This window comes from Gopherus evgoodei, chromosome 1, assembly GCF_007399415.2.
Source record: "Gopherus evgoodei ecotype Sinaloan lineage chromosome 1, rGopEvg1_v1.p, whole genome shotgun sequence".
Classification (NCBI taxonomy): Eukaryota; Metazoa; Chordata; order Testudines; family Testudinidae; genus Gopherus; species Gopherus evgoodei.
In genome coordinates, this window is record NC_044322.1 from 57,000,626 (window position 1) to 57,144,804 (window position 144,179).

Consider the following 144,179-nt stretch of genomic DNA (forward strand, 5'->3'; position numbering starts at 1 on the left):
TCCAGCTTGATCCTTGATTCTGGAATCTGGTGTCTGCCTCTGGTTCTGACCCTAGGCTCTGTTTTCTGGCTCCTGACTCTTGCTCTGACAACTAGGTCAGACTGTCCACATTCCAATCCCTAACAGTTTGCATGGACCTTTAGCCTCCTAGAGTTGATTCTTCTGGGAAAGATGCAAGCAGAAGAGCTCTCCCACTACACAGGTGCCAGAATCACCAAAGCGGGTAGCCTGCCAGCAGGCAGACAACCAAGCGATGCAGACCCAAATTACACAGCTGACAACTGAGAACCAGATGTTACAGGAACAAGTACTTCAGCTTCGCATTGAGAAATCTACATTTTGGACCTGGCCTGCAGCATTGCCCTTTGATCCAAGACCTGTGATTTCGCTGCCAGAACCATCAGAGAGTCCAAGGTTTCATGAACCATTGCTGCTTCCTATTCCTACTTCACCTGCAAGTTTACTTTTCCAAGGAGGCCAAGGTAGGCCTGGTAATTAGCCTGTTGGCTGGGGAAGCATAGGCCTAGGCCTTCCATTTACTAGAGGTGACAGTCTAGTACAAGCCAACTGGAATGCCTTCCTAGGGTCGAGCTTGACTGTCTTTGACAACCCCTGTTGTGCCTACGCGGCCAAGTCTTCCCCATGAAAACTCCAGTGAGGGCAAGGCACAGCTGCCTCCTACGTGGTGCATTTCTGTCAACTCATATCAGACACTGAGTGGAACAAAGTGGCCAAGCTATAACAAATCCAATGAGGCCTACAGGAGGAGGTTAAGGACAAGCTGGCCCAAGTAGAAACCCAACAGGTGTGGATGCCTTCATTGACCACACTATTTAGATTGACAATTGTTCGTGTGAACGGCAGGAAAAGAGGGTTGTCACAGCCACCTAGCCCATGGCCCCTACTGTTAAACCCTGCTCAGCACACTGCGCTGATGCCAGTAGACCAGGCTTGTCAATAACTTAACCTTGAAGGAAAGGAACAATGATGACACCTCAACCTTTGCTTCTAGGCCACCCCATCTCAGAGACTCATAGACTTTTAGGCCAGAAGGGACCGTCATGATCATCTAGTCTAACCTCCTGCACATTGCAGGCCGCAAATCTCACCCATCCACTCCTCCAATAGGCCCATAATCTCTGACTTGTCCTAATCCAGGTCACAACTATCACAGGGACTCCCACTGACAAACATGAAGCTATAAACGGAATCACACGACACCTGGAATGGACTAACTTTCACAAAGGAATATATATACGTTTCCGCTGGACTTCCACAAGTTGCAATTGTGCCACAATTCCCCCTGGGTGGGGCATTTCCACTCACTCTAAGACCCAGTATTTAGCATCTTGTTCCTTTTGGTGGCCCTGAATGAGAGCAATAACAACGGAATGTGTTGCATCCTACAATGTATCCACCCACACCAAGATGTTGCGCAGTAAACCCCTCAGACTCTTTCAACTCTCTAGAGACTCCCCCTAGATTCTGCAAGGCTATTGCTCTATACTTCATCATGGAGCTACTTGAGTCCAAGGAGTATATGACAATTTTGACAGTTGTGGATCATTTCACAAAGACAGCTCATTTTATTCCCTGCACCCACCTGCCCTCTCTTCCAAGGAAACCACCCAGCTATGGGTTAACCAGATTGTCCACTTTCATGGGCTCCTGGATCACATCCCTTCCAATTGCAGTCCACAACTGATCTACTCTTTCTGGCATCAAGCCCTCCAAATATTAGGGGCTCACTCTTGCTCCTCTTTTGCCTACTGCTCCCAAGTGAACGGCCAGCTGGAGAGAGTAAACCAAATACTAGAGTAATATCTAAGGTGTTAGATCAATCATCAACAGAATGTCTGGTCCTCACAGTTACCCTAATGTGGAGTTCACACATAACAATGCAGAACATGCCTCTACTGGGAAAAGCCCTTTCTGTAAGGGTCCAGGGTGTAGGTGGTCTGGCCTAGCAGCCACAGCTGAACTGGGGGCGACACATCAGGGGTGGTAGTCAGTGAGCAGGAGTCAAAGGAATGGCTAGAGCCAAGTTCAGTAAGGAAGAGTCAGGGATCAGAGTCAGGCCAGAGGTGGAGACCAGAGATCAAGGTAGTAGCAGGCCAGAGTCACGAGGCAAGAGCCAGCATCAGAGTCAGGCTGGGATCAGAGACCAGAAGATGAGGTTAAGTCTGGCATCACAGCAGGCCAAAGTCTGTAGAGTTGCCCAGACAACTTCCTGGGGCACCCTCCAGAGTTAAATAGGGTGCTCAGCCAATCAGCGAACTGAAGGGTACTGTCACTCTGGATCCCTTGGGTGGTACTTCCTGTGGCATCTGCTCTCCAAAGTGCTCCCTGACTGCAGCAGTGCATATCTTCTTTGTGGCACTGTGGGAATGTCAGTTGGTCTAGGCTCTGCAGACTTGGGTTGTAATCCATGGATCTTTACACTTCCTTTGCAAATTATGGGGTCCAGAGTTCCCCATGACCTCCTCCACCCCAGCATTCTCAGATTGGATATAATAGATCCATTAGACCCAAGAAATGTTAAAGAACTATCTTGAAGAAGCAAAAACATGTTACAGGCAATATGTGAATCCATAAGGGCAGAAGATGTGTCTCTCAGCTAAACATTACACCTGGACAGACCCACAAACTGCGTCATCTATTTGTTAGCCCCTGTTGGATCCATAGACAAATCAACCCTGTCAGTTTTGAGCTCCACCTGCCTAGATCCCTCAGAATAGACACTTTTTCATATATATCTCCTAAAGCTGTGTATAAAGGACTCATTTTCCCATAAAACCCAACCTCTTTCCCATTGCTACACAGCCAGGGTCATGAGAAGTATATTATGCATGATGTCCTCAGCTGTAAGTCAAGTGGGGCAAGTGTTGGTACTTGGACTATTGGGAGGGCTACGGGCTTGAACAATGCTCCTAAAAGGCTGCAGAGAATGTCCCTGCCCAAGAACTCGTGAAAACCTGCTATGAAAGCCACCCTGAGAAGCCTGGTCCAGTGGCGCCTTGAAGGCCCCCTAGGGAAAGGGTGATGTGAGGATCCATGAGTCTTGAACCTGGGTCTCCAGGCGCTACCCTCTGGCAGCTTGCTAGTAACTGCTAAGCTGAGTGACTATTGGAACCCTAGCCCCACCAGAGGCACCGCTCACAGAAATCCTGATTGGAGGAGTGCCCAACCCCACCGACTGGTCTGGCTGTGCTATTTAAGCCAGAAAGAGGCACAGGAAATTGTTTGTGCAGCTCGGTGAATTCCTGGCTGGTTGCTACATCAGACCCTGCTTTCTCACCCTGAGTCCTAGTTTCTGTCTTCCTGGCCTGATGCTGATCCCTGCCCCTGCTCTCTAACTTTGATTCTGGCTCTGACTGTTGGCTCAACTCTCTGACTCTGATTCTGATCTTGTCATTTGACCTTTGGCTCTGATTCCTGGCTTTGACTCTGGCTTGACCCTTGGCTCTGGTATCCAGCTTCTGACTCTGGTTCTGACCATCAGCTCCACTTCCCGGCTCCTGACTCCTCCTACAACCACTAGATCAGCCCATCCACACCTGAGGCCTTAACATGTAGATCTGATTCACAGTCCAGCCCATAATGAACAGGAAATGGATCCCTTGATGGGAAATGTGATTTTAGCATCTCCTAGTTATTTATTTCGACCTTTGCATATATTTTACACATTCTAGCGGACATTTAGGCTGAGTGGTTAATGGAAGTCAGAGAGTGGGGTGAGGCAATAGTGTGTGATTAAGGATAATGTGACTGGGGGAACTGGCTGTTCTTTTGCACACTTTCTACTATTTGTTGTTTTTTAAAGGGTAGAATATTTCATAGACTCATAGGACTGGAAGGGACCTTGAGGGGTCATCTAGTCCAGTCCCCTGTACTCATGGCAGGACTAAATATTAGCTAGGCCATCCCTGACAGGTGTTTGTCCAACCTGCTCTTAAAAATCTCCAGTGATGGAGATTCCACAACCTCCCTAGGCAATTTATTACAGTGCTTAACCACTCTGACAGTTTTTCCTAATGTTCATCTTAAACCTCCCTTGCTGCAGTTTAAGCCCATTGCTTTTTGTCCTATCCTCAGAGGTTAAGAAGAACAATTTTTCTCCCTCCTTTTTGTAACAACCTTTTATGTACTTGGAAACTGTTATGTCCCCTCAATCTTCTATTCTCCCAACTAAACAAACCCCATTTTTTCAATCTTCTTTCATAGGTCATGTTTCCTAGACCTTTAATCATTTTTGTTGCTCTTCTCTGGACTTGCTCCATTTTGTCCACATCTTTCCTGATATGTGCCATCCAGAACTGGACACAATACTCCAGCTGAGGCCTAATCAGTGTGGAGTAGAGTGGAAGAATTACTTCTCATGTCTTGCTTACAACACTCCTGCTAATACATCCCCGAATGATGTTCATGTGAGTTCTCTGCTTAAACAAACCTATTTACACTTTATTTTACAAACCTACTAGAAAATCAGGGCAAGTCCCAAATAAAAGCTTCCTTTGAAAAAGAGAGAAGTTTGCAAATGTGTTGCAGCAGGGTCCAGTGAAGAGCCCAGAACATGATTCCTTTACTCTCTAGCTCAAACAGCATACCAAGGCCACTCAGGCGCTGCACTGTGATACTCCAGTGCTTTGCTATCAGCTCTCTACTTCTCCCAATACTAACAATGCAGTAGAGCAAACTAACCACCAGATGGCAATACATCTAGCTGGAGTTTTAACACAAATACGTGGGTATGTAACCATACAACTGTGGAACCGTCTCCCATGGGGAGCGGTGGAGGCCCTTCACTTGGGATATTTAAACGTGGACAAAAAATTAGCACCTAGCCATGTGGAATTGGCTACAATACTGCATTGTCAGGGCAATATAGTTAGATGACTCAGTAGATCTTTCATCTCTAATGTTTTATAATCTTATGTGAACAATAAATCTGGAATAGCTACATTATTGTACAATGTTATAAATATTTTTACTTTCACATACAGAAAATGGGACCTCGCTAGCTTTTTGCTGATGGACTCAGGTGATGTTTGAGGTTTTGCTTTAATGGACTGGTAAATGTGGCACAGAATGATGCTCTTAGTAGATACTGAAAGGTATCATTCCATGGCATTTTGATCATGGCACAGAAATTCTGAACTTTTCATTGTCTCTTTCTCCCTACTTTTCTATCTCCCCAAAAGGCAGCAGCTGTCTTTTAGTCTTCACTTTCAAAGCAAGCTGGCTTTGTAAACTTGTTTCATGATTGATTTTCAGTGCATAAGTCATCATAATTTAAAAAGATTAAAAAAGGCTTAGACCTTTATATGAATAAGAATAGAGCATCAGCAGTTGCACTCGCTAGGATGAAAATTACCAGGGCTCAATCAGCATGCTTCAGGGCATAATCGGATCACCAGATGGAGTCAGAAAGAAATGTTCCCCCATGGTATAATAGAGCATAATCAGGTGAATTATGAGGATTTTACACTTTGCTTTAAATCATGTGGTCCTGACTTCTTTCAGAAACAGAATACGAAGGATGGATGCTTGATATGTTTTACCATGGCTGTACCAAGGTGTATATCCACATTATAATGACGTCAAACCAGAACTCTAGTTCTGCAACATTTTGTTCCCCTTCTGAAGTTTGGTAAAGTTTGGATCCAGATATTAAATTTACAACTGGCCCACATCTATGACAGGGCCAAATCAGAACATTAGATTCTGGTTTCTAATGTGTTCAAACTTCAGGGTTATTCAGATCTGAATCCAGATCTGAGCTTGGGCCCATCTCTAAGAGATGCTGCAATAATCAAAGTAAAAGTGACTCTGTTGCTGACTATGACAATTTGTACAACATGGGCTATATCTTGCTTTCATTCCATGTGTGGAACCCATAGGATGTAGCCCGTAATTTTCACAAATGTGTTCAAAAGTCCCAGAATTCTGCATCAGTAGCTTATGTGACTTTGCTAGGTATGACGCTTCCCGGGGTACCCAGGGTTGTGAGCCACCTCGCAACCACCTGCCCTGAACATGAGGAAGTCTTGTCTGTGCCTGCTGTGGGTCAGGCCCCTGAATCCAGCAGCTACAGGCAACACAAGCTCTCTCCTCTAGGCCTACACAGCCCCACACTCTCTCTCTACAGGTTAGCAGTAGGCACACACCAATCACCGAGCCCACTGAGCATCTCCCTGGAGCATCTATCCCTTGGTCCACTGGACACATGCGGTATTCACAGATTACCTCTTCCAAAGAAGCCGTACACCCCAACTTACCAGTCTACCTCAGATTATCGCTCCACTTGACACATAGCACTTAGATATGTTTTTAGGGAAAACAAGTAAAAGATTATTTAACAAAGTACTGTGTACAGATTTCTCGTAATTTGCATTCTAGAGTTACCTAACTAGATACTTTCTTGTCTTATAGAGCAATGCTCAACCAAGGCGCTTCCAGCAATTTACAGCCAGGCTTGATATGATCTTCCATTCATGACAAGGCATAATGTCAGCTTGTCTCCTTGATGAAAGATGCTGGGAATCTGTTATGCCTTAGACATAGCAGGACAGTCCTTTATTCTTTTTCATAAACGGGGTCCCCTCATCCTCCCTTCCCCCTGCACCTCCCACTGACTGGGTTTTCCTGTGGCTTCCTTTGTTGCCCATTTAGCAATCTTTTGATTAGCATCAGGCTCAGTTTGCAGCTAAACCACACAATGGACAATACATAATGACCAGATAGGGAGATAAGCATCTCCTGCACACTGCCTAGAAGGAACCTGTCCAAGGCATGCCACCTTCTGGTCACTTGCCTTACCTTAAGAATGTAATTTTCATATCAATACATGATTTCTTCATTATTACCTTTACATACATTTCACAATGATTATGATGACCAGGAGGCTACTGGCTCTTGGTAGAGACCTCATATACCGTATGTGTATATATACTTGATTTAGGGGATCTCTATTCACCCCATGTGTCCTCAACCAGTTAGCATCAAGAAGTTCCCTAGCTCACATTAGGACTTACAGAAGGTTTGTGTGGGTCTGTGGCAAAAGTGTGAACTTTGTAACTCTGTGATCCTATATGCGAGATATTATTATTATTTACTTAGATTGTGGGTGTGACTAAAGTGTGCTAGGCACTTTTCATACATAAGGAAGACAAGGCCATGCCCTGAAGAATGTCCAATCTAAACAAACTTTTAAAAAAAAGCAGTGCAGGGAGAAATTTTAAACATGTAAAACCTTTCTGAAAATACCTTTAAATGTTAACATCCTAGAGGGCAAGATTGTCTTGCTAACCCAGAGCCACACTTTTGAAAGGGGCCCCAACCTCCTCTCCAGATATGTACCTTCAACAGATATAAACAGGTGCAGGTGCAATTGATGACAGTTAGATAGCTAACCATCTGAACAATGGATGTGGTCACATACTTATTTAAATACTCATTGCCTTCTCCAGCATTCATCCGTCCACCCGTCTATTGCATATCTATGCAGTGTTGTTGTAGCTGTGTCAGCCCCAGGATATTAGAGAGACAAGGTGGGTGAGGTAATACCTTTTATTGGGCCTACTTCTGCTGGTGAAAGAGACAAGCTTTTAAGCTACACAGAGCTCTGTTTCAGGTCTGGGAAAGGTACTAAGAGTGTCACAGCTAAATACAAGATCAGACAGATAGACACTGTGTATCTATGGCAGTTCTAATATGCTGGTTGCTGTAGCAGCTGGGCATCAGTGTACTAACAGCAGCAGGCATGAAACTGCAGTTGAAAATTGGAGACTGTTTTTAAAAAATTAGTCCATGACATTTATTTCCTTCTGAGGAACTCTCCAGCTATGACTCAGCATCAACAATGACCTTGCCTCCTTTCTTAGCTAGTCTCAACTCAAATTACAGTTTTCTAGAATGAAGAAACACTGAGATGAATCCTAAGAATTTCATCAGGAATCAGGGCCTGCAGCAGAGCCAGTCTCCGGGCAACCTGATGAGTGCTGGATTGATTGGAAGAGTCAGCAAACCGGCTCTTAAGCCCAGCAGCAGCAGCAGTTCAGTGGCTGCTCAAAGCATCTGCCCACAGTTGTGACTGCTCCTGAGCCTGCTTGTTTCTTGTCCTGCGTGGACCCAGCCATGCCCCTGCCTTGACTCACGCCAGGTAACCCAGTTCTGATCCTCGGCTCTGATTCCTGATATCTGACTTTGACTATGGGCTCTGAAACCGGTTCTGATCTGGGGCTTCACTCCTGGCTCTTGACTCCGGCTTAAACCCTTGGCTCTGCCCTCTGACCCTGGCACTGACTTTGGGCTCTGATTCCTAGCTACAGACTCCTGCTCCAACCACTAAGAATGACTGCCCGAGTCCTAGTCACGTGACAGATCTTTCCTTTCTTAAAATGATCTTTCCTGTTTGAGGCTGATTCTGTTATTTATGATTATTCTATTTATTTTTCAACTAAAAAATATAAAATACAAAACACAAAAATTAAGAAAAAAGCAAGAACTAAGGAAAATATAAAAGTGCATCTACGAGGGCTGTTTCCAAGGACACATTGCTAATGACTGACTACTGCTCTTGGTACTGGGAGCAGACAACCCAATGTGAAAGCTAATTACTGGTCCAACTGACTTCAGTAGGACCAAGATTTAGCCAGAAATGAATTACAGAATTGTATCGATTCAGACATACTCAAGAGTTTCTTATTTCACTGGTTTGATAGGCTGAAAATTGTTTCCTCAACAAGATGACAGAAGTTGGCAACATTGCCCATGTATGTAAATGATCACAGTATCCTGTGGAGATGAACTGATTCATGAATAAAGATGAGGAGCAGAGGTGTGGAGGGAGAAATAATTTATCAATTATATGCCATGGAAAAACTGAAAAATGGTGTGGCCTTAATGGCTGAATGAATTTGAGAGGGAGACTTTTAAATTGAGTTCTAATTCTGTTCTGCTGTACTCATAATAAAAAGCTGTTAAACTAATTGCATCCTTCCGTGGTTCATGAACAACAGCATTATGCTGCATAGTATGGAGGACAGTGGAGATCAGAGTTTAATTAGACTTTAGTCATTGTCCTTTCCATCATATAAAATGGAGAGCAGATAATTATTTTTCCACTGATGATGATGATGATGATGATGATGATAATAATAATAATAAAAAATAATAATTAATAATACCAGAGGTGGGAAGGGGGTACGAATCTGTAAACATTATCCAGGGGATTTGTTTAGCAATTTAACCTGAATATAAACAACCTGAAGCATAACAACATAGTTTAGTTTGGCATTTGGGATTTGTTTTAATCAGATGGTTCCACTGTCGCTATTATGAGTCACTGCAGGGACTTTTCACTGATCAGCTGAAAACTAACAGGCTACCACCAGGAAAATAACAATGGAAAGAATATGCCAATGCAAAAGAAAAAAGAAGTATTTGAGAAATGTGGCTGCAATAATAATAATTATGCCTCTTAATGTTTGCTTTTTTAATAGATGTATCATTAGCAACCAACAGGCCAAACTTACATCTTACTCCTGCATCCTGAGTTGCTAGCATGGACCACAGCACACACACGGAGTCTGCTGAACTCAGTGGGACTCTGTGTTGGTGTGACAGATTTCTGTTACCAATCTGCCTGAGGCATCAGGTGATAAGGCTGAGGTCACATGATTGTTTGGGGAGGAGATGACGAAACACACCAAGTGTTTAAGTTTTAAAGCTTCATTAATAAAATAATAATAAATAATAAAATAACAGCGGCAAGTGCTGGGGGGGGGGGGGGGGTCCACACGTTACTCACAGGGAAGCAAGAAAGTAGGGATGAAGTGAGAAAGGCCAAAAACCATGTAGAGTTGGACCTTGCAAAGGGAATTAAAACCAATAGTAAAAGGTTCTATAGCCATATAAATAAGAAGAAAACAAAGAAAAAAGAAGTGGGACCGCTAAACACTGAGGATGGAATGGAGGTTAAGGATAAGCTAGGCATGACCCAATATCTAAATAAATACTTTGCCTCAGTCTTTAATAAAGCTAAAGAGGAGCTTAGGGATAATGGAAGGATGACAAATGGGAATGAGGATATGGAGGTAGATATTACCACATCCAAGGTAGAAGCCAAACTTGAACAGCTTAATGGGACAAAATCGGAGGGCCCAGACAATCTTCATCCAAGAATATTAAAGGAACTGGCACATGAAATTGCAAGCCCATTAGCGAGAATTTTTAATGAATCGGTAAACTCAGGGGCTGTACCATATGACTGGAGAATTGCTAACATAGTTCCTATTTTTAAGAAAGGGAAAAAAAGTAAGCTGAGTAACTATAGGCCTGTTAGTTTGACATCTGTAATATGTAAGGTCTTGGAAAAAATTTTGAAGGAGAAAGTAGTTAAGGACATTGAGGTCAATGGTAATTGGGACAAAATATAACATGGTTTTACAAAAGGTAGATCTTGCCAAACCAACCTAATCTCCTTCTTTGAGAAGGTAACATTTTCTAGACAAAGGAAACGCAGTGGATCTAATTTATCTCAATTTCAGTAAGGCATTTGACACAGTTCCACATGGGGAATTATTAGTTAAATTGGAAAAGATGGGGATCAATATGAAAATTGAAAGGTGGATAAGGAACTGGTTAAAGGGAAGACTACAACGGGTCATACTGAAAGGTGAACTGTCAGGCTGGAAGGAGGTTACTAGTGGAGTTCCTCGGGGATAGGTTTTGGGACCAATCTTATTTAACCTTTTTATTACTGACCTTGGCATAAAAAGCGAGAATGTGCTAATAAAGTTTGCAGATGACACAAAGCTGGGAGGTATTGCTAACACAGAGAAGGACCGGGATATCATACAGGAAGATATGGATGACCTTGTAAACTGGAGTAATAGTAATAGGATGAAATTTAATAGTGAAAAGTGCAAGGTCATGCATTTAGGGATTAATAACAAGAATTTTAGTTATAAATTGGGGACACATCAGTTGGAACTAACAGAGGAGGAGAAGGACCTCGGAGTATTGGTTGATTACAGGATGACTATGAGCCGTCAATGTGATATGGCCATTAAAAAAGCTAATGCAGTTTTAGGATGCGTCAGGCAAGGTATTTCCAACAAAGATAAGGAGGTGTTAATACCGTTATACAAGGCACTGGTGAGACCTCATCTGGAATACTGTGTGCAGTTCTGGTCTCCCATGTTTAAGAAGGATGAATTCAAACTGGAACAGGTTCAGAGACGGTCTACTAGGATGATCCGAGGAATGGAAAACCTGGCTTATGAAAGGAGACTCAAAGAGCTTGGCTTGTTTAGCCTGGCCAAAAGAAGGCTGAGGGGGGATATGCTTACTCTTTATAAATATATCAGAGGGATTAATATTAGGGAGGGAGAGGAATTATTTAAGCTTAGTACCAATGTAGACACAAGAACAAATGGATATAAACTGGACACTAGGAAGTTTAGACTTGAAATTAGATGAAGGTTTCTAACCATTAGAGGAGTGAAGTTCTAGAACAGCCTTCCAAGGGGAGTAGTGGGGGCAAAAGACATATCTGGCTTTAAGATTAAGCTTGATAAGTTTATGGAGGGGATGGTATGATGAGATAGCCTAATTTTGGCAATTAATCAAAGATCAATTGCCAAATTATCAGGAGGTAAGTATGCCAAGTGGTCTGGGATGGGATGTTAGATGAGATGGGATCTGAGTTACTACAGAGAATTCTTTCCTTGGTGCTGGCTGGTGAGTCTTGCCCACATGCTCAGGGTTTAACTGATCGCCATATTTGGGGTCAGGAAGGAATTTTCCTCCAGGGCAGATTGGCAGAGGCCCTGGAGGTTTTTCGCCTTCCTCTGCAGCATGGGGCACAGGTCACTTGCAGAAGGATTCTCTGCAGCTTGAGGTCTTCAAACCACAATTTGAGGACTTCAATAACTCAGACATAGGTTAGGGGTTTGTTATAGAAGTGGATGGGTGAGATTGTATGGCCTGCATTGTGCAGGAGGTCAGACTAGATGATCATAATGGTCCCTTCTGACCTTAAAGTCTATGAGTCTATAAGTGTTAGTGCCCCAAACCCTAACCCACTTTCATACTCACACCCACACTACCCAAGGCTGGCCAAGCCTAGGTGAACGTAAGAAGAAGAGGGGGAGGGGTAGACAGGAGTTCTTGTCCTGGGCCCAGGTCATCTGGGGTCACTGTGATCTCTTTGTTGCTTCAGCTCTCAGAAGGGTTTTAGGTCCTGGGTTCCTCTGGGGGGTTCCGTTCAAGGACCTCTGCTCCTGATGCTCTTTGTTCTAGTCATAACCAGCTCTCTGTGGTCTCCTCAACTTTCCCAAAACACACTGGCTAGATTTTGTTGTCCTCTTTGTTTTCCTCCATGCTGGCCTTTGCTTGTCTCGCTTCTTATGGGCTGGCTCTGCAGGTCTGTTCAGCTGAATCTTCCTTTCTTACAGCTGTTCGGTGGATTCCAGGCTCCCCTCTTTCTTGGCAGGCAGCTGAGAGTCATATGTGTGCTGTCTGTGGCCTTGAGCTAGCTGGAATCAGCGTCTTATCTTTGGGCATAGCAGGAGTGTGGTGTTAACCCATTCTTTGCTCTCTTCCTTCTTTCCCCTCTTGCCTCTCGCGACCTGCAAAGGAATCTTCCATTCCACACACACTCATACCTTTGACCCTTCCCAAAATGTCCTGCGATGCTTGCAACAGCATTAGCAATATACAGTGCTGATCTGCTGCAAATCCTACCTCGACGCCTCAATGTGGCGCAGCGGTGACCTTGGCTATTCAACAGCGATGGTAGTGGAATGTATTCTCCGGCAAGTCTAATCATGCTATCAAGGTGTCGGACTGTCAGCCCAGCTAGAGGGTTGATTTCTCTGCAGAGGGGTGTATAATCCTCTTTCTGAGGTTCTAAGTTAGCTAAACTGAGGAGGTAAATGCACCACTGACAGCCCAGCCAGTGGGTGGCTTAAAATAACGGCTAAAACAAAACAGAAAACCAAGTCTCAGTTCTCTGCATGTTCCTCATTCCATGCTCTGGTGCCAGGTTGCCAAAAGGAAACCGGACAACTCTCTCAGTGTGCACTTATAACTGCAGAACACTGACGAGGGAGGAATCAATAAACCATCTCACGAAGGAAAAGGCAAAAACAGCCTGCGATGTGCTGGGTGTTTGCGAAACATGATGAAAGAAGGAGATGGAGGTCAGCTGGAGGGATGGAAGCACGGTAATCCTAGGAAAAGAAGAAGGCACGAGGATAGTTGAAGGAGTCGGATTCATCATAAACAAGGAATGGTCTTTGAAAATCATCTCATGCCATTTGAAGTCATCGCGTATTGGAGTGCTTTACCTCCAATTGAACCGAAACAGCACCCTCAAAAACATCCAAATCTACGCTCCCACAAGTGCATGCGAAGATGATGATGTGGAAGGATTCTGTCAAGAGCTGGAGGAAACCCTCACTCAGAGTTCCACATATACAATTGAGATGGAAGATTTTAACGCCAAGGTTGGAAGAGGGAGAGAAGGTGAAAAGTTCATAGGAAGGTATGATATCAGAGAATGAAATGTGCAAGGAGAATGACTAGCTGTATTGGTTGAGACAAGGAGAACGTTAATTGGTAACACCTGGTTCCAAAAGAAGGCCAACAGGAGATGGACTTGGATTGCACTGAACATGAAGACAAAGAATGAAATCGATTACTTTCTGATCAATAGACAATGCATTGTTCAGGATATTTCAGTAGTGCCATCATTTAACATTGTTAGTGATCATCAGCTACTGATAGCCAGACTCACGTTCACTGTGAAGGTGGAGAAAAAGGTGCTGTGCATGGTGAACAGAAGGCACCAACTGGTAGCTTTCGATGAGGAAATCCTGAAGGAAAACATTTCCAGGGAAGTCTGGAGCCTCCTGGATGACTGAGAAGATGATTATGAGAACTTCAGCAAGAGACTGGAACAGTGTGTGAAATCAGTTGAGCGTGAAAGACTCAAAAGAGCTAGTGGAAGAATCTCAGAGAATACAAAAACCTTATTGGAGAAGAGGAGGAAAACGAAAAGAAATGGCAGTGACAGGCTTGAGTACTCCCCTTCTCTGCAAGCTCATACGAATGAAGCTGAAGGAAGACTTCGAGAAATTTCAAACCAAGAAACTCCTAAAGACTGCTGAAGATCGTAAAAGTCTCAAAAATGCAAACGGGAACTGATGTTGTATAGGTCATCATTATTCACTTTGAAGAACAGGGATAGAGAATCAGTAACTGATCGAACAGAGATGGAGGCAATCTGCAGGGATTTCTATACCCAGCTCTTTGCATCCCATATAGACATCCCAATGACATCACTTCAACAAACCGATGAACACATACTCCCAATTCTCATCAGCAAAGTCTGTCACACAGTCCATCAAAAGAAAGAGGGGAAGGCTCCAGACAAGGACAGTCTGACAACAAAAGTGCTTAAGGCAGGAGGTCAGAAACTCTGGAAAGCTCTTGCCCAAAGGTTCAGCCATTACCTGGAAATCCAGAAGATACCGTCCAGTTGGAAAGAGTCCAATACCATCTTGCTGCGTAAGAAAGGTGTTTGAGAAAATCTAAAGAACTATTGCCCAATCTGCCTGCTTTCGCATGTCTATAAGTTGTTCACCAAAATAATAATAAATCAACTGTCGCAAAACCTGGATGAACAGCAACCTAGAGAGCAGGCCAGTTTTCAAAGAAATTACAGCACAATAGACCACATCTTCACTCTAAACCAACTACTAGAGCATTCAAGGGAATACAAGTTCCCTCTGTGCATTGCTTTCATGGATTATGAGAAGGCGTTTAATAACGTGGAGACTAACACCTTCTTGAAGTTCTTTCAGAACAGGGCATCAGCACAAAGTATATCACATTATTAAAGGAAGCAAACTCTGGCTGCAGCTCAGATATATCACTGTTTGATACTCCCCTCCGAATCCCCATCGAGAAAGGTGTGAAACAAGGAGATACAGTTTCACCAAAATTATTCACAGCCTGTCTTGAATTGGTCTTTTACGAGCAGACCTGAAAGATGGGATTAATATCAACGGTGAGTGGCTAAACCATCTCAGGTTCACAAATGATATAGTGCTGATAGCCAAAAATACAGTCCAGCTTGAGAGAATGCTTAAAGAACTGAACGCAAAAAGTAGTCAAGTCGGATTAAAAATGAACCAGTCGAAAATGAAATATATGAGATCAGATGTTCTGCCAAGAACCTAAATAACTCTTGGAGGAAAGCAGATCCAAGAGGCCGACAAATATGTTTATTTGGGCCAGACAGTCAACATGCACCATGATCAGAAAGGCGAACTGTCGCGCGGAAAAAAGCTGGATGGTGCGCATTCAACAACATCAGGAACATACTCCAAGGACAGATCAGCAAAACCACTCATATGAATCTTTTTAACTTGACCATACTTCCAGCGATACTATATGGCAGCGAAACATCGTTGCTGACGAAGACTGAAGAACATCAACTATCTGTCACACAGAGTGCAATGGAACGAACATTTTTGGCCATTTTGCTTGGCGATCACATCCCCAATGAAATAATTAGGCAGCAGTCTGGAGTGAGAGATGTTGTTGAAAGCAGTCTCAGCAAAATGCGGTGGGCGGGTCATGTGGCCCAACTCAGTGACAACAGATGGACTGCAGCTATATTTGAGTGGTATCTGCGAGAACTGAAATGTCCATGTGGTCGGCCTGCAAAGAGGTGGGATGATTTCCTAACAAGGAGATATGGACAAGCATGGAGAAGGATGGCCAGAGCAAGAGAAGATTAGAACACGTGTTGTGATCAGCCTAGTCTTAACTGATGAAGGACTGACAGTCTATGCAGATCTGCCTTCCCTAGGGAACCCCTTGAGGGAGGAGGCCATTGGGGTGTGATACTGGTGCAGGATTCCCTGCTTGGTATGCTGATGCAGGACCAGATCTGTAATTTAAAAGTTTACTGTAAATTACTGGGCAAGTTCACAATGGAGACTGCTTTAGAACAGTTAGTCACAACATCAATGCAATACACAGGGAAAAAATGGGGAAGCAAATCTGTGAGTGGGGGAAGACGTCAGTATGATCAAATGGCCAAGTATGGGATAAGACTTCATTTAAAGTTACTTTTGAAGTATGGTTATATGCTAAAAGGGGATTATAAAAATTACATTTTGAGGTTCGTATTTAGTGTCTCTCCAAAATTTCTGTATCAGATTGCCTTCATTAACACATAAAGACATTGATTTGTTAACATCCTGCCCTACAAATTCTGGGCCAGATTAGGCCCTTTGAAATAAAAACATGAGGAATGGGGAAAGCTACCCTAAAAATAACTCCAAGACAGAAAATTGTAAACTGTCCCTTATCATCTCAGGAAATCCATGCAAACCTGTTATGTAAGCGACAACCAGTGGGTATGGTTTTAGTGAGGGTTAATGTTCCACTTAATGGAAAAGCAATGTTAACTCAAGTACTGCAAAAATTAGGGCTGATGGGGAATTGTTTGACAAAATGGGTTTTCATCTGAAAATGCCAGTTAATCACATCTGAACTTTTTGCGAAAAAGGGTTGATTTTGATGAATTTCCCATTTTGAAAAAACTTTGAAACAAATTCTTGAAATGAAAAGTTTTTAGGTTCTAAATGACTTTTCATTTAGAAATTTAAGTTAATTTATAGTAAAAATGTATTTGTAAAAAGGTGAAAATCAAAATGAAATACTTAAATTTACCTAATCAGGATTTTTTTTTTTTGAGCGGGGAGAACAGGATTTTCAGATTTTCAAAAATTTTCAAGATAACTTTTCATCCCAATTTAGGCTGGAGAAAATTTTCAAAATCTCAAAAATTCTCATGGGATGAGAAGACCATTTCCTGATCAGCACTGGCAAAAATACACCTTTTCATTCATGGTTTGTGGAACTCCAGAACACAGCAGACACAATCAGCTTGAGTCTTCAGGAGTAGAGGCAGTTGGAGGTTTCAGCTGAAGCAGGTAGACAGCGTATGTATGGCAGGTGAGCAGATGGTGGAATGCAGTCCTAAAATACAGGAGAGATGATAAACCATAATAATTGAGTTAAGTCAGAGAAATCAATGATCATCTGAGTATGGTGCCTGGGCTCATTCACATCCCTTATACCATATCTGTAGACTATTATTGCTGTGTTGGTAATTGAGTGTATGGTTCATAGGTTCATCAGTCAAAAAACTTCAGTGACACAAATAGATATCATATGAATACTGGAAATCTGATCCAGTCTGAGATGAATCTGCAGTAGCGACTGAGTGCAACAGAGTGGCTTCCCCCCTAAGGACTAGAGGCCTGGGACTAGCCCAATCCTTGTTACTAAGTAGGCATGCCTAAGCAGGGATCAGCTGATTCCCCTATAAAGAGCAGTAGGAAGCTGAAGAGAAGGGGAGGATGCTCAGGGAGACCAGAGTGGAGTACGGACGCTGCTGGGAATGAGTAGGCTCCAGCAGAGAAATTTGAAAGTGAGACTACAGGCAGAAAAGATATGGAAGAGAGAAGGGAAAACAGATGGGCTTAACTTTATTAGGAATTTTTTAGTTAATTTAATACATCAGAACCCAAGAAGGTCTGCGAATAGACAAAAGGATTTGTGAGTTATTGAAGAAGCGCCTTGAAGAGGAAACTGGCAGGAAGTCTGCTGTACAACACTGTGCCTTCATGCTCAATAGTATCACACACCTAACCATCACATGACATATATCTCCATGGACATGTTCCACTATGGGCTAGATTCACCAAGGTGCCTGACTTCCACTTTAGTTACCTAAATCCCAGGATCAGATGCCACAGGTATTCACAAAACTCCCACTCAGCTGCCACTGAACACTGTAGGTGCCTAAACTCAGCACCTAAGTTTTTACAGTAAATGTATCTGAGGTGCCTATATTTCTGCCTCTGAGCATGCACACACACATTGTTCCTAATTCTAGTAGTCCAGATGGCTAAGCCCTGAGTAATTCACGAAATGGAAGAAAATAGGCATTTGTCCTCCTAACTCTTCTTCAGGGCCCAATCTAGTAGGTGTTCTCCGAACACAGCTACTGGATCAAACCTCACAGACAAGCACACAAAAGGGAAGGTGAGGAGGAGAAGGACTTCAACTGTAACTTTTAGCTCACTGGTTAGGGTACTTATCTGGGATGTGGGAGACCATTTCTTCAAATCCCTTGTCCACATAAGGGGAGAAGGGAGTTAAAACAGGGATCTGCCACTTTTCAGAAGTGGGCTCTAACCACTGTGTAAACAGGGTATGCACGAGCTCTCTCCTGACATCTAGTGATGAGCTAAGGGAGAAGACTCCATGAACCAACCTTGTTTGCATTGGCTCATCTACTTTGCTAGATGTGCAGCATGATCGGGCTGCTTTGCCCAAATGATCACTTTTGGCTGGTATTGGATTGCAAGTCACTTTGTTATTGGGTGTAAGGGTAATAAAGAGTTGTTGTTCTAGCTGTGTGAATCAAGGGCAGCTGAATTGTGCTTGGGATGCCCTGATTGAGAGGTTGACCCTTATCTGAACTGTACTTGCTAAGCAGGGGATAGAGGTGCCAAAGCCCCATGGAGAAGAGAGAGGGTGGAGACAGGAGTTTGTGTATGATGGTGTGGGTGCTGCCTAAGGGTTGTAGGCACTCACTCTCTCTCTGTTCACTGTGTAATAATTGAGCTGATTGAGACTCAGTTGAGAGTCTTTTGTTGCGGACTACTAGAGCTGAAATCACTGATAACCAGGTTTAAACATTAGGCCTGCTTTGGGATAGTGTTTCTGGTGAAAGAGATTGCCTAGCCTGCACCAGCAGGGAGGCTTCCCCACTAACAACTGAAATTACTGGAAACTGTGTTAAGTGGTGGGACTTCAAGATATCCCAAAGGTGCAGTGGAGTGAGCAGAGTAGCAGTGGGGTGAACTGGAGCAGATGTCAAAGCAGATGGAATGGCCAGCAGCAGAATGAGTGGCTGGAAGACCAGATTTAGGCAGCAAATGTCCTGAAACAGGCGGGGCTTAGGACACATCCCTCACCATGACATTGGCTAGCTTAGGTGAGGTGTTGGTTTTTGGGAATCCCAGTCTTAGGGCTTGTATAAACTACTGCACAGAGTCAATCTAAGGTACGCAACTTCAGCTACATGAATGGCATAGTTGAAGTCAACATACTTAGATCTACTTACTGCAGTGTCTTCACTGTGGTAAGTCAACAGCTGATGCTCTCCTATCGACTCTGCTTGCACTCCTCGTTCTGGTGGAGTACTGAAGTCGACAGGAGAGCACTCGGCAGTCGATTTATCGCATCTATACTAGACACGATAAATCAGTGTTTCTCAAACTGGGGTTGCCGCTTGTGTAGGGAAAGCCCCTGGCGGGCCGGGCCAGTTTGTTTACCTGCTCCATCCGCAGGTCTGGCCGATCACGGCTCCCGCTGGCTGCAGTTCGCTGCTGCAGGTCAATGGGGGCTGCTGGAAGCGGCTGCCAGTAAGTGCCTTGGCCTACGCTGCTTCCAGCAGCTCCCATTGGCCTGGAGCAGCAAAGGTAAACAAACCAGCCCAGCCCACCAGGGGCTTTCCCTACACAAGTGGCGACCCCACTTTGAGAAACACTGACCTAATTCATCTAGGAATAGTTTAATAATATTATGAATCTGTATATATGGCCTTGTAATTGAGGCAGACTGTAAAGCTAGATGAGTCTAGTGGAATGTTTATTATATGCCTATATCGATTTAACTCAGTGAGAGTTGTTGGATGAGTAAGCAGGAAAGAACAGCAATAGATCTAGATAAGCAATCTCCAACACACCTTCAAAGATAATAGGGAAAGCTATTAGCTTTGGGGATCCTATATTGTGTCTCCAATGCAGATGCAAGCCTGGTACTGCCAGACTGGGAGAGAGATCAAAAGGACAGAAAACAATTAAAAAGCCCTTCTCAGGAGAGAAAGGGAGAGGTCAGTTGTCAGAGACTGACAGAGGCTCTAAAGAAGCTGGGCTTTCCCAGATCCAGGGAATGGCAAGGCTTAGGGAGAGGCAGGCATGCCAATAGACTGGTTTATTATTTTAATATATATTTGTTCTTAAATGCTTTGGTTCTAAATAAATAATACTCTGCTTTAAGAAGGCTGTCTGGTTACTGGTTATCACTGTCATTGCTCTCAGTGGGGCCAGAAATCCACACATTGAAGATAAATCAGGCCTGATGACATAGTTGTGGTTGAGAACAGGGGTCTGCAGCCCAGGGCAGATTCTGAGAGTGAGAGAATCACATGATTCCCTCCCAAGAGAAAGGAGACCTGAGGAGGGTGCACTCAAAAAGACCAGGAGAGCTCAGAAATACAGTTAGTCTAGTAACCATTGACAGAGAGCAACAAGACTTTCTAGTGTCAAGTGAATCTTGTGAAACAAATTATTTTTTTGCCTACCTAGGAGTGACTTTGGAGTGATGTTTGTGCGTGTATGTAAGAGGCTCTGGTTTCACAGTGGAATAAGACTCTTTAGTGTTATTGTCCAGTAGGTTGTTGTTTCTATAACTAATACAATGACTAGAGACTGTGGTGATGGATACATTTATCAATTAACCAATCAGCTAACTACATACATTAATAGTCTGGATGACTATAATATATTATTTCCTAGGGTCTCTGCTACACTGTCATCTGCTTTGAAGCTCAATCTTCAGATTGCACTATCCTCCAATAGTGTTACCGAAATATCGGGTCTGCCTAGCTGAGAGCCAATTAACAGCCTGACAGGGATAAGGAAAAATGCTTTATTCTGCAGAAAAAGGAGAGCCTGTACTTTCGTACAAAAGACTTTGTTTTACACAAATTTTATAAATTTTTAATACATATTTAGATAAAGATCCTAGTGTGTTAACACTTGATTGGTAGGTATAAAATTTTGTGCTTTTGTTATTTGGGTAGTACTGACTGGTTTGGAGCAGGATTTTTCTGCTTTGAGGCAGAAGAAAAGAGATAGGCTATTGTGTTTTTGAGCAGTACTGTGTACAGCTCCCCTTTTTACTGGCCGCTTATAAACTATTAAGGGGGGCCAGCCAGCTTTTACAATTTTTTTTTTGGCCTGGCAAGCCCAGATTGCCAGGCCCATTATGTAATTTACGATTAAGCTGAAGAGACAGGTACTGAGTTGTTTTCCAGACAGCAGAACCTTTGGCTACAGCATTACACAGATATTTTGCACATTGTATTATTATTTAAACAATATATAGAAAGAAAAGACAGAAAATAATTTATTTAATAATTGTATGGAGAAGGCCAGTAAACTATGACCCAAGGTTTGGGAGAAGGTTTTTAAAACTAAAGGTGTGATTAAGAGATACAGCATGGAAAACAACAGCAGCATTTTTATAGCTTGTAAATTTTGTTTTATTAAGTTAGAGTGATTAATATAAAAGCAACTTTTTTTTTATGTGAGCATAAGTTTTTTTTTAACTTAGCATTTATGGCATTTAGCACGTTTATTTTGCATAGCTATTTTTGCTATTTTATTATTTTTTTGTTGCAATTTTTGGAAAGCGTTTATTGATGCATTAGCTGCTTTTTTAAGTTTTGCAGAAATATTTACAATTGCTTTTTTTTAGTTTAGCTACTTTTAATTTAGGAATGAACGCACGGACAAAGGAATGAAACTTTGTTTGCCTAGCAACTAAGGGATTTTTGGCACACTTGGTTTTAGTTTTTATGGAGGCGGTAAAAAGCTTGTGAGAATAGTTTTTTAAGTTGAGGATTTGACTAGAATTTAACGTGGTGTTAATTTGAACATTAGGCAATACCCAGGCTACACCACACTGACTCTGCCAGCTGGGAGGGAGAGCTTTGTAGGCGCTATGGCCACAGATAAAATACAAGCCAGGGGGTTTTAAATAGAGGGTAAGGGTATTACCCGCGACTTGGTGGCGTCGGGTCACTAATATATTCCACTGCTTGCGGGTACTTACCATGCGGTTTTGGCACTTTTAATGGGAGATATTTAAGTGTTTTAGGGCATGGGTAGCATTTAGGATGCCCCCACAATACATAACAGCAAACAAATTAGCTGTAAAATTTGCAAGCGATTTTATGGGCTGTGGGCATTCTGACATTTTTTTAAGGGATGGGTGAGGCAATGCAATGCCAGAGTAAATATTTATATAAAATGTATAAGTATTATTTACAGGGCCCAGCGGGAGGAATGAGGAGATTTATTTTTTTTTAATATATAGAATGCTTGTTGCTTTTACAGTAAAGGCCCCGTCTAAGAGGCAAGGGCGTTTTGGAGCATTTTTAGAAGTATTTAAAGGGGGAAATGTTTTAGTTTTAATATTAAACCGAAGGGTTTGGTTACAGGCCTTAAGGGGAAGGTAGCTTACTTTTTTAAAAAATTTTTTAGTATTTTTTAAATAAAGGGGCAGGTTATTCCCAATTTTAAGGATATTAAAAAGAGGGACTCCCTTAGCTGCCCAGTAATAATGCCAAATTTTAGATTTTTTTTATATTTATTATACTGGTATTTTTTTATTTAGGCTTATTTAGTTTTTTGTACTACCTGCAAGGAGAGTACTTCAGAGAGATTTGCAGGAACAGCCCACAACTTTATTTTTTTTTTTTTAGAATGAGTTTGGTGGCACAGCCAGCAATTAGACAGGTGTTCCAATGTAGTCAGTTGCTGTAAGGACTTAATTGCTGGGTGGGGGTTGGCATGTATAAAGGGCAAACTGAAAGCAAGTAACTATTGTATTACCCTCCAGAAATTTATAGTTAGTAAAGTTTTAGGATTTATTTTGTTGGAACAGGAGCTTTAGTTTTTTGAGAGGCTTAGCCTTTTAGGTATTGTTTGCTTTTGGCTCCTCCGGGTCGCGGTGGGAAGAGCAGGAGGGGCTCCCTTGAGGTCCGGAGTTGTTTGCTTCTTGCCCCAGCCCAGGGGCTAGTTTGACTTGTGTGTGATGAATTTAAGTGTTGGGGTTTTTTTTGCACTTGAACTGCAGTTTGAGAAGTAAGGAGGACCTGGAAAGGGCCCGCTTACCGGGGCTGGAGAGGCTTGTGTTTTTATTTTTTTATATAGACCCAGTTTTCTGGAATGATCCGATGGGCAGGGACATCAGCGGGTAGGGACTGAAATTGAGCTGCGTACTTGTGGAGAGAGGTGAGAGTAGTTTGGAGGGAAACAATATATTTGGTTAGTTTTTTGTTATTTTAAGTGGCTAAATTAGTTACAGGTTTTGGATTCGCAAATTCGGTGTATGGCCTGCCAAATAAAAGTTTAAAAGGTGAGAGATGGAGCCGGCCTCTGGGGGCAGTGCGAACTGCCAAAAGGGCCAGAGGCAGGGCTTGAAGCCATTTTAGCTCAGTTTGAGCACAGTTTAGAGAGTTTAAGTTTCAAAGTGTGATTTATTTTTTTTTATTTGTTTTGAGGGTGGTGGTTTTTAAGGTGTGTGTAAAAGCTAGGTAATACCCAGGGCCTTTGCAAGGGCTTGAATAATGTGGGCAGTAAAATGAGTTTTTTGGTTGGAGTTAATAGATCTAGGAGGGGCAAACCTAGGAATGACATGATTTAATAGGGTTTTCTTTAACCCTATTAACCAATCAGCTAACTACATAAATTAATAGTCTGGATGACTATAATACATTATTTCCTAGGGTCTCTGCTACATTGTCATCTGCTTTGAAGCTCAGTCTTCAGATTGTACTATCCTCCAATAGTCTACTTTACAACGCATTTCAAAATGAAGAGAGACCGTTATTTCTACAGACAAATCGTTGATTTATCCATAGCCATCTGGAAACCTGGTCTCAGTGCAGCAGGCAGCTTTTCTTATGACAGAGGAGCACTTGAACCATTGGTTTAAACATCAACCACTGTGGCAGAGTGCTCACTGCTTCTTATCTGAGAACTGTTTGTGTAACTTACTAGAAGCTGATATTTATTTGTACAAAGTCTAGAAAAGATAAGAAAGGGACTTCGAAATCTGGGCAGTAATGGGTGGCATTGTAGTGACTCTTTATTATTAGTTATTATTTTTCATTTCCTATGTCCTGCTCAACCAGTCTTGCCCTTCTTTTGTAATTCAGGGTCTTTTTTATGATTCATGTATTTTTACTGACACATTAGAGGTATTTTCCTTTGGCTTATTTTCATTTTTGGCTATGTTGGGATCCATTATTTGTCTTATGATACATTCAAGAAATGTCCTTAGTTTAAAAGACTCAGCTGTATTTATTAAAGAATACTGTGCATGTCTGTACAGCTTTCATCTGAGGATCTTCAAGCACTTTGGAATTAAGATTCACACCATTCCTTTGAGGGAGGTACATATTATTGCATGTATTTATATAGGTAAACTTTGGCACAGACCACTACCAAAGCTGAGAATATAACTCAGAAGTCTATCCCCTGTTGCTCCCCACTGATCCTTGGGTTCTTCACCCCTGTATCACCACCTATCTTACTTCAAGTATTACATGAAGCAACTAACAAAGATACAGGAAAAGTTTTGGGCATTTACTTTTCATCTGAAGCACTATTGTTTCTATATTTTCCCCTCTGTCTCACTGGGCCTAAAAGCAGAAAGCACCAGTGCTTCTCTCTGGATTGTAGGACAGGAGGAATCCTATGCAAAACAGTTAGTACTTCCATCACAAAGCTAAACCTTAAGCGCCTGATTCGCTACCTGGCTTCCACCAGTGGAAAATCCAGGCTTTGGGGATCAGCAAAGAAAAATCTCCCAAGAGAAGGGGTGCGGCAATGCTCTGCTGGAGTTGGCCAATGCAGCACCAAAAGTTGGCAAGGTCAGCTGCGGTTGAAGCAGGTCTAGGAGATGTGTTCCAATCCTGACCTGAAGTAGTGAGAGAATAACATGGATATCTATCTCCTTCTGTTGGGACTGAGAGCACCATCCCCGTTTCACATGAGACTATGATTTCCTGTATGCTGTATAGAATGATAACATCAACAACTTAGGCATCAATGTGGCTTTTTTGTTTAGGCCCCAGTTTTGTAGCCACAAAAAAATGATTTAAAAGGTCAGAAGACAAAGTGACTCATCAATCTGAAAATGATTAAAATGTACCATGTCCCTTCTAGTATTTGCTTCATCAATATGAACAGAATCTCCCACAGGAGTTAAGTCACATTTACTCAACCACAGGAAGCAGGGGATAGAGAACAGTGACAGTATTAAATTTTAACCACTCTTCAAATAATGGTTTTAGAAATCAATAGTATAGGTCCTGAACCCTTGGCTTCTCTAACTGCACTTGATTTCATGGCAGATGCTGCTGAGATGAAGTTTTACCTTCTATTTGTCACTCTAGTTATCTGCATTCAGCAGAAACATGTCTTCACTTTTCAAAGGTAAAAAACTCCTGGTGTTATCAGTCTTTTAGTGGGTGTGGGTATGGAAGGCTGTCTGGCTGAACCATAATATCTCCTACTGGTATAAACAAACATTTTACAAAGATCTAAGCTTATTTATTGTATTTGTAATTGGATGTATAGATCAATATAATATATAGATGACATAGGCAATGAAATTAATATATGTCTCCTTTACAACCATAAATCCTATGTTTTTAATCATATTAAAGCTATTCTTTTTGGTCTAAGTGAAAATCAATTCTGCTCATTCAGTGCTCTGGAATGCAGTTAAATGGCATACTTAAGCTTAATGGGAAAAAATAATTTGCTTCATTTGCCTTAAAACAAGGTTTTAAATGAATTACTTCTTGAAGTGAAAATAGAAATCATTTCTGAAAGTGCTAACAATCTGTTTTCTTTCTAAAAGAGTTTTTATGATTGTTTTTTCCTGCCATAATTCATTTTCAAATAACCATTTCATCCTCGTATGACATCTGAGAAGCAGCTTTATTGCTGCCTATTGATAAACCTCAGAAATGGCCTGAAACCAAAAAGCTCTAGTAAAAACATGAAAACAGATGCCAGAAACAAAAACAGCCAAAAAGATTATATTTTCTCATATTCAGTTGGTTTTAAAACCTGAAACACTGTGATATGTGGAGATAAAAAGATAATGCAACTTGTAACTGTATTGAGCAAACCCAGTAACAAAAATAATCATGATTAAATAGCACCCATCATCAGAAGATATCAAACCACTATACAAATATTAATGAACTAAACCTCACAACACTCTTATGTGACTTACTCAGGTTCACACTAAATGTTTGAGACAGAACTGGGAATAGAAGCTAGATCCAAGTCTTCTGGCTCCTAGTCTTGTGCCCTAAACACAAGATTGTTTTAATTGCCTTGTGTTGTAATCACATTTTCCAATGGTTACCTAAATACAGGTTACAACTGGTTATACACAATGAGATAAATAGGGAAGGAAGTGGACAGGCTCATTAAAACAACCTTTGGGTGAAGTCAATGAAGCTACACCAATTTACACCAGCTGAAGCTTTTTTAAATATTTAAACATAATAGTTAAGATTTGACGTAGTCAGCCAAAATGCAGTATTTCCAACCCCAAGTGTTCAAAAATCATGAGTCAGGTCCCCTAAAATCATTGAAATTGGCTGAAAAGTTGTGAGATGTGTGACAAGATGGCCGATGTAGTATGGTGGCCCCTGCGCTTTTCTTGGTCAAGGGCTAAGATGCCACCCCTTGCCCCTGCTCTTGGGGCACCAAGTGCCCCACTAGTGGCCAAGTAAGCTGATAAAGGAGGGAAGCAGAGAGGGGTCTGGGTTTGCTCCTCACTCTGAGTCCCAGCCCCTCTCAATCCCTGTGGGTCCTTGCCTTCTTCCCCCTGGGGTGGGGTACTTTCAGTCCTTAGATGCTGGGGGAGGGAGTCTCCCTCCCCTGCTGGGGCAGGGTCTCCCTTACTCCAGTTTTTTGATCTTCCAAGTCTCATAGCACACCTCCAAGTTCCAGTCCTCTCTCCTTCTCCCCTGACTGCCTGAAGCCAGGGGGGTTTATTAGGTTGCTAACAGGGCCTTAACTGACTACAGGTCCTCCAATTAACCTGTAGCAACCCTCCCTAGTCTTCAGGGAACCACACCTTAATTAGCCTAGGGCTTATATACTTCCCCTCTACCACTCTCCCACTGGTCCCTGGCCTTCCTGTATCACAGATTTCAAAACTAATACATTTTATTTGACTACTGATGTCAGAGCATTTAGGGATCACATTTCCAGGCTTTTCTCTGTAACCACAAAGCCTGTAGCATGATTCCAGAAGGTAGGCCTTTAAGAAAAATGCCAAATACTGCAAGACTAGTGATAAGATCATGAAAGTTGTCAACACTGGAATGTGTCCATCCAGGGGCCTCTCTATGTTTTTTGCTGCCCCAAGCATGGCAGTCAGGCAGCCTTTGGCGGTGTTTCTGCAGGAGGTCTGCCGGTCCCGCGCCTTCAGTGTGCTCGCTGCCGAATTACCGCCAAAACCGTGGGACTGGCGAACCTCCCGCAGAAACGCTGCCCTCACAGCGACTGGCAGGTCACTCCCCGTGACTTGCCGCCCCAGGCACACGCTTGCTTCACTGGTGTCTGGAGTCACCTCTGTGTCCATCTCACTGAACTGTTTTAGGGAGGGGATAAAGGTGGAGACTATTTTACAGCACCTAAAAGGTGTGTGGAAGGGAACAAACTCCATTGTTCATAACTCTGATCTCCATTGTCATGAAATATCTTAATTCCTAGTCACAATTTTATGTGTCAATTATACAAACCAAAAGTAGGGGAGGAAAACAAGACACATACTTGGTGAGATTAAGGACACTCATGGCTGCCAGAAAGAAGCTGTAACAAATCCCTGGCCACCTGTTATTCTTATTTACTATTTGTACTATGGTACTGAAGAGACTTAGTTGTACACCAGGATTCCTTTATGCTACACAATGTACAAACAGAACAAAAAGAGAGCTTGCAATCTATGTAGACGATAAATGACAACAAATGGATACGGACTGACTGATAAGGGAGTACAAGCAGGGCCGGCTTTAGGAACTGCGGGGCCTGATTCGAATACCTGGTGGTGGTCTGGGTCTTCGGTGGCACTTCAGCAGCTTCACTTGCTCTGGACCCCCCCGCCGCGAAATTGCCACCAAAGACTTGGAGCGATTGAAGGACCCCTCTGCCATCAAAGTGCTGCCAAAGACTCGGACCGCCACCAGGTATGTAAAAAAAATTTAAAAATTAAAAAGGCACTTAAGGCGTGGGGCCCTCTTAAGTGCAGGAGAGGTGCCAAATTCCGGGGGAATTGGCCTAAAGCCGTCCCTGAGTACAAGAACATAATGAGACAATAGTGGGAAGCATGACTGACAATAGTCTCTCAGCACATCAGAATCTGGCCGTTGCCAAGTTTTTTGTAGTCATCATTGGAAAGAAGAGATTTAAGGAGGGATGTGAAGGTAGATAATAAGGTAGCTTTGCTGATGTTTACAAGGAGCAGCTCTCAAGCATGAAGGACAACATGAGAGAAATACTAAAGGTGTTTGAAAATTTAACAAGTGGGTGATGGCCGATCAGAGGAGAAATGATAGGTAGGCATAGGCATGAAGAGCCTTGAAACTAAAGACAAGTAGCTCATGTTTCAAAGAGATAGAGAAGGCAAACTGTGGAGAGATGCAAAGAGAAGATTGACATAGTCAATGCAATTGACTAGCAGAACGATCTTTGTAGCAGCATTCTGAGTAAATATGTGTGGGGCAATACTGCATTTATCAAGACCCGAGAAAAGGATTTTGCAATAATTGAGACATGAGATGATGAAAACATTGGATGAGAGCTTTAGCTGTGTAGATTGACAGGAAAGGCCATATTATAGATATGTTACCCAGAAAGAATCTGCATGATTTATACATAGACTTGATATGAGGATCTGGAGAGAGGTCTGAGTCAAAGATGACATCCAGGTTACAGGCCTGAATGACAGGCAGGATGGTGGTGGTGTCCACAATTATTGAGAAAGGAGATAATGGGGAGAGGTTGCGGGGAAGATTAAGAGCTCTGTTTTGAGTTTGAATTGGCAACTAGACATCTATGAGGAGATGTCAAAGAAACAGTCTGAAATTTTAGTTTGGACAGAAGGAGACAGGTCTGGAGTAGAGAGGGATCTGTGAATTGTCAGCATGGAAATGGTAGTTGAATTTGTCTTTGCACATAAGTTTACCCAGAGCTAAGGTGCAGAGGAAGATGAGAAAGGTACCAAGCGCAGAGCCCTAAGGAACACTCATAGGAAGTTGGAGGGGGGATGAGGAGGATCCCTTGATAGACACGCTGAAAAGCAACTAGAGAGAAGGGAGGAAAGCCAGGAGAGAATAAAGTCATGGAAGCCCAGGGAGGACTGGGTTTTAAGAAGAAAAGCATGTTCAATGATGTAAAAGGTAGCTGACACATCAAGGAGGGTGAGGATGGAGTATCAATTCTAGATTTGGCCAGGAAGAGGTCATTAGAGACTTTGGCAAGAGTGGTTTCAGTTACGGGAAAGTGACAGAAGCCAGATTGGGAAGGGTCTAGGATAAGAATTCTCAGTTCCTGTCCTCCAGATCTATCAGTAGGATTTCACAATTGTCTCCAGAGTGCACACCATAGTATCTCAAATTTCACAACAGCAGTAAGGACAGAACTCAGATCCTTATGCTCCAAAAGCACAGGCCCCTGCAACATAAGTTATATGAGAACCTCCATTAACTGTTGACTAATTTAATGCCTATAACAGTCAGCTGAGCAGTTCTGATTCCATCCAACAGAAGACAGTGGTATGAATACACAACAGTCACCTCACTGTAATACTTTGCACTATAGTGAGCAATGGAAACTACATGAAGAAGTCACATGCAGGCAGCCCAGTTCAGGCACCTTTTGTAAAATTAATTCCCATGGTAGATAGCAGCATCAGGAGACAAGCTCCATTTCAAAACAACCCCAATCACAAGTTATGTAGAGCACTTGCCCTGAGAAGTGGGCAAGTAGCCAGTGCTGCATAACTCTGATTGCTGTTTGATTCTCTCTCGTATGAAGGTGGGGGGTGTGTGGAGAAGGCTGGTGCATTGTTGATTCTGCCTGATTGTGTGGAGCACAGCTAAAAGCAGAAATGATAAATCACTTGGTTGCTAGCCTCAGTCAGGTCACAGCTAGAAATAAATCACACCGGTGGGTTGTGACAATCATGATCCACAGATTAAAACTACATGTTTTGAGAGCCCTGTCTGTTTTGTTTTAAGGGCAATTTTCTGAAATGGTATTGTCAGTCATCTTTCAAGAGCCTGCTTCACGCACTGTCACCAACTCCATGGGGATTCTGGGTCAACCGCTTCCACTCCACGAAAATGGAAATGGGGCTCAGACCTGCCCTGGCTCCTTTCCCCGATCCCTGTACCTACTTATACACCAGACACGTCAAGTCTTTTTCATTGGATGTGAGACTCATTCATTAGCAAGCTGTCTCACTCCCACACAGATTCCTAAGCTTATCCCACTCATTTTGAATAAATATATAAAGATTTAAAATATTTTTACTCAGGTACTTTAAGAGACAACAATATATCTAGGGCCTCAGGCACAGGGCTTAGAGCTTGGAAAGCCACTTTCCAAACTTGTGTACTGTGGTAATCATAGAGAGTACAGGCCCGTGTTCTATATGCACGCAAGAGGAGAGAAGAAGTTATGCAGAGGGGGTGGGGAGGTTGTTTGCGTGTGTGAATACTTGGCGGTTAAAAAAAATCTGAGTTCACCCAAAAAAAGAGCAGGACTTGATCAAAAGAGGGAGGGTTTTGCAAAATACAATTTAAACTACACTGGACAAATTCATGTCTCAGGGATCGTCCACCACCCAGGTTTTTGTTCCAACCAGCAAATAATTGTTTTTATTAAAATCCACTGTTTTGCATTGCATCTAGAGTTCTCACATGCCCTAGACTTACTATGAATGAGGACATTTAAGTGTTCCTTATGCAATATTAAACAGTGCACATTTTGAAACGAACTATTAAGTGCTGGTTGGATTAAAAACCTGGACTATTGGGTGTTGCCAAGGACCAAAGATGAGAGTCTCTGTCTTAAGCAATGACCTAACAGACCACCTGACTCTTTGGGGCTGTAAATCTCACTCTTAAGGCCAGCCAATCCTTGGCATCACTGATATACACATACTATTTCAAACTTCTCCTAACTCCCTGATAAGGGTGCATTCAAACCACCACTGTTCTGCACTTACATAGGGATTGAAAGTTATTTCTTAACTCCCAGTCAGCAGCATATGTACATCTCTGGTCTGCTTCCAATCTCAGTCCCTCCCTACAGTGGTGAACAGGCACTGATTTGAGTGAGGGATACAGGCAGAGGAAGGACACCTAGCCTTGGACTGAACAACTGGGGCACTAATCGGCACAACAGATAGCTAGCCACTCTGGCTGTGGATTTCAAGCAGGATGATGACTATCAGTATCTGTAAAGAATGAGAGAGAGGAGCAAGCCAGTAGTATACAGGATTCCAAACCACCTGCAGGCAGGTAGATAGTATAGTAGGGGAGGGGAGGGGAGGGGAGGGGAGCAAAGGAAGGGGGAGATGGACAGGATTGGGTGCTGGGAAGAAAAGAGAGCTGGGGCACCTTTAATTTGTATAAGGAAGAGCATATTCATGTTTTGAGGCAATCCAAGATATGCCATCAGGAGCTCACAGTATGCCCTCAACAAGTAAAGAGAGAGGGCCAGTTTCTCTGCTGCACTCAGCATCCTCTGGGGACTATAGCATAAGAGCTAGCTGCAGCTTCCTAATCCTGGGACCAGTTATACAACAGCCCTGATGTCCTTTAGAGGCTCGGGCTGCTCTAAAATAGGTCAGGCTGGTTCCAGACACACCCTTGAGCTATGGGAGAGCAATGTAAGAACTGTCTACTTCAGCTTTTTATCAGCTGGGGGCTGCTCCGTTTTTGGGAGCAGGGACTTTTCAGCAATGCAAAGGGACCCCAAGCAGGGGATAGAATCTGGCCCAACATTTTCATTGCTTGAACCTCCTTCAGCTCCCCTAGCACCCAAGTCAGAGAAGCCAATTGAGACTGAGACGGACTGTTCAGACTTGTACATTAATACAGAATGTTTCCATGCACACGCTCAAAGCCTTTGCTTTTTCTGAATGTCTTTTTCTTTCCAGTGATCAAGTATTATGGGCTCTCCCACGATCAAACAGACAAGCTGAATTCCTTCAAAATTTAACCACCAACTTTGAGGTAATTTGTTCTCTATAAACTCTAGGCCAAATTCTGCTCTCAGGCATGCCAATGCCGTTCCACTGGGAGGAAGATTTAGCTCCCCCTTTCATTCTCTTATGTTGTATATATTTTTAGTTTGTAGAAGCATAATGGATGCTTTATTTCCATCATTTTAATGTCTACTGATTGAGATGAGCAGATTCCGTTAACTGATAACGTTTTATCACATTATATCAAGCACCTGATTTCAGAATTATGTAATTGATTTTGTATATTAGCAGCAACAAAACAAAGATGATGAAGTACTGACGTGTGATGGTTGGTAAAATCATTTGTCTGGAAGTCCCAGGAGTATAAGTTAATGCAATTTCTAACCATATGACTTCTAGGAACCCAACGCGCAGGATTGGATATTACAGGGCTTGGTGGTGTTTTGCTAAAGACAGAGTTTAGATGATAAGAATCTCTTCATTTAGAACTAATAATCTCATAGAACACCAGGCAGGATTTTGTGATTTCCATCTGCGATTGCAGGAAAGAGCGTTTAATTAAAATAAGGCATCCAAATTTCTTCTAAAGCACTTTCCCCATTATTTTATCATATTTTCGTTTGCAGTCAGTATCCTGTAATGAAAAGCATAACTATTTCCCTATTCAGTGTTGTTACCAGGATCCCTGATGTGTCCCTGATCACAAGAGCCTTTAACAGCCCCTGTGCCCATAGCCTGTCTCTGTCCAATTTGCTCCCCTGACACTTGTCACCCTCCCACCATTCCCCTATCCTATCCCTCTCTCCAGCTTCTTATTTCCATCACTAACTGCTCCTATCCACCCCCTCCAGATCAGCTCCGGTCTCCCTCCCCTTCTGCTGCCTCCCACCTTCTAGCTCTGGATCACCCTCTCTCCATCTCTCTCTCTGGCAATTGTAATCCCCTCTTCCCTCACTCTGCATTCCAGTGTGGCTGGACAGCAGAAGAGAGGGAGGCACTGAAAGCAAAGGAGAGACAATCTCTCTGCATGCAGTTCCAGTCCACGGTGCCACACACCCCCAGAAGCCAGGAGGAGTCAGTAAAGGGTTTCATGCTGTCTGGAGTGGCTCACAACTGAGAGTGCCAACCTCAGGGCAGACTGTCAAAAAAAGGGCAGATACCATCTGTTTGGGGGTATGTTCTGTTATTAGATTTCACCTACCCGGTAACAAGTTTGAATTCCTGGATCACTATAGTAGTCTTACCACGGAGTCACAGACAGACTCATTAGGCTCTCCAGTCTATCTTGACACTCAGACAAACTGGACTTAGTGACAAATGGTCACTTACACCAAAAACCACAAAATAATCAGGTTGTTTTCAATCCCAAAAGACCAGTCACTTACCCCAGATCAATTGGTACCCTAGTTCCTACACCAAAGACAACGCCCGAAGCCAATCTTGTAATAAACCGTCTAAAGGTTTAATAGCTAGGGAAAAAAACTGAGAGAGTAATTTACAGGTTAAAGCAAGCAAACATACCCACAAATAAGTTACCATCTACACTTCCTAAAGATGACAGAGATGTAGTTATCTGTCAATTCAAAATGTCTTTCAGGGCAGACCTGGGGTAACTCCTGGGGATTTCTGCCTTAGTTTCGTGTCTCTGGCCCTGTGAAAATTCAAACAACAAAAAGATCACCATTTCATTTTGTGAGCATCTCTATATGACCTTCCCCCAGAGTTCAAACCAATGGGACGTGGGCTCCTGCCCCTAACTTCTTCCTGGGTGGCTGGGGCAATCAACAAAGCTTTTTGTCCTAGATGGCCCATTAAGTCTTCATAGTCCTTCTTGATGGGCAGAGGAACTACTCCCATCTGAGCTCACAAGGTGAAAGCATGGATTTTACAATTATAAAACAAATTTATATTTTACCTTTCAGCATGGAATGCAGATGTTACAAATGAGATTAATGCAGGCAGCAATTTACAGGCATTTCATAGAATCTAAACACTAAATACATTCTTCTAGGACTAATACCTATTTTGAACAAAATTAACATACAGGTGAAGTGGTTTGGTTTCCAGCTATGAGTTTGTCAGCTCTTAGCTGATGCCTATGACCTTGGCCAAAGCTGGCATTTGATTTCCAGCATCACAAAGGGAATGTCTTGCTCAGCTCCTGCAGTACTGGGTTGAAGCATGCTTCCGTGAATTTTCCTGCCAAATTCTAACTAGTCTATACAGATCATGAGTGAACTGAGAATGTTCAGAGAGATATAACTTGACCACATTTGAGTGGATTTTCATGGGGATGCTGAAAGGCACATCCTTGACACAAAGGTCAACCTCATGCTAAATTTCAAGTCCCTGCTCCAAAGCATGAGGGCACTAATGCTTCTTAATTAAACAGCTGTAAGAACTTTTTTAACATGGGCAAAACAATGAATTCTTGTTCTCAGAAAAAGCTGAGCTATTTTAGCTGAAACTGAAAAAATAAAAATCAGCCTGAAGCTGTCATGTGGCATGGAAAATTTAACCTCGATTTAGCAGGCCAGTTTAGCAAAATTAAAAGCAAATGCATTTGAAAACAGGGTTTTATAATGGGAAATATCAGACAACCTTAAATATAGGCAGTACTGCCTTAAGTAATTAATGGTATATAGAAGATAGACTGACCACTGCCGTTCATCTCCTAATATAAGAACAAAAAATGTCTATTGCAACCGAAAGCTTTCAGAATATGTAACGTTTAAGGATAACTGACAAAGGAAATAGTTTTTCACACAATACATAGTTAGCCTGTGGAATTTATTGCCAGAAGATATCACTGGGATCAAGAGTTTGGAGGATTCAGCAAAGCATTGTACACTGACAGAGTTATACTAATAAATATCTGAAAATTAACAAGAGTTTTGGTAGGGATATAAACTGCCATGCTTGTGGGCATAAGCTAACCCCCCTCTGAAGGAAAGTTAGCCCATCACTGCCTCCTGCAGAGTTTCTTGTGTCTGCCTCTGATGTACTTAATACTGGCCACTTTTGGTGACAGGATACTGGACAAGGGTCTGAGCGATTCTGACAATTCTTATGTTACCTGTATTACTTCATTTACCTGCTAGACTCTCTGCTAACTTAGTTATGCCAACTTAGACTTCATTGAACTTCCTTATGCTCAGACTTAGCAGGCCAGATTTAGAGATATATGTACTAGAAGGGGTAAATGTTGCATGTTCTTAAAGTGGTTATTGAACAAATAAGTAAGTTGCTGCAATATATATTTTAGGGGAGCTGGAAAGAAAGTGTAAGTTACACCAGTTTACACTCCCTCCAGATTTAGATTCACCTTTGAATATGGCCTTTATAATGGGTATTCAAGACCTAGCAGCTTAATTGATTGCATTCAGATTGTATGATATGTCTCCTTAAAACTAATGTAAACCTCTATTGGCCTGCGTATACTATACATTGAGGGCTAGATTCACAAAGGTACGTAGGCATTGCAGGCCAGAGTTGCCTATTTTCTAATGAGCCGGGGGCAGGGGTTGGTTGACCCCCACTCCTCCCCAGACTCCATCCCCATTCCACCCCTTCCCTCAAGGTCCTGCCCCCATGCACCCTGACTCTTCCCAGCCCTCGCTCCTCCCCCTTCTCCCCAAGTGCCTCCTGCACACCATGGAACAGCTGATCGCAGCAGGTGGGAGCTGCTGGGAGGAAGGGGAGGAGCTGATTGGTGGGGCTGTTGGCAGGAGGGAGGCACTGGGGGTGAAGGGACAGATGCTGTCCTGTGGGGCTTCCAGTGGGTTCTGAGTACCCTCTATTTTTTCCCCGTGGGTGCTCCAGCCCCAGGAGCCTATGTTGCAGGCCTTACCCCTAGTCTGCCCGAGATAGGCACCGAAGGCTAGATTCATATAGGGGATGTAGGCATTGCAACTCTCAATGTTTTGTGCCTTGACCCTGGTCCACACCCCTGTGTGGTGTAGTTAAACTGATATAAGTCCCTATGTAGACAGTGCTAGGTTGCTAGGTCAGATGGAAGAATTCTTCTGTCAACCTAGCTACCATGGGCATAGTAGTGTCTACACTGAAGTGCTACAGCAGCATTTTAAGTGTAGACAAACCCTAAGAAAGAAGAGTGAGAAATAGCCTAACCCAGCTGGGGAAGAAGGGAAGAAAAGTGAAAGGTTTCAGAACATGTAACATTTAAGGATAACTGATAAAAGAAATAGTTTTTCACACAATACACAGTTAGCCTGTGGAGTTCATTGCCAGGACATAGCAGAGGAAAAGTATGGGGCTTAGAGCCCAGGTTTTCAACTGTATTTAGGTACCTACCTCCCATTGATTTGGACCTTAGATGCCTCCCACTGCCTGGAACTCTGCATAGGGCATTTCTGTGGGATGTAAGAAAACCAGCTTTGAGTTCCCACTCAACCTGATTTAGAGCAGAGACTTTAACCCAGGTCTCCTGAATCCTAGGTGAGTGCTCTCTTCGCCATGCTATGAGGTATTCTGGGGTAGGTCTTGCGCTCTTTCTTTCTGTCGCCTGCTGAAACTGTTCCAATTTACATGAATAATTAACTCTTCACTGAGTCAGAAGGAGACTAACTTTATAGGCCAAAAGTCAGGGCACTTAGCTGGGAGGTGGGAGACTCAGGTTCCAGTCCCTGTTACAATAAATATTTAATTATTTTATACAAAGTGGAACAGCTCCAGCAGGAGAGGTTGTGAAAAATCCAACCCAGTATACCTAATAGCCCGGTGATAAGGGCATTCACCTGAGATGTAAGCAGAATTGGGTTCAAGTCTCTACTCCAAATTACGCAGAGTAGGGATTTAAACGTGGTGAGTGCCCTAACTACTAGGTATTCTGAACATGTAGTATATGTGTGTGTGTATACGTGCACGCAGGCCCAAGCCTGAAGGTGTGTTGTGCACATGGCCATGAGATCAGGCCCTGCTGGCAAGATAGGCAAGGAAACACACAGTTTGAGAATCCCGCTTGGGGACTGTTAGGGCTTTGGCTTGCGCTAGGTCTCCAAGTAGCTCATTAGCTATGGGGTGGCATCAGGACAAAGGCAGTTTTGTGAATGCCCACCAGCAGCAAAGTAGGTGCCTATTGGGTTAGGCAGAAGCTAAGCACTAGTTTTGAGAATGTCACCAGCCTCTAATGGTGGACATAAGCACCTAAAGAGGCAATTAGGTACCCAAGTACCTTTGGGAATCTGTCCCTTAATTTTATCTAAAATTTAGAATATATTCTCCAGAGTCTTTCTCTATGTTGGTTGTTCCAAAGGCTATAGCTACGTTGCACTGCAGTGCAGACTATGGGGGTATGAATTGCAGAGCACACCAAAACGTTGGGTGCTAACTGCCCCATGTGAATGCTGCTCGTGTGAACTAAAAAGTACCTAGTTTGCATCAACATCATAGGTGCTGACTCCATGGGTGCTCTGGGACTAGAGCACCCATAGGGAAAAAGTTGTGGATGCTAGGCACCCACCGGCAACCCCCCTCAGGTCCCCTTTTCCCCCCAGTGCTTCCTGCCCATCTGTGGGCCCTGCTGATCAGCACTTCCCCCTCTCTCTCCTAGGTCAAGCACCCCCCAGCACATTGGAAAGTTGGCGCCTGTAATTAACATAGTCCTGTATGGTGCACCAAAATGAATACAATATTCAAAGTGTAGTTGCACCAGATCCAAAGAGAGCATGACATGTTGATTTTGAACATGCAGCAAAAAAATTGCACTGGCCTTTTTTCACATTATAAATCCATGTCTAATTTGCTGTCCACTACCACCCCTAAGTCTTTTCAACATTATTGCTTCCCAGTTTTCAATCTCCCACTGAATAGCTGAGTTTTATTTTATTTCATTAACTTTCATTTTATTAACTTGAATTTTACTAAATTAATTTCATTTTATTTTCTGCCCAATTTTAATCACTCTAGGCCCCTTTATATTGCTGTTTCATCTGAATTTATTTTGAAATCCCTTTTGGCATTTGGTTCATCTATAATCAAAGTAATCACTGAATACAATAACTGAAATGACTAGTCTGAGCTGCATTAATTCCCCAAATACCCTCAGGAAAAATAACCCTCCACTGATCTGAGGATTTGGATTGTAATAATCAGCTAAACAGATATATTAAACTAGTAATATTATCTCATGAAAGGTGATGTTCCTGCCTTTGTTCTTGATTTATGAATTTATATTCAGCTGTTGTTATAATTTTTTCTTACCCACACACTTTTCATTTTAAGCAATAGCATGATGTGACAGCACAACACGTGAAACATAAAACTGCTTCCCACACACGACCTAGTAATTTGAGGACATATATTGTGTTTTGATCGTGTTCAGGATGTTTACTAAATGGTAAAGTATTTTTTCTTTCCTTGTGAAAAAAATGTTCTTGGAAACTTTGTAGGTTGTTCTCTGGCAACCTGTTTCGGCTGAAAACATTATGAAGAACAAAGAAGTCCATTTCTATGTTAATGTGTCCGATATAAATGATGTGAAAGCTGAGCTAAACCGATCCACCATCCCATACAAGTATGATTCTTATTTCTCGCTGTGAAGATATTAAATCAGAAATTCAAACCAATTGGAGATACTGCTTAAGAATGGTTTATGATCTTTGTTTGTTGTTCAGAGTTTTGATGGACGATGTTCAAGGAGTTATCAAAAAACAAACTGTCAATGACACAGTCAGCCCCCGCAGTTCTGCATCCTATTATGAACAATATCACTCTCTGAATGAAGTAAGATACGTTATATTTTTCTTGTGATCCTTTATGCATTTATTGTTATTGCATTAACAAGGGCTTAAATTTAATTTGATGATGATGGTGATATGGACTGTCTGATGGTGATATGGACTGTTACGTTACAGACCTATAGGGGAAATAATTACATTTGTATTGATTAGCTAATAATAGTTCACATTAATACAGTACCTTTAATAAAGAACGATCCCAGCACCTTACAAAACACACTACATAAGAACCACTTTACCCACCAACTGAAACCACATAAGAAATTTAAGGTAGGCGCAATGTAATTACCTAAAATGAAATTTGGTCAAGACATTTTAGATTTTATGTAAATGCACACCCTAAGTTTACAATCATAACTTCAGTTGCTTCTGAAAATTTAATTCTAATGGATCATTCTGCAGTTCACCTAAAAAGGCACCCTGCACGGTGCAGTTGTGTATTTCTGCCAAAATTGCCTTAACGTGGATTGAATGTTCACTCCAAAGACATCTTTAGTGAGAATAATATGGAAAGCTCATTGAAAGCAAGGTTAGGGAAAATGCAAAGAAAGGAATTTGTTTTTCTTTCTTGATTAATATCTTTTCTTTCTTGATGCTGCAAAAAGATATGTTAGATGACCTGCTGCATGTTTTATATCTCTAATCTTGTACCTGTGATTTCTGTGATTCTTTTATAGAGTTCTAATCATTTTCACTTAGGACTCATGAGAAGCAGGACAATGTGCTTGTAAACTCAACACTCTACAGATGATTCTGTTTTTCTGAATCCTAAATGGATATGAGCCAGCAAGGAAGAAATATTAACAGGCTCTCCTGTCAACCTGTTTAAAGCAGAGCTGTCAAGTGATTAAAAAAATTAATCGTGATTGTGTGATTAATCGCTCTGTTAAGCAATGATAGAATACCACTGATTTAAATATTTTTGGATGTTTTCTACATTTTCAAATATATTGATTTCATTTACATCATGGAATGCAAAGTGTACAATGCTCACTCTATATTTATTTTTTATTACAAATATTTGCACTGTAAAAAACAAAAGAAATAGTATTTTTCAATTCACCTAATACAAGTACTGTAGTGCAGTGGTTCCCAAACTGGGGTTCATGAACCCCTGGGGGTTTGCAAAAAGTTACAGGGAGTTCTTGGGAAAAAATTCCCTAATGACGGACAGAGCTGTCCCTAGGTACCTCGAGCAGCCTGAGGCCAGCAGCCTGGAGCCCCTGGACTTCCAAGAGCTACGCAGATCAAAGCAAGCATATCTATCACACTGAGGAGATTTAAACTTCAAGATTCCTTATAAGAAATAGAAAAGGAGGTGGATATTTTTAGCTGTTTTTAAAATTAAATAGGCAGCTAGTATTGTTTTTAAAATGATTATGAAGAACAAGTTTAAGCTTTCTTGTAATGTGCATTGTTTACTTGGACTGCTCAAGACCTGAATGCTTGTGTAGGAGGAACTCTGAGTTGACTTCTTAAATACTTTCATGTTGTTTCACATCTGATACTCCTTGATGAAACATAGGAGCCTTATCTTATAACAGCCTTATTCAAAGTGATACAAGCTACGAAAGTGAGATCTTGGAAGACTGTTGCCATTTTCATAATGTAGTAAAAATACTGTAATGATAAATAATAAATAATAATAAATAGTGTATAATAAGCATGTCATAAAAAATTATATTTCCAAGATCACTGCTTTTATCATTTAAACTCAGGTAAAGGAGAAAATCTCTGGAAATATTCATTTTGAAGATGGGGTTCATGAGACACAACATTTTAGTGAAAGGGGTTCACATATTGTTAAAGTTTGAGAACCACTGATTTAGAGTTAATCTTATTAAAACACATATTATTTGCTTGCATCCAGTTTGCCAAGTAATCCAGATCACACTGAATCAGTGACCAGTCCTATTCATTATTTACCACTCCCCCAGTTGTTGTGTCATCTGCAAACTTAATCAGTGATGATTTTACCTTCTCTTTCAGGTCACTGATAAAACTGTTAGATAGTATAGGGCCAAGAACCAATCCCTGTGGGACCCTACTAGAAACACACCTGCCTGATGATGATTCCCCATTTATAATTACATTTTGAGACCTATCAACTAGTCAGTTTTTAATCCATTTAGTATGTGCCATGTTAACTTTATATCACTCTAGTTCAGGGATCGGCAACCTTTGGCACGCGGCCCATCAGTGAAATCCACTGGTGGGAAGGATGGTTTGTTTACCTGCAGCGTCCACAGGTTTGGCCGATTGCAGCTCCCATTGGCCGCGGTTCACCATTCCAGGTCAATGGGGGCTGCGGGAAGCCACGCAGGTCGAGGGATGTGCTGGCCACCATTGGCCTGGAATGGCGAACTGTGGCCAGAGGGAGCTGTGATCGGCCAAACCTGTGGACGCTGCAGGTAAACAAACGATTCCAGCCTGCCAGCGGATTTCCCTGATAGGCATTGTGCCAAAGGTTGCTGATCCCTGCCCTAGTTTTTATTCAAAATGCTATGTGGTACCAAGTCAAATGCCTTACAGAAGTCTATTACATCAACACTATTACCTTTATCAACTAAACTTGTAATCTCATCAAAAAAAGACAGCAAGTTAGTTTGACAGGATCTGTTTTCCATAAGGCCATGCTGATTTGCATTAATTACCCTCCTTTAATTCTTTATTAATCAAGTACTGTATCAGTCTCTCCATTATATTTCCCAGGATCAATGTCAGGCTGACATGGCTGAAATTATCCAGGTCATCCTGTTTACCCTTTTTAAAAACAGAGCTAACATTAGCTTTCTTCCAGTCTTTTGGAACTTTTACAGTGCTCTGAGACTTATTGAAAATCAGCATGAACAGTCCATCTCCTCAGTTAGCTCTTTTCAAACTCATGGATGCAAGTTATCTGGATCTGCTGATTTAAAAATGTTTAACTTTAGTAGCTTCTGTTTAACATCCTCCAGAGATACTAGCAGAATGGAAAAAGTGTTACCATCACCTTCTGATGAGACTATAGCACGTTTTTATTCAAATACAGAACAGAAATATTCATTGTACACTTCTGCCTTTTCTGCATTATTATTGATAATTCTACCATTTTAATCTAGTAATGGATCAATAGCATTGTGAGGGTTCTTTTGGTTCCTAATATATTTTAAAAGTCCTTCTTATTGTCCTTATTGTCTGCTGGCCATAGATCCCTTTGCTTCCCTTATCAATTCTCTATAATTCCCAACTTCTGATTTATAATAATTCCTATCAGCTTCCCTTTTCTTCCAATTGTTATATGTTTTTATTTTTTATAGCTTCCCTCAGTTCCTTTTTAAACCAGGTCCATCTTTTGACCAGTATGGCCTTTTCCCTCAATAGTGGGACTGTAGCTTTTTGGGCACCTAGTAAGATGTTTGTAAATGATTCTCAATTACCGTTCACATTTTTCTGATTAAATTCTTCCTTCCAGCTGATCAGGATCAAAATTGTTTTAATCTTTGTGAAACTGGCCTTCAATGAGTGTTAAATTAGGCTCCTAATAAAGATAATCCCTTATGCAAATTACACTGTACATTTATATTCCACACAAAAAAACTATGTTAAAAAAACATTAAGATTGCAAAGTCAAGCACTCTGAAGTTAGGAAATGCCAGAGTTAATGTTCTGTGTTCTCTTAATTTGGCCCTTCATGGATATGTATTAGCATACAGTCTTCAAGTACCTGATCACATACTACTTTTCAGCACAAGGAGCTACGAGAAACTAGAGTATGTTCAATGAGGCTGGAATCATCAGAGATTTTAGCTGGTAAAATCAGAGAAGTCTCAACTGAGTATGTGCAAACTTTCATTTTTCAAAGGCTTAGAACTTGGCCAAATTTGGGTGGATTTTTACAGGGATGGCCAAAGGCACATCCTTGACACAAAGGTCAACCCCTGACAAACTTCAAGTCCCTGTTCCAAGCATGGGGGTGCTAGAACATAAAGAAAAAAATATTAAAAAGGTAACTAGAATTTTTTAACATGTGCAAAACAACACTGTTCTTGGGCCTTTTTGGGAAACAGCTGAGCCATTTTGGCAGGGTTTTTTTTTTGTTTGTTTGTTTGTTTTTTTAAACAGCCTGTAACAGATATTTGGCATGTAAAATTTCAGCCTAAAGTTTTAGAGTTTGACAAAATTATAAGCAATTGAAAATAGGGTCTCATAATGGGAAGTGTCAGGCAACCTTAAAAAATACTCAGTTCTACTGGCCCCATGTATAGTCAGGGATGATTTAATTTTTTTTTCTAAATCGTAGAGAAGGAACAGGAGAACAGCTTAAAAAAACTATATTTGTTGTAAAGTATCTTACAAGTCTATCTTACAGGTGTAATGAATTGAGTAAAAATTCAGCTAGAACTAAAGGGTTTGGTCCTAGATAAATTATCCTAGTATAATCGTATGTTAGCTCCTTTCCTAATTTGGTCTTGCAATGTCTTGTTTAGGGTTTATGTGGTAGAGCTGGGAAAGAACAGGTAAATCATAGAGTATTGCATTAATAACTTTATTAACAGTTTAAACATGTTTTCTAATTAAGCTAAAAAATGAAGGATCAGCAAACTGGAAAAAAAATTGAGAACATAGTATTTCTGCTCCAGATGATTTTATATCTGGTGACACAACATGTGTTCAAGATAGCTGTTAAAAAGTATCCACTTTTCAATTTTTATATAACTACATGAAAATGTATGAACAAATTACTATGGTTAGAAGTGTAACTAGCTATTTGCATATACAATTACTTGATGTATGCATGTCAATTTGATACACACTGAACACCTAATTTTGAACAAAAGTCCCAAAACATTTAACTTTTTTCTGTGTCTAATTAATATTTTTCCATAAAAATCTTCTTAATGAATATTCTGTTGACATTCTTCCAAGCTTCCATACCTTGTTCAGTACAGCACTTTTCATTCATTGTTTGGTTTTAAATATGGCTTTAAAAGCTCTGAAAAAATTATCCAAAAGTGTTTTCTGGCTTTTCTCCCTACCCAGACAGCTTTTAAAGAAACCTATCTTCTTTCTTGAATGTATTATTTCAGGCCACTTTACCTTGAATGGTCTCTAAAAACACATGCTAAATACTTATGCTAAACTATCTATTGGAACTTGTATTTAACTGTGACACTCTTGGTAATTTTCCCAGAAGGGACATGGAGCTCTGTGTAGCTCGACAGCTTGTCTTTCTTACTAATACAAGTTGGTCCAATAAAAGGTACTACCTCACTCATCTTGTTCTTCTTTTGTCACTCAAATTGTATGAGATAGAAGAGCTGGCTATGGATAATTAGCCACTGATTGCGGGTGGGAACTTGTGCAGCTACATCATGTAAGCATTTTGGAAAAATCCCTCCTTCCCTTTCTAAAAAGAAGGCACAGCCATGCATTCCTTGCACTAAATGTGAAATCTTCCATTAACTTCAGTGGGAATATTTCCTGTGCATGGAAAGCAGAGTTGCGGCTGAAGACTTTTAAACTGAATCTATATTTGCTAACTGATCCACTCCATCTTTATAGATATATTCTTGGATGGAAGAAATAACAGAGATGAATGCTGATCTTCTCCAGAAAATATATATTGGATCTTCGTTTGAGAAACGACCACTTTATATATTGAAGGTACAGTTATGATTTAATGTGCAATCTTTTTCTGTAGTAATTTAAACTACAGGTGTAGGTTTTTGTCAGAGAGAATTTTAAAAAATGGTACTAGTAGCTCAATCAAAAAAATTTGTGATAGAAAAATGTGTTTTGTTTTTTTTTAACTTTTGTAAATGCTCCACTCCTCCCTTCCCAAAAGTAAACAGGGTGCCACTGAACTTTGGCATAGGTAGTGGGTCAAATACTGCTCTTCTTTTCACTACAGTAAGTCAATTGAGTTACTGGGTACAAAAACTAGTGTAAGTGAGATCAGCATCCAGCCCAGTGTCTCCTTGAGAATGCCATGCAAGAGAGAGAGAGGCCTGGTCTGCACTAGGGAGGGGATTGACCTAAGATATGCAACTTCAGCTATGAGAATAGCGTAGCTGAAGTTGACATATCTTAGTTCGACTTACCTCACAGCATGGGGTCGATTGCCACAGCTCCCCCATCGACTTTGCTTCCACCTCTCACCAAGCTGCAGTTCAGCAGTTGATGGGAGAGCGATCAGGGATTGATTTATTGCGTCTACACTACATGCGAAAAATTGATCCCCGATAGATTGATTTTTACCCGCCGATCCGGCGGGTAGTGTAGATGTACCCGGAGAGAGCACTTCCTTTTCTTGTCTCGCTTCTTTTTGTTTACTGTTCTATTTCCATTCTCATGTGCCATTTCAACATAAATAAAGCTGTAAGAAAATCACGGGATGCAATCTTTTTGTGGAAACTGCATCTTTTTATAGTTGCCACAAATTTGAGTGGTGTTGTGACCCTGTGCACCACATTGCAATGACACCCACTCAAATTTGGCCCAACTGCCTTTCTTCCATGCTTGCCTCTGAGAGCAAAATATGATACACCATGTGTCTTTTGGCTGCTGCCCTGCTTTGGAAGGCTGCATGCCTTGGAAGAAAGTGCTGGAGTTTACAAGTGGGTGTGCACCCAGGGCTGCTGCTTCTGTCTGGGTACCCTGAGGGTATGGCTACACTTACAGCTCTACAGCGCTGGGAGTTACAGCTGTCTTCGTACAGCTGTGTAGGAAAAGCGCTGCAGTGTGGCCACATTTGCAGCATTTGCAGCGCTGTTGGGAGTGGTGCATTGTGGGCAGCTATCCCAGCATTCAAGTGGCTGCAATGTGCTTTTCAAAAGAGGGGGGTGGGGTGGAGTGTGACAGGGAACGTGGGGGAGACAGAGAGAGTGGATTTTTGGAGCTGACACTGTTCTCAGCTCCCTGCCTTGCAAGTTCTAAGGACTGGAAGATACACAGCACCTACCTTCAATCATTTTAAAAGTTTTGACCCCTTCCCCCACCCCTCTCTTATTCACTAAATCTAAATTATGCACTCCTAAATAGCCTTCAGACCACATAGGCAGCTGCTCAGCTCGGACTCTCCTCTCTCCCTCCACCGTGTGGCTTCTCTCCTCAAGCAAACAGCTGTGAACATTCCAAAGCAATTCCCCTGCCTGACTCCACTCACTCGAGCAAACAGCAGCTGTGTTTGTTTTTTTAGATAAGCAGCTCCGGGGTGCCCAGAGTTCAGCCACTCCTCCGGTTTGTTGTGAACAGGCATTCTGGGATATCTCCTAATACCCTGGAGGCCAATTACAGCGCTTTTGGTGGCCACACTTGACAAGCAGCGCTGCAATCATTACACCCCAAGCAGACCAGGTGTACAGCCAGCGCTGCAGCTAGGGAGTTGCAGCACTGGCTTTGCCTTGCAAGTGTGGACACAGAATAAGTTGCAGCACTGTAAACCCACTACCAGCGCTGCAACTCTCCAGTGTAGCCATGGCCTCAGGGGGTCTTCCTTCCTCATCAGGAAACAGGTTGAGGGGAAGCCTGAGACTAGACCTCCAGGGGAGTGTCTGCCTAGTGCTGTGTGGACACACTGATTGCACCAAAACCACAACTTTAATACACTGTGGCCACTGCTCTTGAAACTAACAAAAATCCACAATTTTCTTACAGCCTTAAACATACCATATTTTTTCATTAGCTTTCATCTAATAGAGACAGAACACCAAAAAGTGCCATATGGATTGACTGTGGTATCCATGCAAGGGAATGGATTGCTCCTGCTTTTTGCCTGTGGTTCATAGGACATGTGAGTAGATTTCATTACAATATTTAAAACAAAACAAAATACCTTGATCCTGTTTTCCTTCTCTTGCAAATTGTGCTCTATCTCAACAACGTCCTATTCAATTTAATGCCACAGCACTGAAGAATAAAGTGTCTGCATGAGACAGAGATTAAAAAGCTCAGTTTGTATAGCAGTTATAAGGGTAAATTTTTCACATCAGCAGTAAGTTAGGCCAAGTTTTTCATATTTATGAAATGGAGAACATAGGTTATTGTATTTCAAACTAAACCTATGTCTACACTTCGAGCTGGAGGAGACATACCCATGCTAGCTCTGACTAAGCTAGTGCACTAAAAATAGGAGTGGTACGAACAGCAGAAGGGGCTAACTGCCCTGACTACTTGCCTAACATCTCAGATGGTATCATACTCAGGGCAGCCAGCCCCTCCCGCCACTATAGTTACATTATTTTTTGAGCACTAGCTCGATCAGAGCTAGCATGGATATGTCTCCTCCAGATGGCATTTACACCTCCATCTTGACAGTGCAGACATACCCTAAGAGTGCATTTGAGTGGTAAAGTCCAAATGTAAAGTTACCCAACTAGAAGGCGGAATAACAGTTTGTCCACCATGGAATTGAATGATATATAGAGAGTAAAAGCATCAGAATAAACATAAGGGTCTAACGTCCACCCTCAGTTACACCCATAAAACTCCACTGAAATCAATGTGGCTTCAGAATCGGCTGGCAGTATGTGAAAGAGTTTAGACAGGCGATTTCAAAGGAGCCTATAGGAGTTAGGTGCCCAAATCTCTTTGAAAGTCAATAGGATTTGGGCACTTAACTCCATCAAGCCCCTTTGAAAAAGGCAAACCTTAAACACTCCCATAGGAGCTAATGCTAATTAACCTTTTGCTGTTGGTTTAAATGATGACCAGCTGTGCTGCTGTCATGCCACTGAAATGTAGCTGTAAGATCTGTAAGCAGTTAACAAGTTGAGAGAAAATGTAAACTGTTTGCCTCCCTATCTCCCTCATCTAATTTACCTGAGCATTTTAAATTCAATACAAAACATTATTCCCATGTCACTTTATGAAGGAACATGTCTATTAAAATTGTCACAGATATAGCCACACATATTCCACGTAGTAGTTTCTTGGCTACAGTAAACATTGTTCTTAATGATGTTTTGAATCTTGTTTTTAGGCACAATATTCACATCAGAGAAAAACAATTGCCAGGGAATACAAAGGACAGGGGAAGTTACAATAATAGGACATGCCTAATGCAAGACATACAAGGGGGAAAAAGATACTATTAAACTTAACTCTTTACATTTAGCAACCTAGCTAAATCTATTAGGGTACAATTTACCCTTATGCAGAGGTGGGATGTAAGTAGTGTAGGTCTTGTGGTGGCCCTTTGCACAAGGGTGTGTTTCATTTTTAATAATTTTTAAAAACCAAAACAAGGCATACTTGCAACAGCCATTTCAAATGCTATTATTAAGCAGTTTTAGTGCTTGTGACAACTTTGGAGACTTACACTGTTTATCTGCATAAGCAGCAAAAGTACAAGCTTCTTCACCAATATGCCTCAGTCCTGGCCTAGAGTGACCACCCAGTTGGGTAAGCGGACAGATGAATCTCCATTTTAATTGAATTCCAAGCCTCTCTGTGCTAACTAAAGTTTTGGTTGTAGTGGTGACTTCTGTGATGTGGGTATTTGTCCTCCAGGGGTTGGACTGATGCCACTACCATCACATTATTATTTTACATAGGACCAACTGAGGACCTGTCAGGTGCCTTTCAAGGATGGCGAGGAAACACTATTATAAACATTATGAACAAGTTCTTTTCATGTTCTATAGACAACCCACTTCCGTGAGAAAGATCGGACCATGACAAGACTTCTGCAGCATCTTGATTTCTACATCATGCCTGTGATGAATGTAGATGGCTATGAATACACGTGGACCACTGTACGTAAGTTTCTAGACAGACTGTGGAACATTCCAGCATGTTATTCACAAGTACTGTGAGGGCTGATATACTGGACAGATTTAAAGGCATACTTTTCAAAGTGCCATGTGGCAGTTTTGAGCCCAAACCTCTGAACTTGCACTTGGAATTTCTCTATTCTTTGCCCCTTCATAGACCGCAATACTTACTGCAAATATGTGATTTTAACTCATAGAACACAGGCATTTTCCAGATACCAGGTCAAACCAATGCTTAGGAGTGTCATAGCATCCATCCTGTGATTTTAATTCTTTCAGATGTCAGGTGATAACTATGATAGGCTGCATCAGCAAGACTGTCAATGCTATGACAGTCCACCATAAGGCACAAAGGCCTGACTGAACAACTCACTTCTCCTTTCTGTGGTCTAAGGCCAGATAGCATAGTTTTCCAAGTACTTGTTGTTTCAAGTAAACAAATGAGCAACAGGTAAGCTCAGACAACATCCCAGTGTCTTATCAGGTATTTTACTTACTCACTATGAGAAGAAGGTTCAAGACTCCCAGAGGCTGAATGATTTATTTGCTTTATGAATTTAGCCTTTTACTTAGTTTCCAGATTTCCTTTGTAGGCAGAAACTTGCTGTCAGGGTTCCCTCCACACTCTGAACTCTGGGGTATAGATGTGCAGACCTGCATGAAAACCCCCCTAAGCTTATTTCTACCAGCTTAGGTTTAAAATTTCCCCAAGGCACAAATTCCTTCCTTGCCCTTGGTATCACTGCCACCACCAAGTGATTTAAACAACATTCAGGGAGGGCCACTTGGAGCCCTACCTCCCCCAAAATATCCCCCCAAGCCTTTATACCCCCTTTCCTGGGGAGGCTTGAGACTAATATCCTAACCAATTGGTTACAAAGTGAGAACGGATCAACCCCCCTGTGTCTTTAGGACACTGAAAAACAATCAGGTTCTTAAAAGAAGTTTATTTAAAAAAAAAAGATAAAAGAAGCACCTCTGTAAAATCAGGATGAAAGATAACTTACAGGGTAATCAGATTCAAAACACAGTGGATTTGCCCTCTAGGCAAAACTTTAAAGTTACAAAAACAGGGATAAACCTCCTTCTTAGCACAGGAAAAATTCACAAGCTAAAACAAAAGATAATCTAACACATTTCCTTACTAATACTTACTATTTCTGTAATACTGGATGCTTAGTTCAGATATGGCTTAGAGAGATGTATTTTTCGTGCCTTGGTTCGTCGCGGACCTGGAGAGAACAAAGGAACACAAAACAAAAACCTTCTCCCACAGATTTGAAAGTATCTTTTCCCCTTATTGGTTCTTTTGGTCAGGTGCCAACCAGGTTATCTGAGCTTCTTAACACTTTACAGGTAAAGGAGGGATTAACCCTTTATAGGATAAAGAGGGATTTTATGCTACCCTTGGCTGTAAGTTTATGCCACCTATCTTCTCCATTTCTATAAACTTTGGGCTATGTTTTTAAAATCCAGCCTCTATTTGTGTATGTTCAATTTTATATACAGAGTCTTTACAGGCTACCAGTTGCATCCACAATTCATAGACTTTACACATGATATACCCAACTGGTCTCAATCTGTGCATGCAAAAGAGTTTGGTGTATGAAAATTCTATCATTAGCAGTAGTTCATCTCCTAGTTACAATGCACAGTGCCATTGAAATCAATGGAGTGAGATTAAAGTAACAGGAGAATTTGGGTCATGGAGCCACATTCTAAAATATTCACTCAATTTTTACTTTGTCATTATGTGGGCAAACTCCCATGGACCTCAATGAGAGTTTGACTGAATAGATACCAAGTAAGAACATCACAAGTTCCCTTATTGTATGCAAAAATTGTACAGTATTTATTTTAAGCAGCATCTTTCGAAATTCTCTTAATTATCCCCCTCAGAAGTCTTTTAACAAAATCTTCCATTAAGGTCAAATGTGATTTTGATTTGCAGTTATCAAATTGTGTGTCTGGACAAATCTTTTGAGTCCTCCCCTATTTGTGTAGTCCAAGTTCTAGTCAAATCAAAATAATTATACCAGACCAACCAGGTGTTGTACCGTACAACTTTTTGTCTTGTTATCTAGCATGTTTAGCATTACTTAATTTCAGTACCTGGAAAGATAACTGAGCAAATAATCAAGCAATCAATTTGCAAACACCTAGAAGATAATAAAGTGACAAGTAAGTCAACATATTTTTCAAGAACAAATTGTGTCAGACCCACCTAATAGCTTTCTTTGACAGGGTAATAAGCCTTGTGGATAAGGTGGAAGAGGTAGATGTGGTATATCTTGACTTTAGTAAGACTTTTGATACCGTCTTGCATGACCTTCTCATAAACAAACTAGGGAAATACAACCAAGATGGAGCTACTATAAAGTGAATGAATAAATGGTTGGAAAACCATTTCCAGAGAGTAGCTATCAGTGGTTCACAGTCAAGCTGGAAGGGCATATTGAATTGGGTCCAAAAGGATCAGTCCTGGGTTTGGTTCTGTTCAGTGGTTTTATAAATGATTTAGATAATGGCATAGAGAGTACACTTATAAAGTTTGTGGACAATATCAAGTTGGGAGGGGTTGCAAGTGCTTTGGAGGATAGCATTAAAATTCAAAATGATCTGGACAAACTGAAGAAATGGTCTGAAGTAAACAGAATGAAATTCAGTAAGGAGAAATGACAAGTACTCCACTTAGGAAGGAACAATCAATAGCACACATATAAAATGGCAAATGACTACCTTGGAAGGAGTACTGCAGAAAGGGATCTGAGGGTTACAGTGGATCACAAGCTAAATCAACAATGCAACACAGTTGCAAAAAAAGTGAATAGCATTCTGGGATGTATTAGCAGGAGTGTTGAAAGCAAGACACGACCTGCTTTCTTCCACTCTACTCTGTGCTGATAAGACCTCAGCTGGAGTATTGTGTCCAGTTTTAGGTGCCACATTTCAGGAAAGATATGGACAAACTGGAGAAAGTCCAGAGAAGAGCAACAAAAATGATTGAAGGTCTAGAAAATGTGACCTAGGAGGGAAAGATTGAAAAAAATTGGGTTTGTTTAGACTGGAGAAGAGAAGACTGAGAGGGGACAAGATAACAGTTTTCAAATACATAAAAAGTTGTTACAAAGAGGAGGGTGAAAAATTGTTTTCGTTAATTTCAGAGGATTGGACAAGAAGCAACGGTCTTAAACTGCAGCAAGAGAGGTTTAGATTGGACATTAGGAAAGTCTTCTTAACTGTCATGGTAGTTAAACACCAAACAAATTGCCTAGGGAGGTTGCGGAATTTCCATTGTTGGAGGTTTTTAAGAACAAGTTAGACAAACACCTGTCAGGAATGGTCTAGTTATTACGTAGTCCTGCCTTGAGTACAGGGGACTGGGATTAACCGACCTCCTGAGATCCCTTCCAGTCCTACACTTCTACGATTCTATGCAGATAACTAGCTTACTGTTTTATAGGCTCCCTAAATCTCCTATTTTGCTCCCTTTCATTGGAGGTTTCTAGCCTCAACGTCTAGAAATGTGAAAGTTGCATTTTCACTAGCAAATGAAATAGTGATAAACATTTTTCTAAACTTTTATGTAAACCCACATTTTTGAGTCTCTGTCCACAGAATCGGTTGTGGAGGAAGAGCCGCTCAAAGCACGGCAACAACAGGTGCATTGGTACCGACATGAACAGGAATTTTGATGCAGGCTGGTGTGGTACGATGCAATTTTCTTTATATTTTATGACAGACATTTCAGTTTTAACCTTCAAAGTTCTTCATTTTGAAAATACTTTTATTTACCTAGTCATAGAGTCATTTCTGGTATAAAGACAATGTACCTTAGTAATGAACTTAATCAAAATGTTTATAAGAAGGTCAGAAGACCAGAGAACAATTCCCAGTTTTGCCACATACTTTCTGTGTAGTTATCAGCAAGACACTTAAGCTCTTTGTGCCTGTTTTCCCATCAGTAAAATGTGAATAAAGAAACTTCCCTACCGAGTGTTGTGAGGATAAATTCATTAAAGTTGTGAGATGCTAAAATACTATGGTGACCATATAAGATATAAGAGTAATATAAAACGTAAACTACTTAATCAATACAGAACTTGGAGAAATCAGGAAGTTTAATAGGAAATTTATATGCTGTGAATATTAATTACAGCAGTGATTTATATATCACATTTAATTTTTAAAGCACTTAAAATGCTTAGCAACTCCAACATCATCTCTATTTTAAAAGTGAGGAAACAGGCACACTGAGGTTAGAGCATTGGTGGGCAATCTGCGGCCCATACACAGCCCATCAGGGTAATCAGCTGGCGAGCTGCCAGACATTTTGTTTACATTTACGTGGCTGCCCGCAGCTCCCAGAGGCCGTGGTTCGCCGTTCCCAGCCAATGGGAGCTGCAGGAAGCAGTGGCCAGCACATGGCAAAAAAGGACACCTTTATATGCAACAGACCTACTTTCTGGGTGTACCGAGTCATATCGGATGACTTCAGTAACTAAAGTAAGTTTCTATTTTGTAGAGCCAATATAGCTATCAGAAAGCTAACTGAATTCTATTTCTTCTTGGAGATCCTCAGTAGAATTGCTAATTACATTTCAATAATATACACCTTAGCAAACCCATTGAAAATAATGGGATTGTATAGGTGTAACTCACAACATAATCTTGCCTGCAGACTCTTCATTATCGAAAATGACTGAGTCTTATAACTCTTTTCAAAATATTTTTTACTTAAACTGAGCATATCTGACACACAATCACTGTGAAACAATAAAGGTGAAACCCATCAATTTCAATTTAACAGAGGTATTTTTCAGAGTAGAACCACTCTTTAAGGGAAGGGCTTCATTTTCAGAGGTGTTGAGCATGTACAACTACAACTGACTTCAGTTGGCATTATGGACCAGAACACACTAACTTAAAGCAGAATCAGATCCTGCTAGAACAAGATATGCAAAACCTGTCGACATATCTCCACTGCTTCGATGATCAACACCCCCACAACACACCTATTAAGATCCATGGGTCCTACACATGCCTATCACAACATGTGATGTATTGGGCACTCAATGCCCAATAATAATTATATGGGTGAAACCCTCAAACAGAAAAATGATAAAAGACAAACACCATATTGTGTGAACACTTTTTTACAAAACAATCACTCTAAATGTGACCTCTCAATTCTCATTCTCAAAGGAAATCTGCTCATCATCTTCAAAAGATGAGCCATGGAGCTTAAATACATAACTTTGCTAAACATTAGAAATCATGGACTGACTAGGTACAACTGGATTTATAGCTTATTACAACAACCTACAACCCACTAACAATGCCTCCACCCCTCCGCCGCACCCAGCTGCTTCTCCCCACCTCCCTTCCAATCCCCTCTCTGACTGGAGACGTGTTAACAGGCCACTTCTCCTTGAATGGTCCCTTGAAATATGTGTTAACTACTTATGCTAAACAATTTGTTCCACCTTGTATTTAGCTGTGAAACTCTGAGGTCTGTGCCGCTGTAGCGCTTAAGTGAAGATGCTCCTATACCAACAGGAGAGAGGTCTCCTGTTGGTGTAGTTAACCCACCTCCCCGAGAGGGAGAAGATCTCCTGTTGACATAGTGTTGTCTACATGGGAGGTTAAGATCAGTATAACTACATTACTCAGGAGCAGGGGCAGCTCCAGGCCCCAGCACGCCAAGTGCATGCTTGGGGCAGAATGCCGTGGAGGGCACTTTGCCGTTCGCCGAGAGGGCGGCAGGCAGGCAGCCTTTGGCGGCATGCTTGCGAAGGGTCTGCTGGTCCCGCGGCTTCAGTGGAGCTGCACGACCAGCGGACCCTCTGCAGGCATGCCTGTGGGAGGTCCATCGAAGCCGCGGGGCTGGCGACCGGCAGAGAGCCCCCCGCAGCATGCCGCCATGCTTGGGGCGGCGAAATGTCTAGAGCCGCCTCTGCTCAGGAGTATGGATTTTTCATACTCCTAAATGACGTAATTATACCTACATAAGTCTGTAAGGTATATCTGCTGTGACTGTGGTGCCTGGAGGGGCTTCACTGAGAATGCTTATTCAGGGCAAACTGCAAAGAATAGGGCAGACAATCCCCAAAACCGGTGGTTTATTCTGTAATTAGATTTCACCAAGCCAGTAACCAAACAGCTATCTGGTTACCAAGACACCAAAATACAGTCCCCTTTAAGCAATCCAGCCTTTGGCTCCCACCCAGACAGCCAAGTATAATATAGGGAGGACTACTAAAAACCTTATTTCCATTATATAAAGTTCTACCAATGCCAAGTGACTGGACACATTGCTCACCAGGTCAATGAATATTTCAGATCTCACCCAAATACACACTTATAGTCGATCTATATTAACTAAATCTAAGATTTATTAATAAAAAGAAAAAAGAAAGAGAGTTGCTATGGTTGAAAGATCCATTTACATAGAGCTATGAATAAAGTTCTTAGGTCAGTTTCATAACAGAGATGGTGAGGCTGCTGATTTGTAAAAATCCTTCTGGAATCAATGTAAAAGGTTATAATCCAACAGGCAGTCCATGAGAAGAGTTTGTTCCAATTCTACCATTTCCCTTGGTAGTTTGTTCCAATGGTTAATCAATCTCACTGTTAAAAAATTGTGCCTTATTTCCAATTTGAATTGATCTAGCTTCAGCTTTCAGCCATTGGTTCTTGATACGTCCTTCTCTGCTAGATTAAAGAATCCCTTGGTACCAATGTTTTCTCCCCACAAAGGTACTTATACACTGTAATCAAGTTACCTCTCAAACTTCTTTTTGATCAGCTAAACATATTGTGCTCTTTAGATCTCTGAATGTAAAGCATTTTCTCCAGCTTTCAAATAATTTTTGTGGCCCTTTTCTGTATCCTCTCCAATTTTTTTATGTAAGGCAAGATAGTGGAGAATCAGGCCCAGATGCTTTAACGGTGCAATAATGATACATGCAGTAATGATGCATCCAAGATGTCCCAGTTTCTATGCTCACTTGTATAGCAACCTAATGCTTTATATTGTCACTGAGCCATGAGACAATTCAGTGTATACTATAAGAACTCAACAGGTGACATTGTATCCTCTATCTTATTACAGGTAAAGGTGCCTCTCATAATGATTGTCATGAAATATACTGTGGACCCTATCCTGAGTCTGAACCAGAAGTGAAAGCTGTGGCTCATTTTCTCCAAAAGCATAAAGATCACATTAAGGCATATATAACTATACACTCTTACTCACAGATGGTACTGTTTCCATATTCCTACACTACGAATAAAAGTAAAGACCATGATGAGCTGGTAAGTGTTACCACTTATTAAATTTCATCTATATCTCCCACCTTCATCACCTTGCAGGAATGGACATTTAATGAGAAGTGTGAATGACTGCCTTCAGTAGGCTTTGAGTCTGTTCAAGATTTGGGAAAATGGATTTTTCGATGGATAAGAGCATAAGGAAGCTGGTTGTTGGCACCATCACTATATGATTACAAGAAAGTATTCTAGTTTTGGAGGTCACTGATAAGATGAAAGTGTTTATTCTGGATGGATAAGGTAGCCAGACTTTCTGATATTTTCAAGGCATCGCTAAGGGGGCAAAGTAAAGGTAACTTGAGTACCTTAGTATGGCATTTCAGTATATTCAAGTACAGGTTTCTTGTAAGTTTTCCCCTGCATCTGAACCTACTGAGTCTGCAACTTTATTTTAACTCTATTGCTCTTGAATAGTGTGCACCCATAACACTGATAGGTGCCTGCAGCCTTTACTGCACCTTAAGTAAATCTTTTTCTATGGGAAATATGTTTAAATGGTCCTAATGGTCTGATGAAGACTAGCCCTTTTTTACAGACCCTGAGGTCCTAAATTGGACCAGCAGATCACAGGTTTTCGATGGATAAGAGCATAAGGAAGCTGGTTGTTGGCACCATCACTATATGATTACAAGAAAGTATTCTTGAAGCAGAATACCTCTTTGATTCTGCAGGTTATGGCGTTGTATGCTAGCCAGGGGTCCTGAGGCTAATGGTCTCCGAAGGTCTGTATAAAAGAAGTCTAAGTCCTGTGAAGTTCTGCAGATCCACACGATCAGGGCTCCTCTCTCCTGCAGAGCCTAAGAGTTGTGTAGGATCATCTCCCATTCTATTAATCAACAGGATAAACCGGGGAAGCTGGGAAGTGAAGAACACCATTGTTCTTTTTCCTACACTGGTTAGCCCCCAAGTCTTCGGGTTTATCCAGATTAGGAAAAGAGATCCAGGCTAGGTTGGAGTTAGCCAATATATGCAGGCCAGTTAGGCTACTTGGGTTGCTGAAGAGCTTCACAAGATTTCTTGGGGTAAGGAGTAAGATGAGAAGCCTCACAGAGTAAAGAATTCTTTCCCTGCTCCCTCTGACCAATTTCCGGATGCTTTCCATGCATGGGGGAGTCGGACAGGGGTTCTTTACTCCAAGTGCCTCCTGCATGGGACCAGGGAAGGAGTAGGAAGTGGCTGACAGAATGAGGAAGGGCTTTTTTCACTCCATGGGACCTGCAATGTGGAGACACAGGACATCATCAGAGTGGACACAGAATCATAGGATTAGAAGGGACTGTAAGTGTCATCTAGTCTAACCTCCTTCAAAGATTCAGGATTTGTTGTGTCTAAACCAATGGTCGGCAACCTGTGGCCCACAGGCCACACGCAGCCTGTGGGCCACAGGTTGCCCACCACTGGTCTAAATTAGTGGTTCTCAAAGCCGCTCTCCTGCTTGTTCAGAGAAAGCCCCTGGCAGGCCGGGCTGGTTTGTTTACCTGCTGCATCCGCAGGTTCAGCAGATTGCGGCTCCCACTGGCCGCAGTTCACTGCTCCAGGCCAATGGGGTCGGTGGAAAGCGGTGGTTAGCACATCCCTTGGCCCCCGCCACTTCCTGCAGCCCCCGTTGGCCTGGAATGGTGAACCACAGCCAGTGGGAGCTGCAATGGCCGAACCTACGGAGGCAGCAGATAAGCAAACCAGTCTAGTCTGCCAGAGGCTTTCCCTGAATGAGCGGCGGACTGGCTTTGAGAATCACTGGTCTAAACCATCCAAGACAAATGTCTATCCAGCTAAGTTCCTTCTAAGCTGCACAGCACAGGCGCCTCTCCCCCAGACCTGGCCCTGCCAGAGCTGCCGTGCCTGGGGAGAGAAGCCCCAGCCCTGGCGCCACCAGAGCTGCTGCAGCTGGGGAGAGGCGCCTCACTCCAGGCCATAGCCTTCACCCCCTGCACCTCAATCCTCTGCCCTAGCCCCGAGCCCCCTACCACACGCCAAACCCCTCGGCCACACTTCTGCCACACATCACCTCCATATTGGTACACATAACAAAATCATTCCGCACATGGATGTAAAAAATTGGAGGTAACATTGTTAACCAGCCTCCTTTTGAAAACTCCAGAGAAGGAGCTTCCACAACCTCCCTGGGCAGTCTCATGACATTCTTTATGCCACAGCATTCCTGGCATGGGGCCAAGCAGCAGCAACAGGTGATGGGTATTTGGGATTGCTCCTTCATGTTGCCTCCAACCTTTCCATTCCCTCCCATTCTTTCCCCACACAGATCCAAGGTCTTTAAGGAAGATTTTGAAAATGAGCTGTTACTGTCTCTTTAATGGAAATTTTTTTCCTTTTTTAAATTAATGGACTTTGTACAGTGATAGAGTAGGAACACAGACACTGTCATATTTGATCAGACCAGATCTCTATCCAGTCCAGTATGCTGTTTCTAGCAGTGACCAGTGCCAGCCTTCAGAGGAAGGAGGAAAAAATCCTGTAGCCAACATGAAATAACTTGCCCCCAGGGGAATGTTTCTTCCCAAGTCTCCTCAATTAGTGACCATCTTATGGCCTGAAAGTTGAGGGTTTATATCCCTTTAAAATTTATTTTTTTATCCTAGCTAATGTATTTGTGAAAGAAGATAAAGAAAATATAGATTTGTCACTTCTTTCCCTGTGAAGCAGATATGCAACATCCTGTAAACTAATTAAAGAATAGTTTATTCTAGTCAGTTGTTCAAGAGTAGTGTATTATTAAATCCTTTTTTGTATGCTTCAACACTAATTTTAACTTAAAATACTTAAAGATTACTTAAACAATATTTGACAGGAAATGGACATAACCTAACCATGTTTAAACACATCTTGTAAGCATTCTAAAGCCAACCACATATTCACATTACAAACTGCACTGCAGCCAGGTCTGGGGACAACCATGTTGTAAACAGGTCCTCTCTCTTTATTGTACCCATAGTGGATGGTTAAAATGCCCTAACAGACTCAGTGTGAAACACTTTTACTAAATTATAAAAATTAATTAGTATTTTATTGATTGCAGCTATCTGTGGCAAATAAAGTAGTTCTTGCTATTAGAAAAACAACTCAGAAAATGTATGAGTCTGGCCCTGGTGCACAAACTATCTGTAAGTATCATTTTTAGTACTATAATCAGTATGACAGAGTATCCTCTCTAGCACAAGGCAGTGTATAGGACGGAGGCCAAGGTTGCAGGTAATAATCTGTTTCCTTTTCTTTCTCCTACAGATTTAGCTCCTGGAGGTTCAGATGACTGGGCTTATGATCTTGGCATTAAGTATTCTTTTACCTTTGAACTTCGGGACAGAGGAACACACGGATTTTTGCTTCCTACAAATCTAATTAAACCCACTTGTATTGAAGCACTTAGTGGTATCAAAACAATAGCTTTACATGTTATCAACAATATTTAATGTGCTATATTTTAATTTGTCATTTCATTGCTTTAACTGGTAATTTAGGTGACCTGATGGGCAGTGTCATTCATTCAAGTGTGGTTTTTTTTAGCTCACTCAAATAAAAGGAATTACTTACTGCTTTATTATAATTATTATTTGTTTAGGGGCAACAGGTTGGTGTTTCATTTACTACCTTTCACCTTGACATATATTAAATTGCTTCACAATTTGGCTTAAATGTAGCCATCTGTAGAATGAGAAGGGTAGTGACAGATAAACTACAACTGTGCAAATGCAACCTCCTGAGCCCAATAATATTCAAACAAATACATGTTGTCCATTTTAGTACCCCTTTAGTGTTTGCTTTTGGAGAACTTTTGAATAATTCAGTTCACTCACACCAACAATGGTGAAAAGCAACTTTTAAAACAAATTGTAATATTTGTACCTGAAGTCCTTGCATAACCCACTGATGAACATGTTACAGGTACCTCCCTGTGCCAGATCCACAGAGGGTATGAATGTCTTACAACCCCAGCTAGAGAGCCATGGCTCTGTAGCCATGATGTAGCCACTTATGTTTTTAGCACTAGAAGTCCCTGGTTTAATCCCTCATGTTTCAGCCAGGATGGTGGCAGTCACCGTTGAGGTGCTTTGTCATGGAAGTGGGAACAACACTAACTTCTCACTATTATGCAACACAGCTTAAATGTCCAATATTCCCAATCAGTCCAGCATCTGAACACACTGAAGAGATATGCCTATGGGAAGTCCAGTTGAAAAAGGGGAACTGGCAGGGTGCAGTCAGACATACTGATTGGACACCAAAAGTCTGGTTACTGCGGTTCAGGGGAGGTACCGTGTGATTAACACTCGCCAATCCCTGCTTAGCCAGGGCTGCCTCATACCTACAGGCAGGCACCTTGTCAGGCTGCAGCAGCTCCTGTCCCAGTCTCAGCACAAAGGGCGCCCAGCTGGTGGCGGAGAGAGGTGGAGATGATCCAGTGAGCGATGGGGAGGAGGGCGAGGCTTTAACGAGAAGAGACAGAGGAGGGGCAAAGCCTGGGGGAACAGGTGGCAGAGCCTCCAGGGAAAAGGCGGAGCGGGGTGAACCCTTGGGAGGAAGAGGCAGCTCGGGGTGAGGCCTTGAATGCCCCCTTACCAGCAATTAGAAAGATGACAACCCTAATGCTCTTCCCCCAACCAGGCCCCGCCCCTTTTCTTCTCTGACCAGGCCCCACCCTTCTGTCATTTCAGGCCCCGCCCCTTCTCGTCCCCTGACCAGCCCCGCTCCCTTCCCCCCGACCCGGCCCCGCCCTCTTCTTTTTCCATGACTAGGCTCCACCCTCCCCCAGTTCAGGCCCCTCCCCCTTCTCTTCCCCTGAGCAGGCCCCACCCTCCCCCGTTTCAGGCCCGACGTCTCGTTGCCCTGCGCGGCCGGAAGTTGCGTTGCTACGCACGATCATGGCGGCAAGGCGGTTTCCGGTGAGCCAAGGCTCCTCCTCCCGACGGCGGCAGCGGCGGCGGCGCTGGGGCCGGCCGTTTGGTTGCGCTGCTTTCCCGGCAGCCCCTGTGCTTGGGCAGCGCCGTTCGGTGGCCGGAGCGGGCCGCGCTCCTTGTCTTCCTCCCCGTGTGGCTCCGCGCTCAGGCCCGGGAGGACGGACTCCCCCCTCGCCCCATCCCACCCTCTCCGCCCCGGGCGGCGGCGGAGGAGGTGGCGGGGACCGGGCAGGCAGCGGAAGGAGCAGGTGAGTGTGGCGCCCCGGCGGGGAAACCGGGCCTGGGCGGCGGGGGGAGGGGCGGAGCGGGGCTCCCCCCGGGGCAGGCCCTTCTCCCACCGCCGCGAGGAGCAGGGCGGGAGGGGCTCGGTGCTGGCCGAGCCTCCCCACGCGCGCTGCCATCCTGCGCCCGGTGGCGCGGGCAGAGCGGCTGCAGGGCCGGGGGTCACGGTGGGGCCGCCGGAGGAAGCGCTAGGCTGAGGGGCAGTGACTTGTGTGGGCAGCGGGGCCGAAGGGCGATGGCAGGTGACTCGCGGCGGGGAGGGAGTCGGAGAGTAGCTGGTCGGGGGTGCGGGTTGTACCAGGGGAGGGGGGCGGTCGTGATGCAGGCGGGGGCGTCTCTGCCCAGGCGCTGAGATGCGTAGGAAGTGTGTGGGGGTGATTTGTGAGGAGAAGCAGGAGGAGAACTGTGGGTCAGACAGGGCACCGATCAGCTAGCTAGACCTGCCATCCTACCATGATTACCATTTTCTGTGGCCGAGGCTTTGCAGACGGAAACCCTGTTGTGGGCTTCTCATTGCCTCCCAGACACGTGATCTTTGTCCTTTATGGGCTTCAGGGTACTGGAGTCCCCGTCACCTCTGCTGATAGTAGTGAAATGTAATCAGCCTTTTTAGCTGAATTTGGGACTTGTCAGCTCTTGTAGCATAAATCCTGAACCTTGATGCTTTTGCCTTATCTTTTAAGACTTCTGTCGTTGATGCCCATGCAGAACTTGTAGTTTAGGCCAATGATTTTCAAACTTTTTTCCTTGTGACCCAGTTGAAGAAAATTGTTGAAGCCTGTGACCAAACATAAGTGTGTCTTCGTAAAACCATAATATTGCAATATATTCCAGCTTAACCTGTTTTACATAACTAACACTGGGAGTGTGGAGGTGTCCCAGGGTAGGGCAGAGAATAGTGTGTGGGAGTGAGGGCTCTAGGGTGGAGCTGGGGATGAGTGGTTCAGGAGGCAGGAGGGTGCTCAGGGCTAGGGCAGAGGGTTGGGATGTGGGGGGAGTGAAGGCTCGAGTGGGGCCAGGGATAAGGAGTTTGGGTGCAGGCAGGCTCCCCCAGGTCTGGGGCCAGAGGACTCCCCCCCAGCCCTCTCCCCACGGGGAGCAGCTAGCTCTGGGCGAGGGGCCACTCACTCTCTCCCTGCTGGTAGGCAGAATGGAGCTCCGGGGCTGGGAGAAGGGGCTTGCAAGGCTGCTGCAAGCTTAACTTGCTCCTCTCCCTGGTTCCTGCCACCCCCTACCTCTCTCCTGCTGCGTGGCAATGATCTTTATAATTTTAATCAGCAAGGCGACGCGGTGCCTGACATTCTGTGACCCAGTACTGGGTCGTGACCCATACTTTGAAAAACAGTGCTGTATACTGATGACCCAGATCCTCAAAGGCATTTAGGTGCCTGATTCCCATTGAAATCAACGGGAGTTGGGTGCTTACATGTCTTTGAGGATATGAACCTGTGTGACTAGTATTATAGATTCCTCATTTTGTCCCCAGCATCACACCTAGGGATCGCTACTGGATCCTTGCTAGACCTAGACCATTGCTTTTTTAGATTGGACTGCTTCAGGACCTTTTGAAGTCTAGATTCTACTGTACAGTAGATTGTGTGCTACTGAATGGTACCTGATGGGAACTGTCTGGTTGCATTTAGAGACAAAGGGCTTGTCTTCATTACATGGCTAAGTCGACCTAAGATGATATGCTAGTAGCTGGAGTTGATGTAGCTTAGGTCAGTTTACCATGGTGTCTACTGAGCTGCATTGACAGGAGAGACTCTGGTCAATTTACCTTAATCTTCTTGGAGACCTGAAATAATGGGGTTGACCATTGATTTAGCAGGTTTTCACTAAATCAATCCCAGTAGCATCGATCTCCTTGTAGTGAAGACCAGGCCTTAGTCTGGTAAAAGTTGTTTTGGGAAGTGGCTCCCTACATTTTCAGACAAAACGTGAAATACCATGCATATACTCCTTTTTTTTTTTTGTTTACCTTTTTCATCCACACTTTTTTTTTGTTTACCTTTTTCTGTAATCCTAGGGACTGAATTGTTGCATTTTACCAATAGCTGGCTAACCCCAATTCACAAATGTAAACACATTGTTAACAATTACTTACCATTACTAGTTTATATATTTAAGATGATAAAGGAATGCTTTGTGTTAAATAAGAGGTGTAGTTAACTTAAATATGAAGACATGTTCATAGCAGAGGGTTGTAAAAACCGAACTCTTGAGTAATTATTTGCTGAATGTCAGACACAAGTTTTCATTTCCAACTTGAAGACTAGTAATTTGGTTTTACTTTTATGTTGACATTACAGTTTTTGTATGTTATGCGTCTGAAAATTGGCCATTTGAATATTAATATACAACATTTAGCCTTTTTTTAGCACTCTAATGTGTGGCAAAATGTCATTTATCTCTTAATGACATTAGTTTGCTATATCCCAGAATATTGTAGCATAATCAGTGTACAGTTAAATTTTCAATTTAAAAAAAGACATGTTTTCTAATGGGACATATTTTATAGCAGCGGTTCTCAAACTGTGGGTTGGGATCCCAAAGTGGTTCACAACCCTATTTTCATGAGGTTGCCAGATCTGGCTTAGACTTGCTGGGGGCCAGGGCCAAAGCCTAAGCCCAAGCTTGAGAGCTGGTTGGTGGATGTAAGGTTATAGGCTCCCTGCCTGAGGCTGAAGCCCTTGCACTTCGGCTTTGCAGTGGGGCTTGGGCTTTGGCTTTGCCCCCTGCCCTGCCCCCTGAGTGATGGGGCTTGGGTAGTTTCAGGCTTCGGTCCCCCCTCCTGTGGTCTTGCAGTAATTTTTGTTATCAGAAGGGAGTCGTGGTGCAATGAAGTTTGAGAACCCCTGATTTGTAGCATTTTAAAGATTGACGCTATTCAACATGGCAGATGATGATAACTTGTATAGTCAAGCAATACACATAAATTGCCTGTTAGTTCCACCTTGTATTAAGGCTAAACACTTAACATACTTTTTATCATTTATTCTTAGTTTTTTCATATCACTTAGTGAAAATAAGTCTACTCAGTTTCCATTTATTCTCAATTGCTAGCTTGTCTACTGAAGCAGGATGATGTTATTGTAAGGGAAAATGTTTGATTTTTCTCCTTTAAAAAAAATCAGTGATAAATTAACATTTCATGTGAACATTCTTGTTACCTTTAGATTTTGTGAAATTGTATTTTTACAAAATCTTAATGTTGGACTGCTTTTGAACTATAGATATGTCATTACTATTAATTTAAATGTACACTCTAATCTATCCTGAATCATAGCATTGTATCATAGTACAGTAACTGCTGTTAAGTAAACCCAGTGGGTGTAGTCTCCTTCAAGAGTGTAATAAAAAAAAAATAATTAAAAAAAATAAAAAAATTGATTTTTATTTAAATTGAATTATTTATTTGAATACCATCTTATTTAAAAAACCTAGTAAAATTAAATGTGAAATTGTCAACTTTTATTAAGGCTTACATTTATTATAATCTATTAAAATAATTTAAATATTAAGCAGTTCATGTTTGCTATAGAAGTCTTAAAGCAGGGCTTTGGAGCTGTGCTTCGGCTCCACTCCAGCTACAGGCAAAAATCTGCAGCTCCACTGTTCTGAAGCTGCTCCACGCTCCAGCTCTGGGCTCTGCTCCAGAGCCCTGTCTTAAAGAAAGTCAAACCACTGAACTGGTGGAAGTCACTGACTAAGCGCCTAGAACCAGAGTTTGTTGAAGTACTAGACCAGCTTTTGACAGCAGTTGTCTCTTCTGTAGGTGTAGAGAGAATGTTTTCATTTTAGTTTATTTAACTAGTTCAGTTCGATGACTATCTTGAACGACATCGTGACCAGAATCAATCAGTTCAGTTCACTAACTACAGATACTTGCTTTGTTTAATAAATCAGTTCTAAATGCAAAACATGGTTTGATAAACTATTTTCTTACATACTCAGTACCTGGAAGGTAATTTATTAAACTAATAAAAAAAATTAAAATGCTCTTTCTGCATTTAATTGAATTTGTTTTCATCCAAATAGTTTGACACAATTCATAAGTTAAAAAAAAAATCGTCTAGTAAACAAGAAGTGCATTATTCACCATTTTCTAACGTCATAAAAAGGTAAAAAATAAGATTCCAAATAAACGTAAGTTGAACTATATACAGTAAAAGCTGTGTTATCTGGCACTTTTCCAACTGGAAAGCTCTCGAAACTGGCATTTTGGGAGAGGGTGCAGGGCGGTATCTCTGGAAGGGAGTTTGAGTGCAGGAGTGGGCTCAGAGCAGAGATTTGGGACGGGGAATTTTGGAGTATGGATCTGGGTGGTTCTCAGCTTGGGCCCCTCCCTGCAAGTGGTGACATGTCCCTCCTACCGCTGCCTCCACCCTGAGCGCTGGCTCTGCAGCTTCCATTGGCTGTGCACTGTGGCCAAGGGGAGCTGCGGGGGCGGCGCCTGCAGGCAGAGGCAGCACGCAGAGCCGCCTGGCCACGCCTCAGCCTAGGAGCAACAGGGACGTGTTGCTGCTTGCGGGGAGCTGCTCTAGGTGAGCACTGCCTGGATCTGGCACCCCAAGCTCCGTCCTGTGCCCCGACCTCCTATCCTGAGCTCCCTCCTGCATCCAAACTCCCTCTCTTAGTTAACTGGAATTTTTGACTTACCAACACCCCCCAGGCCCTTAACATGCCGGATAACAAAACTTTTACTATAACAGCTTAAATAAGTGTGTATCGATATAGTGTATCCTTCTGGAAGCACCAGATTTTGTGTAAAGACTGTATTTGCTTTGAAATCAACATATTTTAATGGTTACTAGCTAATGAGACTCAACCTTTCTTTAGGAAAATAATTAAAGTAGAAGTGCAAAACAGCATTAAAAATGATTATTTAAATTTGAGTTTCCTGTTTTTTGATTTAAATCACTATCATTATCAGAAGTGTCAAGGAAAATATTACCCAAACATCATTATTTGTATTGTGCTGGTGCCTGGAAGCCACAGACATGGATCAGGACCTCAAACATGCAGAACAAAAAGACAGTCCTTGCTTCAGAGAGCGTACGCTCTAACTATAAGAAAGAGACAACAAATGGATACAGATGCAAATGAATTAACATGTACTCCCCCAACAATGCAATATAGTAATACAGTGAATTCTGGTCACTAAATGTTATCTGTCATGCATTTGAAAAAGCTTCATTAATAAGCCACCTTTTGTACTGCAGAGAATAAGGTATAATAGTGTTGATAATGTATTCTTATTTTTTTATAGTGCCGCCTTTGGATATTATATACATGTGTGTGGGGGGAAAGCAATATATTATTGTTAGTTTAACTAATACAGTTAACCCTGTAAATTGATTAAGTATTATAAAATTGATTTCCCTGTCCCATATTCATTATTATTTTTCTGTGGTATTCATTAATAGTGGTAAAATGTCTTGGAAGTTGCAAATTTCTAAATATTCCTAAATGTATTTAGCTACTGAGTTATGTCACTGAAATAAATAATTAACAATTATTCCTTCTAATTAATTTAAAGATATTTCCCAATTTTGTGCATTTAATGTATTTATTGACTGAGTTGGTAACTGTTGAGTGCTTATGGCTCTATCCTAACTGGGGCTCAATCAAAATTTGTTAAACAAGTTAAAACTTGAAAGAGGAGACACAGAAGCAAACTGGATGGGATTAGGAGTCTGAATTGCATTGGTGATGATTGTAGGCCTGATTTTTTTTTTTTTTTTGGACTGTGGTCAAGCAAGTATAAGAGCACTTCTTAGCAAAACCTAGGAAGAATTAAAGTAATTTGCTGAATTTTATGGGGATATTACATTTCAATTGCTCTTGGCTATCTGTTAAATTGTTGGCTGAGAGAGTCAGAAATAAAACTTCCCCCTTAAATTTTGGAATCCTTCCCTCCCTCTGCCTACACAAGAATGCATATGGAGGGAGGCAAAATGAATGTTCCTACTCTTGCAAAAACATAGTCAAAAAACAATTTTCCTCACTACTTGCATGTAAAATATCAACTATTTTGTGCTTTTAATTTCCGTGGTTGTTGAAGAATTAAAAAATAGTGATTGTGCATTCAAATAAATGCATTCTACTTAATTTTCATAAATGTGTGTTCCAGTGTGCTTAGTTCTCAGATATACTTGTCTCTGTGTAGATAACGATTCCTGGGCCCTGATTCTGCAACTGGCTTCAAATGCATAGATCCCCATGAAAGTCAGTGGGCCTTTACTGTAGGTTCAAATGTCTGATCATGCAGATCTGATTACAGAGAATTGAGACTCGTATGTGCAATTTGATGATCTTTGAAAGCAACATGCTGTGCGCTCATAGCATGCTGTTTCACTTGGAATGGTTTGTCTCACCAGTTTTTTTTTCCGGCTAGCAAAGTACATGATTCTCATTGACAGCTGGATATGTGCCAACATTTAAAAATGGAATCAATCTTATCTTATCTAAACACATGCATACAAAACTCAATTAAAAAAAAAAACTAGGTGAAGTGTGATAACACTTTTTCCATGTTCAGAAAACTCAAATGGCTGAATGGAATTTAACTAAAAATTCTTTTTGGTTCAAAAGATGTGAAGAAATTACAGTCCAAAGTGTAATTTTTGTGTGAAGGTTGCTCATAAGTACACTGTTGTTATCACAATACTATAAAAGATTTATCCTTTTAAAATTGACAATCATATTAACTTTTCTGTGGCAGTGAATTCCAAAGTCTACTAGTTGTTGAGTGAAGAGTAAATTAAAAATAACTAGTTCTGTTTGTTGCCTTTGTTTTTTTTGAAAATAAAGGCGCATTCTTGTTAAAGCCAAGATGAATGGGAACTCTTTATCAGTGTGTTCCTAGTCCATATATCATTATATGCTTCTACTATGTTCCTGTAACTCTCCTCCTTTTTGTGCTACATAATCCCATTTTACTCACCTTTCATATGTTGACCCTCTCCCCTTCCCATGCTGTCTTTAGTACTGTTCTTCTAAATTTTTCTGTTTCAGATATCTCTTTTAATATGAATCCTGTGAAAGTGAATGCAGTATTTGATGTGTGGTCTTACTATTAATATATACAATGCCTTTTTTTATATATGCTATATTTTGTCGTTTTCCCCCCTCCCTTCCAAATCCAAAGATCTAATTGCATGGTACCTTAAATTAGAGTGAATGAAACACCTGGGTAAACTGTAGGGAACAACCTTGAACTGGAAGGAAGCTGGGCTACTCTAGACTTGATGTTTCACTCTCTAACTTCGACTGTTTATCTTTAGACTTCTTAACCATTGCTGCACATTGAGCTATCCACAATGACTCCTAATTATTTTTCTCAGAAGACTGGGCTAATTTGAACTCATCGTCTATATACAAATTGAAATAATTTCTCCCGTTGTGCATTACATTGCATTTATTTACATTTCATTTGCTGTTGTATTGCTCAGTCTTCTAGCTTCAATAGAACTTTCTGGAGTTCCTCAATATTCTCCACAGTTTTTACTAACTTAGATAACTTCTTGTTACTGGCAAGATTTACTATTTTGCTGTCTTACTTCACCCTTCAGATCATTAAAAATGTTAACCATTGTTTCTAATCTCTGGTACATCCTACAACTAACTTCTCTCACAGCATGTAACAATGTTGCACATACAATAAAAATGTGGTAATGTGAACATTGATTATCTGAAAGAATGTTATGTCCCAAGCAAAGATTTGGATAAATAGTCAGGGGACTGGGAAAGCCTCTTGTAGAACCCTAAGCTGTCTCCTGCAGTTTATAGAAGGGTTAAAGAGCTTAAGGACTTAAGGACTGTATAGTTTTCTACAGAGAGAACATTGTGGTGAAGTCAAAGCTCAGGGGAAGAGCCAGCATTCAGATAACCATGAGATTCAGGGTATGGCTACACTTACAGTTGTACAGCGCTGGGAGTTACAGCTGTCTTCGTACAGCTGTGTAGGAAAAGCGCTGCAGTGTGGCCACATTTGCAGCATTTGCGGCGCTGTTGGGAGTGGTGCATTATGGGCAGCTATCCCAGGGTTCATGTGGCTGCAACGTGCTTTTCAAAAGAGGGGGATGAGGGGGGACGTGGGGGAGAGAGAGAGAGTGGATTTTTGGATCTGTCAGCTCCCTGCCTTGCGAGTTCTAAGGACTGGAACCAACCTTCAATCAATTTAAAAGTTTCGAGCCCTTCCCCCACCCCTCTCTTATTCACTAAATGCAAATTATGCACTCCTAAATAGCCTTCAGACCACATAAGCAGCTGCTCAACACTGACTCCCCCCTCCCCCTCTGCCGTGTGACTTCTCTCTTCAAGCAAACAGCTGTGAACCTTCCAAAGCAATTCCCCTGCCTGCCTCTGCTTGCTCACTCCAGCAAACAGGAGCTGTGTTTGTTTTTTAGATAAGCAGTTCGGGGGAGCTCGGAGTTCAGCCATTCTTCCGGTTTGTTGTGAGCAGGCGTTCTGGGATACCTCCTAATACCCTGGAGGCCAATAACAGCGCTTTTGGTGGCCACACTTGATGAGCAGCGCTGCATCACAAGCGCTGCAGTCGTTACACCTCAGGCAGACCAGGTGTACAGCCAGCGCTGCAGCCAGGGAGTTGCAGCATTGGATATGCCTTGCAGGTGTGGACAGTTACTAAGTTGCAGTGCTGTAAACCCAGCACCAGCGCTGCAACTCTCCAGTGTAGCCAAGCCCTCAGATAACGAAGTCTCAGTGTAGTGAAGACATCGAGAGACATTATCAAAGGTGCCAGATCTAAAATGTAGGTTACATCAATGGTATTTTTTTCTTATGTAATGAATTTTTCTTAAAACTGGCTGTGGATTGTTTTCACACAAACTGGCTTTCCCAAACTGATTTTTTCTGTATAAATTGATATCACTTAAACAAATAGAGAATCTTTTTGGACTCAGTTCTCCTTCCTTTGTAGCCTGTTTCTCCTGCCTCATAGCCTCCTCTCCCCTTATAGCTTCCCTCCTTGCTCCCAGGTAAAACAGATTATGGCTAGGAAGATTTGTCAAGCATAAGGTGTATCTGTTTGCAACATGTATTGAGTTCTTTTAGTGATCACAAGGATTTCAGAAATACATCAACATTCTTTCTTTAAAGCACAGCAGTTGCAAACAGCCATACAATTACTAGCCATGCTCATTGTGCATGCTGGTTTAAGTAAGGGAGGGGAGAGGAGAGGATGGCTGCCAATAAGCCCTCATAAACAGTGAGGGGAGAAATGGAAATTCCTTAGAAACGTATGTTGCCAAACTCTGAGCCCTCTTTACCAGTCAAACCCCATCTCTGGAAAGAGTGGTTAAATACCATTCCAAGTGCTCTTTACATTTGAAATCAATGAGGTAATCGTCGAAACACATGTTCCCAAAGAAAGCAGCTGTTCTGTATGTTTGCTGCCTGAATGAGCAGAACAGCATCTGATGTTCTCCCAAAGGGGGATGTTGGGGAATCCAAATCAGGTCCATAAAATAAAATTAAAAGCTCCCATTGTTGGTGTTCAGTTGACTAGTTTATACCAATTTTATTAGTAATCAAAGGCATCTCTTTAGTCAGGTACATTCTATTTATTTATGATTCTCCTGTTCCTTTATTCGTCACTTCTTTTGTAATTTATAGAATAATGTATTCTTTTTACTTGTGAATTCAGTGACAATAGCTCCAAACTAAAGGATTTTACAGTTTTGCTTTTTTTTTTTTGGTTGAAGTAGTACAAAATGTCAAAAATTAGAAGGAAGGTCACAGTGGAAAATACCAAGACCATATCCGATAGCACATCCCGAAGACCCAGTGTGTTTGAAAGGCTTGGACCCAGCACTGGAAGTACTGCAGAGGTGAGTTGTAAAAGTGTTCTTCTCTTCCTTCCCACCCCAACAACTTCTCTTCCAGGACATAAGTAGTGGGGTAGAGTTGTTCAAGAGTACTGAATATTCAGTCATTAGTGATGTAAGTAAAGGTAAAGAGAACACATTCACACATAGATGTTCAAGATATTAATCTTTAGATTTTCAAATTACTTGTGGTGTTCCAGCTTCTGGTGAGGAGCAGTAACAATGTACATTTACTAATATTTTTATAAACCTAAATTTTTTATCTGGCAGACTTAATGCTCATTGTTGGTTTTTAATGAAGTAAATTACTGGTGGATGGAAATCTCAGATAAATGGGAGTAAATGTGGACTCATTTGTTTGTTCTGCCACACTCACACCAATGGTATTTCCAGAAATGAGTGTGAAATTCACCTAGTAATGTCTGTCTCTTAGACACAGTGCCGTAACTGGCTGAAGACTGGCAACTGCCTCTATGGGAACACATGTAGATTCGTACATGGCCCTTCACCACGAGGTAAAGGCTATAGCAGCAGTTATAGAAGGTAAATCAAGAACTCACTTTGAATTGTTCACATGCTGTAGGAAAATAGCTTTTTCAAGTATGTCTTCTGTAAAAGTTTTAAATGCTGTGGTGTGCCAAATGGTATGTTTTATCAATAATCTTATTGGATTGTGAAGCTGCTGAAAACAAATAACTTGGCAAGATGCAGTGGGTTTTCCCTGGATTTTCTTGTGTGTGTAACTTTAAAAAATAATAAAATGCTCTGAATGCAGATTAACTTCTTTTGCATGATAGTGTTTTAGCCTGCCTTGAAATGGGACATACAAGAATTTTAATAAATGGATTTCTGTGTAGTGTGTCACTGCAACTTCTGTCTGCCTCTATCCTCTACTAAAATGCTGTTTTGCAACTGTTTAAGGCAGTACTCTTTAAATCACAGCCCATATCCTTTTGCCTTCACTAGTAACAATATTTTTGTTGGTGTGTGAGGTGGCCGTTCTTTTTCTCCAGTTGTGAAGAGACATGCTAGGACAGTGGCTCTCAACCTTTCCAGACTACTGTGCCCCTTTCAGGAATCTAAATTGTCTCATGTACCTCCCAAGTTTCACCTCATTCAAAAACTGACAAAAACTACTGAGCTTACAAAATCAGACAAAAAAATACAAAAGTGTCACAGCCCACTATTACTGAAAAATTGCTTGCTTGCTTTTTACCATATAATTACATATAAAATAAATCAATTGGAATGTAAATCTAGTATTTACATTTCAGTGTATAGTGTGAGAGCAGTATAAACAAGTCATTATCTGTATGAAATTTTAGTTTGTACTAACTTCACTAGTGCTTTTTATGTAGCCTGTTGTAAAACTCGGCAAATATCTAGATGAGTTGATGTACCCCCTGAAAGACCTCTGCATTCCCCCCCCCCCCCCCGGGGGTACACATACTCCTGGTTGAGAACCACTGTGCTAGGATAGGAAAATGTGGTTTCATGACTACCTCTACAGACAAATGTCCAGCAGAGAGATTAAAAAAATGTGCCTTTGTTGTTAAGTAAAATCAATGCAATTTATAATGTCTTATTATATACCCAGTGCTATCTTTCAAGAAGTGCACTGTGTAGTAGCATGAGTCTGTATCATTCTTTCTGAAGGGAAAAATATGATTTAATTTTCTCTTCAGCACCTTTCATGCAAAGATCTCAAAGATGTTACAAACAATAATGCTTCACAATGCCCCTTTGAGGTAGAAACTAGCCTCACTTTATAGATGGGTAAACTGAGACACAGAAGTTAAGTGACTTGTTGAAGGTCAAACATGATGTCAGACATGGATATTATGGTTCTATTCCTGGCTCTATTTCCTATTTCTGTGCCTTAATCTTAAGACCATCTTAACTTTCATTGTTTATAAAACTGTAGCAACTGGGATATAAAATACAGGTTATATTTAACCTTTTTTTCTCAGTATGCAAGGGAACTTACTGTAATGTTATGTGCTGAATTCTCCACAGAGCAAAGGAAGAGAGGTGTTTTACATGTAAATGATTCTAAACTTACCTTTATGTGCTGAATGTCACTTTCCCTTGCTACAATATTTGGAGTATTGAGTGTATAGCCCTTTTTGCTCTCTCTTGCTCTCTCTCTCTTTTTTTTTTTTAAAGCTGTTTAAAAACAAAAAAACTGCTAGCCATTAACACTAATTTTTTGCTTCATATGAAGGCATGAATTTATCACTGGTATTCAGGAATAGTGCTGGTTTACATCTTTATTTATATTAACTTTTTTCTCCTATAAGTTATATGAAAGTCAAATTGCATAGCTTGCTGCATACTGACTCGGAACTTTGGATAAGTGAGCGACCAGAGCATTTGGAAGCTTGCTTTAACTCATCCATAGGTCTTAGCAAGACACAAAAGAGTCTGTTCCACACTAAAAAATATTGGCATCTTCTGTACCATTTTGTATCAGGGAACATCTGTTCCAAGAACCCGTACAGTTATACTGTCTCCAAGTAAGTCTTGTAAGTGCTTCTGTCTGCACTATTTCAGCTCAGATATTCAATGCTACAGTATCTGGGAAGCCCAGATATTGTCTTTGTACTGGGTCAGTTGATCCTCTCAGTGTAGTCCCATGATTGCCTTGCAAGCAACTTTGGTAGCAGAAAACATTGCCACTTGTTCCTGCCCCTCCAATTCCAGGCCTGTCCAAAAGAAGCCACAGTGATACTTAATATATCTGTCCTGACCATTACACCCTTTGCAATTCAGGCCATCCTCTTACGGTAGGAAAACAAGACATTTCTTAACTTCTTCAAACTTCAGAAATATTAACATAAAACTTTATTTGAACTTTAACATGCCCTGTTCTCTTCCCATGGGTCTTGGTCTGTTCATGACAAGCACAATATAAAGTAGATCGTCAGACAGACACATCGACACACACACTGCATTCCTCTTGAGAAAATTAAGAATTTAACAACGCATCAATAAATTACTATATGTTCGTTACTGGGGGACAAGGATGGCATCACAGTAGACAGCTGCCTGAGCCCTATTTCTGAGACATTAGAGTTACTCCACAATCCCTAATTGAATCCTAATTCTTTACTTACCTGCTAATAGTACCTCAGTAACCAGTTGTTTGGCACTCCTTATGTACTACCTGATGTCTGGTACACCTTCCTGAGGGCTCATTTCATGAGTTGGGGCATGAGGTACAAGGTGACTGGCTGGACTTCATTATTTTGCTTGGAGAGATGTCTTTTCTCTGTATCCTGGATTGTTACAGAGGAATCCAGGCACATAGCGCCATCAGCAGGTGTAGGGAGATCTGGTTGCCTTCTGCAATATTATTGTCGTAGAGTTGTTTGAGGGCACAGCCTACGCTCATCGCAAACTATGCATGCTGTACAAAACCACTCAAAACAATTGTTGGAACAAAGCACTGATGAAACCAAATACAGCATAAGGTTAACAGGTACAAATATGTGTGTGATATATTGAGAGGCACAACTAATAAGAGAGATGAACTGAAAACTGATGCAATCTTAATAATGGTCTCGCGACCACTCAAGCATAATATGTGCAGAAAGACTATACACTATATATAAATATACATTGTGGATGTCTGTATGTAGTTTATATATAAAAAATCAAACTGCTTGCATTATTGGATAGGTGCCACAATGATGCCCAAAACAATTGGAAGGACTGTTGCAAGTGGACACGTGCACTGGTTTACGCAGCTTGGTTTGCGTAGTATGAACATGTTGAACTGCTGCAGGAAGTAATGGTGCTAAAAGTGCTTAGCTGCAACGTGAAACCTTGATATGGTGAAATTCTCTGGTGTAGACACAGTTAAAATATGGACCATCTGTGTATCGTATGTAAAAGTCCCTGGAGAAAATACAGGCTTACTAAAGGGTACTTTGTTAGGAATTTCTGTTTAAAATTGTTACTGGAGACAGCTGTAGAGTCCTTTGTATACTATAACATGCACACTTAATTGGAATCACCCATGGAACTAAAAACCTTGCATCTAGTATCCATAGTGCAGGAATTTCTGTCTTGTGTAGCATATAGAAAACTTAAGACCTTTTAAAGGAGCAAACATTATTTAAAAGAAACAAATTCCGGTGCACCAGATGAAACAGCTGCAGAAAATTTACTAGAAAATTCCAGTCCGTTCGGGGGGGGGGGGGGGGAGAGGGGGTTTCTGTGCCCTAAACCAAAGTACCCAAACCAACCAATACCTCCTAAGCAACCACCTGCTAAGGAGTAAACCTATTTAACTTAGTTTCACCAAATTACTTATTTCTACTGTCTTTATGTTTTATTATTTGCAGGGGGAAAGGGTTTACCTTTATTTCACCTCCGTGTTTATCTCCCAAAGCAATAAAATGTGACAGCCACACAGTGCTTTTTTCTGCTTCTAATTTCCTAATGGCCTTCCTCATCTTAAAGTAGTTTTGAATAATGCCTAAATAAATTGAGCTGTTGTTGGTTTCCAGCTTTTTCCAGCTTAGAAATGTGTATTGAGAGTGGTGGGTTTGATGGGTTTCTCCAGTTACCCTGAAACTTGAGGAGAAAGCCCTATGCATTCCAATAGCATCAGATTCTTTCTGTTGGCTGGTACATGAGTTACATTCTCACTAGGTTCTGTTGCTTTTCTGATTTGTCCAGAGGGTATTATGAGAACAGTGCTTCAACCAGTGTTCTAGGGGCGAAGTATGTCATCTTTATATTATATATGTAATCTCTCTGCCATGTAAACGAAATTTGATCAATTCCACAGGCCCTGCTCTTTCACATAGCAAGTTTGGGATTTTTGATGGAACTGATTTTTAAATAAAATAGACACAAAGAACATTAAAGAAATAGCACTTTTTGTAATGCTGAAAGCTATTTGTGGAGGGAACAAGTAGCATATTGAGCATCTTTGAAGAAATATTGATACAGCTCAGAACTTTTTTTAGAGAATTAAAATTACTTTTAAAAATGAGCTGTAATTTACTTAAAACTATAAATTTAAAATATGGTGCAAGTATGAATGCTAGGAAGGTGACTTTTAGTTATATTTTTGTACAGGGTGTTTTGTTGCTTAGTACTGCTGGGAAAGAGAGCAGATGGAAAAACCCATTACTGTTGAACCGTTCGTCTGACTTGAAAACGTGTGTACAATTTTACTGCACGTTAAATATATTTAAAAGCAGGAGGAGGATAAATAGCAGTCACTGTCCTTTTTATTGGATCTCTTTAAGATTGTACCTTATGGCCATGTTTAACATTTTAATGATGGGAAATATTGCAGAAGAGGAAATTGAAACATAAAAAATAAGGCTTCAAACCAGCAATTTTTAAAAGTAGAAACAAATTTTATTTTTTTCTTAAATAGCTGCAAGTACAGGAAATAGACCTATTCTATAATGGGGAAACAACCCAGCACAAAATATAGAAATCTATCATTCCTAATGACAGCACAGATCCCTCTAAGAAAAAACAAATGCCCTAAACAGTGGTTTTCAACCCCTTTTTCATTTGTGGATCCCTAAAAAATTTCAAATGGAGGTGTAGACCCATTTGGAAATTCAACCTGTGGTCCCCTACCTTAGACTGAAAACTGGCTGAACAGAAATCAGCTATACATGTTGCATGAGCTTGGCATGGCATTTGATGCAGCGTGAGAAAAGATGCTAACCTGTGGACTTCTGGGGTAACAATAACACTTCTGGGTTTTGACCTGTGAGTGGGGTTAGTCATATAGTTTTGATTAATGAGAACAATGGAATACCTTTTCCGGGATCTGAAACTTTATTTTCATAACTGACCTTTTGCAGACCCCTTAGACATAGTCTGTGAGCCCCAAGGGGTCTGTAGACCACCAGTTGAAAACTGCTGTCCTGAAACAAATGGAAGTTTCATTATTTCAAATATCAGACAGGTTTCCTGGAGCTAGTAGTTCATCAGTGTCTTCCAGTTTAGCTATAGCTACACTGATAAAGGTATAAAGCTAATAACCTTGTAGAATTATCTGAGATGAGAATCTGCAGGAGGAGTTAAGAACCATTGCAGATACACACAGCTCAGTATTCAGCTAGGTTTATTTGGTGAGAACAATAGATGGCTGTTAACTTGAAAGGCGGTGCCTTATATTGATACAAGGTATTCCCTAAAAGGGGAAATAAGCTATACTGGCATAAGGCACCTCTATATCATAGCACATTTGAACTAGGGGAGTTGTACTGCTATAACTATTTCAGTTTTTTTTTAAAAACCCATACATCTGATCAGGATAGTTATACCAAGACACAAATTGCAAGTAGTCCTGGCCTTAGGGTGCAGGAGGTTGGAACCTGAATTCAGGTAGGCTTCCTTTTGTTTTGCAAAAAGGCCAACGCTATCGGTGAGTGACAGTTTTGAATGATGTCTGCTCAAAGGCCTTATCTATGTTCAGAGTTGCACTTGTTTAACTTTAAATCTGTTTAAACAAAGATTTAGTTAAACCAGTGCAGAGCCCCGTGTGGATGCTCTTAATGTGTTCACAGAAGATTTTGCACTGAGTTTAAATAAAGGTGTGATTTTTCTTTTAAATCTAGTGCATCTTTGAATATATACAGAGCCAGAAATAACTGGAGGGGTTTAGTGGATCATGAGTGCGATAACGAGAGCTAGACAATAGTTGAGGAAAGGCAGACATAGTCAGCCTGGCTGGGATTTTGAATACAGTTGTGAAAGCGATGCTGCATCTGAGTCATAAGCTGCACTCTGCCCTGCGTATGTCAGTTTAATTGGACTAATAATACAATATTGTGCCAAGTCATTTTGTTTCCAGTGAGAAAATAACCCATTCCTGAAGTTGTCTGTCTTGACTGCTAGGAAGCTGTTACATGATCTTAATTTCCAAAAGCTGTTTAGTAACACCAAACCCATTAAGATTTCACTAGTTTTCCTCACTTTTGCTGGGTGGGGCTCTTAGGCATCATGGTTGAATTACTTAAATCAAATTTTGTCAACAGATTTTTCTATAAAAATTAGTTACAAAAATCAGTAAAGGAAATTGAGTGTCCTTTTCCTTTTAAAAGGAAGCAGCTACATCATATCTATTTCTGCCTTATACAGGTCACCAGAAAGGCCCACTGGGGATCTTCGGGAGAGAATGAAGAACAAACGTCAGGACGTGGAGGCTGAGCCACAGAAAAGAAATACAGAGGAATCGTCCTCTCCCGTTAGGGTAAGAATGGAGTGCATGGAATATCCAGCCTCCCTCAGTAGCAGTAGGTTAGTGTGTCCTAGAAACATGGTCATTATGTTATTTATTTAATATTAAACAATTCACAATGTGTTATAAAATATTTAATTTAATATTTAGTTACCTTACAGTATTTAATATTATTTTCCATCTGTATAGTACTTTTTGTCTTGAAAGTTACCTGAATTCTTTACAAAATACACAAGCTGAAATGCATATTGTAAAATGTTGACATTCAGTTACCTCTGGAGTGAAACTGGCAGCTATTTAATAATATAGCAGAACCTTTTGAAATTGTCAGTAAAATGTACCAGCCCAAGCAAACACCTCCTAGTTCATTTTTACTTTAAACACTGATATATATAAAGCACCTACCCTTATTTGCATTATAACACATCATTTACTTGTTACTCACCCCCAACTCCATCTTGCTTATCAGAAAACACCCCCTTCATAAGCCCATGTAGTCACTACTCCATGTATTAATTCTCCTCCATTCTCCCATCATTCACTCTAGTTCTTCAGTTTTTATCTCTGCAACAAATTCACCAGTTCTTCTTCTCTGCCTTCCCACGCTCTCCAAACAGTTTTTTTTCTCAGCAAAGTCTATTTCACCTTCTCCACTGACATTGCAATTGAAGAGAGACGGAGTTGGTAGAGATTCTCTGCAATTGGACGACAGCTGCAACATTGATTTACTCTTTAAGTATTTAAATTTTTTCCACAACCATAAGGGCTAAAACCTTTTTGTTTTTAAAGGAATGTTTTGAATTCTGCGAGCTTTATTGGCATTGTTTCTCATCTGGGTCTGTTCCAACTTGCTGCATGTAAGTGGAAATTTGAAAGACTGCTATAAAGGAATCAGCAGGAATTGCTGTCACTAAAGTTACATAATGGTTTCCATTCTAACCTCGTTTTCAGTTGCTGATAACTTGCTGAAATTTTCAGTGCTGTCAACTCTCTACATTAAAGTGATTTTATTTAAGTTTGAGAAAAAAACGTTTCAGTTCTTGAGTACAAGGAGAGAGGGAAAAGTGTATTTTTCCCATGAATAAAAAGGTAGTTGCTGTGTGCAACCTTAACGTGCACATTTTTTAGCACTTAACTAGGCAGCCATAATGTTCTATTCCTGCTATTCCTGTAGTAACCAAAGAGAGACAAACAAAAAAACCCAGGCTAATCTTTTAAGTATATCAAAAGCAGGACTCTTGCAAGAGAAGTTGTGGGTCTACTGAACTACCAGTGAGTAAAGGGAGCAATTAAGGAAGATAAAGACTTTGCAGAGAAGCAAAACTGTTCCTCTGCATCAGTCTTCACCACAGGCGATGTTGGGGAGATAGCTGCTCCGGACGTACTCTCTTCAGGTATATTAAAGATGAGGCAAACTCACAGAATGAGTTGTCAAGAGGTGGTGCTGGAACAAATTGATAAAGGGCAGTGGTTCACCAAGATCAGTCAGTAAACAACCAAGAGTTCTCAAGGAAGAATGAAGTGATTTGAGTTGTTAACGAAAATATACAGTCTTATTATAATAGCTACTCTTCCAAAGGACTGGATGGTCGCACAATTGGGTCTCTTTTTTTCCTTCCCCTAAAGCTCTAGAGGTGAAGGTGAGACTCAAAAACAAGTAAACTTTATTTTAAAATAATTAAAGATAGTTACAAAACACTTTTTGGAACATGATGTGATAGGGGAAATGAGCACAGCTCTTGTAAATTAAAATTGTTCTTCTTTATTCTACTAGAATTGAAACTTGTCCGCAAAATAGCAGCTAAAGGAGAACTGATTGACATAAATTGGACTTGAGTAGCCTCTCTTGAAACAAAAGCTTTCTGAAAGAACTTAACAGTCAAGGTGTGATTAGAAACTGGCCAAGAGACAGAAGACAGAAAGAAAGAAATGGTCAGTTTTCCACAATAGGGTGTTCCAAAGAGATTCTGGAGAAAGGGTTGAACAATAAGACAATTTGCAGAAGATAAAAAAAAATGTTTAAATTAGTCAAAACTAGGGACAACTATGAGGAATTTCACAGGGACCTAAAAAGGAAGCGGTTTTAGGTCAGTACAATGACAGATGTAATTCAGTGTTAACAAATGCAAGATAATGCACATTAAAGGGAGTAACTTAAAGCACTCATTCACATTACTGGGTTTAAAGTAATTGCAGCCACTCAGGAAAAAGACCTGGGATTATTGTGGATAGCTCAATGAAAACATCGGTTCAATGTGCAGTAGAAGTCAAAACAGCAAACAAATGTTAAGGTGTATAAGTAATGGAATAGAAAATAATTCTTAAAATATGCCGTGATGTAAATTAATAGTCCACTCTCGTCTGAAACACTGTTTTATTCTGGTCACCCCATTTAAAAGAAGATATAATAGAAGATGATGTCTGGAAGGTGAACAATGAGGTGAGAATGGCACTGTTCAGAGAGGAGACAAATAAGCGGGGACGTGATAGAGGTATATGATGATGAACGGTAAATAGAACGTAAATTAGGCACTCCTGTTTATACTTTCTCATGCTAGAAGAACACGGAGTATTCCAATGAAATTAAAAGACGACAAATGTAAAAATAAGGAAATTTTCTTACAGTACATGTAACTAACCTGGGGAACTCATTGCCATAAGACACAGTCCAAGAATTTAGTGTGTTTCATAAAAGGACTAGACAGTTGCATTAGAAAGGGAAAAAAAATTTTTTTAGAGGGGATATAAATCCTCATACTTCAGCTAACCAATATCTGCCTGAAATTAGGAAGAAACTTCTCATATGGACTGGATATTCCATGATTGTCCATTCTGGGGATTCTTGCATCTTCCTTGGACATATCTATTTCCTGGCCACTTTCAGAGAAAGTATACTGGACTATGAAGACAACTGCTCTTATCTAATATGGCTATCCTATGTTCCTAGATATTTGTATGAAATTATTTTGTATGCAAGTGTAAGTGTATGCAAAATGTTTTACAAATAATGGGACAAGATCCCTGTGCTTACAATCTGATTTAGACAGGTATAATACTTAGAACAGCTCAAATGTGAGCATGAGCCAACAAATTCCAATTGGGGGCTTGATACTGGGAAATATCACAAAATAACTTATTGAGTGTGTGGATGGCTTGGTTGCACATACAGTAACTCCTCACTTAAAGTCGTTCTGGTTAACATTGTTTTGTTGTTATGATGCTGATCAATTGCAGAACATGCTCGTTTAAAGTTGTGCAGTGCTTTGTTTGGCAGCCATCTGCTTTGTCCACTGGTTTCAGGAAGAGCAGCCCGTTGCAGCTAGCTGGTGGGGGCTTGGAACCAGGGTGGACTGGCAGCCCTCCTATCAGTTCCCTGCTCCCCTAAATTCCATATGCAGCAGCTGCTCAGCAGGCTAGCAATTGCAGCTGTCCCTCCCCCCACTGTCATGTGCTGCTCCTGCACTCTGCCTTGGAGCTGCTCCCCGAGACTCCTGCTCTCTGTGTGGGGAAGAGGGGAGGAAGAAGGGGGCTAATGTCAGGGTGTCCCCCTCCCCCTTGTTCCTGCACCCTGCTTACCCCATCTCCCATAGAGCTGGGGGGGGGGGGAATGGGCAGGCACATGACAGGGCTCAGGACTGAGGGAGCTTGCTGGCAGCAGCTGTGGTCTCAGCAAGCTGATCTAATTAACAAGGCAGTGTACTTAAAAGGGAAATGCACCTCTCTCTCACTCTCTCACACACACACACACACACACACACACTGTGTGTCTTTGTCTCTGTCTGCGAGCTGTCTTCCCTCCCTCCATTCCTGCTCCCTTGTAGAGTTCATGCTAGTTTATCATTTAGCAGTAAGGCATTCCTTGGGAAATATCTCACCTTCTGACTCCTCAGCCTGAACCAGGCTTCACAATCATCATCACTGTGTACCAGTATTAAATTGTTTGTTTAAGACTTGTACTGTCTGTGTGTGTGTGTGTGTATGTATGTATATATTTGTCTGATGAGAGAAAATTCCCTGGAAACTAACCCCCTCATTTACATTAATTCTTGTGGGGGAACTGGATTTGCTTAACATCGTTTCTCTTAAAGTCACATTTTTCAGGAACATAACTACAATGTTAAGTGAGGAGTTACTGTAGTGGGAGGCAGTTCCAAGAGTAGAGGCAGGATGAAACTGAGAGGGAGAGAAGGTCTTAAAGCAGCAGTTAGGCAAGATTATTGGAAGGAATGTAAAACGTATGTATATCTAATCCATGTGCTTATACTCTATCACTGTGGTATCTGAATATTTGAGGTGAGAACAGATACCAGCATGCAGTAACACATTTGTGACTGGAATGGAATTATTGACCATGTGAATGAGAGTGGCCATTGGAGTCTAATAATGCAGCAAACAAGGGCCTCAGAACAAAAAACACCTGAGTTCTAATCCCAGTTTTACCACTGATTTGCTGACCTAGGGAAAGTCATTAACTCTGTCTTCACTTATCTTCTCTAAAGTGGAGTCAGTTACCTTTCTATCACACTGGGGAGCTTAATCAGTGTTTGTTCAGTGCTTTGAAGTGTAACATATGTTATGAAACCTAAAGAATATTGTGCTTACCCAAAAGATTCTAGCTACAATCAGTAGAAACTTAATTGTACTAAACTCCAAACCTTCTGTGGTTTAGAATCTGTGTACATGTTGCAGTTTATACTACTATTGCATGCATATGTACTGATAGGCTATTAGTACACCAGGTAAGCATAAGATTTTTGTATAAAGGAATTGTGGGATACAGGAGAACCACAAACTTTGTCTCAATTAACATTAGTTTAAGGTAATGAAACTTCTTGGCTTGATGTCTGTTTTGCTGGTTTATGGCTGTGTCCTCTAGGACAGTGGTTTTCAAACTTTTGTTTCTGGCGACCCAGTTGAAGAAAATTATTGATGTCCATGACCCAGTGGAGCTGGGGATGAGGGGCTTGGGGCGTAGGAGGCGCTCAAGGCTGGGGAAGAGGGTTGGGTGCAGGGTGGGGCTGGGAATGAGGGGTTCAGGATGTGGGAAGGGGCTTTAGGCTGGGGCAGCGGGTTGGGGTGCGGGAGGGAGTCAGGGCTCTGGGCTGGGGCCAGGGATGAGGGCTTTGGGGTACAAGAGGTGGTTCTGGGTTTGGGGGGGCTTAGGGCTGGTTTAGCGGTTTGGGGCACAGGGGATTGGGATGCAGGCTTACCTCTGGCGGCTCCTGGTTGGCAGCACAGTGGGGGTGCTAAGGCAGACTTCCTGCCTGTCCCGGCACTGCAGACCATGTTGCGTGCAAGCAGCAGCTCATGGCTCTCACTTGCAGGCACCGTGCCCTCCCTCTCTTCCCCCCCCCCCTCCCCCAAGCTCCCATTGGCCGGGAACCAGTGGAGCCTGTGCTCAGGATCGGAGCAGTGCATGGAGCCCCGTGGCCTGCTGGACCTGCTGCTGGCTTCTTCCGGAGCGCAGTGCGGTGTCAGAACAAGTAGGGACTAGCCTGCCTTAGCCGGGGATGGGACTTTTAACGGCCCAGTTAATGTACAGAGTACAGAGGTGTTTACCAAATAATGAGGAGTGTGTGATCCCTATAGGGAAGGTTGAGGAAAGGAGGATAAGGACATCATTAGTAAGGTTACGGGGTTTCTCGGCAAGTCTAGTGCATACTTTGATGAAACAAAAACAATGTGTTTTTTTTTGAGTGAAATTAAAAAACTAAAATGAGTAAGTAGAAGACTTGCCACTGAATTTGTTTTAAGGCTCATGGAAGTAATAGGTATCCAGGACATATTAGGGAAACAATAACTTTAGATTTTTTAATTCTATCCTCTAGAAAAATGTGTATATTCAATAACGGAAATGTATAAATTGAGTGGGTTTTCTTAAATGTTGTGCTTACTAAGCTCTGATCTCTTTTGGCAACTGAAAGGATGAAGCTGTTTGGCATAACTACAGGTATACTGTATGTTTCTTAAACTATAATAATAATACATTAGCTTATATAACTGATTATTTAGCTGTTTTCACTGTATTTATCAGTAATTAAAGGAGGAACTGCTTTCACAAATGTTCTTGTTCCCCATTGTATTATAGAAGGCAGATTGTCCCATCACAACTACCATTCTGCATTTTGTTACTTAGAGGAAAGAATACAAGCAAGCTGTTTTTGAGGCTTAGACTTGGTTGTAAATTTGCAATAATAGCAACAGTGCAATTTGGGCTCCAGCAATACATGAATTAGAGACTTATGCAAGGTATATCACATACAGTATTTAGTTTTTGGAGGATAAAACATTCTGTCATGTTAACAAGTTGTGTTGGTCTTCAGGCCTTCTAGCCCGTATAAGTGCACCTGCTATATTGACAAGTTACTTTGTATATAGGCTTTGAGAAGGTAGGGGTGTATTGGAGTCAGTATGTGGAAGATGTGCCAGTATATGTGCAAACTTCAAATTGCTAGTTACATCCACTGTCAGATTTTTACTGAAGCATCAATGTCATATTCCATTAATGTTGTTGCTTAATTAAATAGTAGGTAATTAATGGTGGATGTAAGCTGCCAACATTGTAAAAGAGGGTGTTTGCAGACTGGATGGAAAAGAACCTAGGAAAATAAAGAATCTCTTAAGGAAAAAAGGCTGCAAATGATGTTCGTTCATAGAATTGCACAGCTAAGAGATTTCTATAATAGGGCCCTGTCTTTTTCAGAAATGTGTATTTTGGCTGAAGTGTTCTGTACTTGGCCTTAGACCAGATGCAATTTTCCTTTGAAAGATTGAAAAGTTGTTATATGCTCAGCTCGTGAACGTAGTATAGCACCACTTATGTCTATGAAGGTATTGTGATTTGCACCAGCTGAGGATGTGGCCCAGCATTTTTGAGATATCCAATCATGAATAAGCAAACCAAAACCAAGCCCTTCATATAACACATGCTGCTTTTAATTAAAGTTGACCTGAGTTCTTAAATAATTGCCTTTGACGTGTTTGAAACAATTTGTCTGAGAAATAATGTGTATAACATTTGAGAAAGCATTTCACTTAACTTTTGAACAGGGCATCAAAGAGAGAAACTTCAGATAGCCGTGCACCGAAATAAATATTTGCATATTTATTTCAGAAACCACAAAGCCAAACAAATTCACAGTATTTTCACGTGGTAGTGCCTTTTGTAAAAGAAAATACATTTTTCTAGAAGATAAACTTTAGGAATTATTTTGGGGAAGTTCTATGGCCTGTGTTATACAGGAGGTCATGCTAGATGATCATAATGGTCCCTTCTGGCCTTGGAAGCTATGAAAATCTTAACTGAGACAACATTTAAAACTATTAATGCAAAAACCAGGAAATAAAATTTTGTGCAGTTGGGAGTGATTATGTGATCTTATTTCCTTACTTTAATTCTGAGATGATGATTGAGGTCTGACATCAAACCCAGTTCAAGCTGCCAACAGAGAGAAATTTAAGTGTCCTAGTTGGTTTCTGGATAACCTTTTTTTTTCTTGTGACTGGACAAGAGCTCTATAAATCTGCAATAAGGCCCATAAAAACAGACAGAATAGGCACCGCATTTGCAGGAAGTAGGGGCAGAGGGAAAGTGGTGGATGTGTAGTATACTCCTCCTCCCTCCACCTTCCCAAAAAAGTCCTCTGGGAAGGGTGTATAGAAAAAGTGCCGCTCAGGAGCAGCTGTCATTGGCTACTGGGATTGAGTGAGCAGAGAGGAGCAGCAGAAGGCCAGCTATCTTTTTGGTGACCTTAGGATTTCTGTAAGATTGACTCTGTTTTCCTAGTGGATCCATGGGTTTCTGTGACCTTACAGTAGGTAAAAAGAATTTTTAGTTTGGTTGAGCCAGTAAAATACGTAATTCAGATGTAAAGCTGTCAGGAAAACTTTAGCGTATTATATGTTTTTAATTCCCCACCCCACCTCCATACAGGACTTTTTGGTATTTTCCAGAGGCTTTAGCCTCTAAGGGAATAGCAGTTAGTTATCAATTGTCAGTTCAGTCCTCAGGATCTAAATTGTAAAATGCACATAACAATTCTCATTTAAAATTGTATTACTCTTTTTCTAGCTGTTCTAATACTTTTTAATTTTCACTAAATTTCTCATATAAAAATTCCTGGTCTTCAAAACTGATCTGCTCTTTTTTCAGTCTCCATTGTAAACGTCATTTTCTTGGCCTACCTTTAAGTCTTTGTTGACTTCACTTGTATGGATGTTTTTCCTCCTGACCCACTGATTATATGAAATTACATTAGAATATTTTCCCAGTATAATTTCTTCTTAGCTGAGAAAACTAATCAAACTAAAGAAAACAATTAGTTTAATTCTTTCTATAAAGCACAAAATACTGTGCAAAATTTATCTACTTCTGCAGGCTTCTGTTTTAAAAAATTGTTACTCTAATTCAGCATTTTTTCCCTGTAGAAAGAGTCTTCAAGAGGAAGGCATAGAGAGAAGGAAGACATCAAAATTACAAAGGAGAGGACTCCAGAAAGTGAAGAAGAAAATGGAGACTGGGAAACCAATAGAGAAGGTAAATTGAATTCAAGTAAGGCTCTCCATTTAATCTATTAACAATATTCCAAATACTACAGATTATCAGTTTGTAGGAAGTTTTGTCCATACCAATGGGCTGATATGTTGACTATTCATTAATTAATGATGAATAAGGATTGTTTCAATTTATCTGTGGACAAGGAACAAATTTAGTAATTGGGGTTGGACCAAGTAATACAATTAGGCTTGGCAGAATTTTATTTTTTTCTATATTTTCAATAGCTATTGGTTTATATTTAAGCATTTTTAAAGATTTGTATCTATTTAAATTTAGTGGCAGTAGACGTGAATATTAAAAAAAGTAAAGCTTTATAACCATTAAAATCACAAATTATCATAATCACATGTCAAATATCCTTAAACCAAACTCTTTATAAGTTCTCAAGGAGCATTTTTCTTTCTTTGCCTATCTATAAATTTTGATTATCAATAGAAATATGTATGTTTGGCTTATGAAATCAACATTTACTGACATCTACCATTAAAAATGTAATCCAGGGGTCGGCAACCTTTCAGAGTGTGCTGAGTCTTCATTATTCATTCTGATTTAAGATTTCGTGTGCCGGTAATCCATTTTAACGTTTTTAGAAGGTCTCTTTCTATAAGTCTATAATATATAACTAAGCTATTGTTCTATGTAAAGTAAATAAGGCTTTTAAAATGTTTAAGAAGCGTCATTTAAAATTAAATTAAAATGCAGAGCACCCCCTGGACTGATGGCCAGGACCCGGGCAGTGTGAGTACCACTGAAAATCAACTCACGTGCCGCAGGTTACCTGCTCCTGATCTAATCTGTCCAAGTTAAATATGATGCAAAACAAGAAGTTGTTACTGTCTGCCCTCTCTCTCAATCTGTTTTGAAACTTGACGAACAAGACATCGGTCATAAAAAAGTTTGATCAGTACATAAGCAAAAAGAAATTGGCCCTCAGCCACTGAGTGACTGGCAGGGCCTTTCTCATTTAGGTGACCGGTTCAAATCTAGCCTACATCAGTTGTGGCTGATGAACAGCTGATCAGTGAAATTAGGTGTGTTTACCTCATTTAAAACAAAAAAGGACTCAATTTTACAACGATTTTTACATTTGCCTGTCTCATTTGAGTACAAAAACTAAATTATCTTTGCACATAGCCCATATAGGTCATTGTTGAAGTGATTGTCAGGGTGCCAAAAGAAAGCTTGCTATTTGCTACGGCTTCTTGTTCTGTGGTCCAAAAGAGGATTTTGGTGTCCAAGATGTCGGTCACAAGCACTCATTTTTAGCTTTCATTTAACTAAAAAACTGTACCAGCTGTTTTCTGGCTTAAGATGGAACAATTCTGGGGGAAGATCACCACTTCTATTTCTCTTTGTTGGGGCAGACAGTTGACTTGTTCTGACTTATTATGAAGTTATCCTGGTTTCCAGTGAAGCTGAGTGATATCTAAATAACTATGAAATACTTCATGCTATTTTGAGTAATTGTGATGTGTATTTGCTTGGGAGCCCTAGTTATGGCCCAGGACCCTGTTTTGCTAGGTTTTATACAAACATAGGACAAAAAGATGCTGCCTGTCCCAAAGTGCTTATAATCTAAATATAAAGCCTAGTCTACATTAGAAAATTAGATCTGCATAAATAAGTCACTCAGGGGTGTGATGTTTTTTGAGAAGTATGTGTGTTTAAGATCACTTATTTCATATATTGCCTGTCATCTTTTTTTTTTTTTTAATAAAGACTCTGATAATGGAGAAGTTAATTATGATTATGACCATGAGCTGTCTTTGGAAATGAAACGTCAAAAGATTCAGAGAGAACTCATGAAGCTTGAACAGGAAAACATGGAGAAGCGAGAGGAAATAGTCATTAAAAAGGAGGTTTGTATTTTGAAAATAGGTACACGTATTCTTACAACTAATCAACTGCCATTTTATGTCCTTAGAGTCCTAATTATTTTCTGCATGACTGGAGCCGCTATGTGCTACCATGGGGCAAATGATAAATGACTGTTGGGCATAACTTTACAAACATAGGGCTATATTCTGGCTAGCCTTTCTGTGTAGGCAGGGAAGGAGGCAGATAGGAGAAGAACTTTGGGGCAAAAATCGTTGTACACTTGAACTTGCTGTCCCAAAACCTGTGAAGTACGTGTGAGAGAGGTCTTCCCCATGTCTTCCCACACTGAGGTTTAGAAGCTGTGAATTTTTCATATGCTTCAGTCTGGACCATTTTATCTATGCCAGACCTGCCCTCACAATTCGTATTACACTGGCTTTTATTAGGCATAATCTTGGTGGGTGGTTCATAACTGCAAAGAATATGCCTATTTGGGATATGGGACCTTAAGAGCCAGAATTTTGGGGCTGTAGGTAAATCTTATTGGAGTGCAATTTTTCAGGCTAACTTTAGAGTGTTATTCATATCCATAAAATGATTCTAATTGTAATGATCTGTTAGGTGTCATTTAATTACGTCGTAGGTCTTTTGTGCAGCATTTTCATTAAGATTAGCTTTATTTTAGGATATTTTAATTACATACTGCAAAAGTATGTGCTCAGTATGTGTGAGGCAGATGGTGTGTCAGTGGTTGTTACTATCTAAAGTTTGAATGATATTAGGATCCTTATTCAGGATACGCATACAACACATGAGTTTTTGGTTGTAGTTGAAACTTTTTCTTTATCCAAGATTTCTCCAGAGGTGGTTAGATCTAAATTATCACAGTCTCCTTCACCAAGAAAGTCTAAATCTCCAAAACGAAGGTCAAGTCCCAAATCTTCATCTTCAGTTAGTAAGAAAGAGAAGAAGACTTCTACAGTGTCTTCACCACTCTTGGACCAGCAGAGGTCAGTAGGTAGACATACATTATGGGTGGGGAACAGGGTGGTATGTCGATACATTATGAAATGTTTCATGCTAATCGGTGGATATAGATACTCATTTTCATTGCCCCTTAAGGTGTGAATTCAGTGTACCAGTTTTGAAACTGTCAATTTTTTGCAGAGTTCACAAAAATCCCTGGGACAGGGCAGCATATATATGTCTCCATTGGTTTTATAACTTGTAGATTTTGCATTAAACATAGTTTCTTTAAATGACGTGAACTGGCTAGAGCCTGTGAGATGCACTGGAGAAATCTAAATAGAAATAATATTATGTTTGTTCAATGATGTGGGGTATTGTTGGTGGTTAAATACAAGTTAATTTAGGCTAGAATTGAAATTTTGCAGTTTGGGGATCAGGTGTTCTGTTGGCACTGTATATTGCTATACAAGAGAGACTACTTGGCCTTCTAGATTAAGGAGTGACCTGGAGAGTTATAGCACTGGGAAAAGAAGACAAGAGAAGGAATGAAGTAGGCAAAATCACAGGCTGTTACAACTGGGCTTCTGGCCACAAAAAATCAATCAACTAAAAAAGATCTTGCTGACTCTAGAACCTGGGAATCAATGTTTAGCTCCATTAGCTGTGAGGAAAATTACAACCCTAATACAAAAACAGTCACCTATACTGGCCAAGCAAATTGCCTTTGAAGCAAGTTATGCTTAAATAGGGGCACAGTACTTGTAAATGTTGGTTTTGCTGTAAAAGACTAGTATAAGGGATTGCTTGCTACAGTGCTTTAAGATGCAGTGACATCTAGGTACTAATATGTTTGTATCTATTTGTTACTGACTTACAAAAAATACATTTGGGTATAAAGAAATATCTTTACACTTCCTTGTAATTCATGGTGGAAAGAAAATGTTCAATATTTATTCATAAGGCTCCTGAAAATATAGCAGGATGGTTTACATACAAGGAATGAGTGATCCCTACCCCAAATAGCTTAAAATTTGAGGCACTGATCCTGCAGTGTATTGTGCACAGATGTATTGTTTCAATTGCAGAATCTGGACAAGATACAAAGGATTTTGGTGTTTTGATGCATGCAGTTTTACAAGGGCATTGTAACTTTGGAAGCTGTGGTTACACATTTGGGAGCAGTTCCAAATTTTGCAAGCCTATTTCAGAAATAAGGATTATTCAAATGGCCACGGGAAACTTCAAAGGAGAGCTTGACATTAATTTTCCTTGTATTCACCATTCAGTCAAGTACAACTGCAAATGCCACTATCTGCTGATGGAATAGAGAAGTTTGCCCCAAAAGCTGTAAAACGCTTGGCTCTATAAATTGGTGCTGCTAGTATCTAAGAGGTTAACAGATATTTTATTTAGTCTTTTAAATAGCTTTTTCTGGTATTTTGATACATTTAGGAGTTCCAAAAGCACCCAGAGTAAAAAGAAGGGTCCTCGTACACCTAGTCCACCTCCTCCAGTACAAGAGGAGACTCCCCTGGGGAAAAAGCATAAAGAAAAACATAAAGCAAAAGAGCGTTTAGAAGAAAAAACAAGAGAGGGGAAAGAGAGAGGACGTGACTTTGAAAGACATAAGGAGAAAAAAGAGAAACAGAGGTGAGTTCTGTTGCATTATTAGGTTTTTAGCATTAATGTAATCTTGCTTAGGTTGTCTGCATTTCTGTTAAATCTGTAGTTCATATTGCACTAAATAGAGAGGGTTTTACATTTGACTTGCTGCCAGCTTTCTCTGAATTCATTAAATATAATTGCATCATATAGTGGACTAATAAACTGCAGCTAATTGAGTTGTCACTTTAATAAAAATAACATTGTCGTTGAGATGCCCTTCTGAAATAACTGTCATGTTCTCCATCAGTGAGTCCGACCTTGACTGGTGGTCCAGTCCAGGGTTCTCACATCTTCATTCTAAAGCCATAATTTTTCCATTATACCTTGAACTTCCCATTGTAGAGAAACATTACGTCACTTCTTCAGAATATCAGGTCAGTGGACCCGTGAAGAGAAAACACTATTATTCTGCAAATTGGCCATTAGGAGGCATTCTCCTCTCCCTAAAGTCTCATTTAGTAAATCTAGTGTTTTAGTAATGCTGTTTCTTCAAAAATTGCCTCTTAAAAGTCTCTACCTTTTGAGATGTTTACATCCAAAGGTGGTTCTATGTATTCACACTCATACCTGCCCACCTTATCCATCCCAAAACCTGTTTGTCCATGTGGGGAAGGTAGGTCATATTCATTCTCTCTCTCACACACACAAAATGTATAGTGGTAAGTTTGCTATTACTTCATGAAGACTAAGGAGTTTAGGAAAACCTTTACATCCTGTCATGAACTGATAAAGTAAAAAGACTCGGAAAGGTGGTTGATCTGAGGCAGAAGGTCACAAGCAATAGTGGGGAGCACTCAGTGCAGCTGTGATAGAAGCGGGAGTGTATTTGGCAGCCTGTGTGCGTGCGGTATAATGATAGCAGTAGGTACTTCCATGGCAATGGCTGCAGCCTGTTATAAAAGTGTCAGTGACCTTTGTGTGTGAATTTTTAAGTTACTTCATATTGAAAACAAATACTTGAAATCCTTCTGTAAGCCAGATGGCAGTTCAAGATACCAGCAGTCCTTTTCTTCCTTCAGAAGTCATCATTAAGGTCTGAAAACTTGTCTGAACTTTTTTATAGTAAGGTTCTGATTTTACAGAATTAATTAAATTAAAGCAACAAAAACAACACATTCCTTGTTTTTGTATTGACATCTAGCTGCTTAAAAAATTGCAGATAATCTAGAGGATTCAGGCTTCACCCTCTTTGTATTACATTGAAAAATATATTAAATGGGATCTTCTGGAACTTAGATATTAGATTCTTGAGCAGTATATGATGAAGATAATTTCATATATGATGAACAAACTATTCTGCCAGAAGTAATTCTTGATCCTGTACTATGGGTGTGGTCTTGGAGTTGACTTTAATTGATTGGAGATGTACTGATCCCATATTGTGCATGCTGAACAAGCTGCTACTTGTATGTTTCTTAGAGATCTTTCAGAAGGCTCCCATAGACAGAAGCGTTCTCCTAGTCCTGCTGATCATTCTGGCAGTAATTCCTCTCCTTCCAGAGAATATTCACCTCCTGCCTCAAGGAGAAGACAAACCTCCCGAGCTCCAGCCAAGTCAACTGCACACAAGCATACTTTCTCACCCTCTCGCAGGTGGGAAGTTAATAACAGAGTTCTTATTTTCCTAAACAATTCAAACTTTCCTGCCACCTTATCAAGTCACTTTCTCTTTTGTGAGATCACATGATATAAGTGTTCTTTCCAAAGATGTGAGCATTTTGATACAGAATTATTTACCCTAGCAGCAGTATTAAACAATCTACTTTACTGTTAACATGAGTAGCTGTGAATCCCTGGTCCTGAAAACTCTTTACTCACCTGAATAACCACACTGAAGTCAACAGGACTACATAGCTGCTCAAAGTTATGCAGGTGAGACAGTTATGTACATGCATAAGAGTTTGCAGGATTGGGGCCTAAATTGTCTTTGACAAAGAGATATCCTAATAAAAGTTTACAGCTAACAGAAAATTACAAAAACAGAAATTTAAGAAGCCAGTGTTACTTGCCACAGGGATGCTGTATATAGCTATACTTAGAGTGTGCACCCATGAAAGAAAATGTATAATTTGTCTGCTGCATGTTACCAGGATTTCTTGAAAGCACCTCGTATTTAGTAAAATATCCATGTTGCTGGGGAAGACTGCATGTTTCATAGCAGCAAAGTTCTTGTCTAATCAAAGGTGCTTTTTTTCTGAAATATATAGGGTTTTTTTCTGGACGACTTGCTCTTGAATATTATCTAAAGATTAAACTAGGAATATAGAATGATTGTAAGAAACCCTTAAAGTATCTTTATAAAGAATTGGAGATATACTTATCTCCTAGAACTGGAAGGGACCTTGAAAGGCCATCAAGTCCAGCCTCTGCCTTCACTAGCAGGGCCAAGTACTGATTTTTGCCCCAGATCCCTAATTGGCCCCCTCAGGGATTGAACTCTCAACCTTGGGTTTAGCAGGCCAATGCTCGAACCACTGAGCTATGCTTCCTCCTCTGTCCCACATTATTTTTGAGATAACAGTAAATATGCATGGGAGAGAGGAGCAGTTTAGAAATAAGGATTTTATTTTCCAGTTGATGGCTAGAGGGCGGAGATTATAGAAATAATTTTATTTTTTATTGGATTTTTTTATTGAGGTTTTATTATTTATTTTATTGTATCATAAATAATTGCATTTTGTGGCTATTTTAATGTTGTGTCCTGCAGGTCTACGTCCCCACCAGGGCAGCATCACTCTCCCATATCATCAAGACATCACTCCTCTTCATCACAATCAGGCTCCTCTGTTCAAAGACATTCCCCATCCCCCCGCCGCAAAAGAACTCCTTCTCCAACCTATCAAAGGACAGCATCCCCACCTGTGAGGCGTTCTTCCTCTCCCTATCCCCCGCGCTCTTCATCCTCTCCTCAGAGGAAACGAAGTCCTTCAAGACATCAGTCCCCAGGGAGAGAGAAGGGGAGGCACGATCGTGACCGGACTTCACAATCGCATGATAGACGCCACGAAAGGAGGGATGGTATGAACAAGAATACGTTTTTCAGAAACATTTTACATTGCCCTCAAAGCGTAGTTAGCTGACAATTAAAAAACCTGATTATTTTAATCATTGTTTCATCTAGATTTGCTCCAGATAGTTGACAACACATTGGTTAAAATGCCTGCAGACATCTGTGCCAGCGCTCCTGTTCCCACTGTATCGGGTATAGCGTAAAAGGGAGAGACTTTAACTAGAATGATAGTGTAGGCAAGATCTTCCACTGTACTAGGTCTCACCAGTATGATATATGTTGAAGTCCAGAATGGCCTTCATTTTTTCTCTAGTATCTAACCATCCTTTCCTGTATATGGCAGTGGCTGCATCAATCACAGTAGGATAGTGGTGTTCTCTCAAGATGCCGAATACCTGCCAGTGAACTACATAGCCTGTCAAGTCTGTTGGGCAATTTTGGTGAACAAAAATGCCATCACCCCCAAATTTATGAAGAGAACATTGTCAAGATTTGTAGACCAACTATAAGATAATACAATGGAACCCCATTTATCTGGCCCTCCATTATCTTTCTGTCTATATTAACCCAACAACCAGTGCGCATAGGTCCAGAAGTGGGCGATCTCTCTGGTGGCCGCTAGATGGTGCTGCAGTCTCACACTTTCCCATTTTCTGGATTAGCTGAATTTTTGATTATCCAGTCTGGCCCCAGTTCCAACTAGATCGGATAAATAGGGTTCTGCTGTATTTATAATGGGAACATATTGTGAATAAATAAATACATTTTAAAAATCATATTTTAGTGGTGAGAGGTCTTAACAAAGATGAATCTGTAGATGCACTCTGAGCACATTGTCAGGTGCATAAGGAATTGAAAAGGGAAATTACCACAAGAAAAGTACTTGAACTCAGTACTCTATAAAGGAATATGCTCCTAGTCCTAAAATTATTGCAGCAAATCGTCGTCCTAATGCATTTTGAAGTTACTGAATATATTTAATCTCTAAACAATGAAATGTGATACTTACTAGATCACAGATTCAAATCCATGGGAGAGATTTTTCTAAAGCAACAAGGGTAGTTAAGCACCCAGCTCCAATTTGTGCCTTTGTAATTCTTTCCCCATAGGCTTTTGTGTAAGAAATCTTGGTTGGATCATTTTATATCCTTTCTACTTTGGATTGTTAGAATCTAATATTGCAGACTTTAATCAAGATGAATATTACATTTAATTTGTTTTCCAGAAACTAGAGGAAAAAGAGAAAAAGAGAGGGAAACCAGAGAGGAACGAGATTATGACCAAGAGCAGAGTGCCTCCAGGGATCATAGAGATGACCGAGAATCTCGGGATGGAAGGGATCGGAGGGAGACCAGGGATAACAGAGACCGTAGGGAGCCAAGGGAATCCAGGGACACTCGAGACTCCAGGGATACGAGGGATTACAGCAGAGATAATAAAGATAGCCGTGATCAGAGAGACTCACGTTCTATACGAGATACCCATGACTACAGAGACAGAGAGAATCGAGATACCCATAAAAAGGAAGATCAGTATCAGGAGGAGCCACGCAGTTATGGAAGAACCCATGGCAGAGAAGAGAATTCCCGTGCTGACACACGGAATGAATCCAGAAATGAGTCGAGAAATGAAAGTAGAAGTGACCGGACTGGCAGAAGTCGAGGCAGAGGTCCAGAAGTATCTGACAAAGGTACTATGTGATTTATTTTTTCAATGTCTGTACTACATTATTTGATAATGAATTGCTGCCAAATAAGCGTATGCTGTTAAAGCAATTTTAAGTGATATTTTCATTAAAATAGAACTGTAGCTTAAATGCATAGCACTCCTCTGTTTTCCATTCATTAAAACAGTGTAGCTTGGCACTTGCCACAGTATTTAAAAATCCTGTGCCACTCTGCTTAATGTATCTGCAACCTTAGCTGTTCCCAAGGGCCATGAAATACAAATAAAAGCCTGAAGTGTAACGAAGGACTAGCAGAGGCAGATTCTCCGACCATATGCATTACACACCCCTCTTCCTTCTCCTCAAATATGCATGTATACCCAGGTTCAACTTCTTCCATTTTTCTCACGTACGAAATATGTAACATTTTCTATGGCTTTCCAAAACCAGTTCCATTGTAATTTGTGTTTGAAGAACTGTTAATTCTTTTATATTATCACCATTTGGTCATCTGTCTTCATTGTTTTTTGCTTTGGTTTCTTAGTTTTAATGTAACAGTTTTCTTTTTATTTTCTTTTTTAAAAGCTTCCAATAATTTTAAAACAACCTCCGTCATATCTTGACTGCTTGGTCTGCTCATTTCCTTCTGCACAATGTCTGCAACCTTATTCTTCTAAGGACAAATTTCCGCCACCTCCATGCTACCTTATTACCAGTCAGAAAACCCCATATTGTAACTAGAGGAAGTTGATTTCTCCTGAAAATAGAGTACTGTATTTGTGCATGGTGTATATAATTTTCAGATGCCTAGAACTCAAGTACAGTATCTTATTTCTGGTTTTGGTAGGTTGATGTCTCATTTTCACAAATGTGTGTCAGATTTGTTAACTATAAACTTTTAAATCATCAGGATGGGGAGTTGAGCATTGAAACAGTTTTCTATGTCAAATAGAGTTTAGAATTTAACTTCTGTTTCAATGGTGAAGTTAGATATTTTAAATAGTTAATTGTTATAAAATGTCAATGGATTTTCTTACACGTGAACTCTTATGGCGAGTGTAAATGTTTTCAATAGGAAGTCGGGCTACCAGGGGGTCTCAAGTTGACAGTCATAGCAGTAGTGGCAACTACCATGACAGCTGGGAATCACGGAGTAGCTATCCTGACCGAGACCGCTATGACAATCGAGAGCAAGCACGGGATTCATCCTTTGAAAGAAGACATGGAGAAAGGGAAAGACGGGACAACAGAGAGAGAGGTATGCAAACATGCATGCACTAATTCAGAAACATACAGCTGACTTGATATTGGAGTTTGGCATCAGTCTTGTGCTGAGGCTAACGAAACTTGACATATCTAGTACAAATGCTCATTAGCATAGCTATGTAATAGATTCTTCCCCCACACCCCCCTTGACTGGTTTATGGCATTCCTCCACTGCTGTTTTTATTTGTTCAGTATGTTTTAAGCAAACAACTTTGGGTGACTTCAGTGTGAAATGAATAAGTTGAAAAGAACTGCACATTTTTCTGAAGGATATTACCTATTTATGTACATGAGCATGTGGCTACTGTCGGATTTCAATACGTTACTTGTTGATATAGAATTGTACAGAATATCTTTTGTCTTAGTATTTAAATATGCTGTTGTGAAGGTTTGGCTAACCTTGACTGGCTACTAAAGTAAGGCACAGCACAATACTGTGATTAATACAGTGTGACTTTTTATTGACTTGGGAATTTAATATTGATTAGTGCTTTGCTGTGGTCAGTGTCAAATGGCTAATAAATCTTGATCCAGATGCTGGTGAGGATGAGGAGAGTCCATGTTTTTATAAGGGTCTACCATTTTGGGATTAGCATGAGACATTTCATTTTCATAGCAGAGAATATGCTGCAGTTGTCCCTAGAGAGTTCTGTTCTAGCATCCAGTCTGAAAAGTCATCTTAGAGTTGGCTTTTGAAAAAGTTGGCTTGCTGACTTCCTTGGTTAGCAGAACAAGAGAGCTTAATTAAGGCAAATTCATGGTTTAGGGACAGTGAGGAGAATAAATGTAAACTTACAATGAATTTTTGGTCTTCGGGAAGGCTTTAATTGTGTTCAATGTGGCCATTGAATCCCAGATGCTGCCTGTGTTTGTTCCTTTAAAAAGGCATGTTAGGCACTACTCTGCCAAGTTTTTTTCTTCTCCACAAAACAGCATAATATGTCATGTCTTCTGTTCCCGTGAAAAGCTCTGGAGTTTTTTTTTAACTGCTGCTCTGCTTTAGTTTTTCTTCTGCCTTCAAGGAAGGATTTTGTTGAACCTAATCTGCATCTTTCTTCTTGTCATTAGCCTACAGACTGAAGTCTGAATGTGTCCTGGATGTTGGCAGTTTCTAATTACTTTTTATCTCTACCACCTTTGCAGTAACCAGCTGATTAAATTATAGTGCAGTTTGAACTTTCATGTCTTACTGAGTTCTAAGTAAAAATCTTAAAATTAGAAGTAAATATAATTATGCCAGTACAACAAAGGAAATTTATGGGAGGCAAGCCATTTGTTTTAAATTGAAATGCATGATAAATGTTTATAAGGAGCTCTAATAGAATTGAGTCAGGCTTAAGTATCTGTCCTTAGCTCTTATGGTTTTACTTTACTCTGTTTTTAAAAAAAAAAAGCAAAAAAAAAAAAGCTTTTCTAACAAAATGTTCTCAAAGAGCTAATTTTAAGTACAGATTTACATGAAATTTGGGAAATGCTAAGAGTGCTTTAAAAAGGGAACACGTAAGAGAATTTTATTCTCAAATACATTAGGAGTTTTTAATATGGTTTAAAATATTAAACTAAATAATACAAAACTAAAATACAAATTCTTGGAGCTAGGCATCCCATATTCAGCTAAAACAGAAATACTTCAGAGTTAAATCTGATGTTTCCAAACACAAGTATATTGTGTCAAAGGAGAAAGATGTGAACGTATAGTACAGTAATTATTAATCCATCCATCCCCACATGTATTTAGCAAATATATACTTCCGGATGTCTGTCATGTTTCACATTTAAGCATTGTTTGCAACACGGTGGATTTGATTTAAATCACTCATCAGGAAGACTCGATTTCATCATGGATTTCTACATAAAAGTTCATTCTTGGTGGTGGTTATAATCTTAATACATATTCTTCACAACTCAGAGATGTAGGTTTCATTTTTAGAAGGTTCACATTATACTTTTTTAAACAGTGATTTATTTTGAAAACTTTTTTCAGATTAGTTTTACAGCTATATCAGAAAATGAATGATTGTTTAGTTATTTCTTTACCAAAGGTAATTGAAGCAGATTCATAGATTCATAGACTCTAGGACTGGAAGGGACCTCAAGAGGTCATCGAGTCCAGTCTCCTGCCCTCATGGCAGGACCAAATACTGTCTAGACCATCCCTGATAGACAGTTATCTAACCTACTCTTAAGTATCTCCAGAGATGGAAATTCCACAACCTCCCTAGGCAATTTATTCCAGTGTTTAACTACCCTGACAGTTAGGAACTTTTTCCTAATGTCCAACCTAAATCTCCCTTGCTGCAGTTTAAGCCCATTGCTGCTTGTTCTATCATTAGAGGCTAAGGTGAACAAGTTTTCTCCCTCCTCCCGATGACACCCTTTTAGATACCTGAAAACTGCTACCATGTCCCCTCTCAGTCTTTTCTTTTCCAAACTAAACAAACCCAATTCTTTCAGCCTTCCTTCATAGGTCATATTTTCAACACCTTTAATCATTCTTGTTGCTCTTCTCTGGACCCTCTCCAATTTCTCCACATCTTTCTTGAAATGTGGTGCCCAGAACTGGACACAATACTCCAGTTGAGGCCTAACCAGTGCAGAGTAGAGCGGAAGAATGACTTCTTGTGTCTTGTTTACAACATACCTGTTAATGCATCCCAGAATCATCACGTTTGCTTTTTTTGCAACAGTATCACACTGTTGACTCATATTTAGCTTGTGGTCCACTATGACTCCTAGATCTTTCTGCCATACTCCTTCCTAGACAGTCTCTTCCCATTCTGTATGTATGAAACTGATTGTTCCTTCCTAAGTGAAGCACTTTGCATTTGTCTTTATTGAACTTCATCCGGTTTACCTTAGACCATTTCTCCAATTTGTCCAGATCATTTTGAATTTTGACCCTGTCCTCCAAAGCAGTTGCAATCCCTCCCAGTTTGGTATCGTCTGCAAACTTAATAAGCGTACTTTTTATGCCAACATCTAAGTCGTTGATGAAGATATTGAACAGAGCTGGTCCCAAAACAGACCCCTGCGGAACCCCACTTGTTATACCTTTCCAGCAGGATTGGGAGCCATTAATAACTACTCTCTGAGTATGGTTATCCAGCCAGTTATGCACCCACCTTATAGTAACCCCATCTAAATTGTATTTGCCTAGCTTATCGATAAGGATATCATTCGAGACCATATCAAATGCCTTACTAAAGTCTAGGTATACCACGTCCACCGCTTCTCCCTTATCCACAAGACTTGTTATCCTATCAAAGAAAGCTATCAGATTGGTTTGACACGATTTGTTCTTTACAAATCCATGCTGGCTATTCCCTATCACCTTACCACCTTCCAAAGGTTTGCAGATGATTTCTTTTATTACTTGCTCCTTTATCTTCCTGGCACAGAAGTTAAACTAACTGGTCTGTAGTTTCTTGGGTTGTTTTTATTTCCCTTTTTATAGATGGGCACTATATTTGCCCTTTTCCAGTCTTCTGGAATCTCTCCCGTCTCCCATGACTTTCCAAAGATAATAGCTAGAGGCTCAGATACCTCCTCTATTAACTCCTTGAGTATTCTAGGATGCATTTCATCAGGCCCTGGTGACTTGCAGGCATCTAACTTTTCTAAGTGATTTTTAACTTGATCTTTTTTTATTTTATCTTCTAAACCTACCCCCTTCCCATAAGCATTCACTATGTTAGACATTCCTTCAGACTTCTCAGTGAAGACCGAAACAAAGAAGTCATTAAGCATCTCTGCCGTTTCCAAGTTTCCTTTTATGAAGTCATTGGGAGGTGAACTATCTCTAATTCAACAGGTTAATCATTAATATTTGGAGGATTTTCTTGCCATGCTGTATTAGGAGGAGAACATCACCAGACATTTAAGTTGTTTTATTTAACTAAAACAGCAACATTATGGATTTTTTTTCTTCAACAGCAAACAGATATTTTAGCAAAACAAGCATATGAATTTTTGAATTCAGTAATTCAAGTTTTTGAAAATCAGATTTGTTTTTGTTAAAATTGTTTAACTAAAATAGTTAAATGAAATATAAAAAAAAATAGACTGTCAACCAGATCAACATGAGCAACTTAAAATATTGGCTTCTACAGCTAACTCAGTCGTCTTCATCCTCATTTTTCTGTTTGTTCTTAATCTAGAAAAGAAAAACAAGCTTTCCTGCTTTTTCAGATCCCAAACAATTTCTCAGTTTGGAATGAATTAGTCCAAAGGAAGAAAATATTCTTTTTACACTGGCAAAAGAAGCTACTGCTGTTAAAAGTGAGATTATCACTTTAACAGTCTCTGAATCCAGTTGCTTAAATAACTTCCACCAGTTCACTGGGGTGACTTTTTTTCTTTAAAACGTCATCAGCAAACATATATTTCTTGAATAGTTCTTATTCCCAAACTGGGTCTCTTTTATGGCCTGCTGCCATTATAGGTTTTCCTTTCTAGTAAGAGAATTGTATGGTAGATCTCAAATCAATGAAGGCTACACTCAGAAAGACCTCAAGACTTCTGGGTTATGCTGCTCAGTTTCACTTTTGTTTCTGCTGCCTGTCCCTCCTATCTCACATTTATCTCCAGACTTTTCTCCTTGTCCAGAGCTATTCAGCCCCCAACAATCTTCTGTTCATTGAACTTTTTGAAACTTTTCACTTTTAAAGAGAGGCAAGGGTTTCACTCTGTACACGAATTTGCAGAGGGACAATAGGATTGAGGTCTGTTGTTTCTCACCTCTATATATTTATTTATTTTAAAACATTTTTGCTGTTAACAAGTATGTTATCTCTGGAGAGACAAATCTGCAGTCTGAGAACTGCAAAACTAAGCATCTCTGATGGTATCTTCTAGACTGAGCACTGAGTCCCACTCGGTAGATAGAAAGATTAACCTAAATCTACACAGAAGCCCCTGGAACCCCGTAAGATTGGGTCCCTAATCCATGAACTATTGGAACTCATTTACAAAACTTTTCTTAAACATTACCCGAATATATCGTCTCGTACTATAGAATTAGAATTTATAATCCCTATTCCATGATGGGATATCTTTGAGCTATAATGTATCTTAACTAAAACTACCTTTAGATAGGTTTTTCCTCAAAAAGCATTTTATCAAAAAAAATCCAATTTTTATCCACCCTGGTTTGCAGATACTTAATACCACTCCTCATGACGCTATAATGTGGAAAAATAATAGTTTAAAGATGAAGAACTTGAATTACAATGTAGTACTATTGCAGTAAGTGGTATTGAAATGATGTGGGCATACCAGCATAAAGAATGTGAATCCTGTATCTGGACCCGAGTTGCCTGAACTAACGATTCATATCCAAAAAATGATTGTTTCGGCCATAGCAGAAATGTCATTCCTATTTACTTTTAATTTTACCTGGAAGCAAGGGAGCATTAAGTCATTATTAATTCACTCGCAGGTGAAAATTGATTAAACTGACGGGAACGTACGTTTTATTAACTCAGTTCTGTTCAAACTCCACATACATGCCCCTGAAGGATATTCTGTCAATAACGTATGGAGATGTGCATTATGTCAGTTTTGCAATAATGGACAAAAAGTCAAATCTGCATTTTCCTTTATTCATACAAGTGTTTCCTCCACCCCTTTATGTAATGTCTTTAGCACCATGGAGGATTTTTCTATTATTCTTTACTAAAATATAATTAAGATCACAGTTAGTTGCAATTTATATCCACTTAAGTGAGATTTTGATGTCTGCAGCTATGTATATTTTTGTTGCTAAGGAAAGGTGATCTAGGCATCAGAGTTTGTCTTCCTTTCTAGTCTTTCTCCCTCCCCTGCTGCTGCTAATACTCAAGTTAAATAGGGCTTTTCTTGTTGTTCTAGACTAGTTATTTCCTATTTACACATGTATTCCTCCCCTATCCCTCACCATCAGTTCCTGTGTTCTGTGCCTATAACAGCTTTGCTTGTGAAGCCGCAAGGAATATTTGAAAGATTTCAGTTCTGATGTTTCCAATATTTCCTCTTTGCCCCCTTCTCTTGATCTCAGTCACCTGAATGATCAGATGATGAGCCACTGGGCCAGTCCGTTTCATATTTTTCTAAGTATTGAAAGTGTTGGCTAGAGGAACTGTGGAACTGAGAATGGATTGAAGAAAAGTAAAATCCTGCTTTTTTAAATAAAATGATAAACTTCATTTTAAAATGAGTATCCGTTTTAAGCATCTGTTTAATTGAAATCATATAGAAAATATCTGATGCTCTTGGGCAATAATAGTTGTCAAATAGTAAGCAGATAAAGTTTTGAATTACTGGGAATAGACTTATACAAAATAAAACCTTTATAGTCATGGTTTGTAGTGACCTTAAGCTTAAATAGAAAAGACTTAAATTTCTTCATTTTAAAAATATTGCAAGATAATGCCCTTCCTCTCATGTCATTCAGAACTTTTTCCAGGATTTTGCAAGAATCAAATTGTATCCTACTTTAATAAGAATACAGAAGCTTCTATTCCATTTTAAATGATTAGTGTGCTGTGAGAGGCGTATTTATCTAATTAGTCACTGGCAATGAAACTTGACTTTCTTTACAGATCAAAGACCAAGCTCACCAGTACGGCACCAAGGAAGGAGCGATGACCTTGAGCGTGATGAAAGGAGAGAAGAACGAAGGGTAGACCGGGTTGATGATAGGAGAGATGAAAGGGCCAGGGAGAGGGAACGAGAGAGGGAGAGGGAACGAGAGAGGGAAAGAGAGAGAGACCGGGAGAGGGAGAGAGAAAAGGAAAGAGAACTAGAACGAGATCGTGCCCGAGAACGGGAGAGAGAAAGAGAGCGGGACAAAGACAGAGAACGCGAACGGGAAAGAGACCACCGAGACCATGACAGAGAAAGGGAGAGAGAGAGAGAAAGGGAGAGAGAGAGAGAACGAGAGCGAGAGAGGGAGGAACGGGAAAGGGAGAGAGAGCGAGAACGAGAGAGAGAGCGGGGTCGCGACAGGGATAAGGAACGAGAACGTCCGAGAGACTGGGAGGACAAAGAAAAAGGAAGGGATGACCGTAGAGATAAGAGAGAAGATGTCCGAGAAGAAAGAAATACAAGAGATGTCCATGAGGAGAGGAAATCTAAGTAAGTGATTCTGCATGTGACTTATTTTCTCACCAAAAATGTAAAATACGATGCGATCCTTTAATGTTTCATGGGGTAAAACTCTGTTTTCATTGTTGTAAACCAAGTGTTTGCTACAGTACAAGTAGCATGTCTGCTAGTAGGAGCTTGTAAAGGGTTATGTGTTGACTCCAGAGCCCCTAGCAAATCTCTGAGTTCACTGTGTCTCATTCAGATTTAACTATAGCAGATCCTTTGTTGTGTTGAGATTCTTGCTTAACAGAGGTTTCGTCTCATATTTATGTAAGAATAACATAGCATATCCTCCCTAAATTTATGACATTTACTCTTTAAATACAGAATGCATTTTTTTAAAAAAAATCTAATTAGTTTAAATAATCAATTAAAAAGTTTAGAAAGATAATATAAATGTTATGCTTAACGTTTTTCTAGATCCTTCTAGCAAATACATTTTTGATTCTCCATTGAAGTGATCTTTGTGTATTTTCCATTAGTGGGATGCATTTCTGAGTTTTGGGAACTGTCTTTAAAATAGTGCTTATTGGGACCACAAGACTAACCTCAGTCCTTTCTTTATGTAGCCAGCTGTGGATACTGTGATCTTTCTTTATGTAGCCAGCTGTGGATACTGTGATCTTTTCACTACACTCAAAGCAATTTCTTGGGTTTATTCAAAGCTCCTTTAATTTCTCATGTATTGTTGGTTAGCTAGTTTGTAAAGGAAATAGCTTGCACTGTTTCACTTTTAGGACCAGATCTTCAGCTGGCCCAGCAATACTTGAGAGAGTCTCATGCTCCGGATCAAGCTGCAAGTCATCTCCATTCCACTGGCACAATGAAATAGTTTAATGAAAGGGTTACGTTTATTTGTGCAGGAGATAGTGCTTTCTTAGGCTATGTCTGTACTACAAAGGTAAGTCGACCTTTGTTAGGTCGACTTAGAGCCACCACATTAATTACTGCGGTGGCTGATGTCCACACTACCCTGTTTCTGTCAGTGTTGCACGTCCTCACCAGGAGCACTTCCACCGAGTGAAGGGGGGCAATGTGGGGGATTGAAAGCCAGGGCTCTCAGGTCCATGCAGCTCCCCACTGGGAGCCCCGCTGCCCCCTCAGGCTTCTCACCTCAGCGCTCCCAGCAAGGAGCAGGGGGCAGCTGCCTATGGCTTCTCACCTCTGGTGTGGAGATCCACACCCAGAGTCTGGTTGGCTGCCATGCTCCCATTGAGCAGCCGACAGCCAAGGTAAAGAATTCAGTGTTTACACAGACACTGCATTGCCCTAACTACACCGACAGAAGCCCTACGTCTCTCGTTGAGGTGTTTTTATTATGTCTTCGTAGCAGGGGAGTTACATCGGCAGGAGAAGCATTTCAGTGTGTATATCTCCACTGTTTTGTTGACAAAACATGACAAGGCCTCAGTTACTAGTGCAATTGTGGAACTCCCCACAAGAACAAAGAATTGCCTCAGACCTTCCGCTTTCCTTTGCAAGTAGAAGGCATGCTTACAAATAAATGCAAAAAAACTAGGGCCCAGTTTAACCATTAGTTTAAGTTAGAGCAGCCTCCAGGTTGTTTATACTATATGCAGTTGCAGTAGCCCTCAAGGGCCCATTCTGCATCCAGATTTACAACAGTACAGCTGTTTTCAGGCAACCAACCCCTCCTTGACTCTAAATTACCAGTGATTCCAGCACTCCAGTAGAATTCTGAGGTGCCTCATCTTTGCAGCCTGAACACCACTTGAGTCATGCAAAGGAGTGGGAACAGGGGCCAGACTCTGGTCCTTTGTTTTTATTTTGGGCCTTGGTCAGATGTCTCTCCAAGGACTTGGACAGAAATGCCAGGTCACGAGCAAGAATCTGTTGGTGTATTGGTGCTGAAGACACTTTTGGCACCAAATAGGTTTGTTCCACAGTGCCAGGATTTTCCTCAGTGCCAAGAAAGTTAGTTTTACACCCAAAGGCCATTGGGTGTGGTCTCCTTGTTGGCACCATCTCTTCTTCATCCTCAAGCAGGAACTCCTTTTAAGGTCACTTCTTTGTCATTTTTGGTTGTCTTACCAAGGGCAAGAAAAAGATCCTAAAGGGTTTTTGGTACTGGAATTCTGAGCATCATCCTAAAAGAAAGAGGATGAAACATCACTAAGGCTATGTCTACACTGTGCACTTTACAGCAGCTTCTGTGCTACTACAGCCGTGCCGTTGTAAGGTACACAACATAGCCGCTCTTTGTCAACAGGAGAGAATTCTCCCCGTGACAAACTAAAAGCACCCCCAAAGCAGTAGCTTTGTTAGCGGGCAAGTGTCTCCTGCCGACATGGTGCTGTCTATACCGACACTTTTGTTGGTAAAACTTTTGTCAGTCGTATTTTTTTTTTCCCCACACTTCTGATCAACAAAAGTTTTACTGCCGAAAATGCAATGTAGACATAGCCTAAGAGTGTAAGGCTGGTGTGGCTGAATTGCCCACCATGATGCTGCAGGTTATGACTACCCCTCTGGCATAGCCTGGGTTGCTGATTCGTAGGTATCTGTATGGGCCAGTATGGGACCTTTGGCACAAAAATATTGAGATTAAGATCATCTCTTAAACAATACTTACCAAGTTTATAAATTCCTTTTGTCTAAAAAACAGTCGATCATCTTAAAAAATATTTTGTTTAAAAGTTGAGACGTCTCATCAGTGAAAGTATTTTAAGTATTTGGAGTGCAAATGAAAACTGATCTTACTTGAAACTTTGTTGCTAATGAAGCTAGAAAATTGTGGGACATCTTTTGGTATCTAGTATTTTGAGAGGTGCATAGAGTACAGTTGTTATGTTACTGATATTTACAGAGATGATAAAGAAATACAGCTGCTGGTTTTTTAAAAGGCATCTGCGTGGAATTTGCATTTCTTTGTCCAATATAGGAAGCGTCACAGAAATGAAAGTAGCCCTAGTCCTCGTCCATCACCCAAGCGCCGCCGTGAGCATTCTCCTGATAGCGATGCCTACAACAGTGGAGATGATAGAAGTAAGTAGGAGTGGGTTGTCTCTGCCACAGTATACAGGCTAACCTGTAATTATGAAGAAGTTCCTTTCAACCTTAAATAGAAAATGAGGGATTAAGTTTTTCAAAGTGTCTTCATCTCCCTGTTTTTTTTCCACTGTAAGGCTGTTTTTCTTGTAGAGTGGTGGGGCTATGTATTAGACATACTATTTATTCTATGTGCTAATATTGTTATAATGTATTGGTATTGTCCTGGGGCAGTAGCCACAACATTTGTCTTTAAGATGCATATCTATTAAAAGTGGAAAAAATCCATTAATACTGCAGCTGCTTAAAAGATTGAAGAATGTAGCTGGAAATAATAGATTGTTTTGATTGAAACTTCCTTTGGTATGTACAGGATGCACAAAATGTGTATTTTCCCCCTTTCTGAACAATAAAAATACATATCTTTTCCACTTGTAGATGAGAAGCACAGGCTGCTAAGTCAGGTTGTGCGACCACAAGAATCCCGATCTCTCAGCCCCACGCACCTTACAGAAGACAGGCAGAGTCGAAAGCCAGAGAGAAAGGATAGTTCAAGACGTTATGAAGAATCAGAGTTCAAAGAGAGGGTTTCTTCGGGAGATAAACAGAGAGAGCAGAGAGAACAAACAGAAGTCACTGAAAGCTCACGAACCAGGGTTCAAGAGAGCTTAGGACATCACCCTTCTGAAGAACGAGATGCAGCTGATAGAATACATGAGGAGAATAAGAAAAAATCTAAAGTGCAGAAAAAGACCACAAAGAAAAAAAAAGATGATGACGTTGGGGTGGAACGGTACACTGAGTCAACTGTAGAAGAGGGCCAGGTGTTTTCACCCAAGAAAGTTCCAAAAAAGAAGAATGTTGAGAAGAAGCGTAAGAGGTCAAAGGGTGATTCTGAGGTTTCTGATGAAGAAATTGTCCCACACCATAAAAAGAAAAAAGGCCCAAGAACTCCCCCTGTAACAACAAAAGAGGAGTTGGTTGAAGCAGTACCTGAGAAAGCTGTGGCAGTAGAAACTGCTCCGAAAAGAGAAGAGACAACATTTAGTGACTGGTCAGATGAAGATGTTCCAGAACGTGGTGAAATCATTGTTCCAGAAAGAAGCACTGAAGAATCCCACAGAAAAAGCCATAGACTGAGGGGAGAAAAGATAGAAACCCCACATGTTACTATAGAAGATGCACCTCATCGCAAACCTGTGGATCAGAAGCGCAGCAGCAGTCTTGGTAGCAATCGAAGTCATACTTCAAGCAGACTTCGATCACCTTCCAATGAGTCTGCTCATCGCAGTGGAGATGACCAGACAGGTCGGAAAAGGGTCCTGCATAGCAGCTCCAGGGACAGAGAGAAAAAAAGCTTAGAAATCACCGGAGAACGAAAGTCTAGAATTGATCAGTTGAAACGAGGGGAACCCAGCCGCAGCACATCTTCAGGTAATAAGATACTGTACTTATGAGACAGTGTTATACTGTGTGAAAGTGAATAGACTTCACTTCCAAATCCTTCTAGCATGGCTTTAAGCTTTTGCTTTTCCTTTCATATCCAGTGAATCATCTTCTGCCTCCATAATAAAATTAGAGGGAATTGAATATTCCTTCGAATTATGATTTAAAACTCTTGGCATCAATGGGGATGGATTATCCCTTTTCTGAGCCTGGAATAGTCAACAGGAAATAGCAATTTATGCTGTCAGAGTTAAAACATATCTGGAACTAATTAAACTTTTAAATTAGAAAAGCTCTTATGCTAACACAGAGCATAGTAGTAATTTTATTATATAAAATGTACTTTAACAATTATAAACAAATTGAAATTAAATTTTAATATTGAAATTATGCAATGATGTGCATGAAGTTAAATTTTACATGTTTCAGGAAGCTATGTTCAATGTGGTTCCTGAGAGAAATTTGCAGTGAAGTCATTAGGTTGCGGCCCTTAATAGAAAGTTTAATATAAATGAAAATTCTGAACCTAAATAATCAATTGGAACTGAATTGCTTAGTTTTATGCGTGTGGAGAGTGAGGAAAACAGGCAAGAAATTATTTAAGATATTAGGCCCCTTCACTGGAGAGTTTCTGTCCTCATTAAACAAACTCGCTGTTAGAGAGCTCCAGCTTTCTTCTTGTTTCCTGTACTACATCATACATAACTTAGCAGTACTGAAAATGCTTTTCACCCACTTGGCAGATGAGGAACGTTAGATGTTTCCCTGATAGAGACATTGGTGGATGTTCCTCCATATGAAAAGAGAGCAGGGAAGAAGCAAGAGCAGCCTGGATGTTGTCAGGACAAAATTGGCATGGGAAACATACATCTGTGTCCCATACACTGATTTATTTTTTAACCCTTTCAGATGGCAGATAATTTTTGTGTTGAGGCATAGTCAGCAATCCGAGATTGCTGCTGTGGGGTTGAAAGACTTGACCTGACCCCTGACCAGATTGTATTTTTTTCCAAGTCTTTATTTTTCTTCTTGTTTGTTTCAGGTAGGCTGTTATACTGAAAAAATTTGATCTTGCTCCGGGGGGGATGGTCTTTTAGTTAAACTTTAATTACTAAACCATGAACAGAGGATTCAATCCTCCTAGGATGTTAAAATATGTTCATGTTATGTATCCTTGTTTTATTTACAGATTCCATTTTAAGGTGAAATCTCCATTACCACCTTCTGTGGTGGTGTTTCTGTTGTCCAAATTATTCCCTATAATCTTCTGATGAAAAAATGTGGCTGTGACTTGCAGTTGTTTCCTCAGGTGTCTGGACAAGCTTCCAGAATCATCTTCTGCTCTTTCTAGTCCAATTCAGTTCAAATTAGGATAATAATCATACCAAGCTTCTCCTGAAACTTCTTGATTTAGCATCAAGAAAATGGGCTTTGTGTCACATTTTGTAAACCTGACAGGTTCAAATATGTAAAGATTTGCCATAAACAAAAGGAAGTATTTTTTCACACAATGCACAGTCAACCAGTGGAACTCCTTGCCAGAGGATGTTGTGAAAGCCAAGGCTATAACAAGGTTCAAAAAAGAATTAGATAAATTCATGGAGGATAGGACCATCAATGGCTATTAGCCAAGATGGGCAGGGATGATGTCCCTAGCCTCTCTTTGCCAGAAGCTGCGAATGGGCAACAGGGGATGAATCACTTGATGATTACCTGTTCCGTTCATTCCCTCTGGGGCACCTGGCATTGGCCGTTGTCGGAAGACAGGATGTTGGGCTAGATAGTCTGACCCAATATGGCTGTTCTTATGTTCTTATAATAAGATACTGTCAAGAACACAAATATACCCATATGAAAATAAACAACATTTACACATGCTATTTAAAGTTATGGATCTTTAAACCCAATAGCAAGCTTTTTATAGGTAATGGTTTCCTTTAAGTGATACTGGACACGATATTTGTTTTAAACTTTTAAGAAGCCTTTAATGGTTTTGCAGACAATTGGGCAGCAGTTACTTGGTCCTCTGTCTCTATCCTGTAGTCTTGTTGCTGGGCAGTGGTTGTGTGTGATGACCTGACACTACTGTCAGCCTTTCTACTGGGTCTCTAACTTCAGTGGGGGAAGAAAGCTAAACTGGTAGCTCTTAGTTAATAGACATGCCAGTCTTCGTAATTTGCACATGCATAGGACCTTTCATTTAAAGATTGTTGAAGGCAGATAAGGAATGTATAGAAAATATTTTCACCTGCTGTGGAAATATGGCCGTATCTGTTTGAGCAAAGCTGTTTTAACATTTCATGCAGTGCTACAAAATACTTGTAAGTGAAGAATACAGTAGCTGAATGGAATTGCAGGGGGAAATTAAGCAGAAACCATTGCTTGATTTGAAGTGGTTCATGATTACAAGTGATCAGGTCATTGGTTTTCCTCTTTTACGGGATAGAATGCACCCTCCACCAACACACTATTTCCTAAAACCATGCTGGAGAATTGGTTCAGTACTGACTTGCGGAAAATACCCAACTGTGGCAAGAAGTTTGGCATATCCTGGAGGGCCCCAATCAAATGTCAATCTACATCTTGCTTAAATTTGACACATGATGGGATTACAGAACAAGTTTATTTGCCAACGATGGCTTTACTGGATTTCAGAATGGCAAATTTTCAAAATGATGACACTTGTTTTTCCTTCTTTTGTTTCACATACAAAATACAGAAATACCTACAGTTTGATTTTAAAGAAGCAGTTTTTAGCTATTGAGAAATGTTTTGGGGGGAGAAGGAAGGGGATAATTAAGAGAGAAGTCATGCCCTTGAATAAGATCAAATACATAGAAGTGATTTTATGAAGAAATCTTCATTCTGTGTTGTTCTTGCCCTCAAAGGTCTGTTTTGACAGCAGAGTCTGTAAAGCTTTGATATTTTTGTCTGTTTTAATACAGATAAATGTGTACTGCATTCACTTGCTACAGTCATGTCTCTTTAATATTTTATTCAGATCGTCAAGATTCAAGAAGCCACAGTTCAAGAAGAAGTTCTCCTGAATCAGATCGTCAGGTCCATTCCAGATCTGGGTCCTTTGATAGCAGGGAGAGGCTTCAAGAACGAGATAGACATGATCACGATCGTGAACGAGACAGAGAAAGGAGGGATGGAAGGCAGAGAGAATGGGACCGGGATGTAGATAAAGACTGGCCACGGAATCGTGACAGAATCAGAGAGCGAGAGAGGGAAAAAAGAAGAGACTTGGACAGGGAAAGAGAGAGACAACTTCCTGATACTACTGAAAGGGACAGGGACAGAACTCTTGACATTTCTTCTCAAACAGAGACAACAAAGCGCAATGAACCAAAACTGGACAGGGATCATGAAAAGGAATCTGATGGGGTTTGCCGGGACACTGCAGCTTTGGAGAAGGAAAGGACAGAAAAGGACTTGGGAACTTCACAAGGATTTGAAGATGGAAATGAAGCTGAGAAAGTGGAGAGCTTAGAAGGTGAGATGTTCTGGAACAGAAACTAGTATGTCAATTATTTTATGCCTTCTCTTTTTAACATAACATCAAACTACAGTAATTAGAATAATTTGCTACTGAAAGGTCACTCTCTGATATGCAGATTGGCTCCAGCTTTTCCACTGTGGCAGCAGGTACTCTGAGGGAGAATCCCGATGAGCAGCATTTTTAGCATGTGCTTTGTTAATTGTGTACTTCCAAAGCAGTCTTGAGACAAATAAACATAAATGAGACAAGGTATAATTTGCTTAGGCACTAAATTTCTGAATAGTCAGGTGGCTTAAAGAATAAAAATTCCCTTTTCTTCCTCACCCCTTTACACCATTAGCCTTTTTCTCAGTGTGGGAGTGACAGCTCAGGAGGATATTGGTAAGAAGAGTCAAAGGGGAAAACTGTAGAAAAATAGAAAGCATTTTAGGAGAAGAAAAATGGACAGTCTTATTTTCCTACATTTTAAAAAATGTTGCATCATTGAAAGATCTCAATTATATTATTTTTTTCCACGAAGCCAGTTGCCAGAGAACTGGCGATGGTATAATTTTAAGATGTGTATAGTTCTTAGCATATAATAGATAGGTCTTGTCCAGGAATAACTTCAGAAAAGTAATTTTATTCAACACACAGAAAATATGCTAGTTTTTCTGGCTCTGAAAACGTGTGTGCTGAGTTTAAGAAACAAAGGTAATATAGACAAGGGCAAACACTTAAATCGAAAATGCACTGAGGAAGAGTGGAACTAAGTAGCTTGAGTCTTGCACTTGAGAGACTGAAGCAGGGAAAAATTCCATAACCTATTTGAAAAAATCTAAAAAAGCAAGCACAAATTTGTGACTGAATAAGAAACTGTATTCTCAGTGCATGTCTCGCTGACATTCAGTAAATTCTTCCTGATATGTTTATATTGTCCAGACCTTCTCCCAAAGGATCACATACTTTCCTTCCCTAATTATTTTGTCACTCGGCTTTTCCTGGTTGTATTGTATTCTTTTTAGCAGTCTAAAATCTGTTTATATTTACCTTTTTAATTACAGCATAGTTTTGTCTTAATTTATATCTTTTCCTAGACACACACAATAAAAAATAATTCACTTCCAGTGATTCAAAGCAAAATATTTTTTAAAATGGGACCTAAAACAAAAGCGTGATGCACATTCTTTCTCCTGATTATTACCTAATAACTTTGGTTGTTGGGTTTGAATTATGGCTCGTGCACATGTTGTTGTGTGCCACATATGTTGTTTCATAAGGAGGTCATTCGACTTTTGAAAATCAGAAAATATCTGCTCTACTCAAGCATGAGAAAAAAATGTGAACTGCTGTGTTCAGTAGTACAATATTCTACTAGAAAATAGAGGATGTATCATGAAAATCTGAAGTTTGTTATGCAAGTGTTGACACTGAAAATTATGATGCGATCCAGAGTGAAATTTAGTGTAGTCTAAAAATTTCCCTTTAGAGAGAAAAGAGAGCGTATCTTAGCACAACTTTCAACTCTGATGTTGGTGCAACATCAACTGTCTTGTTCTGTTTAGGCTACAGTCATTGTCTATAGGCCTAACATAAAATGTGTGAGGATTTAATTACTTAATTATGATTTTGTGTTGAACGTTTAATATGTTTGCTTCAAGTGAAGACTTTAATGATGCCAGAGATGCTGTACTCCCTGCAAAGCAGTGACAGGTGTTCTGAGTAGTTAATTTACACTCTTATTATTGTCTTTCTCTTAGTTTTCTGCATTGATTTCTAATTTTTTAATGTATCAAGGGCAAGCAAATTGTACCCTTGGATGCAGCTTTCACGCAAAGAGAATTTCGCTTCTGGGCGAAAAAGACAGTTGGCAGTATTTCTGCTACACTCTACAAGGAGAGGGTATCTGTACATTCCAGCTCTTTCTTGATCAGAGTCCTGCTGGCAGAGGCCGCTCACTCAGTGGATTGAATCAGTACATCTTCTAAGTGCCCAGATCCAGAAAGTCTTCTCCTGCTTGTAGATGCTGTCTTCGAGGTGACTTATGGAATGGATGGCCACAAGTTGGCTGTACACATCCTTATCTGGATTGTGGAAACCCATCTGGAGTGTGGGTTGCATGTGGGCTGTGCTGGTGCATCACTGCTTTGGGTGGGCTTTCAATCCCAGAGGAGGGGCAGAGTCCCAGCCATTTCTCCATGGGCCTCAAGATGACATAATTACAATAACTTATGACATCCGTGTGGTGTTTCTAATTTGAAGGATCAAACTTAGGGGTGATATGTAAGGTTATTTAGGTTGCAAATTATCAAACAAGTGAAACAGAGATTAAGGGAACCTGGTGTAACCTTCTTTAAGCTCCTTGCTATAACTTCTCAGAAGGAGGCTTGAAAGTGTAAAATACACACACCTACCTTCATGTAACAGACAGCAGTGTAAGTATTCCTTTTAAATTTGACCCTGAGTATGCATGCTGCCTAATATTGCACAAGTAGAAATTGACCTGAGCCAAGTTAAATTCAAGGGTTTATTATCTGTCAGGTGGGAAAAATTATTTGACCACCCACAGAACTGAACAGCTTCTATCAGTGTTGAATGTGCTTCCACAAGAAAGCTATCAGGTTTATTTGCTCAAGCCTATACATGTTGTAGTCTAGTTGTCAGGATACTGAAATATTAAAAAATGACAGTATTTAAGCTTACAATGCATGTCTGTTTCTGTAGGAGAAGACGAGGCCAAGATAGATGATGTGCAGTCACTAGGGTCTGCTGCTGGAGAATATGAGCCAATCAGTGATGATGAACTAGATGAAATTCTGGCAGGTGATGCTGAAAAGAGGGAGGATCAACAGGAGGATGAGAAGATGCCAGGTAAAATGTAGAGTAAATCCCTTTTTGCTAGCAGTTGAATGCAAAAGTTGGACCAGCTGAATTAATAGGTATCTCTGTATCCCATTCATTATTATTACTAGGGAACTGGTGTGTTTGAAAGGGACAGGAAATTTTAGAGATACTGTAATGGTTCCAAGATTCATATTTTTCAATGTATCTTAATGGATTGAATGCCTATCAACCTACCCAAAGTAGGAAAGGCATTTCCTGCTAAGTCCTGTGGCTACAACATACCTGCTGCGTTAGACAAAAACACAGCTCCCGTTCTGTCCAGTAAATCACGTCTCCTTAAAGAGCAGATGTATTTTATTGCCTGCACCAATGCTACAGCAGAGAATAGCAGCCAGAGGTCTAATCTATACACCAATCAGTTAAATATTTTAAATAAGGTCCATTGTAGTATGTTCTTAGTTGTACTATGATTTCTATGCCTACTGAAGTGACTATTTCCAGACCCGCAGATTCAGCAGAGCCCAAGCAGTCTCTTCATCAGGAGGTTTCAAGAATATTAAAAACAGAAATTGGGTTTTCTTTTTAAATACAAGCAAGAGATGTAGATTTTGGAGGAATCCCTTAATTCAGTTTACCACCAACGTCATGAGTTTGACACCATAATCTAAATTCTGAAATACGAAAGAATTCACCTTTTGAGAGAGCTTCTGAACAATATTCAGCTGATTTATACTTCCTTGAAGACACCAGATGAAGCTAGCCATTCGTAATAAGGGATGTTGATGTGATAGCTCATTCTCCATTGTATCTTTCTGCAGATCCTGTTGATGTAATAGATGTAGATTGGTCCAGTCTTATGCCAAAGCAACCAAAAGAGCCACGGGAGCCTGGGGCGGCACTCTTAAAATTCACACCATGTGCTGTTATGTTGAGAGTTGGCATTTCCAAACGACTGGCGGGCCCTGAACTCTTCACCAAAGTTAAAGAAACCTGCCAGAGAGTTTTAGAAAAACCTAAAGGTAATTCTGTTTCCCGCGGGGATAAAATTCCATCTCAGGATTAGAAAGTGACAAAGCCCTGCCTGGGATTTAGCTGGGGTTGGTTCTGCTTTGAGCAGGGGGTTGAACTAGATGACCGCTTGAGGTCCCTTCCAATCCTGATTTTGTGTGATTTATAAAGTGTCTTTGAAAAGAGAGAACTAGTAAGCATTTTAGTTTCAAGATGCACATAGATTTTATGTTGATACTTGCTGGTATAAGTATATATTTGTATTATTGTAGTGGCTCCATTGATCTAGGCTCATTTGTGTTTACTTTTTCACCTATTCATATACGTGGATCTCTTGCTTCTATTAGTGAATTGAAGTACAAAAGAAAGAAAATCCTTTTGGGGATTCTTGTTTGTTTATCCATTTTCTAACAAGTGATAGAATTTAAATCTCTAGTCTTTATTTAGTTGTTTCCTCCCCATCTACTATTTACAACTGTTGCCTCTTGGGACCCAGGTGCTTAGCTGTGAAACAGTCTCTTTGAGCAACAGCATCTGGTACCTTGGCAGACTCCTGGTTACAGGCAGGCTTTGAAGTTGCATTTTGGTCTGTCATTTACTTGAGCTCCTGATTAGCCATCTGTATTGTCTTGGCAACTTCATTGTTGTTTTCTTTGACCCATCCTTGATTCTGAGTACTTCTTTACTTTAACCTTGTCTGAAAAATGTCCTGCTCAGCTTAGTCAAAAGATCACTTTGTAAGTGGATTAAAACGTGTCCCCATGTCCCTGTATGCATTCTGCCTAGATCGCTGCATTAGCCTTCAAACCTTTATCTGTTAGACTTGTCCCAGGTCCCTTGCTTTTTACAGTGCCAAATGTGAGACTTCATGTAAAATGCTCTCTGCCAAGCCCCAAATAAAACAGTTTTTGATATCTTGATGTCACTGACTTGTACCAAAGGCCATGTAGTGTATCACATTTGTCTTTGTAACTCAAGTTTTTCGATCACACTGTTAAGCTTTTAATATGTTATCCTTTCGTTTTTACATTAATCAGAGATGGGTTTGGATACATCCTCTCCTTATTCTTGGATGGCAGTGTTCTCTGGGTTAGAGGTTGTGACCTGGAAAAGAGCAAGATAGAAGCTCAGGTCCAAATCCACAGTTCTCTGTGATTCCCCCAACCTCATTGTTTTGCTGCTGCCCACTGACACTTCTGGCAGAGATATTATACAGAACATAGAGGAAGTATTAATGCTTCCATTCCAAATAGTATTAACAGGGTAGTTTTTGGGGGGTGGGAACGACTCATAGGAAGTGTGTGCTGGTTAGAATATTGATTTTTCTGACTTGTTCTCCATGGTTCCTGGGCACCTTTTTGCGTCACCCTTTTGCAGAGTGAGAAGTGGCAACTGCACTAAGGAAAGGGGAAATATTCTACATCTCACGTCTGTTTAGCCACATGTGGCCCGTTTTTGATGGTGGTGTACCCATTGGTCATTGGTGATACACAAAAGGGGAACATAGGACTTTGATTAATGCCAGCTTTGAACCCCCTTGTCTTCACACCCATTCTTCCCTTCTAGAGCTGTGCCAAAGTTTTGAACCCTCAGCTATGACTGCCATCATAGTCCTTTCCCTCCAGTGTGCAGAAAGTGAAAGCACACTCATTCTAGACTCTTCTATTTAATACTGCTCCACCAATCAGTGGAATGGGTGAAGTGAGGAGCTGTTGTTTGTATTCTTCTCAGAGGCCAAGGGTTTCCCCATATATTTCCTCTAATACTGAGTTCAACTTTGGGCAAGAATTTTATAAATAATACATGACTATGGAGTCTGTACATCACATGTGAGAATTTTTACCTTCAATAAATTTACTTTTCTGTGGGACAAAAAATATTTCACAGTCGGCAAAGTTATTCTTATATATGCTGATCTCTTTGTAGATGCAGAAAATCTGTTTGAACATGAACTTGGGGCCCTGAACATGGCTGCATTACTGCGAAAAGAAGAGAGAGCAGGTCTTCTTAGTAACCTTGGTCCTTGCTGTAAAGCCCTGTGCTTTAGAAGGGATTCGGCAATTCGCAAGCAGCTAGTGAAAAATGAAAAGGCAAGAGCATGAATTACATAAAGCATTTAGAAATAAGAACATGAATTGTCTTTGCCTTCAAAATATTTCTACAATGATATAACCCTTTCTTCTGATATAGTTTATATGTTGTTGCTGGTCTATTTTTCTGTTCTTGCCTCCCTCCATGCACAAATAATTAGACTTGGCAGAATTTGATTTTTTTTTTAAATGTCAGTGGATAATATCAGTTTATATTTAAGCATTTTTTCAATTTGTATTGATTTTAAATTTTCACAGTGGTGCAAAATTAAGGGAGTGGTCAAGTCAGACTGTAATTGGCAGCAGATGTTGAGATTCACAAAGTTGAAGTTTTATAACTGTTAAAACACAGGTTGTCAACATCACATGTCAAACCGTACAAAACGAATATCCTTAAATCAAAGAGAGTTCTCAAGCAGCTTTTCCTATCTCTTATTCTTGATTATTGATGGAAATATTTTTTGTCTGTCTGTGTGCAGTGAAATCAAGGTTTACTGACCAAAATCTAGTGGAGAATGGACTTCCATTGGTATTAAGTGGTTATGGGATTTTTATTTTACTTTAGCCTAAGAGGTTAATTTTGAGATGTGTTACTAGGGGTGAGTGTTCCCTTGTATGCTAGATTTTATTTAAATTCCAGGAACATGCTTTTATAAAGGTAGAATGTATAAATTAAAATAATTTAAAGAAATGTGGTTTCAGGGATGGTTTTTGAATAATTCCTTGATGTTTTTGGATTCTATGGACTTTTGTACAAATAAGGTTTGTAAAAGTATAGTTTTCTAGTTTAGGAATGTTACTAAATATTTGTTCCTGTAAAATGTTTTCTTTAAGGATTTTGTCAGTTGTCACATGCTGAATTAGGTTTCCCGACTTTGCGTGTCAATAGAGAAGGCAAAATTACTGTTAGAATTAATGCTACGAGGAACCATTTCCAAGGACATACAGTTAACATTTAATTATTGAGGATATTTGAGTCTAATATCTCAGCCCACTTGTCAAAAAGCCACTAATTTTTCTTTCTTCGATCCAAACAGGGCACAACAAAACAGACTTACACAAATTCTCCAGTAGTAGACAGTGACTTGTTAAGGTTGAGTCTACGGTTATTTAAACGCAAGACTGTGTGCCAAGGTCCTGGGCAGGAAAAGACAGAAGATAGTAAACTTCCACAACCAAATATCCAGCAGGAAGTATGTGTGTCTTAAGCCAGTATCCACTTTGGAACTCCATCTAGTTTATCTCCCATCAGTAATATTGATATTTATACCCTTTGAACTTTCTGATTTGGTTGGAAAGCAGCTGTAAGACATTGAAGAAAAGACTGTTTTTACAGGTAATTCTATCGTGTTTGGAGGGAATAATTAATAGTAAAAATACAAAGATCTTTGTTTTCTGTTCATTTCAACATTTATAACATTGAATCTTATAATGTGACATACTTGTTTTATGCATCAATGTAATAATTTCAAGATGTCCATTTTTAGAAGTCTATTACATCACCTGATATTAAAGGAAGAAGAAAACTGTCTGTATCTTTTTTTCTTCATTCTGAAATAATTTTTCATGGGACCAGTCATTTATATATTATTACAGATACTTAAAAACAATGTGACCATCAAAATGAAATCAAATCCAGCCTTTTTTAGGTAGCTCTGCATAAAGGCAACTAATTTTTACCATAATGCTTTCCTAATATGCAGGCATCCAGCTTTCAGCTATGCACAGCAAAATGCTAATAGTGTAGCTTTTAGAGAATCGTCTTTTTTTTTTAAAGAAAATATGCAGCTTTGTTGTATGCACATGTGTAGGTATATTTATACCTGAATAGGGTATGCGTTTGTATAAGTTTTACCATTTTGGTTTTATGCTTATTAAAGTAAAACATGGCCCATACATAACTTTTGTTCTTTCTATCTCTTTCATGTTAACATTTTTGGGGGCTTATATTACTTTAATTCTGTTGAGGTCTTCCCCATGTGCATTATGAGCAATTAATCTTTTTGTGATTTAATGTGTATTTTAAACATACACCAGTAGTTTAAACAGAGCAAGAGTTAACGTTCCTGTTCTGTCTAGGCTTTAAAAGTGCTCTAGCTTATTTTATAACTACAAGGCAGCCTTTGAGCTGAATGTATTAACTCATAGCTTCCAATTGTGTTAAAGCCTATTTTAATCTCCTTTTCCGAAATACATGTTTTATTGCTTAAAACAGTCTTGTGTAAGACTGCAGTACACAAAATAGATTCACTGTTTGGTATTTAATTACAATGAACTTTCTTTATTCACCTTCCCTGTAAAACTGTCAGGGTCTGTATACACATTGAATGTGTAGAAGAATATTTTTCACTTTTCCCTATAAAGAATGCAAAATAGAGTAGATTTGATGGGCTAGTGGTGGCATGTGTTTCACTCAGCGGCTGTTTGCATTAAGGGCCAAATGCAACACTGATACATACACCTTCATCTAATGGTATTGCATGAAATCAGCACTGAATTCAGCCCTAATAATCAGGTATGTTCTTTTGCTTCCAACGTGACAAGAAATATGAGTGCTGTGGAGAGGCTTTGCTTTGCCTTGCCTGTAGAAGTGCATTACAGTGCTCTGCAGGAAACCTGGGTGCTTTGGGAGTAGCAGTGAGGGACTCGGAAAAAAGTTCTATGCAACCCATCTCAGTCATTGCAACAGCAGGCCCCAAAAGGTGATGTGAATTTGTTTATAGGTGGGGAAGTCCTTCAGTTTTGGAGAACATAAGAGTTGCCAGGAATCCTGTCTGAGAGAGGCCAATTCAGAATATAAGATACAAACCCTGAAAATTTAGCTAATTTTACAATAATTTAGGGAAGGGGAATTTCACTTCTGTCCACTGGCTATAAAACGTTTAGTCTAACTCTACTTCCTGAACCATTCCTAATGTTATCAGGGATTGTATCAAAAAAATAGCCTCTCATCTTTTGAGACTTGCTGTTTCAATAAACAATTTTTTATGCCATTACAAACAGTATTTGCTAATTTGTGTCCTGAAGTGACATTTCTGTAGTAGAAGTGGGTCATTGTAATGATTCGAGCAGTCTCCTCAAGTTCTTTCAGGGGTGACTCATTAGCCTCAGTTTCAGTGTGGTGTGATCAGTCATATGCGCACACTGTACAGTATTTGTATTCTAACCTGGAATTTCTATTAATATGCAGTTCACCCTATTGATGATATACCCAGTTGATGATAGGAGGTTTTCAGGCATCTTTTCTTTTAAAAAAAGAAACCTAAAGCGGTCCTGGCTCTGAAAAGGCTATGCTGCAGTAGTTCTCAATTTGCTGCCTATGGGCCACTTGCAGCCTAATCAGCACCATTTGAGGAGGAGGGATCGCTCAGGGGTTTGAGCATTGGCCTGCTAAACCCAGGGTTGTGAGCTCAATCCTTGAGGGGGCCATTTAGGGATCTGGGGCAAAAATCTGTCTGGGGATTGGTCCTGCTTTGAGCAGGGGTGGACTAGACCCACTGAGATCCCTTCAAACCCTCATATTCTATGATTCTATACAGGTAGTATATATATATTGTGTGGATGCAGCCATGTTATACACATATGGGGCCGACAATGGTAAATAGGTAGAGAACCACTGCTGTAGCGTAGACCAGATATAGTGAGTCTGAGCAACAACCAATGAGATAGGAATGTGACAAAATTAGTTCCATTTGGTGACTCTTCTGGCCCTTTCCATCCAGAAAATTTTCTTTTGGGCATTTATAGAATCCTTAAGTGGTTATCTAAATCTTTCATGCTATAATAGATTGCTGCAAGGCTACCAACTTCTTTTTCGACATTCACCCACTGATTACTTCTAAAAAAACATTCTAGAGCCAGCCAGGAAGGTCTCCATGGACTGGAGATCGAGAGCCATAGCGTACCTCCTGGTACGCCTTCTAGCCCTGTGGTTAGCACATTCACCTGGAACGTGAAAGAGCTCGGTTCGAGTTCAAGAAGAAAGAAAGGGAATGTACCTTACAGTAGCTGGAGTTCTTTGAGATGACTTTGTGCACGCAGGTGCCATTGTCAGCCTCCTTCCCCCCTGAGCCAGTCTTTTACCTAACTATCTGTGGTGGGTGGGGCTGCTTTACCTTTTTATACTCTAGGGAAGGTGGTGTGAGGGAAAGGCGGGAGGACACGTGTGAGGCCACAGTGGACATTGGTGGCTAAAAGATTCTAGGTTTGTGCCCAGGGGGACCATACATTTACAATAGCGAGCTGTGTGGACACAGGCATCTCAAAAAAGTCCAGTTACTGTAAGGTAAGTAACCTCTCCTGGGAGGGGGGCACAAATATGGGTCAGGATTAGGTGCGGTACAAACAGTTAAGAAAGATGGTCCCTGTCCTAAGGAGCTGAGAAACTAATAAAAGATGAGACAGACAAGAAGAGCACAAAGAAACAGTAAGACAACATTTGAAAGTGTGATGGGCTGCAGTGCTAGCGCACCAGCTGCCTAACAGCTGTCTGGATTTTTTGTAGGCATGATGGCAGAGGAAAGTTTTGAGGGGGCAATCAAATCGATAAATAGGGAAAGGATGCTATTTAAGAAGACAATCTCAGAAGGTGTAAGGACTGCTGAGCAACAAGGGAACTAGGGAGGCAAGGAGTAAACAGATCTGTCTAAAGGGAAACGTTCAAGAGATTATTCAAACCAAACAGAAATCCTTCAAAATTTGGAAATTTGACACTAGGAGGACACATTATAGCAGGTAAGATGTTAGAAGGGTTAAGATGGAATTCAGAGAACAAATAGCTAAAGGTATAAAAAAACAAAAAGATCAGGAGCAGGCAGCTCTCTTCCCACCACCACCAAAAAGTTGGTCTGTTGGTTTCCAAGGGGATAAAAGGAGTAATTAAGGTTCTGAGACACTTGAATAATGTCTTGAGTCAGTCTTCACCACAGAGGATGTTTGTGGAGATACCGACCTCTGTCCTGCTCTTTTCTGGCAACAAAGGGCTTGTTTTCACTACTGAGTTACATTGGCACAGCTGCGTTGATGTAGTGCATCTGGTGAAAATGTGCTATGTTGACTGGAGAGTGCTCTCCTGTTGATGCAAGTACTCCACCTCAACGAAAGGCGGAAGCTATGTAGGTGGGAGAGCATCTCCCATCAACATAGCATGGTAGAGACACCGCTTTAAGTCAATGTAACTTACATTGCTTAGGGAGGTGTTTTTTCACACCCCCTGAGTGACATAAGTTACATCAACTAGTGGTAGCGTAGACAAACCCAAAGGTGAGGTAATATCAAAGACTATAGTGTCAGAAGATGGGCTGGAACAAATTGATGTAAAAAGCAAGGCATCCCTAGACGGCATACGTACAAGAATTCTGAAGGAGTTGTGAAGTGGCTGAGTTGTTGGCAAAAAACAATCTCTCATTAGAAATAGCTAATGTATGAGAGGAGTGTTGGGTAGCAATTGTACCTGTATTGAAAAAAGACTGGCATCATCTGGGTAATTAGACTAGTAAGATTTATATCTGTACTAGGCAAATTTGTTGAAATGATCATTAAAATTAGAGTAAAACACCTGAAAGTTAAATATGATAGTCTAACCATGGTTTCTGCAAAAGAAAGTTGACTTAGTTTGTTTAGGCTTTCAAAAGACCTGTGATGTGGTTCCTCATGAGGCTGTTAAAGAAACTAAACAGTCAAGAGGCAAAGTATTGTGGATCAAAAGCTGGCTAGAAGACAGGACAAAGAGGCTAAATGATCAGTTTTCTTCATGGTAAAAGGTTAACCGTGGGGGTGCTTTAAGATTCCATTCTAGGTCCTGTGTTTAATATAATAATGACATGGAAGGGTGGTGGTGAGAGAGAGGGTAAGTAGTGAGGTAGCAAAAGTTTCAAATTATACACTTATTTAGATTAGTTAAAACCAAAGAGATCTGTGAGGAATTTCAGAGACCAGACTAAAGTGAATGGATAACATGATGGCAAATGAAGTTCAATGTTGACAAATGCAAATTAATGCACATTGAACAATTTGCATGTCTTTCAGGGTTCTAAATTAACTATATCAATCCAGGAGAAGGAGCTGAGGGTAACTGCAGATAGTTCAATGAACACTTGTGCTCAATGTACAGCTGCAGTCAAAAAAGCAAATATGTTAGAATGCATAGGAAATGGGACAGAGAATAATATGGAAAATGTAATCATATATAGTCAATAGTGCAGCCTCATCAAGAATACTCTTTGTTATATTCATCCCATCTCAAAATAATATTGCAGAACTAGAAAAGGTTCAGAGAAGGGGACAAAAATGATTAGGGACATGGAAAAACTCATAAAACGAGATTAAAATGATTGGGTTTGTTTACCTTGGCGAGATGAATGAGAGTACGTAATAAAATACATGAAATAATGGTACAGAAAAAGTGGATGGGGAGCTTTTGTTCTCCTTGTCTCATAACACAAGGAGACATTCAATGAAATGGAGAAGTGGCAAATTCAACTGATAAAAGGAAATATTTTTTCAGCGAATGTTGCATATTATTGTGTCCATACTGAGCAACATGTGCTCTGTTCCCCACTGCTAGGCCAGTGGTACCTTCCCTTGCAAATTTTGTCGAAACAGTCACTTACTGTCAGAATCTGAACTCAGAAGTAAACTGGAACTTATAGAATAATTGTGAGATTTATCCCTTTCATTTTTAATTGCTGTACTCTAACCCATTCCCTCTTTTTTTGGCATACAAATTGTACTGTACACACAATTCTAGAATGAGTGAGTCATTGCAGAATGGTTCGTAAATGTGTATTTTATTGATTTAGTTCACTCTGCATACTTCTAGTTAACACTGCATTAATAGCTTTCCAATTTTTAGCATGTTTAGTTATCTGAGGACATCGTAACATAAATTACTGTCTCCTGTGATCCAGGGGGAAGTTTTGCCACCTAGAGGATTCAGGGGTCTGGGGCAAAGCAATTTCAGGGGCCCCTTCCATAAAGAAAAGTTGCAATACTATAGAATACTATATTCTCGTAGGCGCCCCTGCGGGGCCTGAGGCAAATTGCCCCACTTGTTGCCGCCCCTCCCCTGGGCAGCCCTGGGAAAAATAAACATTTAAAAATCTTCCACATCTCGGCACAAACCCAGTGTTGAGAGAACTTCTTTTCAAGTCACCTTTACAAGGTATCACTGGTTCTCAGCATCAGCTAGTGCTAAAAGGCACTAAAGCTTATTAAAAGGGCTGGACAAATATTTTCCGTCAAAACTTTTTTTGGATCGAAAACTAGAGGTTTTTAAAAAGCAGAAAAAAATCATGGACAATGTCTGCTTTCCTTCAAAATTTGTTGTGGTTTTTTTAATTGAAAAGTTGAAATTAGTCTGCCAAAACCTGAACATGGTGTGGGGTTTCAGAAGTATGTGGCCAAATATTTGCTACTTGCTGTGTTTGTTTAAAGAAACACTTTAAAAAATCTGCTTAAAAAAAATCCAAATCTTTTGAACCACCTCAGCGATTGTGACCAAACGCCTGAGCCCATCCAGTGAGAGATTTTTCCAGATTTCTGATACTTTGCTGGCTTCCTTGACTCATATGGCTCCCTAACTTTGGATTCATTTAGCTTAGAACATAAGAATGGCCATACTAAGTCAGATCAAAGGTCCATCCAGCCCAGTATCCTGCCTACTGACAGTGGCCAATGCCAGGTGCCCCAGAGGGAGTGAACCTAACAGGTAATAATCAAATAATCTCTCTCCTGCCATCCATCTCCACCCTCTGACAAACAGAGGCTAGGGACACCATTCCTTACCCATCCTGTATGTATCTGTTTCCTAGAGACTGGCTCCATGGGGTCCCTCACAAACCGGAGACAGTTACTGTGGGTTTGTCTTTAGTATAGCTTATGTACATGCTCCACGACCAAGCATTTGAGCTTGTTCCAGAATGTGGAATGAGCTTTTGTTGTGAAAACTGAAATGTTCAAAATAGCACATGCATGTGAATGGACATAAGGTGCTAAAATTAAATGAACCCCAGGGTTCTCAAACAGGTTTGGGACTCCTCAGGGGGTCACAAGTTATTATTGGGGGTTGTGAGCTGTCAGCCTTCACCTCAAACCCCACTTTGCCTGCAGCATTTATAATAGTGTTTGTTTTTAATTTATAAGGGGAGGGTGTCACACTCAGAGGTTTGCTATGTGAAAGGGGTCACCAGTACAAAAGTTTGAGAACCACTGAATTAAAACCTCTGGAGCCTTGGGGAATGCAGGGGAGGAGGGTTTCCCTTGGTAGGGTTGGGAAGGAGGTAGGTGGTGTAGGATATTGCTCTTCTCATGTGATCCCTTCCCCCATGGAAGTGTGAAAGTTACTGGTAACCCTCCTAACAACTAACGGTTTGGACATTAGGGGGAAGCAGAAGCCTCACGTACACAGTAACCTGAACTTTTGAACTATCTTTTCTTTTCTGCCTCAAAGCAGAGAAAACTTGCTTCAAACCAGTTTTTACTAACCAGAAGTGCAGGGTTTGACACCTACCAATCAAGTGTTAACACACCAGGGTCTTTGTCTAAAAGTGTATAAAAGGCTTGTGAAATTTGTATGGAATAGTGTCTTTTGTACCAAGGTACAGGGCTCTCATTTCTTCTGCAGAATAAAGCATCTTTCCTTATCCCTGTCAGGCTGTTATTGGCTCTCAGCTAGGCAGACCTGATATTTCGGTAACAGAAAAGATAACAGCTTAGCTCTTTGAGGCTTGTAGATAGCTATTTAACACAAACTGCTGAATGAGCTTTAGGGTAGGGAAGGCTGTGCCTCCCCAGACAGCCTGGCCCTGCTCCCTATCTGACCCCATCCACTTCCTGCCCCCTGACTGTCCCCCTCAGAATCCCTAACCCATCCTGCTCCTTGTCCCCTCACTGGCCCCCCAAAATTCCCTCCCCAACCACCCCTGTTCCCTAACTGCCCTGACCCCCCTACCCCCGGGTCCTGACAGACCCCTGGAATGCTCATGAGCCAACCCCCCGTTCCCTGCTCCCTGACCACCACCCCCGAACCACTGCCCCTTCCCTTTCCCCTGACTGTCCCTGGGGCTCCCTGCCCCTTATCCAACCCCCTCTCCGCTCTCTCGGAGCCTCAGCGTACCGTGTCCAGAAGCAGCCACGGGCAGCGCTGCAGTGCCGTGGCTCCAGTGGGGCCTGAGCTCCAGCCGGTCGGCCTGGAGCTCGCAGCCCCGCCCCCTTACCACGCAGCTCCAACCTGGGAGGAGCTCAGGCCCTGCTCGAGCCACACTGCTTTAGCTCAGTCCAGGGCCGCTCCTGGGTTACCCCTGCCTCTCCCAGAGCCTCAATGTGCCACGTTCAAGAGCTGTGTTGGCCATGGACAGTGCTGCAGCAGCGTGGCTCCAGCGTACCAGAGCTCAGGCCCTGCCCCCTTACCATGCGGCTCTGAGCGGGGAGGAGCTCAGGCCGCAGCGGAGCCACGTCACTTTAGCTCTGTCCAGGGCCGCTCCTGGACGTGGCGCGCTGAGGGGATGGGGGAAGGCGGGGTCGGGGCTGGAGCATTCTTGTGGGGGCCCCTATGGTGCCTGGGGCAAATTGCCCCACTTGCTCCCCTCTCTGGGCGACCCTAGTGGAAGTGTGAGATCTTGTTAAATCACCTGAAGACTAAAATATACTGATATTAGCACTGGTCTTAGAGTCATCTCAAAGAAGTGAAAGGCAAAATTGTTACATCCCTTGTGCATTTTTATGTGGGTACATGAGTGTTTCAGTGGGAGCACTGGAGCAATAGCCGCTCAGTGTATAGGCAAATGTCATCAAAGGAAATACTGCATTGCTGCTGTGTTTGTTCATAAGGAAACATTCAAGTTAGGGTGACACTTGAGTACCTTTTTAGGAAAAGCAAAAAAGCAATTTCACATTGCTCATATAGTATGGTAGCATAAAATGGGCCCATTTCACATTAAATTGCTGAAGCCTGTAATAAAATGTACTGGTTAGTTATTGAACTAGGCAGCTGGACAAGGAATTTCATAGTCTGATTCTTTTCCCCCCATTTGGCAAGGGGTATACATCAGCCACACGCTTCTGGATGAAAAGGAATAATCATATTTACATATAGGTGATTCAACTCTCATTTTCACTTGTAGAAAGAAGTGTGAACTGTGAAGAGAATGGCATGACTAAATCAACATACTCCCAAAGTGATACATCTAATACCTGGAGAGATGTTTTCCTTCTGTGCTTGCTTTTAAACTGCAGATATTAGTTTTCAGCACTTTAACCTTTAAGAACAATGAAGAAGAATCTCTTTTGTTTTGTTTGTCTTTACAGCAACACAAATATTTCTGACAATGTTCAGAGCAACTAGTCAGTGGCGTATTGATTTGAGTGTCAAAAGAGGAGCAAGTGTAACAGGTTAACGGCACCAGCATCATCTTTTGACTGTTGTTATTGGGCCCTGATTACCACTGAAATGTATTTTTCTTTGATAGGAGGTTCAGATTTCTGCAGGGGACGTGTGTCTGGTGTGACCAGAAAATTAAATAGAGAGCAGGCAAAACATCTGTACTGGATTTCTACTAATCTGAATTATTGAATTTCTGTAACTTACAGCAGCAGCAAATGGATTCTGGAGCATTCCCAAGCATGACACGCTGTACTTGATGTGATTAGAGATGTTTTGTGATTGTGGATTTAAATAATAAAACTAAAATAGAGCAGTCTTTGGAAAGAATTAGACTCCTGCTATTTGACCCCTCTGCAGTAACACATTCTGGAATGTGGTCCAATGTATTCTTCACAGCGGCCCGCCGTCTACCTCATCTTTACTCTGAGGTGCTGTACATCAGCAGGTGATGATCTATCTCGATCTGAGCTGGTTGAGGGCCCAGAACAACTCCATGAAACTGAGCTCCATCTATACCATTCTACCCAACTCCCTTCCTTTGGAGACAGTCTCTCCCACTTTCAATCCTGCTGGGAGCAAATTATGTCAGCCAAATGGGTGCTGGAGGTTATAAAACTAGGTTACTCCATCAGTTTTACCTCTTTCTCCTCTATCTACCTCTGTTCCTTGTCTCGCCTCATGAACGCCTCTCACAAGTACCTTTTAAAGCAGGAAGTCAACTCCATTTTGCACATAGGAGCTGTAGAACCAGTTCCAGTTCAACACAGAAGGGGAGGGGCTTTTACTCCAACTATTTTTTGGTCATGAAAAATAATGGGGGATGGAGACTGATCTTGGCTGCAATATTCCTAAACAACTTGGTGAAATCAGAAAAATTCAGGATGGTGACTCTCTCTTATAATTCCATCATTATAACTGCGGGACTAGTTTTCAGCCCTCAGTCTTCACAATGCCTATTTTCATATTGAAATTCATCCATCTCACAAACAGTTCCTGAAGTTTTTGATAGATCGGGATTAATTCCAGAATCATGTAATTCCTTTTGGCCTTTCTTTTGCCCCAAGAGTGTTCTTGAATATATTGGCAGTGGTTGCAGCTTACCTTCAGCACCTTGGGATGAACTGGTTACTCAAGGGCCAGTCTTACAATGAGGTTTTCGCTGCCATAAAGATAATATCCCTGTTCTGTGAGCTAGATTTGCAGCTCAACATTGAGAAATCCACTTTGAGGCTGGTACAAAGACTAGAGTTTATAGGAGCATCCTTAGATGCAATATCAGCCCGGACTTATCTTCCCTCTGACAGATTCTTGATGTTAACAAATCTCATCTCAAAAATTCAAATCAGCCCACAGACATCAATAAGAATTTGTCTTTAACTACTCACACATATGGCAACTTGTACCTTTGTGACACAATATGCCAGGCTCTGCTTTTGATGTTTTAGATTGGCTCAGGAATGTTTATATACTCCAAACAAACACAGCCTGAACAAGCTGGTGTTGGTCCCTTGTCGAGCATGAAATTCCCTCAATTGGTGGAAAGATCCAGATAATGTCTGCATGGGGATTGCATTTGTTCAACTTCCTCCTTCCATCACCATAACAACAGATGCAACCCTGATGAGCTATGGGGAGGGGGAAGAAGGGGCAGCGTATTTAGGGACCTCCACCACTCAGAGCAAATGGCCTGCCTAAGAGGCATGACTACATATCAACCTCCTCGAGCTGAGAGCAGACAGGAATGTTTGTATCCACTTCCTGCCTTTAATCAGAGACAAGTCCATAAAGATCTTGACAGACAACATAGCCTTGCATGTTTTATATCAATCGACATGGAGGGGTTAGATCTCCTTCCCTTTGTGCTACAGTGATAAAGCTTTGGAACTTGTGCATAGCCAATTGCATCCTAATCTCAGCAGCTTACCTCCCAGGGAACAAAACAGGATAGTGAATGACTTCAGATGATACTTCTCCCACAACTATGCTGGGAGTTAGATTCCTGGATTCTCAATCAAATTTTTCTGGTTTGTGGATTTCCAGAAATAGGTCTCTTTTCCATGGTGAACAACAGGAAATGTAAACACTTTGGTGGGGGTTGGGCATGTGAGGCCCCTTCTCATTGGGAAATGACTTCCTTGTTCAGTGAACAAGAGGCCTTCTATATGCATTTCCACCAACACCCTGGATTCTGAAAGTGGTAAACAAAATCAAGCAAGATCATATTAATAGTTCCAACGTGGCTCAGACAGATGTATTTTACCCAACCACTTGTCAAGTAATCAGCCTTCCACCCATGCCTCATGTTCTTTCTCAAGATGTTAATAGGACTCTTCACCCCAATCTGAAGATTCTTCAGTCTCAAGTCTGGCTCCTCAATGGTTTGTGGGAATAGTGTACTTCTTCTGAGAAGGTACAACAGGTGTTATTGAACAGTAGAAAAGATTCCACAAGCTATATTTACCATCACAGGTGGAAAAGGTTCAGCCTTCCGAGTGTCCAGAGACATTTTCCATCTGCTCACTCTTCCCTCTCAATACTTCTAGAGACCAAAAGGTCAGCACTATCTCTGAGTTCTATCAGAGACCACTTGGTGGCTATAATAGCCTTTCATTCCCTGGTTGAGAGATTCTCAGTTTTCGCACATCCCATAACTGTAAAGTTGAAGAACCTTTCCCCTCCAGTTAAGGAACCCACTCTGATTTGGAATTTGAATTTAGGATTTATGGATCCTCCTTTTGAGCCACTGGCAACTACTTCTCTCATTAATTTATCTCTGAAGATGGCTGTGCTGGTGGCTGTTACTGCTGCCCAAGGGTTGGAGAAAGAGTCTCTAGTGGTGGTGTGCCCTCCATTTACAGTATTTTTCAAGGACAAAGCTAAGTCCACACACAAAATTTTTACCCAAGGTGTCATCCAAGTTATCCATCTTGTGGTTTTTTCCCCCAAAGCTGTATGAGTCCAGAAAGGAGGCTGTTTTGCACACTTTGGATGTTAGGAGGGCATTAGCCTTTCATTTGAACAGAACTAAGTCATTTAGAAAATCACCAGAATATTTGTGGTGTATAGCTGCCTCCTAGGGTATTGTCCATTCCATGATCTCCTCTCTCTCTCTCTGTGTGTATATATATATATGGCACTACTCAAGAGGATTCCTATTCTGGACATTTGTAAGGCTACCACTTGGACCTCCATACATACCTTTTCCAAGCATTCTGCAGTGGCCCAGTCTTCTAGATTGAAATATTATCTTGTCTTGAGTCTTGAACTTAGTTCCAAAGGCTCCCCTCCCACAGTGGGGGTACTTCTCGGTAGTCACCTGAAGTGGAGCACCCATAGGGACACTACTTTAAAAAAAAGGAAAGGTCACTCACCTTGTGCAATAACTGGAGTTCTTCAAGATATGTGTCCATATGGGTGCTTCACTACTTGCACTCCTTCCCTTCCACTTTGGAGTTACCTCTGGAGACTTTGTGATGGAGAAGGAACTGAGGGCAGTTTGCCCGTGCAGCCCTATATGGCCTCTGAGTGGGGCACAGGGATACATAGGGTGCATGCACTGGTCAAACAGGGACTATTACCAAGTACCTCTGATTAAAGTTGTGTGGGGTGTGAGCATACTTGAAGTGGAACAACCATAGGGATACATATCTCAAAGAACTCCAGCTGCTGCACAAGGTGAGTGTAACCTCTTCTTTCCAGTGTTCTTACTCACTATCACTTGAATCTCTATTCTTTGATAATAAACATAGTCTTGTTTGCACTATAAATATATCTAATGTTGTGGTGATAAGCAAGTGCTGTTCCTGAGTTGAATCTTGAAAACTGGTTCCTTTGAGAACAGCACACCTAGTAATTCCATTGAGTGTTCATTGGAAAGGGGGAATGCTCAGAGAACTTGAAAGTCACTGTGTGCCTATCACCACTGGATGGTATTGCTTGTGCTGCTAAAGCCTCAGAGTTTCAGGGAGCTGATCTAGAGGAGCCAAAAACAAGGTTTCCTCTTGCTAAAGGCAGGTGTGGGTGAGATGCCACACAACCCTGAATATCCTCAGGAACACCACACACCCGCTCTGACTTTCACTTGAAGTTAACATCACTATCCCCTACTTAGGGAGTGGGGTTCAGTGTAAGGTAACTCCCTCAATAACGGCATATTAAGTACAGTTCTGAGGGACCCGCTGCCGAAGACCCCGACGTGCCGCCCCAATAGCGACCGGAGGGCTGCCCCTTGGTATTGGCCACCCAAAGCACCTGCTTCTTTAGCTGGTGCTTGGAGCCGGCCCTGGTCTGCTGATCACTGAGGCAAAGTAGGTGTGTCTATGAAAATACAGTCTGTTCCTGAGGTCTTTTCCCCAGGTTCATCAACAGATGGCAGAGGAGAGCTCATTCAGACCCTGGCTTACACTTGATCAGAGGTTCTCAAACTAGGGGGGGGGGGTCACAAGCTTTCAGCCTCCACCTCAAACCCTGTTTGCTTCCAGCATTCATAATGGTGTTAAATATATAAAAAAGTGTTTTTAATTTGGGGTTGCATTCGGAGACTTGCTATGTGAAAGGAGTCACAAGTACAAAAGTTTGAGAACTAGTGCACTAGATAGATATATTTGTGTGTTTTACACAGATTATAACAATACAAGCTCTGCAGGTGCAAAGAGAAGTCCTTTATCTAGTCTTCACTGTGTAATTGAAATTATCTGCTTCTGGCAGTATTTTGTGAAAGAGCCTATGAAAAGTCAGCATAACTCTTAATAGGGGACTGTATTTTTCTTTTCTTCACTGCAGATCTTTCCAAGGCACAGGTAATTGTTGAAATCAGTCACATGCTAGTCATCAGCATCTAGCAAGGGCTCTACTAGACTTTATAATAGTAAGTTTTAATGTACCTTTGAGTCTTTATATTTGATAGCCAGGCCTATTTATAGGTCTTAGATATTTCTCACCTGCCCCAGCCTTCACTTCTGCTGTGGTTGTGGTTTTGGTTTGCTTGGTAGTGGAGACATTTATGTTTTCTGGAGTGTAGGTTAAAAGGAAAGGATGAAATGTTATTAGATAGCAACAATAAGAATATTTTAAATCAAAATGTTAAACCAAGAAATCGCAGATATATTTGAAAACGCATTAAAAAGAACTACTTGCTGTAAATTGTGGCCTTCATTCTAAATGAATTCCAGAACCCCTCTAGTTAAATGACTGACTTTTTCCATCTGTGTTGCCATAACAGCATCTTGTGGATAATTATTTATGAACATTACTCCTGTTACAAATTGTGACATACAATTTAAACCAGCAATAAAAGCTGCAAAAATCATTAAAACAATTAACCAGCTTGCTAGAACATTCACCACTGTGGATCTTGCTTTATGAAGTTAACTAACAAATCTGTTATTAACCACTGATGAGGAGCCATTTTGAAGAAACTATTGCTTAATTAATCTTTGTATAGAGCTAATAAGAGTGTTAAATGGGTTCCTCGTTGGACTGGATTGTTAGTATAGAATGCAAGTTCCCTTAGGCAAAATCTTAATTAATATGATATTAAAGTTAGCCATCCAACTTTAAGAGGCTATTTTAGTCATTTAGAATTAAAAAGACAAATAATTTCATTAATAACTTGATAAGATTCAATGGCTCTATATAGGTGAATTATTATGGTCTTTCCTGAAGGTGTTCTGCCATCTTCTTTAGAAAGAAAGCTATATTAAAATCCTTATTTAGATGTAATACTTTTTTCATCAGTCCCTTCTGTTGCAGCATAAATGTAACTTGTCACACTTATCTATTGCAAGCAGGCTACAATGTGGAGAAAAGTAGCAACTGAAGCCAACACTAATGTCATTCATGCATTTAGCCTTAAAAAAAAAATAAAAATAAAAAAAAATCAGAAACTGTTCATATTAGTAAATTGGATGAATATCATAGCTGATACAGTTTGATGCTTGGAGTGACCAGGCTGTTCTGGTTTTCTTACTGTTTTTAATGGCAAGGACTCAGGACATAGCAGTGTGTCGATATTTGCATTATAAACCCCTATTTTCAAAGGTTTAAGATTCAGCGTGTGGTGAGACTTATTTAATGTCTTTGTCTTTAACTCCTGTTTACATATGTTATACATCTTGCGGAAGAGGAGGAGCAGAATCCATAAAATGGAAGACTGGAAGGAAATAGTTTGCTCTTCTTGAATAGCTTGTGTCCATAATTCAAAGCTGGCATGATTTAGTACTATTTTACACTGTTAGTTCACAATACTGAGTTAGGGCCTTAAAAATCTCTACTTATTTTAGTAACATTTAAAGTGTTTAATCAGCATATGAATGGTTTTCATTATCTTTAGATATATGTTCCTCACATATGTAAATAATTTACATAGTTTAAAATCAGCTCAATTATGGATTTACAAAATACATCTAGAGCTGTAACAGCTTTTTCAGTTAAAAATACAGACTAACACATGTATCTGCAAATCTGTATTCTCTGAGGTAGGTTTCTACATTCTCTAAAGTGTTGCAGGTCTGAGGTTTAAAGTAAACCTACAAAAGTCTGGATTATTTATAGATAAGGCTGAAATCTTATTGTTTAGTTGACTCCACTGTAACTAGTCTTTGCAGCTCAAACTGGTTTATGCTCTTTCCTTGATGCACACATAACTCTGAACAGCATCAACAGAAGTGATGTACTCAGCAAAATAGAACACCATCATAGAAAGGACAGCCCACTCTTTAGGGGCTTTTTGCCCATATTGTCCATATGGAAAAATTTTTTAAAATTCCAGCCTTAACTGCTTTCTTTGCATGGGTTGGAGGTGGCTCCTTCACCTAGTCTTTATGCATTAAAGAGAAGTCTAATAGTCGCTAATTCATCACATTGTAGTAGCATATTACCTTCTCAATTAGCATATTCCTTGGAGACCTGTAAATAGTGCCTCAATTCATTACTAGCATCAAATGATCAATATGCCTAACCAAAGTTAACTGTACCTTGGATATCTCCCTTGAATTATTAAGGTGTTTTGTTAGTCCTAAGAGAGTACTGCATATTTCTGAATAGGTTCTTGTCCACCCTGAATTTTATCATGTAGTAATATCAGTTATGATTGCAGAGTTCCATAACACTTATTGTTCTTTTAAGGAGCAGCTCTTAGATGACCACCAGAAATAATATTTCCATGGGTAAAGGATTTGTATTCTGTGGACAGGAGAGTTGGAATTAATTGGAAAGTCATTGGCTAGCATAACATATTCCTGTGTCTTTATACTGACAGCATCATGATTAATAGTAACTGTGGAAGGAAAGTGCAGCTAATTTAGGAAAAGGGACTGGAATACTCTGGAGACAATCTCTCATGAGTACCCACAGCATATCCCCCCCACATCAGAGATGTTATTTTTCACATCTCTCATTTTCTCTCTTCTTCCTGCTGACCTTTTAATGTACTAACTGAAGCTAATCTTATGTGTACAAGCAGCATATTGACTTGACATGTTTGTTACAGATAATTAATACTGCACCAGTTAGACATATTCTCAATTATGGCTTCTTCTGGCCTTGTAGATATCAAACTGACAAGCTTCCCCCATAGACAAGAGTCTAAGAAGATGTATGTAGGGTTACTAAATAGAAAAGCCTTATATTAATAGTATTACCAAGACCCTACCCCCTCAAAAAAGCACCTGGGATCATGCAGTCTTCAAATATAAATTTGACCTACATGATATATGCACAGTTAAAGGCTTAGGTAAATAGGCATGTCATCTTTGTTAATTAAGTGAAGCTCTTGACATTAACAGAAAATTGGGAGGAGAGTTCACTCATCTGTCAACTAACAGAGAGAGTTGTTTACCGCAGAAGCGCTTGCCCTTATTTTAATTTCCACTAGTCTGTGCTACTTACTGACCACATATAGATGGACATCCATTTGCTTAGAAATATGATTTGCAAGTTAAATATTTGCATTGTAAATCTGGCTACAATATAATTCTCAGCAGAGCTGCCAGTGGTATGTATAGTACAGTGGACCACTTCTTCTGACTTCCTCAGTGCCATGGGGTTGGGGAACCATTGCGTTTATTGGGTCTTATAGGCTCTTTATTGCAGTTGCTTCTGCCACTGATTCTGGCTTTCTGAAATAGCCATTGGCCAGCTGAACCGGTGAAACTGAGTGTAGTCTGGTGAGGGGGGGGGGTGTCTCCAAGATCCACCATCCGCTAGATTGGTCATATGTTTCTGTCTTCGGTGAGAACTCCCAGTGAATCTTTCAGAGGCAGTCTTCCTATACATTTAGTTAGATCCATAGGAGTTGGAGACTATGCAGAGGTTAAGGGGCAAGGCTATAAGCAACTCAGCCACCCCCTTCTCCAGATATAGTCACTGGGGCAGGCATCTGTGCTTTTGCTTACCTTCTCTGTAGGAGAGGGGAGTGCTGAATGGTGGTAGATATAGGAAAGAGGATTGGAAGACAAAGGATAGAGGGAATGTGACAGAATGAATGTCTGGGAAAGAGAGTGAGGGAGAGGGAAAGGGGTGAATGTTAGGGAGGGGAGTGGATGGGGTAAGTAGACTGAAGCAGGAAGGAGAGAGGCAGAATAAGAAGAGGAGAAAACATGGCAGAATGGATACCCTTTAACCTCTTCATCAGATGCCAAAATACGAGTCCTATCTGCCCCTCCTTGAAACTAGATGTTCACCAGTTTCCAGTGGTTATTTGGCTAGGAGTTGGGTAACTTCCAGACTCAAATCCCTTTGTGTGTATTGCCTTCTTCCCCCCCCTTTTTTTTTTTTTTTACAGATAATGTGTGAAGTCATTACTGCCAATCCCCCACATCTAACTGTTTCTAGTTTCAGCAGCTGTTCAATATAACATGATGGTTCCCGAATGAAACGTGCCACTTGAAGCACCGCCCTCCTTCACCCCTGTTGTTTTGTAAGTTCCCATATTTTTAAGTGACCTTCAGGTTTGATCAATCAAGTGTCCCTGCAGGATAGTTCTCTCTGACATTGAACATGCTACAGTGTGGCGCTGTGCAATAAAAAGAGGAATTAACAGGCATTTAAATTCTGAAATTAATGGAGAGAGGTCTGAGTCTTCTGAACATCTGTTTCCAACGTTTTCAAGGGGGCTTTCAATTTGCTGTTGGTTTTTAACCATGTGATCACTATCCATACTTGTGAACTAGCAAAGTCCTGTGTCTTGGAGCAGACACGAGGTTATGAAAAAGCACCCTAAATCATCTCGTTTGTTTGTTTGGGGGCAATAATAGAAGCAGAAGCATTTGGCAAATAGTTTAACCATTTTGAAACTAGGAGTCTACATACCTGAGCAGACTCCATCAGTCCATTGGGTGCAATGCTTCAGCAGAGCATAATGCTTTTCCACAATGCATAGGGCAGGTCGTGCAGGGCTCAGGTTTGCGGCTCTCTCAGAGCAAATTCAGAGGAGGGAAAGAGAAAAGTGTTCTTAAAAAAAATTAAAAAGCATGTTTTCTCTTTCTTTTTAAATCCTGCTTGTGAATTTAATGCTCATGAAAGATGTCAGACTACCTGGAGTGTGGGTTGGCGGGCAGGGTCCTCAGAAAGAATGAAAGGTCCACCCCCTCAGATGTGAGTGGCCACAGAGCCCAGATTGCAGGGGACAAAGAATGAAAAAACGGATGTGGAGGTACAGGTCAGAGGGTCGGAACAAGGAATCCAGAGGGGGACATTAAGCAGAGAAGCCCAGAAACTGCCCACTGCTCTGAGAATGAGTCCAAGGAATCAGTGGACAAAGGAACAGAAGAAGCCATTCCTCAACAAAAACAGTAGGGAAGGGGAAGCAACGAAAGAACAGGAATAAACTAATGACGGGACCAAGACCACATAAAGAAATGGGAATGCAGGCCAGATTGTTAAAACCAGGGAACCAGAAGGGGACACTGAGCATAGAAACCCACACAATACCCACTGCTTCACAGAAGAGTCTAGGGACTCAGTGGACTTCACCCAAAGGAACTGTGCCTAGATACGTGACCTAAAGAGTGAAAGGAAATAGGTCTCAGTCAAAGGAGCCACACTTTCCTGTTGAGTTTCTTCCTTCTGGCCACTTTGGCCAGTGAAAGGAAGGAGATCAACTGTCCTGAAGACTGAATCCTCAATTGACAGGATAGGGAGAGCAAGGGTAGAGGCAATGCAGGTTCTACAAATTGTCCTCCTGACACACCTCAACCCTGTGGTGATGGAACAACATCTAGCGGTGAGAAGGTAGTCCAGTTCTTCTGTGTCTCTGCCCAGACTGCCAATGGGTGCTAAACTGTGATTGTTTCCCTGTCTGCTGTGAAATGAACTGGTGTGTTTTCTAGTAACCAAGCTACATTTACGAACTCAACCTTCCTCTCCAATGTAATAGTCCCTGAGTAATTAACGCTCTCATTGAGAGTCTGCTGCTCTGGCCTTTTATGTCCTTGCACTGTTATCCCTGAGTTTCTTTTCTCTATTAGCCTCCCATGCAACCTAGCTTGTAGACAAAATTATTCAATGAGTACATCAGACCCACCCATTTAGGTACTCACATGCAAAGAGCTCAAAATATATCACAGGATGTTTTTAAATGGCAAATCATAGAATCCATGATAGAGGTGACTACAGTCCAGCCTTAGAGGGGACTTGCAAAGGGAGGGTGGGGGAGGAAATGGGCTTGGTCCCTTGCTATTGTTCTGTTACAGTTTATAAAGAAAGGCTGATTTAAATTAGGAATGCAAGTCCTGTCTAGGTCTGGAGACTAGTGAAAGGTGACATCACAAGACCCAAGAGAGTGAAAGTTGAGCAATTTGGCAGAGATGGGATTTTTTTGTTAGACTATCTAAAATGTGTGTAATTTTAGTTTTATTTTAAAACTGTTTTTGCTAACACTTACTTGACTTCAGAGATTGACCAACACACAGAATAAAGGGAACTTTGGTTAAGGCTTCGACAACCTATCATTTCCCATTAGGATGGTATCCCCAAGACCTCCCACATATCCCCCAGCAAAACCAAAGAAGAATAGACTTAATGTTCCTGATATTCCTAAGGGAAAAAACAAGCAGGACATTTTTTAAAAAACATTAAACAAAATCAGGTTCTCTTTCTGCACTACAAAGGAGTGAAAAAAGGGCACAACCCAGTTTCTTAATAACCCTTTGTAGGTCTCCTTTAGATAGTGACCATATTTCCCTATACCAAATATGGGACACCTGATAAAATTACTAGTATTCTAGTGAGTTCAACGGCAATCAATTGTACAAATGTTCAAATTAACATCAAGTTTACTGAGCACCTCTTGAAAAGAAATATGGTATAGTTGGAGTCTTCTTATTTACCTTCTTATCTTGAAGGCTTTAGGGTTCACACAGGGTAGGGTGACACACACCCCTACCCCCCATACCACACACACACACGCCCATACACCCCTTTCACAGATGGAGGGTGACCAACCGACCCGTCCCCGAACCTCCCTGCCCAGAGCTCTCCGCCCTCCATACCTGGCTGAGCCTCTGGCACAGACCCACCTCTCCTGGTATCTGGCACCGTGTCCTCCCAAGGCAACGCATTGGAGGCCACGTGGGGTCACATGCTCCCCTCCCCATATTTCTGTCAGAGGTCACACCAGAATGTGGCCAGCAGCAGCCTTTCAGCACTGTGTGGGAGGGAAGGGAAGGGAGCTGCTTCCAGCTTTAGAGGAGTGGGAAGGGATGACCTGGCCCTTGTCTTTGCAGAGTTCAGCTCTTCCCCTCCCCTCCTGTATGGCTGGAAGCAGCTCATCCCTTCCTGTTGGCAGTGTTGAAAGGCAGCTAACACCTCCAGGCTACTGCTGGCCACGACCACCAGCTACCACCTGTTCCCCAGCTACAGCACGGACAAGAAGAGGTTAAGCCCTAAGGCTGCTTTGTGCACCAGGGCCCAGGAAACTTGACTTCAGGGGCTTCAGCAAACCTGGACAGAGAGGTGGCTCAGCAGGGGAGGGTGCCTAGGGGATGAAGCAGCCCCATGCTCCCTGAGGGCAGGATGCAGTGTGGAAGCGCATGTGAAGAGGGTGGTAGGCCCCTGCCCTGGGGGCTGCTGTGGATCCTGCAGGTTCAGGGCATGAACAGGCTGGAAATCGCTTCACCCCCCCAGCTCCAGAGCTTAACTGACAGGCAGAGAAGCTTCCCTATGCCAGCGCTGTGAGGGGTTTGGGGCTGGAAGGTCTTGGGCTTTCCTGCCAGCCCAGCCAGAGGCAGTAGGAGAAGGAATAAGCCTGCTGGCCAGGCTGCTGGTGAGCATAGCACTCTGACCAGGGACTGGTTTGCCACACTTTGCTGGTAGTGGCACATGCCCTGTTGGGGGGGGGGGGGAGGGGATGGAGGAGCAGTGAGGTTGGTGAAGTGAAGGGACAAAGCAGGAAGAGGACAGCAAGAGGGGGAACATGTAAAGGGCTGATGAGTGGGCAAAGGGCCGGCTCCAGGCATCAGCATAGGAAGCAGGTGCTTGGGCCAGCCAATTCAAAGGGGCGGCACACCGTCTGGTATCGGGGCAGCACACCAAGGTCTTCAGGAGTTCGGTGGTGGGTCCCTCATTTCCTCTCTTCCTCTTTGAGCTGCCACCAAATTGCCACTGAAGAGGGAGAGAGGGAGGACCCATTGCCAAACTGCCGCAGAAGAAGCGGAGCGGTTGAGCTTCCACCAAATTCCCACCACCCTTTGTTTCATTTTCTTTTTTTCCCCCCGCTTGGGGCGTCGGAAAAGTTGGAGCCTGCCGTGAGTGGGCAATCGAGGCGACACGTAACTCATTGCTGCTGGTGCCTGTCCACACTTACTAGCCACTGCAGCTTGCACTGCACTGCCAGTGCGGCCAGAAACAGGACAGTGGGTGGGGACCTACTGGCCAAGAGCCAACACGCAGCGAGGGCTGCGCTGATGGACTGGCAGAAGGAGTGGCAGGCCCCACACACTACATCTTCACCCAACCGCCAGCCTTTCACACCCTCCCCCATCATCAGTCACTGTGGGCGGGCAGCTGGTGAGCAGGGATCCAGCAAGAGCAGGACGTGCCAGTATTTAGGTGTGAGAGACAGAAAATATGGGACAATTTGTCCATTTTTAATAAAAAGTCAGGACACCCGCAAGAGGCTTAAATACAGAACTGTCCCTTTAAAAACGGGATGTCTGGTCACCCTACCTTTAGAGCTATAAGCACTATTGTAAAAATGTGATGGTTGTTAAGTCACTGTTTAAAAAAAGGCTATATGAAGGGACCAGTTTAACTCCACATAAATAAAGCTAAACCTGAAATATTCTTCAACTTTCCTTAGTATGGACAATTTTGTCAACTAGCAACTGAACATGAGGCAATCCTAAATACTATTGTTCCTCATCTGTAGCATGTGAAACTCCTTTGTTTTAATAATAGTTACAGCCTGCATCAAGGAGAGAGTGTATGAGCTGGAAAACCTCATTAGAATGGAATGAACAAAGGACAAAATTTTAGCTTCATCTGTAAATTTCCAGGGTCCTTGCTGTGCCAACTATAAAAGTTAATTGTCCATAATGACTCCCCTGATTTTAACTCTCGTGCAGGGAAGATTTTGGAAGAGTCTAGTCAAGAACCGTGCACCAAGTGGCTGCAGCACGATTCTATTATTGCAGCCAGACAGCAGAATCTGGCCTTTGGGGAGTGATGTGTCCAGGGAATAGATGGACTTACGACTATGTGGGTTATTTAAGCCAGCACAAGAACAAAGCTTTCTGTGCTTCTCTTTGAGACTTTAAAAGCCTGGTAAGAGAGTCGTTTATTCAGATTCAACACCCACTGCTGATTTAGAGCCTCCTGCAATGGCTTCTTTCTCTGAAAATCCATTAGTTCACTGGCTTTAATAATCTCATGAAGGGTATTGAAGCATTTTAGGTTTCCTGTCAAGCTGGGTTACATAGCATGCATAGGGTGGTTATGATGCAAGGATTTAAGAAAATCTCAGCCAACTTTTCCAAGATTAAACTACTGTTGCAGCAAATCAGTGTAGACATTTAGAAGCAATTGTGGTTCAAATTGAAAACACTCTTTTCCTTCTAGGGCCCTGACTGTGTTCAATTTAACTGCTTTCTTACTAGTCACCAGGGTGATGGGATTTAAATCAAATCGATTTAAGTCTCCAATTTTAATAATGATTTAAATCGGCAAGCAGGAAACCTTGATTTACATAATCGATTTTTATCGTGTTTTGCACATATATTTTATAATAATTCCCTAAAGAATTTGCAGTGGTGGGCAATTGTTAAAACATATCGATTTGCAACTAAATACACTAAATTTTGGGCTTCTTTTTGGCTAACTGGGACCATACATTATAGCTATACACATTTATTTAAGTAATTATAGAGTTTAACTTTTTCCTAATGTATTAATTTTTTTACTTGTGACTTTTATCAAGCTCTGTCTGGATGGAAATTCAAATACAATTAAAATGCACAAAACCAGCATTTTTTTTTTAAGTACAATAAATGTGCTGGAAACCTTAAATGTGCTGGATATCAAATGTGTATATCAAAACATGTTTTACATTTAAAACTAACTGATTTATTAAGCAAAGGAAATATTATCTCTAGTTAGTTAATTGAACTGATTGTTTCTGGTCACCACGTCCTTCAAGATTTTAGACCCAGTAGATCTCATCCTCTCACACCTAGCTTTTATTCATAGCTTAAAAGAAGAAAACTTTTTCAACTTCCAATTTGTTTCTTAACTTTGAACAAACTAGTCATTGAACTGAACTAGTTCAATAAACTGAAATGAAGAAAATATTCTCTCTGAACCTGCAAAAGAGACTACTGTTTCATAAGCTAGGTTAGCACTTCAACAGACGTTGCTTCCAAATGACAAGCGACTTCCACCAGTTCGGTGGTCTGACTTTCTTCAAAACTTGGCAGCAAACACATATTGCTTAATATTATATTTTTAAGTCCTACCTTCATTTGCAATACTGCAGGATTTGTGGATTTCACAATATTAGGCTTCTACCATAATTTTGTTTTCAATTAGCTTATTTGGCACAGTCCAGAATTGTGCATACATTTTGAGGTTTGCAACACACACTTTGTTCATCATTAGTACATTAAATGATCTTGGAGAGTTTTGGGGAGAGTTTTAACGAGGGCGCAAAGCAGGTATAGAGAGATGAGGGGAAACAACAGTAGGGGATAGAGCCCTGCAGTGGGCATAGTATTGCCACTATTGCTGGCAGTGGTGCTGCCTTCAGGACATGGTGCCGAGCTCTGAAGGCAGCGCCGCCACCAGCAGCAGTGGAGAAGTAAGGGTGGCAATACCACGCTCACTGCAGGGCTCTGCCTCGTGCCATTTTTTCCCCTCATTTTTTTGTCCCATTTCCTATGCCCACCAGCCACAGCTTTGTGCCCAGGACGGCTGCCGCGCTTGCCCTGCTCAAGTTAGGGCCCTGCCATTGCACCAGATTGTCTGGTTATCTAAAAAAATTCACAGGCATAACATAATAGTGTTTGTATTGTTCCAGCAATTTTTTTTGAAACAA

General features: G+C 40.9%; 2 protein-coding genes across 8 annotated transcripts; both read left to right on the forward strand.

Annotated features, from left to right (window-relative positions):
- Positions 1-25,302: 25,302 nt before the first annotated feature.
- CPB2 (carboxypeptidase B2) lies at positions 25,303-59,472 on the forward strand. The gene is made up of 11 exons (XM_030565381.1): positions 25,303-25,391; positions 32,152-32,227; positions 38,610-38,734; positions 38,835-38,943; positions 44,502-44,603; positions 46,624-46,731; positions 48,584-48,694; positions 52,331-52,421; positions 55,827-56,029; positions 59,082-59,166; positions 59,288-59,472. Exons 1-11 carry the CDS (start codon positions 25,303-25,305, stop codon positions 59,470-59,472), a joined length of 1,284 nt encoding a protein of 427 aa, XP_030421241.1.
- Positions 59,473-60,906: 1,434 nt separating this feature from the next.
- ZC3H13 (zinc finger CCCH-type containing 13) lies at positions 60,907-119,804 on the forward strand. Of its 7 annotated transcripts, none has more exons than XM_030565321.1 (20): positions 61,116-61,205; positions 70,971-71,096; positions 71,527-71,636; positions 78,216-78,327; positions 86,743-86,851; positions 88,592-88,731; positions 89,543-89,700; positions 91,112-91,309; positions 92,744-92,917; positions 94,032-94,342; positions 95,560-96,024; positions 97,076-97,258; positions 103,845-104,379; positions 107,294-107,397; positions 107,839-108,834; positions 111,848-112,345; positions 115,055-115,201; positions 115,993-116,193; positions 118,109-118,272; positions 119,310-119,804. In XM_030565321.1, the coding sequence occupies exons 2-20, from the start codon at positions 70,980-70,982 to the stop codon at positions 119,478-119,480; spliced, it is 4,893 nt and encodes a 1,630-aa protein (XP_030421181.1). In that variant the 5' UTR covers positions 61,116-61,205; positions 70,971-70,979; the 3' UTR covers positions 119,481-119,804. The 7 variants fall into 7 exon arrangements, with proteins under 7 accessions (XP_030421170.1, XP_030421209.1, XP_030421181.1 ...); XM_030565331.1 differs by having other exon boundaries at positions 61,123-61,205; positions 70,974-71,096; XM_030565340.1 differs by lacking the exon at positions 61,116-61,205 and adding an exon at positions 61,440-61,481.
- Positions 119,805-144,179: the final 24,375 nt, after the last annotated feature.

Bases quoted from the DNA above. Each gene is read 5' to 3' on its own strand.
- CPB2 (XM_030565381.1), top strand. From the start codon at position 25,303: ATGGCAGATGCTGCTGAGATGAAGTTTTACCTTCTATTTGTCACTCTA. The intron at 32,228-38,609 runs GTAATTTGTTCT...GAAACTTTGTAG, and splicing joins ATTTAACCACCAACTTTGAG to GTTGTTCTCTGGCAACCTGT. The intron at 38,735-38,834 runs GTATGATTCTTA...TTTGTTGTTCAG, and splicing joins CGATCCACCATCCCATACAA to AGTTTTGATGGACGATGTTC.
- ZC3H13 (XM_030565310.1), top strand. From the start codon at position 60,922: ATGGCGGCAAGGCGGTTTCCGGTGAGCCAAGGCTCCTCCTCCCGACGG. The intron at 88,732-89,542 runs GTTTGTATTTTG...TCTTTATCCAAG, and splicing joins AAATAGTCATTAAAAAGGAG to ATTTCTCCAGAGGTGGTTAG. The intron at 96,025-97,075 runs GTACTATGTGAT...TGTTTTCAATAG, and splicing joins TCCAGAAGTATCTGACAAAG to GAAGTCGGGCTACCAGGGGG.